The following is a 144,179-nucleotide window of genomic DNA, read 5'->3' as shown; positions in this document are numbered from 1 at the left end:
GACAAACAGGCAGAGATGAACCTGAGGCCACAGCTGGCCCAACTACCTGCAGAGGAGAGAAGAGCTAAGGCTGGCAAAGCCCTGGTAGATGAGAGGAGAGCTGAGGCAAAGAGAGCCTTGGAAGAAAAAAAGATCTTAGTGGCTTATGTACTGAGACTTAAAGAGCTGGACTTGAAGGTCAAACAGCTGGAAGAGTCTAGCAGAAATGATGGCAGCAATACTAGATTGCCCAGTGATGAAGAAAAGATCCACATACCCATGGACTTGGTACCTGATTTCAAGGAGGGAGGTGACATAGAAATTACTCAAGTGGTGCAGAGGATCCCTGAGGACAACTGTGGAGCTGGCATATGGGGCATATGCCTAGTGGTAATAGGGAAATCCTACTGGCCCCTAGAGAAGGGTAACAGGCTGAGGTTTCCACCATGAATGAGACTCTTGCTAAGAGATATGGATTCACACCAGAAAAGTGCAGGTTGAGTTTCAGGAGCAGCTAGAAACTGTGTCACCAGCTTTTGGGGAAATGTTGAGGGGTACTTTTACAAGGCGCTCGATAGTTTGGTGAAGAGTAGTAAGGTAAACACATTTGAGGGACTGTATAATTTGATAACTAGAGAACACAAGCTCAGTCACTGTTTTTGAGAGCTCCACCTGTCTGAGTGTCTCTGAAGGCATTGGGATGTGACCCATGTCCCTTCCAAGAGTAGGAGAAGAGGTGGGGGTGGCCAGATGCCCAGAGTGACCTATTTCCAGCCATTAGAGCTTAGATTGTTCCCAGAGGGGGCACAGGTAGAGGGACCAGGTTTATACCAAGAGACATCCACTGGTGGGAGCTCCACAGTGTCAGGAGAGCTGGGTGAACTGGCCACAAAGGTACCCTACTAGTTCTGTTTTCTTTGGGTACCACTCCCCAACAGAAGATATAGAGACCCAGATGGTGGGGCAGGATGTTGTAACAGTCCACATTGGGAGGACCAGTGGGTCAGGGTTAGCCAGCTCTGAGAATAGAGTACCCCAAACCTGCCCCAGTGAGGCCATTTCTGACCAAGGTGGGTCCCAGGCACTGTCACAAAGGTGTAGGGCCTTCACCTAACAGTGTATGGCCTGGAGCCTGGCTCTTGACACTGACGAATGTCAGTGGCCTCTGTTAGTTGTTATCCTTATGAAAATAATTCTTCTTGGATTGGGGACAGAAGTCTGGTCCAAGGGGTGGAATGGGCCACATTACTTTATTGTCCATGGTGGTACTGCCTGCCTACTCAGATGTATCTTTGAGAAAGTTAAAGTTATGTGCTACACCGATGGCAGCAATACTAGATTGCCCAGTGATGAAGAAAAGATCCACATACCCATGGGCGAGGTGAGTGGAAAGATTTCCCGTGAGTCAGTTTAGTGGCCCCAGATAGTATGGACAGAGGGATCCTACTTGGTTCACAAAGGCATACAACTGGCAAGTACCCCTGCAGTGTGTTATTACCCAGGTTCTACCACCCTAATCGGTTAAGTCCATCAAGGTATTAATTAGTCTACCCTTGCTTTAGGCTGGAGAGTGGTCGCATTGGAAATTAGTCCTCCTGGCCATGGCTCCAAACTAACTACGCAGCGTATGCAGTCCTTTGTGTGGAGGAAGGACATATCCTGTTGAAGTGTAAGCTCCCCATTGTGCGGTCTGTCTAGGAGAAATACACACAGCCCAACTGTTAGCTACACCCAGAGTGAGACTGATAGCACCAAATGGCTAAGGCACAAAAATGCCAACTTTCTAAACGTGGCATTTTCTGAATTGCAAATTAAAATCTGACTTCACCATAAGTTAGGATTTTAAGTTGTGATTCCAGAGACACCATCAATGAAGTGATCATCTCTTCTCATTTGGAAATGACACTTGTAAAATATAATTCGGCAACTCCTATGTTATCCTGTGGGAGAGATGGGCCTTGCAGTAGTGCAAAATGAATGTAAGAGTTGTTTTAATACCAGGACTTGCAAAAATAAATGTGTATGTCCTACTTTTTAAATACTCTGCACTCTACCCTCTAGAATGACCAGGGCCTACCGTAGGGATGACTTAAATGTATTAAAAAGGAAGGTTTGGGCTTGGTAAAAGATTTGCTTTGCCAGATTGAAGTGGCAGTTTAAAACTGCACACACATACGCTGCAATGGCAGGTGTGGTCCATGTTTTAAGGTGCTAATTAAGTGGGTGGCACAACCATTGCCGCAGGCCTACTGGTAGCATTTAATTTACAGGCCTTGTATACATGTAGTGGACTTTACCAGAGATGTATAAGTAAATTAAATATGCCAGTTGAGTACAGACAAATGTTACCATGTATTAAGGAGATAGCGTAAGCACTTTTAGCATTGGTTAGAAAAAGTTAAAGTGTGCAGAGCCCTAAGGCCAGCAAAAACATGAGGTCGCAAGACAAAAAGCTAGTGGAAGATCACACCAAGGATGCCAGTCTAACATCCCACAAAGCCTTACATAGCAGTGCTACTGAAAATATAATACTTAGATTCACACGGTATGCTCCCTGTTGAAATCTGCACACACCATCATCTGCAAGAAATCTGCTGTCACCTGAGGTGAGACTGGCATCCTAGGAAGGTAGGCATTTTACATCTGCCACTAGAAAACTGTGGTATAGTCTTTCTGTGTATATATTAAAAGTTTGACCAACTATATGCATTTAAGGAACACGTTAAAAACATGGTTGTTTTATCATTACAATTCTGTTATGAGTTACTGTGCATCTAAGACAGTTTTAGCGTCAAGATGCATTTGGGCATAAGCATGCTTTAAAAAAATGCATTAAATCATTCATTCATTTATGGATTCATACTTTCATTCATGTCAGGGAGTGAGACAGGGAGGAGTTAATATTAGAGACAAAGAGGTAAAGGTAAATAGAGGTAAAAGTGAAGTAGTAAGCTAATGAGAGAGGCGAGGTAAACAGTATAAAACCAGAACGAGAGTTTAGGTGGAGAGGAGAGGTAATAAATGTATGGTGAGGAAAATGTAGAGGTTAGGTAGTGAGACAGAGAGTGCTGTAGGATAAGGAGAGGTGTGAGAGAGGTGCAAGGTAGAAAGAAAAATGGGATAGAGACAGAGGTGAGGGTGAATATGCGAAGAGAGTGAGGGCTGAGAGAGAAACAGGGAGATGTCAGTTACATAGGTATGGAGTGAGAGATAAAGAGGTGCGGTAAGGAGAGTAATGAGGTCGAGAAAGAGGTGAAAGAGATGGGAGATGCTGGATATACAATGGAAACAAAGAAGGGAAATATAGCGTGTCAACTAGAGGTTTGACAGAGAGAAGGCATACCAAGGGAGAGATATAAAGGTAGGCACACCTGGTGATGGAAACATGAGGTCCTGAGAGTAAAGTAGAGGGAAATGTAGCTCAAATATATTAAAGCCCAGTAGTCATATTCAAACTCAGTCTGTTTTTATTCACTCCTTTGTTATAGCAGGGCCTGTGCCATTCACTTTATCAGGGAAGCCCTAAAGTCATTGGGGTCCTAGGCAAAAGCCCCTTTGCTATACATTAAAAGGTCTCTGTTTAACCAGCTATGCTTGTTCCTTAGGTTTACTATTACAACATAAGCCCCTAACTCCCAAATGCCATGGAATGCATGTTTCCATAATTTGTTTTTGCTTCTATTCTGCAGTGAAGCGCTTACATGAATATTTGTATGTGTTTTAGAAAATCATGTTCAAGGTTGCTTTCAATTGTATAGTATATTTTTACTCTGCCTTCCTAAGAAATAATCTATAGATTGCATTCACAAATTACTACTTATTTGTGTGAGATAACTGTATGGTATTTTCCATATTGATGTATTTTACAGAGATGCAGCACAAAAGTGTCAGGCACTGTACAGGTGTTTTTCTCACTGATGAGATGAAAGAGACAGATACAATTGTTTAGTAATCTTGTTGAAAATATTCCAGTGTTTTCTAAAAATATCAACAAAAGCTTTTTTGTGTTACGGTCAACCTTTTAACAGGTTTCAGAAACTGGGAGAAATGTGGGAAATACAATTTTTCACCACCATTTTTGCACTTACTAAGTGTTGAGCAATATTTTTTTTTTTTTTTATGGAAGCTACACCACCCTTATTTACCCCGGGTCTCTGGCTTGCATTGATGCCATCACATTTCTTACTCAGAATGGTCTACAAATGTGAGTGCATTTCTCAAAGACCTCCGTTTTCTCTGAATTTACATGGTGATGGCTGCAATGTTTGAACCTGGGGCTGGGCCTGTTAACGCTGATTTTAATAATTAATTTTCACGTATTTTGAGTGTTGAAATTGCATAGAAAATGTAATAATGTAGGGAAAAATAATGCATGCATTTGAAGGTGCGTCTACTAGAGTGGTCGCCAGTGTTCATGAAGTGTACTTATTAATGGCTTATTAATCTTAAATGATGAACTTATGTTTGATTAATGTAGTAGTATGTCATATTAAGAGTTATGCATTATGTATTAGCTTTATTAATCGTAAGGCCTTAACTGTGCACGGTCTTGGCTTAGTCGCACTGGCATCATGTCAAGGTGCATTGCTTAGGCATTTTATAAAATGGATGGTTAGAGAATTAAATTGTAATTTTCACTGTGCTGACCAAATACTCGTACTAGGAGATGATGTACTAGCTAATGCAACATTGTTTAATGTAATGTGCGTAAGACTGACTTTCACAAAAGAGAATACTGACCATACTAACTGGAGTATAAGCTGCAACAATGTTGTTACCTGATGAGCGCAATGACGAGAACGGAAGAGATGAGAGCCAGTCATCAACATGTGAACCATGTACTAGAAAAATTGTAGATTTGAATTTTCGTTTCATTGGATTAAATGTAAACAAGCGATCCCCCGACCAATAGGTACTTGGGAAGTAGTTTTAGGAAATCTAACTCAGCTGGACTGCACTGAGAAGAAGAAACCATTTGCCCATTTTCCATTTGCCATACCGCCATTTCTTTCTTGACCGTCTTGAGAAGAGACGTGCTTAACTTTATTGCTTAAAAGAGACTTTGCCTTTTCTGAACTTTGGTGCTTAATCCTGATGGCTAGCTAACCTAACTGATGTCCTCAGGATGAAGACTGTCACCGCTTGCTGATCCAAACTGAAGATAGGTATATTGACTATGATACTGTTTGCCATGTATAATTGCTTTTGTTTCTAGGTACCAACTGCTATTTTGATAGAGCCATAGTTAAAAGTTTTCCAAATTTGCGTTGACTAAATTGTTTTGCATGAAGCCCAAACATGTTAATCTAATCTGATGTTAGGGTCTTGACTAATGAATTCAATACCTAGAATAACATTTGATGTCTTCTCTTTGCTGAATCTAAATGTATGTAATATCATTTGCTCAGTTATTTTTGCTTTCTAATTTGTACTTTAACTTTAGAATGTGTAGTAGCTCAAGCTTTGATTAGATTGCGATTCTTTCGCCGCTCTGGTCAGCCATTGTTGTTTCTGTATGGTTATCATTTGATTTTGAGATTAACCTACGTGACATTAGCAGTGTAAATATAGGGAAATAAACATTCAAACTTTTACATAAATTGAGGTTATTTATGACTGGAAGATCATGGTGTGTGACAATTACTGACTCCTATTGATTACTAATGTTATTGATTGTTATTGATCTGCATGTATGGGATATATGGTGGGAAAACCTCGAAGCGAGTCAAAAGGTTCAATGACCTATTCGCTTCTCCTTGTAAGTTTACTTATTAAGGTTCGACGCGCTGACAGGCCTCACCCATGGAATGCTACCAAAATCAGGCATTTTTTAAAACTAGAGACTCCGTTGAATCCACAATTGAGTAGCATACATAGGTGACACTACTTTTTCTCACTTGCATTTTTCTATTTTAATAAATAGTATGATGCGCAAAACTTACCACTTATTAAATTCACAATTTAGTATAATTCTTTTAGACGTGTAGCTCTTTCTTGATTCACACATAACTTTCATCCCTATTTCTTACACAAGTTACAAAACACAAAACAGAAATTATTGCCTGACACCTAGAAAAGTGCAAAATTGCCAGTTTCTGAAAGCTGAGAAAGGGGTGATCGTAGCACAAAAAATAGTTGATGCCATCTTAGAAAAACAATGGAAATTGAAACACATTTCTAAACCATAGGGGCTGATTTAAGAGCTCCTAGCGCCTCCTTGCGCCACATTAGCAATATTTGTTTTACGCTAATGTGGCCCAACGAGGCCAAAATCGATGCGCCAAATTTACCAAGTGGTGCAATGCATGCATTGCGCCGCTTTGTAATCCTTTGTGCAACATTATGCTTGCGCCAGGCATAATACATACAAAGGGGCATTCCACCATTAGGGGGACTGAAAAGATGTCGCAAAGAAATCTAAAAGATGCTCAGAGCTGGCATTAAAAGGATGCATGCCATTGTTTTCAATGGGTCTCAATGGGCTTTGCAGGATTAGCGTCAACATTTTTAACACTGATCCTGCAAAGCTCCGAACTATTGTCAAAAATGTTGACGCTAGTTCCCCTAACTACCACCACGGAGTGCCATATCTTAGATATGGTGCACACATGGAGGCAGTAAGGGGGCACTAAAGGGTGGAAGAAAAATGGTGTTGCACTGGGTGCAGTGCCACTTTTCTTAAATGAGGGTCCATAGATTTTAGAAATGGGAATGTCTTATTTTGGTAGGTGGAAGACCCAGGCCCAAGTACCACAACCCTGCCCATGGGAAATTGAAAAGACACTTTATATTTAGGAATAGTTTGAGGATTGTAGGGTACTTCTCATCTGGTGAGAATCAAACACACTACACCAAACAAGATTTCCCTGGGTCTCTAGTTTTAAGAATTTGTTTTAGGAATTACCCAGGGTTGGTAGTTTTAGCTGGGTGCCAGCCAACTCCAGGCCCAAATACCTCAGCCACCCTCCACTGGAAATGAGAAGAATCTGTTTTTAACTCATATTTTGACCTTTGAAGGCTATTATAGGTAACATAAAGCGGTAGCATCCATAGTAGACACACTCCCTTGAATTCCATTGCATCTCATTAAAAAATGCTTGTCAGTACAGCATAGCATAGAACCCAACAACGTTTGTGGGACACTCAATGGGTGATTCCCATGTCAGTGAAAGACAACCTCCTTGTGGGTGTCACAAACAGGGAGGACTAAACAAAAGGCAGCTAATCCGAGCCTCCCTGAAGCCTATGATTAATGGTATCTATAAGAAAAAACATGCATTTGGAATCAAGCCATGTTGAAGCAGTGAGAAAGGAATGAGAAGAGATGAACACTGGAGTACAAGAGGTATTCCTTCCCGATCACTACCTGTAATTAAAATGTATTACACAATCTGACTCAAAATAGATTTTACAGATATAAACACTGGATAGTTTGCAAAGTTAATCATAAAGTATTTGCAGTTCAACTGATCACCTAGAAGATATGGGATGACTTTGTGAACTGGGTTTAATCCAGTGTATCTATGATAAAAGTAAGTGAATGAACACGAGTGAGAGGTAAGAAGCGACAACATCATCAATTCTTGACTAAGGACAGCTACCAGCACGAATGCAAGAAAAAAAAAGTGAACATGGAAGGGAAGTAAAGTGTGAACTTGAACGAGGCTTAAGGAAGCTCAACAACACAAACAAAAACCAGGTGATGTCCATCTGAAGGAGAAGTTGAGTCTTACATACTATTTTACCTAGGATGACCCAGAAGAGGATTTTGTTCACCGTCATGAACAGGTATGACCCTTTTTCTGTACACAGTGAGTCTCTACCATTTTTGAGTGGTTATAATGGAAATACTTGCATTGCATGCAAGATTGTCTAAGCTCAACTTCTGAGATAGCCATTGATGTCATACTGCTTTTTTGTTCTGTAATTCTGTAATGTTTGCTGGTAAATATATTGGGTTGAAGGCCTTGATCAGGCAAGGAGCCTTAATAAACAAATTAAGCTCCGATGATCAATCAGCTGGCTCATACCCATTCTAATTTATATGAAGCCTTGGCTATCTAGCTGTTAATGAACCAGAAATTAACCGAGAATCAAACAGATTTCACATCCAGGCCCTCACTGTCAACTATTGGTAAAGGTAACTGGGTAGATCAGAGGGCAAGGGAAAGACATGGTGTTAGCAAACAGACATGGAAAAAAGTATGTATGTGCCAATGAGTGAATATGGAAAGATGCACTGTAACTCAGTTTATAATTTGGGGATTGGAATAGGGACCAATAAATCTGGGTTTAAACTTCACATTGTATTATGAAAGAGGTATATGCCAGATGGAAAGCCCAACTGTCTCCCCCACTTTATAGACTAGGGCAGGTCGACAATGCAAATTATGGGAATGCAAACATAGGTAGATGTTTTCGATATTGACCAATATTTGCAATGCATTGCACACCATTACTACACATATTAAGGGTGAGTCCCTAATAATACCGCACCCTGCAGGCCCCACGTGATGATCCAGATGCAACAGCCCGGCCTAAAATGGTGGCATGATTGCCATTGGTAGAGTGGTAAGGCCTGCAAGCCCGGGAAACGGATGCACTACACCGAAGGTGCCTACGAAGTGCCTGCACTCGCTTCCAGCAATGGGGGAAGCTCCCCCTGAGACTAGAAGATGCGCAATGTGTTCCAGGGAATACGGGTACTGCAGCGACTGCCCTCCACTATTATGGACCTCAAGTAGATTATCACCTGGCTGCTGCACCACTGCCTGCGACCTCCATAACCTGCATATCCATGATGGATGTATCACACTTTTTTGGAGTGCTTTGGTGGGCTACTGTGGGTCCCTGAGGTGCCATACCCCTGATCCACAGTCTTCATCCCCGAAACTCACAGTGGAGGCCTGGCCAATGTGGGGGGCCCTGCAACCTGGGGCAATCCTACACTTACTGACCCAAGAGAGGGGCAAAAGACTGATAGATAGCAATGAAGCTTGCACCTTGACTGAGAGCAACAGAGATCCTTGCTCTTGGCACCATTGAGTGAAGGCACACTACAAAAGTAACTACATTGACTGTAGGACACTTGAAAGCTCCTTTGTCTTTGACCTGGAAGAAATGCTGTGCCAAGCCATGAGTGAAAGGGGGAGTTTGTGACCTGCCTCCCCGCAATGCCCTACTGGGACTGCATGGAGCACCGGTGTGGCCTGATAGCAGTCTTGATAAACTGTCAAAGCTGAAGAGGTGATAGAGGTGCTGGAGGGGGCCGCCAAGTACACACACTTGATCTGAGAGGTTGGCAGAGCCATGACGCAGCTTCCTGACTGAAGTGGAGAGGGGCCCTGGGGGCCTGGTCTAGCACTCCCGTTGGAGACGGAGGGCTGCAGAAACATTGAGGACAAGCTAGAGCACAGGATGGAGGCTATGACAAGACCCGCACTTTGGGAACCTGGTGCCTGTGGCTGCTGACCTCTGGGGTATCTCTTGTGACGGCACCCAGGGCGCTGCACTACCCTGCCTGGCCAGAAGTGAACCCCTGTTGGGAACTCCTGCCTCTATACTTGTCCCATGCATAGAAATCCAGGTCCTTGAACAATTATGGGCTCAGCACAAGCGAAAAGCCCCCCCCCAAAGGAGATGCTGAACAAACCAAATGGGGGACAGCTGCGGGATCGACCACCACCTCCAGGGCCAGAGAATCCACCAGAAAGTGAAGACGCTGACAGTCCAGTGACCCTGTATGCCCAGACAGTTATAAAGGACTTATTGTACTATCTCAAAGAGGTACACTGTGACCCAGTGGAAGTAGGATATAGGGTCACCATACTAGAAGACCATGAATCCAGTTGAGACGAGGAAATTGAACAGTTGTAGCAGGAGGTTATCAGCCTTCAAGACTAGCAGAGAGATTTACAGGCCCATGCTAAAGATCTGGAAAACCGGGCAAGGTGGAATAATGCATGCATTTCTGCAATAGTTCTTCTCATCGGGCCCTTCTAAAATCACAAGGGTAGCTATACTGGTCTCCCACTCCTTCTGAAGCACAATTTGTCCTAAACCAGTAGAAATTAGGGGTAGACTGCTAGTTTACACACTTAGGGGGTCATTCTGACCCTGGCGGTCTTGGACCGCCAGGGTCACGAATGACGGAAGCACCGCCAACAGGCTGGCGGTGCTTCAAATGGCATTCTGACGCCGCGGTCGCCCTGCCGGGGCCGGCGGTATTCTGCTGTTTTTGCCCCGGCTGGGATTCTGACCCCCGTACCGCCAGCCTGTTTCTGGCGGTTTTCACCACCATGAAGAGGCTGGCGGTAAGGGGTCTCCTGGGGCCCTCATGCCTCCCAGCTTCCTCTCACCTGCCTCGATCATGAGTACCGCCAGGGGTAGGGCCGGAGAGTACAGAGGGACAATGCCATCCCTTTTCACGCACCTCTTCCAACATGCTGACGCCACTCTTGTCATCGGGCTGTGCATGTGGGGATTGAGCTTCCTATTTGTCATTCGAGCAATGAACTGATTTATGTCCTCCACTACTGGGTCGTGTGTACCTCTCCAGGTGACCCTTACCTGTGAGCCACCCGGCAACCCATTGCAGCTGGGATGCCAGGTAGTAGGCTTCAAAATCTGGCGCTCCTAGACCCCCCTGGTTAGTTGGTCTGCATAGTATTTGGAGCGAGGTGCGTCTATGACCATCATCCCATATAAGTTCCCTGAGTAGGGTGTTTAGTTCACGAAACCACGCTGTTGGAATCAGAAGGGGCAGGTTAGCAAAGTAGTATAGAAGCCGGGGCAGCATGACCATTTTGGACAATGCTACTCTGGCCCTTATCGTCAATTTCAGCGATCGCCAGAACCCCACCGAGGACTTTACGGATCGTAGGGCTCTGCCCAGGTTACCCTCGCGCAAGTCTGCCCTGTCGTGGAACACCTGTATACCCAAGTACTTAAAGGTTCGGGGGGCCCAAATCATATCCCCAGGGCATGTTGTCGGGCGTTCGCCGCCCGGAGCCATAGGGAACATGCATGTCTTGCTACGGTTGAGGCAAAGTCCAGATATGTTCCCATAGTTCTCCAGCACTCCCAGCGCCCATGGGAGATCCTTCTCTCCGTCCCTAAGGTAGACAAGTATATCATCAGCATATAGCGAGATGATATGTTCTTGGTGTCCCCATTCCACTCCTCTACCCACGCCCTCCCGCCGCATCTGGGACGCCAGCGGCTCGATGGCCAGGGCGAATAACAGTGGGGACAATGGGCAACCTTGTCTGGTTCCCCTGTAAATTGGGTAAGTTCCGGACACTGTTTTACCTGTTCTCACTCTTGCCAGCGGTGACGTGTATAACAAGTCCACCCATTTGACCCAATCTTCACCCATTCCCATACGGAGCATCACTGCTCTCAAGTAGTCCCATCTGATCGAGTCGAATGCCTGCTCAAAGTACACCGCGAGCAACACCCCTGCTGCTGGTTTCGTGTCGCTAGGCATATTCAGGACCGCAAAGAGACGTCTCAGGTTTAGGAGGTGCTGCGATTCGGGACGAAACCATTCTGATCTACATGTACCAGAGTTGGTACAAGAGGGAGTAAACGGTTGGCCAAGATCTTGCTTAGTATTTTAAAATCACTGTTTAGCATTGACAGGGGGCAGAAGTCAGTCACCGAAGGTTGCCTAGATTTTGTCTTAGGGAGTGGGACTACCATTGCCTCTCTCATGGTGCACAGCATTATCCCATTCTGTAGCGATTCTGTATAAATCTCTACCAACTGGGGGGTCAGTTGCTTCTCAAATTTTTTATAAAAGTCCATGGGGAGGCCGTCTGTTCCCGGGGTCTTCCCTGAGGCTAATTGAGCTATAGCTTCACTGACCTCCGCCATCGTCACTGGGCCCCCCAGCCTATCCCTGTCTCCGGCCATCAGGTTCGTTATAGGTATATGTTGTAGGTAATTATCAAAGACCTCCGTACTGATTTCAGCCGGTTTCCCATATTAAAAGGTGTAATATTCCTTGAATGCACCATTTACAGGGCCTGGTCTACTTCTGCATGTCCCTTCCTTATCCAGCACATTTGTGATGGGCTCGGCCTCTCCACCCGGCCTCACCAGCCAGGCTAACATTTTCCCAGACCTACCCTCTTCAGATTGTAGGGAGGCAAAGTATTTTTGTGTGCTGTGGCATCTGAGTTGTTCTTCGATCTGGGAATGGTACCTCTTTGCCTGATTATATTTCTCATTTACTAGTGTGCCAGCCCCCTGATTAAGTTCTCCCTCATGTATTATCTTCTCTAGCTTAGTCAGCTCCCTTTCAAGTGTGCGTCTCACTCCGGCCGATTGTCCAAGACAAAAACCACTTGTCGCCACCTTGAGGGCCTCCCATTCCGTAGATCTAGAGGTGGTGGATCCACTGTTAAATTGAATATGGTCAGTCAGGTGCTGTCTCAGGGTGTCTCTATATGCTGGGTCCTCAAGTGCTGTAGGGGACAATCTCCAGGCCGGAATGGGGGGCCTAATCTCTGCCGCCATCCATGTTACCAATAGAGGGTTGTGGTCGGACAGTGTACGGCCCAGATATTCTGAGTGAACCATCCCACGTGCAAGGTCTGCCGTACACGCCACCCTGTCGATTCTGGTGTGGAGTCGGTGAAGGCCTGAATAATATGAGTAATCCCTGTCGTGTAATTGTTGTTCCCGCCAAATATCCACCAGCCCCCAGTAGCTCATCCATTCACTAAGTTTCCCAGCTATCTTACTTGACATTGCACCCTGCAATGGGGGGGAGGATCTATCCTAGTCTACATCTAATATACTATTGAAGTCCCCTCCAACCAAAAGCTCTCCTCTCCTCTGGCGGGTGAGGTGGCTCGACAATTTCGTCAAAAAGGGGATCTGGTCTTGATTTGGGGCATACATGCAGCATAGGACAATCGGTGTGCCGTATAACCTTCCCTCCAGAATCACGAACCTCCCCTCACGATCTATGTTGGAGGCTTCTATCTCTAGGGGAACCCCTGCACGGATCCAAATCATTACTCCCCTTGCGTACGCTGAGTACTCTGTTGCGAACACCTGCCCCCTCCACCTACGTCTCAATCTCTCAGGTTCACCAGCCACCAAGGGGGTCTCCTGTAGCATTGCTACCTGTATATTCCTCCTTTTTAAATAAGCCAGTATTTTGTGTCGTTTGGCCGGTGACCCCATCCCTCTAATGTTCCACGTTAAGAAATTGTATTCTGCCATGTTGGTGATTTTTAAATTTACATTGGCTACTCTTTGCTACTCTTACCGTCTGCTGTCCCCTCTTCATTAGTGAAGCACTGTTGTTACGCAACCATTCACCACCCCTTGCCATCCTAACTTGTAACTGCTTATCCCAACTCCCCCTCCCCAGGGCACCTCTCAAACAGTAGGCTGCCCAAAAACAGAAAAAACACCCGTACAACAGTGCAACATGTTTCATCTTTTAGTTGCAGTTCTCGCCAGTCCACCTGTACAGACGAGATTCCAGTAGGGGGGTGGCCCTGCACGGAGGGGCCATTAGTGCACCATTTGCGCCTGCCCCAGGGTGTCCGGTAAGCCTTTGGGCCTCAGAGGTCATCTGCAGTCTGTGGGGTCACTACCGGGGCCTGCACCGAGCTGCTCGAGCCCCCCGCCGACGACATCACGGTCTCGTCAGATTCACCGCCAGAGTCCTCTCGGGGGGTCCCCTCTCTGTTCACACGGGCCGCTGCCTCCAGTGCTGCTCTTCTGCCACTTTCTTTTTGGTTCCGGGATGGCGCCAAGTGTGGCCGATTTCGGGTCCGTCTCCCCCTGGGGTGCCGGCGTGGTCCATCTCCGGTCGGGCCCCCCCTCCCGAGCCGCTCTGTCTGGGTCCCATGGGCTTCCAACCATTCCCATGCCTCCTCCGGGGATTGAAGAAATGTTGTTTTACTGTCTAGCATTACTTTCAGCTTAGCCGGGTACAGCAGCAAGTATTGTGTACCTTCGTCCCTTAGAGCCCTTTTGACTGCCATGTATGAGGCACGCTTACTCTGTACCTCTACAGTAAAGTCCGGGAACAGCGTGACTTCGCCATTTGCTACCTTAAATGGGCCCTCTTCTCGTGCCCTTTGTAGCAAGATGTCCCTGTCTCTATAGTGCAGTAATCTTGCGATCACCACTCGGGGGGGCCTGCCCGGCGCCAGGGGCCTCGCAGGCACGCGGTGTGCTCTTTCCAGAGTGTAGAATGAAGTCAGCCGGCCCGATGCCACCACTGTGCTCAACCATTTTTCCAGGAATTCCACCATATTTGATCCTTCTGCCCCCTCCGTGAGGCCCACCACTCGCACGTTATTCCGCCGGCTTCTCCCCTCTGCGTCCTCAGCTCTTCGCTCTAGTCGCATCACTCTAGCTCTGAGATGCGACATTTCGGTCTGCAGGTCTTTTTGTTTTGGTGCGATGTCGGCCAGTGTGGTTTCTGTCTCTTTGACTCTGTCCGATAATTTGTGATGGTCAGCCCTCAAGAGGCCCAGTTCGACCGCAACCTGATTGATGTTGTGTTGCAGTGTTAACTTAGTGTCTTCTATCGCACCTAATATTTTGTCCAGGGTGTCCTGTACATTGACCTGCAGTGGACCCTGCACGTCCCCCCCCTTGTGCCCGGGGGCCGCTGTGCTGTCCATGACTTTAGTCTTGTGGCGGTTCTTAGGGGACATCGATTGCGTAGGAGATCGTCCCCCCCAGTGGCGAATCGGACCACAGTGCGTTAGTTCAGGGGATCCCCCATCTAGGACTTCCGTCTCCAGCGCAGTTCAAAGCCCGCAGGGGCCGCCAGGTAGAATCCCACCAGCACCAAAGATCCGTGCTTTCTCGCTCTGGATCTCAGTGGACTCGGGGCGCGTTGCAGCAGGACAAGAGGCACCACACCTGCTCGATCACAGTGGTCGCCACTTCAGGAGCCAGACCGGTCTGGACAGGCAAGGCGCCCACTATCTACCACCCCCCTGCGGTGGCCACCGCACGGGGTACCGCGGACCGCTCCCATCCCGTTTCAGCAGGCGAGCCCTGCTAAGCAGTTCATCCACTCTTAAGGAGGTGCCACAAAGCGCCGCGTCGCTGTGCCTTACCCCTGGGCCATCGGCCGTCCGCTGATACTCAGCTCCTCGAGTGGCATGCCCCAGTCGGGGTCACCCCGGGATTCTCATCTCCCCAGATGCAGCTGGGCGATCCTTCATGTTCTGTGGCCTGGGGCCCGCCATGCCAGCCCCAAGCTCAGGGGCCAGCGCTCCGTTCGCGCAGTAGGCCACCACGGGCACGACCATCCAACAGGGGGCCCCTCTATCCGCCGATCATCTCGTTTGGCCGGGGGTCCGGTACTTTCCTCCTTCATGGCGGCCCTCCCGGGGCCCGGCCCGTTCCGCAGGTGTGTGCCGGTGTTCAAAGTGGGTGTCCGCTACACCAGAGGCCCCTTCCGCCAGACACACCGTGCCGCATGCAGGGTCAGCGCCACAGCAAGGCTCCCGGCAGCCGGGCCCCCGCTAGGCCCAGGAGCTCCGGTCGCACACGTTCTTGTTGCTTCTCCTTACTTGCGAGGATGGGGGCGGAGGGCCCGAACGCATCCCAGGCCGCCGTCACAACGTCCTCCGCGGTCTCGGGAACTCGAGGCTTTCCACGATCAGCCCTGCAGGAGTCCCTCCACTCACCAGCAACCTCCAGGCAGGAGGGGGGCCGTCCCGTCTCCCCAGCCGCGGTTGGCCGGCTCCCCCTCAAACGGCGCGCGGTCCCACGCCCGGCCGCGCGCCCGCTCACTCGCTCAGTCCGGCTCCCGGCATTAACGCAGCGACAGGCCCTAGGCCGTGGGGCTCGCCGGCCGTCTCCAACGGGCTCCGCCAGGCTCGCTCTGGGCTCCGCTGGTGCTCGGGTCACCCACACGGGTCCCCGCTCTCGCTCCCCGTCAATTTGCCCCAGGGGGTGGCCCAGGATAACAGGAGAAGTTTAGGCCCCTCCGGAGCAGACGGATCAAGCGTGCGCCATCTCCGGCTTCGTGGCCACGCCCCTGACAGGTCCGTTAATTGACTTGAATTATTCCAGGACCCCACAAAATAATTCTGGGAGATCATACATAGGTCCTAACCCATTTGTGATGCCTCAGGAGACTCCATACTTAACGTTACATCAGGTGCCCAATGTAAGTAACAACAATATCTCAGTGCAAGGTTTGACAGCCCAGCAATTAACCGAATGGTTGGAAAAACTGAATAGCACACCAGGAGATTCAAGTGGAAGAAGTCCATTAAATATGACCAGTTTTAAATTAGAAGTAGATTAATTAATTGAGGAAACAATTGAATTAAACAAAATTGACTCGTACAGTGAAGATGAGCTGAGCTTCTTGTGCAAAATAATTACCAACAAAGCAGGATTGGTACACCAGAAATTAGCAGACCTGGCATAGAAATATGACATAGAGATTGAGAAAACAAAGCATTTGAGAAGAAGTTATAGATTAGGATTTGATTTCAAAGATATTGCGAACATGAGAATACCAGGAATGAAAACACACACTAGGGAATTAATCCAGTGCATTCAGACATGGGGAGCATTAGATAAATAGGAAGGCAGATGGGTAAAGAAATGAGAGAAGAAGAAAAGGGGGTCTGAGTTAGTATACAGAAGACTGATAATCCAGTAAAGATATTACCAATGAGAGAAATTCCTGGAGGAAAATTTGTTCAGGTCCTTTAGAGCAGAAGTGACATTCTGTCATTTACCAATGACTACCTGAGATTGAGGGAGATTGAGGGAGAAGCCAGTGGAATGGTACCAGCAGACAGATAGGTTTGTGACGCTTGAGAAACACCTGTGAGAAGATTTGAATACTCTGTTAGAAATAGTGGTTTAAGCTAATTTATGGGTGGAATGCAAAGGAGTATTGATTAGCCAACTAGACAGCCCCCACAAGATCCATCCACGGGTACACCAACCTCTAATGTAATAAAGTACTATTACAAAGTAACTTCATTTTTGAAAACTAGAATTTCTTCCAAGAATATTGATTGGCATAGAATAGACAGGACAGCTCAAGAAGCAAAGTAGGCCATACATTGTTGCAAGCATTCAAACATTATAGCGGTACAAAAACAATTGAGCCCAAAGACACAATTCATTTTTTATTCAGATTTGTTGAAGGATTGAGACCTGAAATTAGCCAGATGATTGAGTCATTTGATTTGCTGACAAGCAACGCCGATTGATGAGGTATTACAATATGCCAAGTACTGTTGAGATGAGATTGAATTGAAGCAGAGAAAGTTGAAAGGGAAGGCAATGGTGATGCAGATTAAAGTGGCACAATCAGGAGGGCAGGGAATGTTTCCACAGCAATAGTAGGAAAACGTTGTTTCAGAATCAGACGAAAGGTAGAGGTTGTATTGGAAATGGCAATGTGAACCGTGGCGCCGATTTGAATACTGTAGTTACTCAGAATGATATGCAGACAATGAAAAGGATGTTAACTTGACACGCTTGTTGCAGCCTCAGGCATTGGAAACGGGAGTGTCCGATGTTAGGACTGTAAAGTGTTGTCACAGACAAATGAAAACAGTCTCTTTCTAAACGTGAGAGGACCAAGAATGAGAGGTCAAAATGTTTATTTCAAGAGTAAGGTGAATCAAATGCAAAGTTCTCTGCCCATGCAACAAATGCAAATGACACATTTTCAGAAGCCACAATCATAGTAAATGCAGCCACAAGTTCAAATGGTACCTAAGCAACAAATTCAGATACCCCAAGCTCCAATGGTGCAGCAGCAGATGATTCTTCCTCAGCAGGGTATAGGTCAGAGGTTTTACACTTTTAACAACACAGCACACCAATACCCATTGAACAATCAAGATCCATCTGTGAAGGGAAAGATAATGGGTCACAAAGCCTCATTCGATACAGGAGCTACAAGTTCCACTGTAAGAACTGAAGTCCCTAACGTACCCCTTTCAGAGAAAACAGTACAAATCATGGGAGTCAAAAATCAGTATTTGACAAACCCGATTACCAAACCAGTTCCAGTTAAAATTGGAAATTTCAAAGGTTTGCACAAATTTGTAGTTTGTGACTCGAGTCTGGTTTCCTTATTGGGAAGGGACTTGCTATGCAAAATGAGATGTTCAATTGTCTGTTCAAATGATGGGATTGCCATTCCAACAAATAGTGATGATGAAGATGACTAGTCTGTGGAAACTGATTGTAACTCAGTAAATGAAGAGTACCCATTAATCAGTTTCTTTCCTGTTTTTGCAGTACGAGATCTTCCCTCCGAATTACAGGGAACAGTTAAGATGAGAGTGTGGGATTGTTCAGGGAAAGACATTGGTCTAATCAGAGGAGATGAGACAGTTAAAGTCCCAGTCAAGCCAAATGCAGTTTCCCCAAGATTCCTCAATACCCCATGATACAAGACACTATTGAAGGACTAGCACCTATAATTAAATAATTTGTGAGACAAGGTGTCTTAAAAGAAGTACTGAGCAGCCCCTGTAATTCTCCTATCATGGGATTGCAAAAACTATGTGGAAACTTTCGGATTGTTCAGGATTTAAGGAAAATGTATGATATTGGGATTAAATGTTGACCTGTGGTGCCAAATCCAGCAGTAATATTATTTCATATCCTATGTGATGCTGAATGGTTAACAGTGGAGGACCTATCTCAAGCATTTTTTTCTGTACCTCTCTAAGAGGTTTTATTTATTCTCTGCTTTAAATTCCTCAATCGCTTATATTGTTGGTGTAGAATCCCACAAGGTTTTTCAGAGTCTCCGTTCATCTTTACCCGCCTCTGGCCGACACCCGCACTACCTCCTTGGTGTGGGTCATGAAGAATTCCCGACACCAGGGAGGGGGTTAAAACCCCCGGGAAACACAAAAGATCTTCTGTGTCTCCCCCGGCCCCCTTTCAGATGATGCCTTCCTAAACGAGTTTCCAGGCCCTCAATTGCATTGCAACAGTGATTGAGGGCCAGGAAACCCCCACTAGACACCAGTGATTTCGCTTGGGGGGGGTCGCAACTGGTGGGACAATAACCACCAAACGGCTGCACCAATTCCTTCACCGACTCAGGAGGATAAAGACAAATCAATATTCAATGATGAATTTCATCAGCTTTATTCCATGTAATCAAACCATGGTCTCCTGCAAAGACTGTCAACGCGTTTCGGCAAACGCTTTCTACTGGACAAACTCGGCCAATAAAACTGCATCCTATATACATAGTTTAAAAACCATCATTTGTTTCCATGCCATGCTAGTGCAAGCTAATGGTGTGGCCATCTTTTAGCATGCAATTAGTTGACTTTAACGTACATATTAATATTCATAATATTGCCTTCACATAAATTTACGTATGTTATTGCATGCAAACATGGACATTGATAGAAATTCTAATAATAAAGGCATACATCAATCATTATGGTAGCTGCAAACAATGCACAAACATAAATGCTGTTCATTACCAATTACAACGACACTACTGCATTGTAAAAGAGCCCAGAACAATATTTCCTAATAGAGTCAAATATCATATCTTTATTAAATCCAATGCAGAATGTTATTAAAATTTATCAGCAGATATTCCATCAAATTTTTTTGATCAAATATTTATACATGCAATCATAAGAAATATAAATATTGAATTATTGTCATATAATTAAATGCTTAAATGTACACATATTTTTGATCAAATAAACAATCAGTAAAATCACCATTGTTTTCTAAAATCGAGATCGAGATAAAGGGGGTCATTACGACCATAGCGGTATAAGGCGCTTACTGCCATGCAGAAAACCACCAATACACCGCCGCCGCCGCGGTAGACCGCCACAGCTATTATGACACACATCACGGAATCCGCCGAAATTCAGACACCCACACAATACCGCCACACCAAAGGTCAGCGATAAACATGCGAAAACAAATCCTCCACCTCCACGCCAACAGAAACACGCCCATGCTATTACGACCCATGAATCCACGCGGCGGTCTTTCAACCGCAGTATTCCATTGGCGGTACACACCGCTGTGCTCAAAATACACACACATATACAAAACACTGCCACATTGGACAATTCCAAATACACACACCTGACACACATACACACACCACACCCACACATCCAATACAATATAAAACACACACCCACATCACCCACAAACCCCTACAAACAGAAATTCTGAGAGAAGGCCAGAGAGACAGCAGAGAATAACAAACCCCATCACACAGAGGCACACAACACCATCACCCACACAACATCCAAGCACAAAACACCACATACCACTACACTCACCACACTCATCACCACATACACCACCCCACACATCACACACACCACCCCATGTCACGCCAAAGACACCCCCGCTTCTCCGAGGAGGAGCTCAGGGTCATGGTGGAGGAAATCGTACGGGTAGAGCCACAGCTATTTGGCTCACAGGTACAGCACACATCAATAGCAAGGAAGATGGAGCTATGGCGCAGAATAGTGGACAGGGTCAACGCAGTGGGACAGCACCCAAGAAATAGGGAGGACATCAGGAAGAGGTGGAACGACCTACGGGGGAAGGTGTGTACAACGGTATCCAGGCACCACATCGCGGTACAGCGGACTGGCGGCGGACCCCCACCTCCTCCCCCTCAACTAACAACATGGGAGGAGCAAGTCTTGACCATCTTGCATCCTGAGGGCCTCGGAGGAGTCGTTGGAGGAACGGACACTGGTAAGTCAAATCTTAAATATCACATCCCCCACCCTACCTGCATGCTATCACACACCCCCACCCTCACACCCTCCCCTATAACCCAAACTCCTCACTAATGTACTAATAACACCAACTACACATCCCAACCCCAAGACCTGCATGACACAACTAACCATGGACACCCATCACTAAAGCATGCCCACTGCACATACCCAGAACACCCCCCAACCATCAGCACACAACCCCACACACAGGAATGCCTGCACTGGGGCTCACGCACACCCAACCATTGCACACCATTACACACACAGATGCAATAATCATGTACTTATACCCCCGCAGGAACCCGAAGGAACGTCACCACACCAGAGGGTCCAGACAACACCACTCCACCCCCAGAAGAGGCCCACAGTGACGACAGCAGCTCTGCCCTACTGGATCTTGATGACCAGCCCGGACCATCGTGGGCCTCAGGACAGTCGGTTGCCCTTGCCCAGCCACAGCCCAACACCGAACTTCCACCCTCTGGTAACACCAGCACAGCACCCACCCAGCGGGCCCAAACCTCCCTACCCAGGACAGGTCAATCAGCAGTGTGTCCACCACTACAGGGCACCCAGGCTAACCCACCACCCCAACAACAACAGGGACCTGGGGGCAGTGGTAGTGGGCACACGGTCCAGGGGACGGAGGCAGAGGAACACAGGGGAACTGGGAGGGCTGCTGTGCGACAGAGGGAGGACAGGCCAAGGGAACCAACTCTCCACGAGGCCCTCTCCTCCATCATGGGAGCATACCACCACTCCCAGGAGACGATGGCCACGGTCCTGGACAAGTTGCAGGAGACCCTGCGTCTGCAGGAGGAGCAGTATTTGGGGTTCAGGGAGGAGCTCAGGACCATCGGCTCCACCCTGGGCACCATCGTACGGGTGCTGATGGACATTCAAAAGACCTTGAGGGACACCGTGGCACTCCAAGGGGCCCCTGACACTAGCCACGACAATGAACTGCCTACCACCTCCGCCGGCGCTAGTGGACAGGACGCCCCACCACAGGACCACCACACCAGCACCCCATCCCCTGCAGACAGACAACCACCACGCAAGCGGGCCCTGAGATCCAGGAACAGGACAGAGCAAGATGGCAAGACCCCAGCCAGGAAATAAGACCACCCTGATTGTCCCCCCACTGTCCCACTTTGTTACCCTGTCCAAATCGGAACTGCCCCAGCTCCACTTCCAATGGGCAGATGTGCAATGTACCTGTGAGACTAATAGACTGGACTCTGCCATGGACATTCCTCCACCATCACCCATCGCCATTTTACAACCCCCCTTCATTTTTAGCACTTAAATAAACACCCTTGAAACACTAAAAAAACTGGAGTCAGTCTATGATTTGTAATTTTGTATTATCAATGACAGTGTCATAATGGGTCACCCATTGGAAGGCTAACATACCAATGTCACACATCACAAGCCCTTCAAGGATGCAAGCAGTTGACACGTAGGTTACCACATTTGTGAAACTGAAATGGAAGGGGACAACTCAGTTAACAAATAGTGAGTGAAATGTCGGTACAGGATAGAGGTAGACGTGTGAAAGTTAATGTAATGTTAAACCTGAAAATTTACTCACCTGAGTTTCACTGGAAATATTGCTGTATGACTGACTCCCTGTTGTCGTTTTCTTCTTCCTCAGATTCATCCTCATCACTGTCCACAGGCTCCACAGACTCCACAGCTGCAACAACACTGTCATCTGGATCATCCTCCTGCAGAAAAGGCACCTGGCGTCGCAATGCTAAATTATGGAACATGAAGCAGGCGAAGATGATGTCGCACACCTTCTTCGGTGAGTAGAATAGGGACCCACCTGTCATATGTAGGCACCTGAACCTGGCCTTAAGAAGGCCGAAAGTGCGTTCGATAACCCTTCTAGTCCGCCCATGGGCATCATTGTAGCGTTCCTCTGCCCTGGTCCTGGGATTCCTCACTGGGGTCAATAGCCAGGAAAGGTTGGGCTAACCAAAGTCCCCCAATAGCCATACACGGTGCCTCTGGAGTTGACCCATCATATCAGGGATGCTGCTATTGCGCAGGATGTAGGCGTCATGCACAGAGCCAGGGAACATAGTATTTACCTGCGAGATGTAGTGGTCTGCCAAACAGACCATCTGGACATTCATCGAATGATAACTCTTCCCTTTCCTGTACACCTGTTCACTCCTGCGGGGAGGACCAGAGCTACATGGGTCCCATCAATGGCACCTATGACGTTGGGGATATGTCCAAGGGCATAGAAGTCACCTTTCACTGTAGGCAAATCCTCCACCTCAGGGAAAATGATGTATCTCCTTACGTGTTTCAGCAGGGCAGACAACACTCTGGACAACACGTTGGAAAACATAGGCTGGGACATCCCTGATGCCATGGCCACTGTTGTCTGAAAAGACCCACTTGCAAGGAAATGGAGCACTGACAGCACCTGCACGTCAGGGGGGATTCCAGTCGGATGGCGGATTGGTGACATCAGGTCTGGCTCCAACTGGCTACATAGTTCCTGGATTGTGGCACAGTCAAACCTGTAGGTGACAATTAAATGTCTCTCTTCCATTGTCAACAGGTCCACCAGCGGTCGGTACACCGGAGGATTCCGCCATCTTCTCATATGTCCCAGCTGACGGTGCCTAAGAAGGACAACAGCGAAGAAACAGTCACTATTCCTCCAGGTATGTACCCACAGTCACACACAAGACTACACCAGACAATGAACCCTTCCTGTATGTGTGTTGAGTGTAGGCCTCGGTATGTGTGACGCAGTTGAAAAAGAATCCATGTAGGCCCCTGAAATGGCGGCTGCCTGACCTCTAAACTGGGACAATGGGATTGTGGGGTAACAGCGCTGGCGTTGCACACCGTCGCGGTAGGCGGTCGTAGACCGCGGCGCACTGCTGCATTGGTTAACATTGGACCCTATGGGTCCCAGGAGCCAATGAACAGGTGCGCTGGCGGTGATGATGCGCACCGCCGCGGACGTCACCGCCATTTTCTATCTGTTCAATCACTAGATACCTGACCTTCGACAGGAGAGGACCTACACTGCTAGTGCTGCTGTGACCTCGGTCTGGAAGCGACGATGGCTGCTGCTTCTGGGGAAAGGGGCCCTGCCTTCACTGCGCAGGAGTTGGAGAAACTTGTGGATGGGGTCCTCCCCCAGTACATGCTACTCTACGGTCCTCCAGACCAACAGGTTAGTACACAGGGAGCACGTTGTATGGGCTTGGCCTGGGTGGACAGGGCTGGGTGGAAGAGGGAAGGGGGCAGAGTTCATACTACAGTAAAGCATGGGAATAAATGGGCCACATGGTCAGAGTAGGGAGGGGGCCACTCACATTGATGGTGCAGTTGGTAATGACTGTTCCTCTTCCCTTGTGCATGTCATGTAGGTCAGCGCCCACCAGAAGAGGGACATTTGGCGTGCCATTGCCAAGGAGGTCCGGACCCTGGGGGCCCACCAGAGACGGGGCACCCACTGCCGGAAGAGATGGGAGGACATTCGCCGCTGCAGCAAGAAGATAGCGGAGGCTCAGCTGGGGATGGCCTCCCAACGTGGGAGGGGTGCCCGTCGCACCATGACCCCCCTGATGTTCCGGATCCTGGCGGTGGCCTACCCGGAGTTGGATGGGCGCTTGAGGACATCACAGCAGACACAAGGGGGTGAGTACAACCTCATTCTGCGGACTTTGCGTGCAGTGGAGGAGTCTGGGTGGGGGAGGTGGGCTGTGGGTGTCCCTAGGCCAGGGCGAGTTAGGTAGGCAAGGCCCTCCGTAATGTAGGCCATGTGGCACTCTACCCCACCTCAGAAGAGTGGCAAGTTGAGGTATAGTTGCCCTTGTGGCATCCATGTGCGCTGATTTCCACCTTTGCCATGTAGGCCATATCCCAGAAATTGCATGTGCAGAGGCCAGTAGCACGGTGTAATGCATGGGGCTGCTGCGTCTGTCTTGTCCGCCAATGGTAGCGGTATGCCATGCACTAAAACTTTCTTACTTCTGTCTCCCCCACATTTTCTGCTCTCCCTGTCCTTTTGTACATCAGCATCATCAGGCGGAGGTACTGTGGCACCGGAGCACGAGGGAGCTGCATCCCACATGGCCATGGAGGGCCACACCACAGACTCTGAATGCACCAGTGGGACGGAGGGCGAGGGGAGCTTCACGTCCTCCACCGGATCAGCAACCAGCGACACAAACTCGTCCGACGATGGGAGCTCCCTTGTGGTGGCGGCACCATCTGTGCGCCCCACTTCAACAGGTACAGCCGCCACCTCCCCTACCAGCACCGCCCTCCCAGCAGCCCCTCAGCGTTCGCCCCGTGCCTGCTCACCCAGGAGGGGGGCCATCGCCTTCGCCCCAGGCACCTCAGGCCCTGCCCCAGTCACCCCTGCTGCCCTCAGTGAGGAGGCCATTGATCTCCTCAGGTCACTCACTGTTGGGCAGTCTACCATTGTGAATGCCATCCAGGGTGTAGAACGAGAGTTGCAACACAGTAATGCATTCCTGGAGGGCATTCATTCTGGTCAGGCTGCCCTTCAGCGAACCCTGCAATCTCTGGCCTCAGCACTGATGGCAGCCATTGTCCCTGTGTCTAGCCTCCCCCCTCCAACTTCCTCCACCCAGACCCAATCCCCTGTACCCCAGCCCATCCCAAGCACACCTACAGATCAGCATGCACACAAGTCAACACACACAAGTAGCTCAAGCAAACATAGGCACCACACACACCACAGGCACTCACACAAGCACCACACACATACAGATACAGCAACATCCACTGTCTCCACTGTGTCCCCCTCCTCCTCTTCTCCCTCCTCCCTCCCAGTCTCGTCTACACACACACCTGCATGCACCACATCTACAGGCACTAGGACTCGCACCAGGACACCCAGTACCACAAGCCAAAACTGGACAAAAACAGACACAACAGCAGAGAACTCTTCAGCATCGTCAAGGAGTTCTCCAACCCCAGCGCCTAAGCCAATGCCGTCACGCCCTCACAGGATCTGTGCGAATCACTCGCCACTTTCTTCCATCGCAAGATTAGCGACCTCCACGACAGCTTCGGACACCAGACCCATCCATACACCACCGAACTGGCATCCACGGCCATCACCCTCAACAACTGGTCCCACATCAACACGGAAGAAACCAAATCCATCATGAACTCTATCCACTCCAGCGCCCCTTCGGACCCCTGCCCGCACTTCATCTTTAACAAAGCCGACGACATCATCGCCCCGCACCTCCAGACCGTCATCAACTCTTCTTTTTCTTCTGCTACCTTCCCCGAATGCTGGAAACACGCCGAAGTCAACGCCCTACTAAAGAAACCTACGGCTGACCCGAGCGACCTAAAAAACTTCCGCCCCATCTCTCTTCTGCCTTTCCCAGCCAAAGTAATAGAGAAGACCGTCAACAAACAGCTGACCACCTTCCTGGAAGACAACAACCTGCTCGACCCCTCACAAACCGGATTCCGAACCAACCACAGCACTGAAACCGCCCTCATCTCAGTAACTGACGACATCAGAACCCTGATGGACAACGGTGAAACAGTCGCCCTCATTCTGCTCGACCTCTCGGCTGCCTTTGACACCGTCTGTCACCGCACCCTAAATCACCCGCCTCCGCTCCACCGGGATTCAAGGCCAAGCCCTGGACTGGATCGCCTCCTTCCTCTCAAACCGTTCCCAAAGAGTTTACCTCCCTCCGTTTCGCTCAGAACCCACCGAGATCATCTGCGGCGTACCCCAAGGCTCATCACTCAGCCCAACACTCTTCAATGTCTACATGAGCCCCCTCGCCAACATCGTACGCAAGCACAACATCATCATCACCTCCTACGCCGACGACACCCAACTTATACTCTCCCTCACCAAGGACCCCGCCAGCGCCAAGACCAACAAGAGGGTATGAAGGACGTCGCAGATTGGATGAGGCTCAGCCGCCTAAAGCTGAACTCTGAAAAAACGGAAGTCCTCATCCTCGGCAACACCCCGTCCACCTGGGACGACTCCTGGTGGCCCACGGCCCTCGGCACCGCACCGACCCCCACAGACCACGCCCGCAACCTCGGCTTCATCTTGGACCCTCTTCTCACCATGACCGAGCAAGTCAACGCCGTGTCCTCCGCCTGCTTCCTCACCCTCCGCATGCTCCGCAAGATCTTCCGCTGGATCCCCGCCGACACCAGAAAAACCGTGACCCACGCCCTCGTCACGAGCCGCCTGGACTACGGCAACACCCTCTACGCCGGGACCACAGCCAAACTCCAAAATCGCCTGGAACGCATTCAAAACGCCTCAGCCCGCCTCATCCTCGACATACCCCGCAGCAGCCACATCTCCGCACACCTGAGACACCTGCATTGGCTCCCTGTCAGCAAAAGGATCACCTTCCGACTTCTCACCCACGCACACAAAGCCCTCTATGACAAGGGACCGGAATACCTCAACAGACGCCTCAGCTTCTACGTCCCCACCCGCCTCCTCCGCTCCTCTGGCCTCGCACTCGCTGCTGTCCCTCGCATCCGCCGCTCCACGGCGGGTGGGAGATCTTTCTCCTTCCTGGCGGCCAAGACCTGGAACTCCCTCCCCACCAGCCTCAGGACCACCCAGGACCACTCCGCTTTCCGGAGACTCCTAAAGACCTGGCTGTTCGAACAGCGATAACCCCCCCCTTTTTCCCCTAGCGCCTTGAGACCCGCACGGGTGAGTAGCGCGCTTTATAAATGTTAATGATTTGATTTGATTTGATTTGAAGCCGCTCACCTGCACTCACCACCTCCACCTGCCATTTACACGTCCCCTGTGTACTCTCCCAGTGTGTCTGTGATGCCCCCTCCCAAAGTACCCAAACGCCGCCAATCACTCACCCAACATCCATCCACCTCACGACAGCCTCCAGTACCTGCACCTGCACCCAAAACACCTAAAGTGACACCTCGGACAACCACCTCCTCTTCCTCCACTCCTAGACCCCCTCCAGCTACCCATCCCAGTGTCCGTCAGAAACTGTCCATACGTCAAATTGACCTTTTTGCCCCCCCCCTTCAATTCATCAGTCCCGTCGTAGCGCCTCAGCCAAAAAGCCTCCAGTACCAGTGGTGCGTGTTCCAGGTTTTTGGAGTGCACCGTCCACCAGGGCAGGCAGTAGGACCCGGAGCCAAGGCACTGGCAGCCCACCCCCTGTAAAGGCTCTGAAATTGGAGAGTGGACGACGGGACCGTGTCAAGACTCCTGGTGGGACAACAAGTGAAATGGGATCGAAGGTGATTGGTGAGTCAGCTGTAACTCCAAAAAAGGTGGGGGAGGTCCAGAGGAAGTCTGCCCAGCCTGTTGTGAGTGTCACGGCGGAGAAGTGCGCCATCTTTTCCGGCGGTCCAGACACAACCGCCAGCACCATCGTCACTGGTCCAGAGACCACCACCAGAGTCACAGCCCAGGAGGGCCCAAGTATTGTCACTGGTCAGGAGACCACCGCCGGAGTCACAGCCCAGGAAGGCCCAAGTATCGTCAGTGGTCCAGAGACCACCGCCAGAGTCACAGCCCAGGAGGGCCCAAGTATCGTCAGTGGTCCAGACACCACCGCCAGAGTCACAGCCCAGGAGGGCCCAAGTATCGTCACTGGTCAGGAGACCACCGCCGGAGTCACAGCCCAGGAGGGCCCAAGTATCGTCACTGGTCCAGAGACCACCGCCAGAGTCACAGCCCAGGAGGGCCCAAGTATTGTCAGTGGTCCAGACACCACCGCCAGAGTCACAGCCCAGGAGGGCCCAAGTATCGCCACTGGTCATGAGACCACCGCCAGAGTCACAGCCCAGGAGGGCCCAAGTATCGTCAGTGGTCCAGACACCACCGCCAGAATCACAGCCCAGGAGGGCCCAAGTATCGTCACTGGTCAGGAGACCACCGCCGGAGTCACAGCCCAGGAGGGCCCAAGTATCGTCACTGGTCCAGAGACCACCGCCAGAGTCACAGCCCAGGAGGGCCCAAGTATCGTCACTGGTCCAGAGACCACTGCCAGAGTCACAGCCCAGGAGGGCCCAAGTATCGTCACTGGTCAGGAGACCACCGCCGTAGTCACAGCCCAGGAGGGCCCAAGTATCGTCACTGGTCCAGAGACCACCGCCAGAGTCACAGCCCAGGAGGGGACAGGATGCCACAGCCCCGCTGGCCAATGATGGAACGTCATGCCACACACCAATGTCCAGTGTGAAGATCGTCATGCCACACACCAATGCCCAGTGTAGAGATCGTCATGCCACACACCAATGCCCAGTGTAGAGATCGTCATGCCACACACCAATGTCAGTATCAGGACCGCCATGGCAAAGCACCGCTGAACAGGGCAAAGACCGCCATGTCAAAGCACCGCTGAATAGGGCAAAGACCACCATGTCAAAGCACCGCTGAACAGTCCTGAACCACCATGGCAAAGCACCGCTGAACAGTCCTGAACCGCCATGGCAAAGCACCGCTGAACAGGGCAAAGACCGCCATGGCAAAGCACCACTGAACAGGGCAAAGACCGCCATGGCAAAGCACCGCTGAACAGTCCTGAACCGCCATGGCAAAGCACCGCTGAACAGTCCTGAACCGCCATGGCAAAGCACCGCTGAACAGTCCTGAACCGCCATGGCAAAGCACCGCTGAACAGGGCAAAGACCGCCATGTCAAAGCACTGCTGAACAGTCCTGAACCGCCATGGCAAAGCACCGCTGAACAGGGCAAAGACCGCCATGTCAAAGCACCGCTGAACAGGGCAAAGACCGCCATGTCAAAGCACCGCTGAACAGGGCAAAGACCGCCATGGCAAAGCACCGCTGAACAGTCCTGAACCGCCATGGCAAAGCACCGCTGAACAGTCCTGAACCGCCATGGCAAAGCACCGCTGAACAGTCCTGAACCGCCATGGCAAAGCATCGCTGAACAGTCCTGCACCGCCATGGCAAAGCACCGCTGAACAGTCCTGAACCGCCATGGCAAAGCACCACTGAACAGGGCAAAGACCGCCATGTAAAAGCACCGCTGAACAGGGCAAAGACCGCCATGGCAAAGCACCGCTGAACAGTCCTGAACCGCCATGGCAAAAGCACCGCTGAACAGTCCTGAACCGCCATGGCAAAGCACCGCTGAACAGTCCTGAACCACCATGGCAAAGCACCGCTGAACAGTCCTGAACCGCCATGGCAAAGCACCACTGAACAGGGCAAAGACCTCCATGTCAAAGCACCGCTGAACAGGGCAAAGACCGCCATGGCAAAGCACCGCTGAACAGTCCTGAACCGCCATGGCGAAGCACCGCTGAACAGTCCTGAACCTCAATGGCAAAGCACTGCTGAACAGGGCAAAGATCGCCATGGCAAAGCACCGCTGAACAGGGCAAAGACCGTGTAGGAGTGAATGGACCGCCACATCAGGCATCCTTATCCCATGTGCAGCTGGGACAGTGACAGGACAGGAACTTTCACGGGGAGACTAATCCAGTCTGGGCACCAGTCCCCCTCCAGAACCAGTGGAGACCTGCATCTACTTGAGAGACTGTGGCTTTGCACTCCCCAGGATGACACAGTGGGCAAGCCACCCACTGTAGAGACTTGAGAGACTGTGGCTTTGCACTCCCCAGGATGGCACAGTGGGCAAGCCACCCACTGCAGAGACTTGAGAGACTGTGGCTTTGCACTCCCCAGGATACATCAATGGGCATGTAGCCCTGTTGTGGATCTGGCTTCGCATTCATGTGGCTGAGGTGCCCCCCCTTCCCTTCCCCCTGAGGTGCCTGTAGTGTTTCTATCTGATGCCCCGGCAGTGTTCTCTCCGATTTTGGTCAGGTATCTATTGTGGGCCTCGCCCATGCATTTTTGGACTGTTGGTGCACGGACATTGTTGTGTACATATCTGCACTACTTCTTGTATTGTATATATAATTATGAGTGATTTAGAGATATATATCTGTATATTTTTGTATGACATGTATATTGGCACATTACAATGTTTGACCGAAATTCGCTTTGTGTTTTCATTCTTCCGGGGGGATTGTGGGTTGTTAATGTGATATTTTTGACTGCATTGGTGTGTATGTTGTGATATGCAAGGGTGGGGGTGGGGGTGTTTGGTGGGTGTCCCCCTAACTTTTGCCTCCCCCTCCCCTGTGTCGTAGATGCAGTACTCACCGGTATCTTCTGCGCCTACTTTGCTGTTGGTCGTAAAGGAGCAGAAAGACAAGGGCAGGTAGTATTTGGAGTTCGGGGTCCATGGAGTCGTCGTTCGTCGTGGGATATGTTAAGGTGAGCATTTTCCCATAGCAAAAGCTGTTTCCGCCGTGTTTTTATCCACGGTGAATCCGCCCCGGAAAAGGTGGTGGATTGGTGGGTTGTAATAGTGTGGGCGGTACATTGTCTTCCGCCTGTCTGTTGGCGGTGACCGCCGCGCTGCTTGTCTGTACCGCCATGGTGGGCGGTGTGTTAAAGTGGCTGTCTTTGTTGGCGGTTTCCGCCAGTGTCATAATTCCCTTTTTTTGTCCGTCGGCCTGTTTGCGGTATTACCGCACCTTTTACACCGTCCGCCAGGGTCGTAATGACCCCCAAAGTGTCACGTGCTGTAAATAATTATAAATAATCTAGATATACTACTGAACTGAGCAGAGGATTTTTTGTCTGGGGGCGTCTTACACAGATGACATCATATACTATGACTCAAACCGAAGAGCCTTTTATCATTCAATTCTTAAAATTAATAATTGACAATAGTTGTTCAAAGTGCCTAGTGTCCCGAGCATGCAATGAAATTTAATTTGAAATTTAAAGTGCAATATGATGATTCTTCATCATTTGTTCAATCACTAATATATACATGTGCAAAGAGAAAGGCCGCTAAATAAAGTGCAAAGTGCAAAAAAATTATCAAACACACATCTATATAAATAATGTGAACGTCATATGTTCAAAACAATGATGGACAATTTGCTTCCCTGCGTATCATACAAATGTAGGAAGAGAAATCAAAATCAAAATATGCTTTTCTGTGTTTGATAAGGCAAACTGAAAGAGATTCAAAACCCCATGATTCATAGCAAATGAGAACCCATATAGAGTCTACAAGATCCAATGGATGCTGAGAATTTAACAATAAATATAATTTTTCACTGCAATCGACTTCTAATAAAGTTCAATACCATTAGTGTTTCATAAATGAACATGTAATTCAGCATCAAGATTGTGACCCCAAGGAAATTCAGATCCTAGTAATAAAAACATCTTCAATTCCATTTGTCTAAGTTCTAATGTTCTGTCACCCAACCTAGGATTACTTTTGATTAATTTAATTCCATAGAATACTAAAGTGCTACAATCGCCAGTGTGTGTATCCCAAATGTGTTTAGCCAAAGGATACGTTCTATCATGGTTTTTAATGGCTCTGAAATGTTGTAAAAATCTGATCTTCAATTTATGGATTGTACTACCAATTTTTTGTTTTTTTGACATCCACATTCAACAACATAGACCACATATTTGGTTTCACATGTGATCCGATCCTTAATCTCACAATGACGACCATCAAATGTTTGATAGTTTTGCATGTTCTGCGCATATTTACATGCCTTACAATGGCCACATTTCCAAAACCCCAAACTTTTTTTGCTCAACCAGGATGTATTGTCTTTCATAGAGAAAAAACTTCGAGTAAAGTGATCTCCTAATGAGCGAGCCTTACGATAGGTAAATGATATCTCTAATATTCGGATCATTCTGTAAGATATGCCAATTATTTTGTAATTTTTTTTTCAATGAGCCATGTTGTCCATTGAATTCTAAAAATATTCTAGGGGATGATTGTTTGGTCTCATTGTCTATGGGAGTATTCTTAAACAGTAACTCGTCCCTGCTTTTCTCTTTGATTCTGTTCAGTGCATCAACCAAGATTGTAAAAGGGTATCCTCTACTTAAAAATCTTTCTGTCATGGTCAAGCTTTCCATATCAAATCTACTGTCATCAGAACATATTCTGCGAGCCCGTAGAAATTGGCTAGAGGGTATACTCCATTTTAATGTCATGGGATGTCCACTGTTTGCATGCAGAATAGAATTGCACGCCGTGGGTTTTCGATAGATGGTGGTCCCTAATTGATCATTTTTTACTTCCAGTAAAACATCGAAAAATTCAATAGTGTTTCTACTGAAAGTAGTCTCTAAGTGAATGTTAAACTCATTTTCATTGAGTACATTTACATAATCCAATAATGATTGATCAGAGCCATCCCAGATGATAAACAAATCGTCAATATAACGCACCCACAGTATCACTTTGTCCATGTAAGTGTTATTAATCTCAGACCAAGACACCTCTTTCTCCCACCAACCCATATAAAGGTTAGCATAAGTGGGAGCAAAGGAAGCACCCATAGCAGTCCCCTGTATATATATATTTGGCACCAGTTCTCCTGCAGTTGCAGCTTGTGTCTTGAAAGCAATGCACATACTTCAACTGACGCGTTTCAACTGTAGCTTTTTTTTTAGGCAGCAGTAAAAAAGTCAATTAACTCTTTTGATTATGTTTCTGCTAGAAAATGATCTGACTTTTGTCTATTGACAGTTTTGATGCCATAAAGTAGCGCAGAAGGTTTATATGCTACTGCAAGGATCAAAACTGTTTCAGGTATCACACACACACACACACACACACACCAGCAATTTTGTGACTATCTACGTAGGCTAGTGTTTTAGAGCAACAGTTTAACCAGTAGTAGAGATGGTATCTCATTGGATGACTGCTGCTCAATCCCTGTAGAGGACAGCTCTAACGTAGGATCAGAGACTGAGACAGGAGACACTGAGACAGCATCTGAGTGATAGGACAGTGGTGCAGACTCTGGGAGTGATTTTTCAGTCGGATTAGTCCCATTTTATAACTCCTCTTCCAGTGATTATGAGGGAGGTGATGAAGACAGTCCTGCTTTCCCTTCGCAAGTACAGTCTGTGCAGCGGGACAATAGTGGGTTAGCCCAACCCAGAGAGCAGTTGCATGTGGTGGCAAGCACAGAGAGAGTGCTCTCTTGGGAGCTCCCCAATTTAGTTCACCCTCAAATTCCACTGCCCAAATCGTATTGTAGAGACATCAAAATTATCTATCACAAAACAACCTTGTTTTTTAAGACAGGCACCTGCGTTTTTGGTCCTGGGCTCGGGCGATATAGGGAAACCTACCAAACCCAGACATTTCTGGAAACTAGACATCCGGGGGAGTCCACAGAGGTATGACTTGTGTGGATTCCCTAATGTTTTCTTACCCAGAATACCCTGCAAAGCTGAAATGTTGAATAAAAACTCTATTTTGTCTTGCATTTCTGTCACACCAACTACAGAAGTATGCTGGTATCCACAAAATTCCTACCACCCAGTGTTTCTCCACCTGTCCTGACGAAAACAATACCCCACTCGAGTGCCTGTACCTAGTGCCTGTGTCAGGAATGGATCACCCCAGGGTCAACAGTTGCCTCATGTAAGGACCTACATTGACCGTTGTGTGATTATTCCTGACATAGGCAGTCAGCCTACCCACACAAGTGAGGTACCATTTTTATCAGGAGACTTGGGGGAATGCTGGGTGGAAGGAAATTTGTGGCTCCTCTCAGATTCAAGAACTTTCTATCACCGAAATGTGAGGAAAAAGGTTTTTTTCAAATATTGAGGTTTGCAAAGGATTCTGGGTAACAGAACCTGTCTGAGCCCCACAAGTTACCCCATCCTGGGTTCCCCGAGGTGTCTAGTTTTAAAAAATGCACAGGTTTGGTAGGTTTTCCTAGGTACCAGCTGACCTAGAGAACAAAATCCACAGCTAGGCACTTTCCAAAAAACACATAAGTAAAAATGTAATGTGTCCATGTTGGTTTTTGGGGCATTTCCTGTCGCGGGCGCTAGGCCCACCCACATAAGTGAGGGATCATTTTTATCGGGAGACTTGGGGGAACGCTGCGTGGAAGGAAATTTGTGGCTCCTCTCAGATTCCAGAACTTTCCATCACCGAAATGTGAGTAAAAAGTGTTTTTTTGCCAAATTTTGAGGTTTGCAAAGGATTTTGGGTAACAGAACCTGTTGAGAGCCCTACAAGTCACCCCATTCTGAATTCCCTAGATGGCTAGATTCAAAAAATGTATAGGTTTGCTAGGTTTCCCTACGTGTCGGCTGAGTTAGAGGCCAAAGACCACAGCTAGGCAGGTTAGTTTTCTTTTGGAAAATGTGATGTGTCCACGTTGTGTTTTGGGGCATTTCCTGTAGCGGGCCCTAGCTCTACCCACAGAAGTGAGTATTTGTATCTGGAGGCTTGGGGAAATGCTGGGTGGAAGGAAGTTTGTGGCTCCTCTCAGATTCCAGAACTTTGCAGCATCAAAATCTAAGGAAAAATATGTTTTTTGCCAAATTTTGAGGTTTGCAAAGGATTCTGTGTAACAGATCTGGTGAGAACCACACGTCACCCCATTCTGAATTTCACTAGATGTCTAGTTTCCAAATATATATAAGTTTGCTAGGTTTGCTTAGGTTCTGGCTGAGGTAGATGCCAAAATCCACAGCTAGGCACTTTGCAAAACACGTCCGTTTTCATTGGAAAAATTTGATGTGTCCATGTTGTATTTTGGGCATTTCCTGTTGCGTGCACTAGGCTTACCCACACAAGTGAGGTACCATTTTTATCAGGAGACTTAGGTAAATTCTGGGTGGAAGGAAGTTTGTGAATCCTCTCAGATTCCAAAACTTTGCAGCACCGAAATGTGAGGTAAAATGTTTTGTTTGCCAAATTTTTAGGTTTGCAAAGGGTTCTGGGTAATAGAGCCTGGTGAGAGCACCACAAGTCACCCCATCCTGGATTCCCCTAGGTGTCTAGTTTCAAAAAGTGCCCAGATTTGGTAGGTATCCCTAGGTGCCAGCTGAGCTAGAGGCCAAAGACCACAGCTAGGCACTTTCCAAAAAACACATCAGATTTCTATGTAAACATGTGCATGTTGTGTTTCCTGTTGAAGGCAGTAGGCCTACCCACACAAGTGAGGTATCATTTTTATCGGGAGTCTTTGGAGAACACAGAATAGTAGAACAAGGGGCATATTTATACTCTGTTTGCGGCGAATGTGCGTAAAATTTTTTGAAGCACAATCGGCGCAAACCCTGCCCCATATTTATACTTTGACGTCCGACCCCGCGGGCGTCAAAGTTCCACCATGTGCGTCATTTTTTGGAAGGGGGAACCAGCCTTGCGTTAATTATATGCAAGGTAGGCGTTCCCTTCCAAAAAATGACTTTAAGGCCTGTGCCCCATATTTACACTCTGACGTCATTTTGACGCACATGAGGGGGCAGGCCTTAAAATCGGCGCCCAGCCTGATGGGCGCCGTTTTTTAACGCCTGGGTCAGGGCAGGCGTTAAGGGACCTGTGGGCTCAGAAGGAGCCCAGAGGTGCCCTCCCATGCCCCCAGGGACACCCCCTGCCACCCTTGCCCACCCCAGGAGGACACCCAAGGATGGAGGGACCCATCCCAGGGAAGTTGAGGTAAGTTGGGGTAAGTATTTTTTTCGTTTTTTTTTTTGTGGCATAGGGGGGCCTGATTTGGGCCCCCCTACATGCCACTATGCCCAATGACCATGCGCAGGGGACATAAGTCCCCTGGGCATGGCCATTGGGCAAGGGGGCATGACTCCTGTCTTTGCTAAGACAGTAGTCATGTCAATGGAGGTTGGGCGTCAAAAAAAATGGCCCAAATCGGGTTGAGGCCTGAATTTTGCCTCCGACCTGACTTGCCCCATTTTTTTATGCCCAACCTCCATTTTCCCCTACGCCGGCGCTGCCTGGTGTGAGTCATTTTTTTTTACGCACACCAGTCCGCAGCGCCCGCATGGTGCTTTGGAATGGCGTTAGCCGGCGGTAACATTTTTGACGCACAACTGCGTTGGCGCAGTTGTGCGTCAAAAAGTATAAATATGGGCCCAAGTGTTATTTCCCCTTGTCTTCCACTAAATATTTTCCTTCCAAATGTAAGACAGTGTGTAAAAAAGAAGTCTATTTGAAAAATGCCCTGTAATTCACATGCTAGCATGGGGACCCCGGAATTCAGAGATGTGCAAATAACCACTGCTTCTCAACACCTTATCATGTGGACATTTTGGAAATACAAAGGTTTCATTGATACCTATTTTTCTGTCTGTATATTTCACCAAATGAATTTCTGTATACCCTGTATTCAATGAAAACCCATTGCAAGGTGCAGCTCATTTATTGGCTCTAGGTACCCAGGGTTCTTGATGAACCCACAAGCCCTATATATCCCCACAACCAGAATAGTCCAGCAGACATAATGGTATATTGCTTTAAAAAATCTGCCATAGCTGGAAAAAGTTACAGAAGAAAATGTGGCTGAATATAGCTCTTTTTTTCACCTCAATTTCAATATATTTTTATTTTAGCTGTTACTTTCTGTAGGAAAACCTTGAAGGATCTACACAAATGACCACTTACTGAATTCAGAATGTTGTCTTATTTTCAGAAGTGTTTAGCTGTCCGGGATCCAATATTGGTTTCACACCCATTATTGTCACTAACTGGAAGGAGGCTGAAAGCACAAAAAATAGTAAAAATCGGGTATGTCCCAGTAAAATGCCAACATTATGTTGAAAGATGTGATTTTCTGATTCAAGCCTGCCTGTTCCTGAAGGCTGGGAAGATGTTGATGTTAGCACCACAAACCCTTTGTTGATGCCAATTTCACGGAAAAAATACATGCTTCCTTCAGCGGCTTTTTTTTCCCATTTTTCTGAAAAAAATGAAATTGTTGCTGTATTTTGGCTAATTTCTTGGCCTCCTCCAGGGGAATCACAAAATGAGGGTACCTTTAGAATTTCTAGTGTGTTAGAAAAAAGGGATGCAAATGTTGCGTGGATAGCTTATGTGGACAAAAAGTTATGAAGGCCGAAGCACGAACTACCTCAAATAGCCAAAAAAGGGCTTAGCACTGGGGGGGGGGAGGCCCAGCTGCTAAGGGGTTGATCAGATACTGCAAAAAGAACCTCGAGACATTAGAAATGCCTTTCCAATTGACATTGGTTCAATACATTCACTTACCTGTTGATCGCTTCGAAAGTGATGTAAGCATGGAGGCAAGATACTATTGCCTTACTAAATTACTAAGGGGGTTATTACAACTTTGGAGGAGGTGTTAATCCGTCCCAAAAGTGACGGTAAAGTGACGGATATACCACCAGCCATATTACAAGTCCATTATATCCTGTGGAACTCGTAATACGGCTGGTGGTATATCCGTCACTTTACCGTCACTTTTGGGACAGATTAACACCTCCTCCAAAGTTGTAATAACCCCCTAAATCATTTGGATAAAAACAGACACAAGTTATCCCCAGCTAAATTACAGTACTGCCAGAAAGAAGTGAAATATTTGAGACATCAAATTCAAAAAGGGGCATGAAAGTTTTGCAGAGATAGGGTCACTGCCATTCTGCAGATGAACTCTGCAGTATGAATCCCCAGGGTACACAAAGAGATGTCCGAATGTTTCTGGGAATGGTGATCTATTGATGCCAGTGGATTCTGAATTTCTCAATCATTTTAAGCCATTGCAGAGGCTGACTCACAAAAAAGTTACTGAGACTATAGACTAAGCCTGTATGAAAGCTTTCACGGAGTTAAGAGAAAGCTTGTGCAAAGCTTCAGCTTTGGGAATGCCTGATTACACCCATTTATGTTGTTTTGTCATGAGCGTAATGCACATTCTCTTTCTGTTTTGTCATAGGTACATGGTGGTGTAAACTGCCCGTAGGTTATTTTTCTGCTACTTTGGACCAAGTTACAGCAGCTTTTCCTTGCTGTTTGCGTACTGTGGCAGCAGTTGGATTGAGCCTCACTCAGAGTGAGAGCATTGTGTTGGTTGAGACATCCCTTAACTTTTTAGGTTCCTCAATCTGTTGAAGTTTTGCTTACCCAAACAAAGACACAGTATTTGAGAAATGCTAGATTGACCAGGTATGAGACCTTAATTTTAGGGTCCCCAAATGTTACTCCTAAAAGGCGTGCAGTGCTTAACCCAGCAACTTTACTCCCGATAAAAAATGGTGAAATTGGTAAATTGAAAGATGTTGAACATGACTGTCTGGAAGTTACTGAATTGTGCCTGACATTCAAGATACCCCATTAGAAGAAAATGACTGAATTATTTGTGTTGATGGTTCATATTTAAGGGATAGCATGGGAATATTAAAAATAGGATATGCTGTGTGCACAGTTTCTGTTATACTCAAAGCTTCCTGGCTTTGGGGAATAGTTTCAGCACAAGTAGCTGAGTTGGCGGCTCTTGGAGCCACATTGGAAGATCTGGAGGTCCATTCAACAGAATGCAAATTGATTTCATTGAGATGCCTGTGTATGGAGGATTGAAATATGTATTGGTATTTGGTTGCATTTTCAGCCATGGAATTGAATATCACACACCTAGGAATGACAGCCTCACAGTAGCCAAGCTATTGCTCAGGGAGTTGATCCCACGTTTCAGATCTCGGGTCTCTTTAGAATCAGATAGAGGAAGTCATTTCAATAATGACGTTATTAAGTTATTGTGTTCAGCCTTCAACATTGAGCAGAAACTACACTGTAGCGATCCCCCTGAAGCATAAGGACTTGTAGAACAAATGAATGGTACTCTGAAGTCACAACTTGTAAAGCTGTTTGCATCCACAAATTTGAAATGGCCAGATGCACTATCTTTAGTTCTGTTGAGCATGAGAAATACACCAGACAAAAAGACTGGACTCTCCCCGCACGAAATCCTCATGGAAAGAGCAATGAGGTTGCCAGTGGTTCCTGCAAATGCGCTTGTGAAAATAACAGATGAGATGATGTTAGATTACTGCAAAAGTCTGGTTGATGTGGTTCACTCTTTTTCCCATTAGGTAGAAGCTACAGAGGTGCTGCCATCTCAAGATCAGAGCCACAACCTGATAGCTGGGGATTGGGTTGTGACCCCACAAAGTAGTATTGGTTGCTACTAGTGCTGTAAAGGGTGCAGGAGTTCCAAACTGTGTACATGTCAGTCACACTCAAAGAGTACCCTGTCCTTTGGCCAATGTACTAACAACATCCAGACAAACTCCAGAAGTAGAAAAAGAAACTGGAGAATCAGAAACAGACACAGAGCAGACTGAGAAAGATGCAAGCACCCCTGTAAGAGATGAAACAGAGGGTCGACAGATTATCGACATTGAGCCAATATCAAATGTCACAGCAGGAGAGTCAAGCCAGGGGAAGACTGTCCCAGAAGCAGGTGATTTTAAAAATAAGCCAGAGCAGCCCACTAAACCGGTTGAAGAGGTCGAGTTAGATCAGAGTCATACAGATCTGACTCCTCCAGAACCTGCCGCAGGTACGTCAAGCCAGAATCAAACTCTTGCAGAACAAAGAGAGACTGTAAGTTCAGCCCTGAAAAGAGCACTGACAAAAGGAACATTGAAATAAGACAAGTGGCCAAGATCAAAAGTTAAGAGAAAATACTCAGTCACACTGTCCACAATTGAAGAAGAAGTAGACACCACAAGAAAAGAAGATTTGAGTGACTGAGAATTAAGTGGAGATCGAAGACTGAAAAGAAAAAGAGTTGCAAATCGAAGATACTCAGGTCCAGAATGGGCATATGCTACAACAAGGGATTGGCAATGTGAATGTTTGTTATTTTGTTTTGATCGTGAAGTTCCACGCCAAGACTTTGACACGTGAAGTTGTTCCATGAACTGAACTTTGAGAAAGATTCTGTGAAACTCAGAAAAGAAAGCGTCATTTAACCGATTTTTGACAAGCTGCTTAACTGATTTATGACAACAGTTCCAGAGAAGTTTGAAATAATTTGCTATGCATAATTGCAAAGAAGAATGAAGAAAATGTTTTTTTGGCTGCATAGTTGAATTTTCCTTCTACTTTCAGATTCTCTACAGACCATGAGTGATCACCACCAGCAGGTTAGAAGTAATAGTATGTGAGTATGAGCGTTCACAATAAAGACAAGACTAATTATACATCTTCTTTAGAGACTACTATGCATACAAAACCTGTAGGAAAGTCCTCCTTTTTGCCCTGTTCACCCCAACACTTTTTGGACAGGTACTGGTGGTTACTGACTCTTGGCTGTGCCCTGGGTACTGCTTACCAGTCCCAGGGCCAGTGCTCTGTGTAAAGTGGATATGCAAATTAGGCTAATTATAATTGGCTAAGTTAACCTACCTAAAAGTCCCTGGTATATGGTAGGGCATGGAGGTTTAGGGACCCCAGCAAAAGTAGTGCACCCATAAGTGCACTGCTGAGGTGCCCAGTGTCATTTTAAAGGCAGGCCTGCCTTGCTGTCTGCTTTAACATTAAAGTTATATGTAAATTCGATTTGGAATTAAAAGTAGTTAAAAGTCTTAAACTACCCGTCATTTTAAAGATAAAAATATAATCTACTTTTATAAATTGGTTTTGGATTTTTAAACTGTTTCCTGTGTTTTATTTAATTACTGTTTTGTGATATTTGAATGCTTTACACTCTGGGGGTCATTACAACCTCGGCGGTCTTTTAAGAAGACCGCCGTGCGGAAGACCGCCAGTAGTGGCGGTTTGCCGCTCGGCGTATTATGACCGTTGGCTGCTCTCCGTCGTTTTTCCGACGGAGAGTCGCCAACAGCCATACTTGCGGGCGGCGGGGAAGTGGAGGTTTCTCCACCTCCACCGCCACGCCAACAGAACACCGCCGAGCTAATCACGTCCTGTGATTCTGCGCGGCGGTGTTCTGTTGGCGGTGTGGTGTTGGCGGAGCCACCCCCATGGCTCCCGTCCCCTCCCGGAGGATCGACGGAACAGGTAAGTCGATCATCCGTTAGGGGAGGGGGGTGGCGGGGTGTTGTGTGTTGTGTGGGTGCATGGAGGTGTGCGTCTGTGTATGTAGGGGGTGTGTGAGTGCGTGTATGCTTGCGGGGGTGGTGCGTGTTTTGGGAATGAGTGCATGTATGTCTGTATGCGTGTCTGACTGTGTGTGTGGATGTTGGCATGTATGTCGGTGTGTGTGCGTGTATGTGTGTTGGTGGTGCCTGCGTGCGTGTCGGGTGTGCATGTGTAAGGTAATGTCGGGGGACGGGGTGGGAAGGGGGCCCTGCCACCTTTGGGGGGTGGCAAGGGTGGTGGGGGGTGTAGGGGAGGGAGTCGGGGTGGGGATGGGGGTGGGGGAGACCCCTATCAGTGCTAGGGAAGGAATTCCCTGGCACTGATAGTGCTTACCGCCATGGATTTCATGGTGGTTCCTACCGCTGGAAATCCACGGCGGTAAGCCGGGTCACAATACCGGCGTCGGTATTGTCACGGCCACCGGGCTGGAGACCCAGGTCTCCAGCACTGCGGGCGGAACGGGGAAGCGGCGGATGACCATGGCGGTAACCGCCATGGTCATAATACAAAAAAAAAGACCGCCAGCCTGTTGGCGGTCTTACCGCTGCTTTAACACCGTCCGCCAGGGTTGTAATGACCCCCTCTGTCTCCTAAGTTAAGCCTTGTCACTCGTTGCCAAGCTACCAAGGGTTGAGCTGGGTTTAATTTACTGAGACCTAACTGGACCTAAGTGGAGGTTAGTGGCCTATTGATAAGTGTAGGTACTTACCTGCCCTTGCCAATAACCCATTTTTCAACAGAATCAGATATGTTTAAACAAGATGAGAAATATTTACATGTAGATAACTCACAAGGAGACCTTTCTTCTAATGTTTTCTATCGCCTGCTGTATGAATATGTTTTATGTTTGCATGCAAATTCCTTCATCAATGCAAGAAGGAGTAACTTACCATTACCACTAATGTATGAAATTAGTTGCAGTCTTTTTCTAACAAGGCTTTATAACCAAGAGTGCATGGACCGTTGTGATCAATGGACAAGACCCGGGCGATTCCTGGGGTGTATTATATCTGTGGACAGAATGCCTATTACCATATTCCAAAAGGATGTATGGCACATCTTATTTGGAAATAATCTCCCCAAAGATTTATCAACTTGAAAGACTGAATGGGACACCTAGAATAAATGACTTACAAAGAGCACGATTCAAGAGGTCTTCTTATTCTGAAATATTTGGAGACATATTTGGGGCAAATATCCCTTCAGTGGCAGTTGTTCTGAATTCTTTGAAATTTCAAAAGTGATCTACTATTGTGGATAACATGCTGACTAGTTTTTCTGGAGCCATTGTCTTAATGAACACTAAAATGGCTGTGGTACGATCTATGATTCTTCAAAACCGCCTTGCGTTAGACATCCTTTTAGCAAAGGAGGGCAGAGTCTGTAAATTTGATTTACAGGCCCTGGGCACCTCTAGTGCACTGTACTAGGGACTTACCAGTAAATCAAATATGCCAATCATGGAAAGCCAATTACATACACATTTTATAAAGGAGCACTTGACCTTTAGCACTGGATAGCAGTGGTAAAGTGCCCAGAGTAACAAAAACAGCAAAAACAGAGTCTAGCACACATCAACAACCTGGCGAACAGAGGCAAAAAGTTATAGCGAGACCACGGCAAGGATGAAAATTTTAACACTGACTAACACAAACTCTGACATAAAAGTCCTAAAAGAACCAGGGGTGTGGGAAAAAGTTGGAAAAGGTTTCACTGCAGTGGGAAATTGGTTGGGCAACCTGGGAAAAGGTATCATTGGGATAATATTGAAACCAGTTTTGATCAGTGTGATTTGTGCCATTTGCATAATGGGAGTTACAAATTATACACACTAATTAAAAGACAAAGAATGAAAAATTAACAGAGGAGGGAGGAAATTAAGTTGAAAGAAATGAGAAGCAGATACTTTGATGAAAATTGAAACTGGAAAATGTAAGTTGTTATGAAAAAACAAAATTTTAGACTAACTTAAAAATGAATAAATATTAATAATTATTCAAAGGTAATTTTTGGTTTGTGATGACACAATTAGGAATCAGAGGAGGGATTGTGAGAGCAGAAAATAGTACTAATAAATATTTCAATGATTATATGTTAAGATTTAACGTGCACCATGCAATTAAAGTGATATCGAGAGATTTGGCAAACATATTAATGAATATTAACTGCTTAGAGAAATAAGGTGCACATGTATAATTGAGATGTATGTGTGATTTATATTAACAAGACAATTATATGTTTTTACTTACATTTTTATGGACAAAACCAATTGAGAATATAGGGCCCACTGGAGAAGGGCCCATGTAAAGTTTCCTGTAATAGACAGTGTTTGTGAATGTTTTTCTGTCTCAGCAGAATTCACACTTGTTCAGTGTTACTTGTTCACACGGTGCTGACCAAATGTAATATTGCAATGTTAAACAAATTGATTCTTCAAGCTTTCCTGTGAGAACCTGATGCTGTAATGTAATGTTATGTTCTCACCTTCGATGCAAATGTAATCTTTCGTGCATGAGAAACTGCTGTTCTCAGGATGTGACAATGGCCCTACTAATAGGAGTTATGTTTTGCAACAAAAAATGTCACCGGACAGAACTGGTGATGGGAGCGAGATAAGAGTATCCAATTATAAACGTGTGAAAGACTGCCGAACCTTCATCACATACGTAAAATTAAACCCTATTCTCTCTGACAAGAACACCTATGGAACTGACCAATGAAAAGCTTGCAAGTTACTTATGGGATTTTAATATATCAAGGCTGTCACTTCTGAGTTGCTAACCATTGTCTTTTAGAGACACTCAGTAAGAGAACTTTTAGGTCTGGATGCCGTTGCTGCTGTCTCTCTTAGCCTCATGCCCTTGCTTAACTGGTTTGTTTAGCTTAAACCCAACTTTGGTCAAACCAATTCCTTCATCCTCCTTTGACTAATGAAGACCAAACGGATGCCCCACTGACAAAGACGTCATTGCTTGCTTATCCATTTAGGAGTTGTGTAACAGATATACATTCATCTTTAGATTGTTATTCTTTTCTTTTAGGTACCAACCGCTATTTTTATTAGAGCCTTAGCGAGATGTTTTATGAAATATTTTTATGTCTTATTTTCTCTTTTGCATGAAGTCCAAACATGCTTTTCGAAATAGTGGGTTACCTAGTGTGTCACTGCCTAATAAAATGTTATTAACAAATAATTGATTGTATTCATCTGTTGATTCTAAAGGTGTGCCATTTCTATTACTCAGTTACTGTTGGTATTAATTTATACGGTAACTCTTGAATGATTGATGATAAATGTGTTGGCTAAATGGATATTTTTTTCGCTGTTTTGGTCAGCCTGTGTTGTTCGTATACACTTATCATTTAGAATTGAGATTGATTTATAAGATATTAGCATTGTTAATATAGGGAAATAAAATGTTGAACGTTACTAAAGGTGTGGTTATTCATGTCCACATGGGTCATGGTGTGTTAAATTTACTGACTCCTAATTGCTCATAATGATTTGTTGAAATTGGTGTGCTGCTACTGTTTAGGTCATGAGTAAATTTGAAGTCCATGGTAAATCACTCAGCGGAGTCCAATGGTCCATTTGACCTCTACTGCGTCCCCTTATAAATAAATTATCAAAACCGAAGGCCAGACCCGCTCACACCCCAAGCTTACAGGTATTGGGATACGATCTTCAGTGCCATAGACACCCACTTGAGCACACAACTACCTCGATTCCCGGCAAATACTATCCTGGGACTCTCAAATGTTCTCAGCTTTCTGCTCAAGTCCCACAAAGGGTGACAAATCGGGCTGGCTTTGGGGGCTGCCCTTCAGAATACACCTTGGATGGCTGCAACCTCTATGGCATGTTCTGGGAATGGAGAAGCTTACTCTTACCCTCACCGCACGGAGTGACTCATAAAATGAGCTGTGGCGTCGAAATACTGCCCTTCTTTCAGCAGAATAGAGTTAACTTGTTCCAAGAATCTCCGCTTTTTACGTTTAACAGATGTTGATCCCCTGCACAACCTGATGATCACACCTGGGGCAAAAACACTGGGATCCCGAAGTGTCTTAACGTACCGTGGACTGTAGGTGGCAGTACTCTGGAGGAGGGAGCAGGAGGGGGAGGAATTAAGTCGGAGTTCCTGTTGTAAGGTTATGCACGTGCTTCATCAAGGAGGGCTGTGTCATTCTCCCATAACACATTGTTACTTTTTTTGAAATGCAAAAAAAAGATCTAAACCATAAATGCGCAAAATATTGGTGTACATCAGTGTTATTTTAGATGTATACCAAACTTTTCTAAAGTCGTTTTTCAAAAACGAACTCCGAAAGTGGAAGTTTATTATTGCAAAATAAAACCAATTAGCCCCTCACCCTGGCAGATACTACAAGGGTGTGGAGGTCATGATTATATTATATTTTTTCTGCCCCTCACTGCCTGATTCTACCTGGCTGTGACAGACATCAAAAAGAAGACATTACTCCCTCCGCACTAAATAGGGCGGCCGGTCTTATGCCCTTCCACTGACAGCGTTGAGATCGGCTCCTATGACGAACATATTGCTGTCCACGTTGCATTTTCAACATAGTAACTTACCTGCCAAATTGTAAACCAGGCCCTAACTCCCTAACGTACAGGAGGCAGTCATAACATCTGCCCTGCAGCTGAAATGCTGCTGCAAAGCTATAACTTGTATAATGGTAAACCACATATGTGACTATAACTTCAAACCTAGGCCCATATTTATACTTTTTGACGCAAAACTGCGCCATCGCAGTTTTGCATCAAAAAAATTTGCGCCGTCTAACGCCATTTGGATGCGCCATTCGGGCGTCAAATTTATACTTTGACGTACGGCGGCGCAACCAACAGGTGGGAGTCATTATTTCGTGACGCAAACAGCGTCGGTCTGTCGTAAGGCAAACCCACGTAAAAGTGACGCAAATCACTGTGGGTCGATTTACGACAGCGCTATCGTGAATACGCCGTTTTTTTTCACGCTATTGCGTGACATTTTTGCGCGAAAACTGCACTGACAGGAGAGGAGACCCAAAATGGATCCCAGATGCCCCAACAGACCCCAGGAGGATGAGAGCAGACCAGGACCCAGCCAGGAGGAAGCACACAGGAACCAGGACATGTTAAAGAAAAAAAGAAAGTGTCGCTTCAGTGCAGAGGAGCAGGAAATCCTGGTGAAAGAGGTGACGGAACACGAGCACCAACTTTTCATATCCTCAAAATTGCCACTCAGTAGGAGAGAGGCCATCTGAAAAGAAATTGTGGACAAGATAAACAGTGTGGCTGAAGAACGCCGGACAGTCACCGAGTGTAAGAAACGCTGGCATGACTGTAAACGTAGGACCAAAGAGAAAATGGCCAGGAACAGGAAGGCAGCAATGCAGACTGGAGGGGGGAGTCCAGCACAACAAGAGGCTCTGGACCACATGGAGGAGATGGTCGCAGCCGTCATCCCAGAAGAGATTGTCACAGGGATACAAGGACTGGACAGCGCAGACTACCACGACACTACGCACATGCAGGGTAAGTCGCATGGGGAATTACAATGCAATAATGGGGACTGTAAGCAGGGGGGGGATACCTACTACCCAATGCATGTAACTTAGCACATATATGAAGTGGCATGGGGAAAGGGGCACGGCAGGGGGGAATGCCCAGTACTGACCATAGCCGGGCCACGACAAAATACTGCCACCACTACAGTCCCATGGGGACATCCTGTAATTACAAGAGAGCCAAGGGAAACCAGTGACAGGTGGGAAGGACACTACCCTGAATCCACATCCAGGCACTTGTTTTGCACAAACTATTCCCCATCAACTAGGTCCCTACCTGTAATGCAGTAGCAAATACAACAACTGCAACTTAACTGCCACCACAGTTGACAATAACACCTCTCATCTCTGGGCAGCTATAGTACCAAATGGCAGGAACCCCACCCTGGAACATACATTCCTAAATTAGGGGGTGAGGATGACATCTGCAACTACTCCTAGAAATAAGACAAAGCTACCAGTACACTTAAATGCCGAATGTCCATAACTGACACATACATAAGCCTAAGTAAACAGCAATAGGAGCCACACAGCACTAACGACACACACATGCTGCATACGTCAGGGTCCCTCACGTGCCTGCCTAACAATGCTACATCACAAATGTCATACTGCTCAGACAACAACATTGACGAGGGGACACAGGCAACTGGTCAATGAAACACATCTGCACAGTCTAACCAAAAAATAGGACATCCATACGATAAACAAGCCAATCCAGTAAGACACACGAGACCCCATCAGATACAAACATCAACAATGTTTACATCCATACCACATCCTAACATTGACATACATAGGTCATGCCACCTAACATGTACGGATCATGCAATGTGAATAAAAAGTGTATGGTGCAGGGCCTGTGAGGCAAGTGAGCTGGCAGGGCAGTCACAACACCCACAGTCAGTCAAAGTGTAGCGTGGCAAGTGAAACGTATACTTTGCGCAATAGCCTCAGGCTGGAGGCCTTTGTGCATCTTACCCTGAATGTACTTATACTCATTTGCTCACATCTAAGTGCCTCAGAGCACTTTGCACTAAATTAATCTCATTGCCCTTCCTATCAGTTAATGTAGCAAATAGTCAGTCCTGAGGTGTTGGCAATTAGTCAAATCACCCTGTTTTGCCTACTTCTGCACTGGAGTTTGCCAGAACATATTCACTCTGTGCCCCAGTCAAGGATACCGTCTGGTTCGTTGATGATAGATGTGGTAGGGGTTAAGGTTTGCCATTCCTGCGTAGGGAAACTTTGTCATCACCATGACATATGTCTTTTAAATTCACTTCCTCGTCCCAAGACACGCATGGGGGAGTTTACAAACCGAAAATCACATCTAGATGCTGCCTGCCTTGCTGCTGATGCACAACCAGATCCCAGCCCATTCCTCTGATATGAGGGATGATGTCTCCCCTGTGATTCAGACAGACAAGCTCCAAACTTAACATGCAGTGCTATATATAGAACAAGCAGAGGGAGAGTAGAAACTGTTATGCACCATGATAGCTGTGTACCAATGTATTACTTTCCTGCGGACTATTTCAGTTCTAACTGTGTGTATTGTTTTGGTTATTGGGGCTCACACCGAAATTCCTACAAGTCAGTTGTACACTGAAACTTCATATCCAACAAATACTGTCTGTGTCATTTGTGTATGGGAACATACCGGAAAAGATAGAAATGTGTAGGACCTGAGTGACCACCACTTCCCTGAGAAGTCCCAAAGATGTCATGGGCTTGGACTTCTAAACATTCCTCTGTTGTGGGAGACCAGAGGCACTGCTAGTCTGTCTGAGCTAAATACAATATCTGGGTGACAGAGTTATTTACAAGTGGGTCAAACTTAGTCCCCCACACCATTAGCTATCCTGCTGCCTAGAAAGCCAAGAATCACATGTAGGATAATGAGAGCCCACCCAAACAAATGTCCCTCCATAACAATAGTGAAACACCGAGAGAGGAGTAGGACAAAAAAATGCATATTCCAAAATAATTACAAATCAACACCTAGAGATGTCCTGGCAGGCATGTCTGATAGCTCCATATCATATATGTGACACACAGGTGGGCCATAGGCCTACAACAATGCCCTATGACAGACAGCAGATACCAAGACAAAATCAGAGTACAAAGTAAAGGCATCCAAAGGCTTCTATCTTAGTGCTAAATGATCTCAACACAGACACACTAATTGTACCCTGTTTCTTTGCAGAGGAACACGGATCTCCTGCCGATATGCCTGTCCATGAGTTCCCTGATGACATGGATGACGAGAACATCAACCTCACACAAGAGACCATTGACATGGTCCTCGAAAGCCTCCAAACCCCCCCTTCAGTAACAAGGAGGAGCCAAGATGAAGCAGCCACCACAGTAGAACCACCCGCCACCCCAATTGTAAGACCTGCCAGCTCCAACACAGCTGAGGACTCTGACGACACTGGCACCAGCTTCGAAAGAACAGTCGTTGGGGTCCAGCGGGAGCTGGCCAAGGAGGTGCGGGTGGGGATGCAAACTATGGCAGCCAGCCTTGAGGGGGTGCGTTCGTGCATGCTGTCAACTGCTGATCAGGCAGCTGCAATGCAAGCCAGAACATCGCTGTTGGAGGAACTTTTAGTAACACAGAAGGCAATCTGCACAGCTGTCATCCAGTTGACCAAACAACTCCAACAGCAAGCCAGTCAGCGTGTGCACGAATGCAACATCGAACCCCTCAGGGCAGACCTGGCTGCCTACCATCGGGATGTGGCTGCCATTCTGAAAAACCAGCACGCTCTCCTTGCTGCAGTACTGCCCTTCATAACTGGACAGGGATCAGCCCCCGGGATGTCTGCCTCCATGTCTTCTGACACTGAGGTGTGTGTTGCCCCTTCAAAACCAACAACAACAAGGACACACCAGGCAACACACACATCAGAAGAAGAAGACATGGAACAGATAACATTCACACGCAAGAGTACCCGGAAGCCCTAGTCCCTGCACCATGCCCCACTCTGACCAAGGTCCTACGTTTTGACACATGCCAGCCTCACTCCAACTACCCTCAATGACTGTTCGGCAATCTACTGTTTACCTTGTCCACATTGGCTGTAAATGTTTCTCTCCTACCATTTGGCAATTCCTGTTCCTCTGCACCGTCTGTGACATCACCCCAGCATGTCAGGAGCATCATCCACACCCTGTAAATAGGATCACCATTTAAGAATGCACCAGAACGGACTCACCTAACATTGTTAATGGACTTTTTGCACTACTCCACCTAAAAATAAATATCACTTGCACACCAATTGTGTCTCTGTGTCATTTCACACTTCAACTGTGCAGTACATAACTCCAAAGTGGCTGTGTGGCAACCATGTTGATTCTCTAGACTACTGTCCTGATTTCATGTCTACTGAAACATCTGTGCAGTGGCCAGGATTGCATCATAGCTTTACTAGACTGAGGAAAATAACTGATGTAGGGACTAAGCACACACAATCATGCTGTGTTGGACAGAATGAGGCCCCATCCATAGCTATTCTAGACAACTAATGGTGGATGAGAAATGTAGGCACCTTGCGATACTAACACAATACATTATGCTGTAAAATGAAAGGAATGTTAACCAAATTACACTGCATCAATCACCCTTACAGCGTATACTACCATGAAGGAAAGTCATGCTCAAGCAGTACACACATGATGTAGGTCAGCAATGACAGCAACAAGACAAGAGTGTGAACAAATACTCATCTACAAAGCTCTCCCTGAACTTCACAATGCTGTCCGACCTATCTATTTACCTACAAAATCAACTCTGGAAGCACTCTTTGTGAAGTAGGATACATACCAACCCCAAATCTTGATGATCTATGCAGACTACCAATGGTGGCTCTCCCACACGGTGGATACTTACCAAGTTAGCACACGGGTAGCTGGCATGTTAAACCTCAATAGCCTGGGGATAGCGAGCATAGGACACAAATGTCATACTAAAACTTTCTGCTACACTGATGTCAAGGCATGAAAAGGTAGCACCTAACGCATCTGGTAAAGGGTTAACAAATTTTTTATTTCAAATAAGTAAGAAAAGAGGCAACTAAGGGAAAGATAAACCTACACTAATCTAACCTGACTACTACTAACCCGCAACTGTCCCTAACTAACCTAAGCTAAACTTACTCTACACATGTAACGAAACGATCTAAACATCAACCCCCCACCCACCATTATGAGACAAGACACATGCAGGACAACACTTACTAACCTACACACATACTATACTATCCTAAACAAACATATATATATATATATATATTTTTTTTTTTTTTTTTTTTTTATCAAACAGGAATCCCAACATTGCCCCCCACCCACCCACCCACACAAAAATATTAGATAGAAAGTATAAGGACCCCCCACCCTCTTACCTAACACTAACTAAGCTAATTACCTATACTTATCCTACAACTAACCCCCCAAACCCAACTAACAGTATGAAAAGAGGAAAGAGGGGAGAGGGGAGGGGTAAAAGTTCAGGAGGGCAAAATAACTAAGGATTTGCCCTCTGAAGTGTGCGCCGGATGGAGCGCACCTTCTTTTTGACCTCCGCCATGTCCTCCGTCAGGTTGTCAACCTTTTGAATTAACCTGTCCAGTTTCCTAGACAATGCGTTGAAGGCTGCAGGGTCAATTGGAGGGTCACTGCTGGTCTGCGTGCCGGTGGAGGTGGAGATTGTTGCTGGAGTGGAGTGGCCACGGGACAGCCCTGCTCCCAACACACGGCTGGGTCCAGGTCTGGAGGAAGATGGCTGGTCCGTCGCTGGGTCCCCTTGGGCAGACCTGGTGGTTGTAGGTGGCACCGTTGGTGGAGCCTGTGGTGTGGCATACCACGCCCCGGAGGCCTGTTCCGAATTGTATCTGCGGGCCATCCTCCGATACCCACACTGCACCTGCAGGATGTGCCTGTACCTCATTGCACGGCGCTCAAACTGGTTTCGAGCTGCGGCACTCAGGTTTGCAGCTGTGAAGGGAAAAGGCAAATATTGAGCATAGAATTTACAGTGGGTTGAATACCACAATGGGTAATTTGACCATTACTAGCAATGTATTGGTTGCAGCAATTGTTACAACATATGTCACGGGAAGGCTCAGAGGAAGTACATGTGAATCATGCATACTGAAGGGCATATCACATATAGCAGATCCATGTCTCTACATGATGGATGACATCACCCTAAACTACTCCTACAATTCATACCTAAGCCATTATACATTATGGCACCAGCTCGTCCGCATACTGACTTCACTACATATGTCATTCTATGTGATAAGAATCACACTCCTCACTCAATGGCATTTCGAAATAGTTGTGTGCTAAGATTGAACCCCTGGCCATGAATCATATGTCGACACTATGGGCCAGATGTAGGAATTGATGGGAAATCAACTAGCAAATTGCAAAGCTGAACGGTGTCTCTGACACCGTCTGCGAGTCACTATGGGGTCCCTAAATCCCACCTCATGAACATCAATGATGTGGGTTCCAACTTGCACCACCTTAGCAACTATGGGCACTCACGGGGATGGAGGCCTGCTGGGAACAGCAGAACTCCATAGACGTGACTGCTTTTAAATGAAGCAAGTTATTTTTCACCAAGTGTAGGCCCTTTATCTGAAAGGAAAATGAGCTGCGATTTGTTTAAATTCACAACAATTGATTGTTCGTAATTTACACAATAATTATTGCTCCCCTAGACCACTGGCTGTTTTGTGCAGGAGTATTTTGGTCCACTCACAAAGGTGAAGGTTCACAATGAGGACCCCTTCCAGTCAGCAAGTTGGTTAGCAGCCACTTCAAGTGGATGATAACAGCTACTCACTTTGCAACCACGTACTCGTTAGCAAATGGGATTGCCTAACACTGTGATTTGCAAGTAGGGCTGGTAAACTCCTTTATTTTTTTACTTTAGAAAACCATTTTGTGAATATGTACATGACCACCAATAACATTTCGGATTAGGAAACAGACGTTTGCAACTCACTAACATCAAATTATGCTATTTGCAATGTTGAGACATTTTGCTACATCTGGACCTAGGTACAAACTCAAGTCACAAAAGGTGTTAAGTACGTGTAACATACTGGTTGCTACAGTCCTAGGTACCCTGTTTCACAGTAACATCCCAGTCTTTGTGGGTGGTGTGGGAAGAACAAACAACAATCCCATGATCAATGCACAACCAGGAGTGTACAGAAAGTGCAACAAGCATGTGCCTTCACACACAACACCTATGAAGGGCTAGCAACACGTTGGAGTCAGCCCAACCTTGTCACATCCCAGGTCCACACATGTCAAAATGATATGACTTAGCCAAACATAACATACTATTAGTGAGGCATGTTTTACAACACACACAGAGGAGGTAGAACACCCATTCACATGATTCAACAGAACACCTAGGCCATTGCACTCAAGTCACACACACTTCGAGGTCACCTTGTGGAAGTACATGCCCCCGGAAGATCCGACCTACAGTGTACACAGTCCATCCTCAACTAGGAAGAAGCACTTGTCATCGAAGCCATGTGCCTAAGCTATCTGGGAGACTGTCAGTCTGATATGCTGACTCAGTTAATGGCAAGTTCCTGACCAAGTCTAACATTGACCAGTGTGTTCAAAATGAGTCATGCTATTCCCAATAGTCGCACTAATTGAATGACCTACTGCCCCTCAATCTGAGAGATGACTAGGGATTGCTTTACCGAAACATTATTCCAATTTGATATCACACCAAAACAACAAAGCCAATGAACGGCCAGCACATCATATCATGAATTGTCCTGAACACACAGTAATCCATCATGCTTCATTTCCAAACAATGTAAATAGCACTTAGGCAACACTCACTGTAGGTATCGGGGTCGTCAAAATGGGCTACCTCACCAACGGTGTACGGGGCTGGTCCATCTGTAAAGCATGAAAGGAAGATTATACTCAGACTGGGTGAACAGACAAATAATTTCTGTTACAATGACAGTGTGTGAATATTACATGGTAATGATACACTTTCACACATGCTCATCCTGCCTGGCTGACTTTGTATTCTAGATTATCATTGGATGAGTCTCCTGCTCCAGTGACACACCCTACTACACTCATGCAGTGGCCAGGACAGTCATGTGTCGTCCAAGTTACTCCTCCATTAGTAGGCCCGAACAATCATGTGATCCATACATCTCAGCATGTGCATCCCAGAGAGAAACATTTCACAACTGGTTCCATGAGGACTGCATGACCACTCACCATCAAACAGGCTATGGGGACAGGTTCAACACACAGCAACCAGACACACATGTGACATATGTGTGGACAACATGACTAACTTCATGTGACGTGAAGGCAACACACAGGTGTTGCATCATCATGTGTTTGCAATTTTCGGTCTAGCTATGGCGTCTACATATGTAGGTATGTTGTTTCTACATGACGTACTCACTGGCCATTATGACCAGTAGAGTACAAATTGAGCAGTTCACGTGTTGCTTTTCAGACACAAATGCAACACTACATTCCATGCAGCTACAGCCATCTGGTATGTGTTGCAAAGATAAGGCATCGGCCTGGTAGCATAGGTCTTCATACACACCCGGCAACAAATACACATTTGGACACATATGTATACCTTTGTAGCGCAGCATTTGCATCATTTTGTGACGCAGAGAGGGGGCTACTTAGCAAAATACTAATAGATGTTGCATTTTACTGCTGTTATTGGGTGTACATGTGTAGCAAAAATGGGGATTTATGTGTATGCCCATGGGCCTAGGTTTCCCTAGTATAACACGCAGTCAGCTACTTATTTTGCAGATTGGCTACCAATCATCACATGTTCACGCACACATTCCTATTATTCCCATGTAATTGATTATTACTCACCAACATAGCCACCAATCCGGAGTCCCAGGTGGTCCAGCAGGTCCTGTTCCCTGGTGATCAGATCTGCCCAGCGGTGCTTGAGTTGATGGACATTCCTCATACTCCCGTAGACCCGGACCAGGTGATGGCGCACCTTCTCCCAGCGTATTTTCCTCGCCTCCGTGTGATACCCCTGTATCACACGGCCCCCAGCCTCCAGCATCAGTGGGAGGAAATGGCTTACGAGCCATATGAAGCCCCCCAATTCGTCCTCACCCATCCTGGACAGGCGAGGCCTACCTGACATGATGCGAGGTTGAAAAAAGTAACAAAGAAAAATGAAAGAAAAAGTGGGAAATGGGGAAAGGTAGAGGTGTGAAAGAAAAAGAAGAAGGAGAAAAATAGCCCAACTAACACCCCAAACTATGCTACCCACAACAGACTCCCACAGACAATACAAACTATCACAGGTATAGCCCAAACAACACTAAACAGACTGAGACAATGTTTGACAACAATAAAAGATTGACACAAAGACAAAATACAAGGCACACAGGACACTAAAGCAGTAAAACACAGGACAACACCTTTCACACAACCACACAGTCTAGATAACTCTGAGACTGCAAAGTGAAAGTGAAAGTCAACTCCCAGTACAGATTTGGTAAACAGGATATCCTATTACATCACTTCCTGCATAAAATGGCCGCCGTTTTTATTTTCGCGTAATGCGTCATATTTTCACGCATACACAGATGTGCGTCATATTTTTTTGACGCATTACAGTGTACATGATGCGGAGTGTAAAAATATGCTATGAATATTAATATTTCCAATTGTACATGAGATGACCAACATATTGTGCATGTAGCGTCAATTACACCACGCATACATCATGGGCGTCGTTTTTTTTTCACGTACAGTGGTGCACATGATGCGGAGTCAAAAAATATGATATGAATATTAATAATTGATAATGTACATGAGATGACCAACATATTGACCATGTAGCGTCATTTTGACCACGCATACATCATGTGCGTGGTTTTTATTACACGTACAGTGGTGCACATGATGCGGAGTCAAAAAATATGATATGAATATTAATATTGATGATGTACATGAGATGACCAACATATTGTGCATATAGCGTCATTTTGACCACGCATACATCATGTGCGTGGTTTTTATTACACGTACAGTGGTGCACATGATGCGGAGTCAAAAAATATGATATGAATATTAATATTGATAATGTACATGAGATGACCAACATATTGTGCATATAGCGTCATTTTGACCACGCATACATCATGTGCGTGCACGTACAGTGGTGCACATGATGCGGAGTCAAAAAATATGATATGAATATTAATATTGATAATGTACATGAGATGACCAACATATTGTGCATATAGCGTCATTTTGACCGCGCATACATCATGTGCGTGGTTTTTATTACACGTACAGTGGTGCACATGATGCGGAGTCAAAAAATATTATATGAATATTAATATTGATAATGTACATGAGATGACCAACATATTGTGCATATAGCGTCATTTTGACCACGCATACATCATGTGCGTGGTTTTTATTACACGTACAGTAGTGCACACGATGCAGAGTCAAAAATATTGTGGATGTAAATCATAATTTGAAGGTGAAATATCAAGACACTTTTGGATACATTTGTATCTGACTCTGCATTGTGTGCACTCATGTACATGAACAAATTATGACGGCCATGCTGTATGCGTAGAATATGGAGCAAATTGATCCAAATGTCTTCATGTGTTTAGCTTTGGAAAGGTGATTTGTCATGGTAAAACGGTGCGATGTGAGACACATTTGTGTTTGTATCTGACAAATGTCCGTACTTTTATGTATAGACGGCCTTCACACTGTGATGTTTGGGATACGTTAACTAATGTATTGACCATATTTGACAACATATTTGGTGTAATTGCTGATGGCTATTTTGAAATGAGATTTTTGATACCATTATGTATTCCGTCTCCAAAATGTCCCCACCTTTATGATGGGGATGCTTTTATCTGTAGTCCTAACAGGGAGTGGGAGAGTCACTTTCAGTTTTTAGGGGGCTGACCATGTCCCATTATGATTTTGTGTTTCATATTTGTGTAGGACTTGTGACATTGAGGCCACATATGTGCCTTATGCATGTGTTTAGTTCACAAGTACATGATTCCTGTATGTTTTGGGGGTGGTAGAGGTGGAGTTAGTCCCCCAGCACCCTAGGATTTGACCATCCAGAATAGCTACTGTATCCATGGAGTATTTTTATCATATCCTGGCAAACCTGCAGCAGCGGGCGAATGTAAGGCCATATGGTATGAATGACTGTTGACCATTCATTCATCTCATTAGCCCATTTGACGTTTGCAGTATTGATGATTTGGAGCTAAGTTGCATACCATTTTCATATGACAAAGGGGGTCATTCTGAACGCGGCGGGCGGCGGTCGCCGCCCGCAAAGCGGTTCCCGCCGAAAGACCGCGGCGGTCATTCTGGCTTTCCCACTGGGCTGGCGGGCAACCGCCAAAAGTCCGCCCGCCAGCCCAGCGGAAAACACCCTTCCCACGAGGACGCCGGCTCAGAATGGAGCCAGCCGAGTGGGAAGGTGCGACGGGTGCAGTTGCACCCGTGGCGAATTTCTGTGTCTGCAAAGCAGACACTGAAATTCTTTGTGGGTCCCTCTTACGGGGGCCCCTGCAGTGCCCATGCCATTGGCATGGGCACTGCAGGGGCCCCCAGGGGCCCCGCAGCACCCCCTACCGCCATCCTGTTCCTGGCGGAAGACCCGCCAGGAACAGGATGGCGGTAGGGGGTGTCAGAATCCCCATGGCGGCGGAGCGCGCTCCGCCGCCATGGTGGATTCTCAAGGGCAGCGGGAAGTCCGTTTCTGGCCGCGGCTGAACCGCCGCGGTCAGAATGCCCATCGGTGCACCGCCAGCCTGTTGGCGGTGCTACCGCCGACCTCCGCCAGGGTGGTAATTACCACCAGGGTCCGAATGACCCCCTAAGTTTGCAAGACTCTCAGCGTTCACGATGTGATAATGCGAAGATTGTTTTGCTTGTCTGTGTCCCTTTCTGCATAAACTGGTTTAGTGTCATGTTACAATCTTCCTGCTAGGTTCAAACTGGGACACTTTCTAATATTAGGTTGGTTGTATGACATATGTGTACATGTGTGTGGGAATGTGGATCCAGTATGACCTGTCTGTGTGTATGTTGTCACTGTAACTTCAAGGTCTCCTCCTGAGTTAGTGGCAGCTGATGTTGTTGCAATTGTGTATTGCTCACATCATACACTTGAGAGAAGCCATTGATGACATGTTCACGTACACATGGATGGTCCCACCCTGTCTCTGAACCCGTGTGATGTGACTTTCAAATGATCTCCAATTTTGGGCTGGATGAGAGACTGTTTCAGTTGTTTGGATCCGGCATGTCTAATTGTCACATTTGTACTCTTGTTGGGCTCTGTGTATGGTAATGTAACATGTCACATCCTACCCTCTGTGCATACAGTTGTGATGTTTATTTTTGGTGTGATGATTTTTAATGGCATTCTTGATCAATGAGACGACATTCATCTTCAGCTATTTCAAACTAAAGGTGGTCAGAAATGAATAGGCCAAAGCATAATGTGGTGTTTGTGATCTGTGTTTATTTACAAGTGTGGAATACAAGTGATGATAATGACTTAAGTAAAAAAATTGTTCACAAGCTGTTGGCGCCTACGCACTCCTGCTGCGGTGTTAGGTTGTTCCCCCTCCTGTTGCAGGCCAGCATCCTCCTCATCATCATCCTCAGGCATGTCTGGGTCCGGTTCAAGGAGGGGAATGTTCCTTTGTACACAAATATTGTGTAATATGGCACAAGTGAGTATAATTTTGCATACCATCTCTGGGGAGTATAGTAGGCTTCCGCCAGTGATGTCAAGGCAGCGGAACCTTGACTTTAGGATCCCAAAGGTCCTCTCCACAATGCTGCGTGTCCTCTTGTGGGCGTCATTGTATGCCCGCTCAGCAGCAGTATTTGGGTTCCCATATGGTGTCATTATCCAAGGCTGGATGCCATACCCCTGATCAGCTGAAAGAGAAACACAGAATGGTATCAATTAGATGTAGGAGGCACTGTTGTACGTATCTTTGATGGCAGTAGTTGTGTACTGCATTGTTTATTTTCCTTGGCTGAGCAAGTGTTTGTTGTCTAACTGTTTGTCAGCAGGATGTATTGGTTTCTCAAGTACAGTGTGCCCTCCCTTGCATTGTGACTTGTGACACAGGTGTCCGTGTGTCCTCACTGGGGGTGTGATGATAGTTCCATGCAGAGTTGAAACATGAAAGGGTATTAGAAACGTCCATATGAACATAGCCAGGCCATCCCATCCCTTAAAAGTTATGCATTGTATTAGTGTACAGGTTATTGTGAGACTTCCAATTTGCAAGGTGACATTTAGGCAACCACAGTCATGAATGTCTTCACACTAAGCTGTGGAGTAAATTCAAATGTGTGAGAGGTTCAATGGTGACTTGTGACACATGGCTAGTGATGTGAGTACCTCAGTGTGTTCCTGTCTAGGTGTTGCTATTGTGGTGTATGTGTTGTTCATCCTAGAGGGTTTCTGTGCAGTGAGTATATAAGTAGATTTTTGTCCTTACCAACAAGTAGTCCATTGCCATACCGTCCATCCTGGAAGTGTTGGTTGATGGTGCAGTGACGGAAGATGAATGCATCATGTACACTCCCAGGATATTTAGCCACGATGTTGCTGATCAGTCCTTGGTGATCGACTATGGCCTGCACGTTGATGGAATGTGTGTGCTTCCTGTTGCGGTAGAGGTGTTCACTCGCAGCAGGTGGCACAAGGCGTACGTGTGTGCAGTCGATTGCACCAAGGACTTGCGGGAAGCCACTGATGGCGTAGAACCCCTGTTTTGTTTCCTGCTGCTTCTGCAGTGTGTTAGGGAAGCAGATGTGGCGGGGTGTCAGTCCAATGATGGCATCCAGTACTTTAGGCAGGAATGCGGAGAAAGATGGTTGTGAGATTCCACCAACCAGGGCACCAGTTGTCTGAAAGGAGCCACTTGCCAGCATGTGAAGTACGGCAAGCAGCTTTGTTTCTGTTGGGATAGTGCGTGGAGTCACTAAAGTGGGGGCCAATTGCTGTTCAATATTTGTCAGCAGCTGCTGAATGGCCTGCCAGTTCAACCGGTACCTCTGGATGATGTCTCGTTCCCTGATGCCATGCAGGGTTGTTCTTGGGCGGAATATCCTCTCCTGCCTTCTGCGCTGTCTTTGGGGTCCCTGCTGTTGTTGTTGTGGCTGCTGTTGTTGCTGCAGGGCTCTGCGTCTACGTGCACGTTGAAGAAAAAGCACCTCCATGTCTCCCTGTTGCTGCTCTGCTGCTCTGTTGTTTGTTCTGTGTGTTCTGATTAAGTACAGGTGTGTTTGCCCCATTTTAACGCCTGCCCTGACCCAGGCGTTAAAATGTCACGCTATTCATGCTTTGCGCCATTTTTTTGCGCCGCCTGCCGCGCGGGAGTGATTTTTGCCCTGGAGCATAAATACCACGCACCGCTATGTGCGTCTGTTTTTAGACGGGAACGCCTTCCTTGCATCTCATTAACGCAAGGAAGGCGTTCACGCAAAAAAATGACGCTATTTGCCAATACTTTGGCGCTAGACGCGTCTAACGCCAAAGTATAAATATGGCGTTAGTTTTGCGCCGAATTTGCGTCGAAAAAAACGACGCAAATTCGGCGCAAACGGAGTATAAATACGGGCCCTAGTTTTCTTTAACTATCAGAATAAAAAAAAAAACAGCTTACGTTGAGATGTTTCTGGTTTACTTTTTTTTATATTCAGACCACGATAGGGACGTGTTGTACAGTTCTTACCAATTTGGGTTGCTTATTGAATTATTCACGAGTCTGTGGTCCCTTTTTGTTACGTCATGACACACCACTGTTGATTTTATTAATTCATATAAAATCCATTGCTTGATATTCGGATAGCGAGCAGCAAAGCTGCAGCTTCGATTTAGGAAGAAGGGTAGATTTTAAGCATCCCCGCTCCTATAGTAATTCCGTACAGCACACTACTACTTTTGAGAAAAGCACCATAGAAAAAATGTAAGGCAGAGGAAGGAAATAGTAATTGCTAGGTAAACCCAGAAGGATATGAAGAAATGTGCTCATGAATTGAGAATCTGTTCCCCATTGGCAGAGAGACTTAAAGTGCGCGTTCCTATTTTTCCTCAGGGAAATCTGCGAACAAATGAAGGTTGCTTCAAATGTTTTCCTGGTTACTGGCATGCCGCAGTGTGTTAACGCAGAAGTAGGGTCTTCGGAGGCGCTGATTACGATGCATTGCTCCCGGGTGCCTGAAGGAGAGAGGTAACAGCCTAATGGTCTCAGATACTGAAGGCTTAATGACAGAGCATAGAAATATATGTACACGGGAACTAGAAATGCTCCCGGCAGCGATTCCGTGTACAAGTTGATAATCTGCTATTGCAAGCACATATTTTATAAATGGAGACGCGTCTCAGAATTCCAAATTGTACTCATGAGAATACATATTGCTTTGTTAATAACCTGTCCAATCGGTGCTGAGGGGATACATTAGGTATTTTAAGTAAACAGCGCTCATAAGCCGTTTCTTACTTACTGACATTGTGTTATTTTAGCGCATAGACACATCGTGGTATCTTTAATGTGCTTCTTTGCAAAGTAAAATGAGCAGGTAAGCACAGTAAAGGGCTAGGACATTCGCTCGCTTCTCCAGGTTCAACAAATAAGCTGGGAAGTAGCTCAGGTAATAATATTAGAATGGTGTGAGGCTGAGATTTCCCGCAGGCCACAATATGGCCCCAGCGAAAATGGACACCGGCGGTCCGAGGAGGGAGTGGACGGCAATTGGGCGCATCGGGGTCATTAGTTTGGAGTTATTTGGAACTATAAAGATGCTTTGGAAGCATTACTATATAGCCTTAAATCTTTATATAAACACACGTAAAATAATGATAGGAATGCTTGAAAATAGTCTAATCACTGCAAATCACTCTGCTAGCATTCCAGCCCATCATTTTTTGTCCACTGTGCCGCTCTGGAAGGAGACCTGCCTAATGCAAATCAGTGCAGATCCTGCTCCTTATGAAAAGAGTCTATCCCGAGCTGCCAGGCGATGAAACCCTAGACTAAATCTGGCCTTCTTAGGCCTCATAAGTGATTTATTGTTTGGAGCCAACAAGGCTCGCAGGTCTTGGCATGCCCTTGGCCACTTAAGGTGTTATGTACAGCACGCAATGGGTGATGGGAGAGATGCTTGTAAGTAGTCTAACCACTGAAATATTGCTCTGACTAGCATTCCAACCCATCGTTTTTCTCCCATTCTGTACCCAGCAGTTCTGGAAACAATGTTCTCATGAGGAGCAGGGTCAGCTATGGTTTGCGTAAGATGGGCTTCTGTCTGAAGGGGGGAAAATCAATGAAATGGGATGATGGGATGAAAGCTACTCAGAGCAGTTCCCAGTGGTTGAAACAATCCTGGGGTCCTATTTTGTGTTTTTCTTTTCAGCATACTTTCAGACAGAACCAAGGGGCATATTTACAAGCTCCTTAGTTCTGTCTAATCAGCACTTTTTGTGACACTTCGGTGGCACTGTACACTGCAGTATTTACAAGGTGGCGTTAATCCATAAACAATTGCTTAACGCTGCCTTGTAAACACGGCCCTTTAACACTCAGCACTTTGGGTGTAAGGGGTTTGCAATGGGTATTGCTGTGGGCATTCCACAGCAACACCAATTATATTTTGACTCTGCCCCAGATTTACGAGTTTTCGTAAAACTGAGGCTGCGCTAAAATCTAACGACACCCCAGGGGTGGCGTTCGCATTGCTCAATAGGAGAAATGCTTTCATTTTTGCTCTTTTTTTTGCTCTTTCTATCTGTGCTCCTTTCTGCAGCACACAGAGGAGAAAATCACCTTTAAAGATTGTTTTTGTGCAGGAAGGTGTCCCTTCCTGCACAAAAACAATTCCCCCCCCCAAAGCAGCCATTCTTGCACCATGGCGCAAGGGTGGCTGCATTGGCGCTCAGCAGCTAATTTAGCACTGTATGCACCGTATTCTTTTAAATACAGTGCACCCCTGCATTTTTGAAGTTACGCAGCATGGAGCTGCCAATTTTGGCGCAGCGGCCGTGCTGCGCCACTTCTAGTAAATATGCCCCTAAGCTTGATTTTCTACTCTTTCTTACAAACGTGTGTCTGTACACTAGTCAGATATCAAACAATGCTTGTTACATGATTCAAGACTCTGTTTAAAGTAAATGAATAGCTGTTAGAAATGGGGTCTTTGGTTGGCAGTCAGGTTACCCCCGTTAAAGCAAGGGCGCTCAATCTAGTCAGGGTAAGTCACACACAATACAAATGATCCTGTGCCCACCCTCTGGTAGCTTGGCACTGAGCAGCAGTCAGGCTTAACTTAGAAGACAGTGTGTAAAGTATTTGTGCAATAAATCATACAATAACACCATATAGCACCACAAAAATACACCACACAGTGTTTAGAAAAATATATAGGGGGTTATTCTAACTTTGGAGGAGGTGTTAATCCGTCCCAAAAGTGACGGAAAAGTGACGGATTTACCACCAGCCGTATTACGAGTCCATTATATCCTATGGAACTCGTAATAGGGCTGGTGGTATATCCGTCACTTTACCGTCACTTTTGGGACGGATTAACACTCCTCCAAAGTTAGAATAACCCCCATAATATTTATCTGATGAGATGCAGGTCAAAACGATTAAATGCAATAAGTAGATGTTGAGATATCACTGTAAAAGGGATACAAAGTGTCTTAAGTCTTTTAAAAACAAGTAAATGTCTCTTAAAAACAACAAAGGTCTCTTGCAAGCGCAAAGTACCTGGTTCACGTTCAAAATCTCCACAAGCGACCGCAGAGAAGGTGATGCGCTGAAAACGTGGAGGTATGTGTCAGTTTCGCCCCTTCACACACCGACTTGCGTCATTATTTTTAATGCACGGGAAGGCTTTGCATCGATTTCTGGCGCACGGACTTGGTTCCTCTTCAGGTTGCAGGGGTTTCTGGCACCCTGGGATCTGTGCGTGGAATCCTGGGCTTGCGGAGCGAAGTCAAAAGCGCTGCGTCAATCCAGTGGGCGTTGCGTGGAAATTTCTCCTGCATGGCAGGCGCCGCGTCGATCTTCTCTCTGAAGGTCAGGCTGCATCATCCCGTGTCAGTTCTCCGTCGATCCGGTAGGCCATGTGTCGAAGTTCCGGTCGCAACGCAGGCACAGCATCGATCTTCTCCTTGTGAAGTCGCGTTGCGTCGTTCCAGTTTGGTGTGCAGTGAATTTGTCACCGCGGGGCAGGCTGTGCTTCGTTTTTAGCAGGCTGTGCGTCAAATTTTCATTGCACAAGGAGTCCAATTGCAGGAGTGAAGTCTTTTTGTTCCTGAGACTTCAGGGAACAGGAGGCAAGCACAGTCAGGGAGCAGCAAGGCAGAAGGGCAACAGCAAGGCAGCAGTCCTTGTCAGAAAAGCAATCCCAGTGAGTCCTTTGGGCAGCAAGACAGTTCCTCTTGGCAGGTCTGGTTCAAGGATTCTTCACCAGCAGGTTTTATGTCCAGAAGTGTCTGTGAGGTAGAGTGTCTACCCCAAGAATTGTCTAAAGTCTATGGTTTTCGATCCTCTTCCTATACCCATTTTGCCTTTGAAGTAGGCTTACTTTAAAGGAGAGTCTCACTTGGTTGGGAAATCCTGCCTTGACCAGGCAAGGCCTCAGACACACACTAGGGGGTTGGAGTCTGCATTTTGTGAGGGCAGGCACAGCCCTTTCAGGTGCGAGTGACCACTTCTCCCCTCCCTACTAGCACAGATGGCTCATCAGAATATGAAGGCTACACCCCAGCCCCCTTTGTGTCACTGTCTGGAGAGAGGTGCAAACAGCCCAACTATTAAACTAACCCAGACAGGGGAATCTACAAAAAGACAGAGTCACAAAAATGGTTCAAGCAAGAAAAGGCCCACTTTCTCCCCTCTGTACCCTCCCTCCTGGAGTGGCACCCCCAGAGTCCAACATTGTCAGGGTGCTTATAGAAGCAGCCTGCACAATTCTTCCACCAGTGCAGGGGTGTTAACCTGCAACTGGTCTTCCCCTCTGGGGCCCTGTACCCTCCCTCGTGGAGCAGCACCCCCAGAGTCCAAAATTGTCCGGGTGCTTATAGAAGCAGTCCTGCACAATTCTTCCACCAGTGGAGTGGTTTTAACCTGCAACTGGTCTTCCCCTCTGGGGACCTGTACCCCCCCTCAGGGAGCGGCACCCCCAGAGTCCAAAATTGTCAGGGTGTTTATAGAAGCAGTCCTGCACAATTCTTCCACCAGTAAAGGGGTGTTAACCTGCAACTGGTCTTCCAACCTGGGGTCTGTACCTTCAGGTTGGACTGGGGCCAGAGGTGAGACTTCCCTCCCCCTACCCTCCCTTCTGGGGTCAGGCACCCCCCAAGTAGGAGTGGCTCCCCCAGAAGACAACATGGTAGGGGCACTGTTAGCAGTAACTCCTTCCTCCAGGTCAGGGGGGATACCCTGAACCTGGCCTTCCAGTCCAAGGGCTGTACCCTCAGACTGGACCACTGCCTGGCAAACCAGGACTTCCGGGTGGCACACCTACCCCCCACCAGGTCAGAGTTTACCCTCTGAACCTGGTTCATCAACCCAGAGTCACCACCCTGAGGTTGAACTATTGCCTGGCACACCAGGACTCCTTGGAGGGCACACTGACCCCCCCCACCAGGCCAGAGTTTAACCCCTGAACCTGGTCATCCAACCCAGAGTCACCACCCTGAGGTTGAACTATTGCCTGGCACGCCAGGACTTCTTGGGGGGCACACCGACCCCCACCAGGCCAGAGTTTAACCCCTGAACCTGGTCATCCAACCCAGAGTCACCACCCTGATGTTGAACTATTGCCACGGTCGCCAGGACTTCCGGGGGCACACTCACCCCCCACAAGGGACACACCATCCCCAAGGGCCACACAAGAGTCTGGCTGGTGCAGGTTTCTTGACCTCTGCCCATCTGGCACAGTCTGGATCTCCCCCAAACCAGAAATTGTCTCACCTAGGTCATTCCTGGGGGGCTCTGCTCTCAGAGTTGACCCCTGACCCTCCAGGTCATCCACTGGGGTCCGCAGCCCCCTCTCAACCCTCTGTCAGGACTTCTGCACCCTCTCAATAGGAGTGGTACTGCCAGATAGCAGAACTGGTAGGATGCTGGCTACAGCCACCCCAACTTCTTACACTGTGGGGTCTCCCCCAACAGGTGGCCCTACGGTATAGGCTAGGCTCCCCTCCTGGTGTTCCTTCATGGAACCCTCCAGGACCTGGGACCAGATCTCGGGCACCCTGGGCCTCAGCCCATCCCCATTCCTTCTCCTCTGAGACTGGACATGGGGTCCCTCACCCATCCCACTACACTGGGACCTACCTGGGACACTGCAATCCTTTCCCACCTCACCTAGTTGGGAAACACGTAGACCACTCCCTTCAGGAGCACCCCCAAATGCCTCCTCAGACTCTCTGGTAGTCACCTAGAAGTCTGCCTCCATTGTAAGCTCCCTGGGGTCATAGAGCTCACATTTCACCTGGTGTTGGCGTAGCTCTGGAAAATAAGGACTAGACTTATGCTCTCCAGCAATTACATCACTCAGCCCCTCACATGTATTACCCAAAGTACCCTTCACCCAACCATCCAGTGACTGAGCCTTGAAAAAGCACTCCACATCATCCTCCTGAGACTGGTGAGAAAAGTATCTGGGGTATTGGTGCTTTGGTGACTCTGAAACTCAAGTCCTACCAAGAAAACCTGTCTCCTGATAAAGTTTATGAAGGAGAAGGATTAATTTGTTTTCTGATCTGAGTACCACCAAATATCAGTTAATAGGCATGAATCTCAGACATCCTTGCTTAAACATATCAGTAGGAGAGAGGAAATTTGATGCCGGTGTGGAGTCTGCAAAGTGTACTGAGAAACACCTACCTCTTGCTGGGTAAAAAGTTCTGAATCGTGACCTGAGAGTTCAAATGAAACTTGACCTATTGTACTGTGCACAGCTCCGGGATGCACACGCCTGCAATGCACATCACGTTCTTGGGGTCATCCTGCCTCGTATGCAGTTAGAGGCAGACAGGGGCCCCAGGACCACACTCTGGGCCCTACCATGCACAATAAATACACAACTTGGGGAAAACACTGTAACCCTCCCAGCAGTGATTTGACAGACACAACCAGACCTGTAAGTTGGCCATAACCTGGCTCAAAAATGTTCAGAGAGTGCCACTCCAAACCACCCCCCCCCTCAAGATATGTTCTAAAAAAACGATTTTTTATATTAGTCACTCTATCAAATTAAAATTCCCAGGAGACATGGTATAGAACAAATTTCGACTGGAGTTTATGCAGATTCGAATAATTTTGCCTTTAGAAATTAGCTCAATGGTCTTCTCTTTTGTTAAAAACTGCTTGCTTGAGTCACATGAGGTAATCCCTATTACTCCCAGTCTTGTCATCCTTATTTTATACATAACACATGAGGTTTGTTGCGTCCACTCCAGACATTAAAAACACCTGCTTCTTTCCAGATGTCTTCTATTTCTTCTGTTTTCCCAACAGCTGCTTCCTTTGGACATGATATGAAATCCCATGGAGGTATGGGCATTTTCTGAGCAAATCAAGGAAAAGAAGCTGCACACTCCACAGCAGGAGGATGAATATCATGAATGTGAAAAGACTAGGAACTTGTACATTGTTGGTGTAGTTCAAACATTGCTACCAAAATGTGTCTATTACTTGTTTTCTTCATAACACATAAAAGAATCTCAAAGATTAGAGGGCCACCAAAAAGCAACAGCTTTGTCCCCCCAAAGGGCAATGTAGTAGCATCTCCAAAACCAACTACAGATCCGAAACATCAATAACAACATTCCTGGGAGAACTGTGAATCAAAAAACACTTCAGAAGCATACGGACACACAGCACCCTCCACAAAGAGCCTGAAAAACCTTAGTTACAGCCCACTGAACCTTGAATGTAGGTGTAGCCAATCCCAGTTGAATCCCACGAAGTACTAAGTCCAGGATCTGCATAGTAGGACACATAAGGACTTGTCTTCCTTAAACAGCAGTATTGGAAGGAAAACCAACAAGGACCATACATCTTCCCTATGGACAATCATCTGGACTACTACAGAGCAGTTGGAGCACCCCGATAGACTCAACAGCACCAAGCCTAGTCATTCAATTTCCAAACAGTTAGCCTCATCTTGGATAAGGACAATAGAGAAGTTTCCATGGACACTACTGGACTCTAAAATAGAGGCATCACCCAGTCTTTCTCACCAATAGCTGTAGAACCAAGGGCAAACACCACTAAAGAAGCTACTAAGATAAAACTACTAGACCTGAGGCCTTCTCCTGCAACTCCCTGAGAAGAACCCAATGAATCTGGGGAAAGTGTTGGAAAGTGTAAGTAGAATACTCCTCACAGTGAAATCTATCAGAAACTGAATTCTTGGAGTGCGCTTTTCTGTCCGAGTGATAGCGAAGCATCATAAACCCAACAGTTATCCAATCACCACTCAATTGAGATAAAACAGTGGTAACCATGAGTCACTAAGGGAAGTAGTCAAAAACTAATAATGCACTAAATTATACATTTAAACCAAAGAAAAAACTGGTGCATGCTCTTTGCTGATGGAGAAAACAAACACAGAGCTTGCCAGTCTGGTACCAGGCAAGCAGCATGCCATCTCAGCATACTGACATCAGTTTTGAGGGAATATGAAGGTTGAGATCTGCTTCCCTTTGTCAGGTTGCAGGAGAAACCCACAATAAAGGAGCAAAGTAGGAACACTTCCCATCATATCGTAGTCTGATTACCAATCCCCATGCAATAATGTTTCAGAGGCTTCAAATGAGACCTGGGTAACAGGACAAGAAACACTGTTCATGCCATCTGATCTTAGATTTCGAGCAATCCTGAAACTGAGCAGCTACTAACTGAAACAAAATCACTCAACTCACCTGAACGGCCTAAATCCCCTGTTCCTGCAAAAAGAACTTGCACACAGGTGCTTGAATTCCAGTCATTGCTTTGTGACAAAGTGCAATTTGGTAAGCTTTATGAAAATTAGGAGGTGAGGGAAAGTGAGTTTGTGCTTGTGTTTTTGTCCCCTTTTTTTGCTTTTGAGATTGATATGTGACCTAGAGCATTGTCAGAAAGAACTGTAGCTACTGTATGTGAGACCAAAAGAGGTTGCTAATTGTACTCTTAAATGGAGGGAATGATTTGACACTCGCACACAGAAAACAAGCTTATGGGCCTCTTTGGTTCCTACTAGGGCTCAGGAATATACATCTATATCCTCAGAGGTCAATAGATTCAACTAAACTAGCTCATATTTTTCATGTCAGTCAATGCATTTAAAAAATCCATTGTATGCAGCAACTACCTCTTGACAAATAGGTTATTTTCATTCACGTCCTGCTTTATTTTAAATGTTAAGGAACGTCTTTACACCCCTATACGATCCAAACTTAGCAATCTCGGATACAGTGGATTTAAATCAACTCAATGTGCCTTTTATGTTATCTGTCACAAACTATGAATTATAAAGGCATGAGCTGGCTACTAATGTTTTCACCATAAACCCACAAATGTTTGGTTTATGTTGCACCGCAAGCTCCTATCCATTAAGTTACAGCACACAGGTGAGAACACTGCCCTCTGGTTTTAATTTTAATCATGTTCCTTTCTCTTCAGGCCTTGATGTCCTGAAAGGACAATCTACACTAGAAGACAAACAATTAAGGTATTAGTGTATTTTGGGCCTCATTACGAGGCTGTTGGTCTTGAGACTGCCAGCCTTGTGGTGGCTGTCAGGACTGTGGGCCTGTCCAGCCTTATATTTCTTTTGATAATGTATTTATAAGGTGACACTTATAGGGTAACCATCAATTACCCTTAAAGGTTGACATAAATCTTTGGACTCAGATAGGAGTATGATAACATCCTAGCAATCAACATTAACAATATCATATCAATAAACATCACTTTCAAATTTGGAGTCAGTAATTTATGCGTACAATGACCTATGTGGCCTTGCGGGAAAGAAAACAGATTTGGGTGTCTTGTGTTCTGGTTCAGGGAGGATTTTCATAGTGCTTGGACCCAAACTGAGGTGGCATGGTGTGCAAAATTAGGAACGATTGGGATAAAGCTCTCAATAATTACCAGTGGCTGGAGTTAATTCAAGTATTCAACCCATCACATGTTAATACACATTAAACAAAGTTACAGCCCCTTTTCTTAGACAAGTTAGCTTATTTTCATTTTTTTCTTTAACTCTATTGTGCTGTTTTTACATCACGCACTACACAATAATAATGTTTAATGGAACTTTGTGTTTCAAAGACAGCCCTTTTCCACAAAGCCTTAGTACATCTTAGCCACAAGTGATACTCCCATTATTCTTTGACGGATTTTTCACACTTTGACAGATTTTGTAAAAAAATATGGGCCCATATTTATACTTTTTTGGCACCGCATTTGTGTCATTTTTTTATGCAAAATCGGCACAAACTTACAAAATACAGTTGTATTTTGTAAGTTTGTGCTGCTTTTGCGTCAAAAAATGACGCAAATGCGGCGCTAAAAAGTATAAATCTGGGCCATGGTTTCCTTACTTCAACTTCTCTATGGTGCTGTCACCTTTCTGTCTGTAGGGGCAAAGGGGCATTTCTAAGACACCATTTGCAAATACTACACATTCAAGAGTGATTAAATGAACACATTTGATATATATTGTAGGAAAATTATAGAAATGTGGTATACAAACCTTTGGTGTAGGAAGAGAACTGAGACACCATTAATTTGATTGCTTCCATGTTTCATCCACCTTGGTTTGACAGTAGCAATCGATCCCCTGACTGGCCATGGATATTTGGCATTACTTGATAGTTCAACACACAGTGTGGTTCCATATACGATCCTAAGGACACAGCTCAGTGATACATGTTCAGTCTCTGCACATGGACGCTATGATGGTGAAATAGTTGATCATGACACTTGGCATCATAGCCATTAAGAAGGTTACTGTGGGCCTCCTGGACTAGTCTAGCAGCACGTCATAGTAAGAACCCCAAGAGAAATGCAGGATACCACAGTTAATCTCTCCCATCATTTAGAGCCCCTGCATTTTTTGATTATGTACCGTAATTTTTGAAAGATGCATGCAAATAATGGCGATCCAACCATGCTACTGCTATTAGATATATCAGATCATTCCAGTACAGCTGATAATCACACAGGTCGGTTTTATTTCCTAAGGTATGCATTAAATATGATTAATTTCATACTGTACAGGTTCCAGTATTTGCTTACAAAAGATGTCAGAAGTAAATGTAACAAAAGTGGTGGGGGTGAAAAAACGGGGTGAATACATGGGTATAATCTTTGGTCAAAAATGATTCCTCCAAACCCACCAGGAGTAGGAATGATACCACAACTTTCGATGCAAACTTTATGTGTACATGGTAAGTGACAAGTCAGTTACTAGATTGAGCTGTATGGAGATCTAAATTGGTGCAGCTGGCCCAAGCTAAACAATGAGACAAAATACCACTTTGATGAGTGCCATATGTCTAAAGACCAGCATGTCCCTGATACATGATACCTAGAGAAATATACCGCTTGCAAATAAAGTGATACACATCACAGGAAATGCAATATACTTGATAAGAATACAATAAAATCTGTATTAAAGAAATCCCAGGCATCTGTGCTGCGATCAAAGGAATCAAGAGGCATAGAGCATTCATCTGATAGGTGCATTTGAGAAATACCTTTATACTTGGTTTTTGGAACTGCTTATCACCAATATGTGATGCTGGGAAATAGGGAGCTGATTCCATAGAACTCCTCCTGCTGCTTCCAGCTAGAGTCTGATTCATCACCACTTGGCGATGGCCACCTTGCGTAATGTGGAAGTGCACAGGATTCTCTGGCATTTAATAAATTGAACGTGCTTTACGAGGAACATAGGTGCTTATCCATAGATGTGTTTCCAGAAAACAACAAGCACATTAATATTTCCAGAAAACAACAAACACACTAATATTTATCACAGCTTCCTCATGGTATTTATTTATTTACTGTATTTGTAAACATACCACTCATCCCCCAGGGGATATCACAGCGTTAGGACTACCAATTCTTTCAACTGTGAGACCAGGCGAGAGACATGGAAGTATCATAATAGTCATTACACATACTGAGCTGACGTGAGCCTGCATTGAAAATGAGTTGTCAAAGAAAACCCAAGATTTTATGCTACTTGGTTTGGTTCAGGGGCATCTCCTTATGAGGGAGGCCACCAGGCAGGGCTCCTGTTCTGTTTGGCCTTTCCAAGGAGTAAGATCTCTGTTTGTCAGCATTTCAGTTTAGCCCGTGATCTTTCATCCAGCTACTTCAGAGAGGCAGTTGGTTAGTCTGAGCCAGATTTTCTCACATTTCTCCCCAATTGATATAATCAGCTTGGTATCATTTGTTTAGGCACTGATCTCAAAGCCCCATTTCTTCACAATCTTTGCCAAAGAAGATGCATAAATATAAAAAATGGTAGGGCTCAAGGAGGAGCCCTGAGGTTCTCCACATTTAGAGACATGAGGCCATGATCTGAATGGCTTCAACTGAACTGTGTTTATCCTATTTTGAAAAAGGAGTCAACCCACTGTAAGGTTTTTTGAGTGGAGACCTATTTCATAAAGCTTTTTAATCCGTAAACTGTGGCAAATGGTATCAAAAGCTGCTGACATGTCAAGTAGGATCAGAGCGGCGGACTTTTCCTGATCTAATGACCAGAGGTCATCCAATACCGCCAAAAAAGTAGAGTCCATACTCATATTGGCTCAGAATCCAGTCTGAGACAAATCCAACATTTTATTAGCTTCTAGAAAATTGGTCAACTGTTCCTTTACTACATTTTCTTAAATTTTAGACATGTAAGGAAGCAATGATATAAGCCAGTAATTGCAGAGCGTGTGAGCATCCAAACCTGATTTTCCTTTAAAGCTAAAATTAGAGCTTTCTTCCAAATATCATAGTAGGGTGCCATTGATAAGGATTGTTGGAAATTGCCCTTTTTGGTAGGGTTATTCTCAAAGTTTTGACTCTGACCTCCTGTTTTTGACTGTGTACTGCATTTTGTTTGTGCCGTCTTTATGCCTTACTGCTGCTGACGAGTGCTACAGTGCAAGTGCTCCCTGTCTAAACTGTATTGATAATTGATTTCTGCATCGTTGGCATATCTGATTTACTAGTAAGTCCCTAGAATAGTGCACCAGGTGTCCCTAGGGACTGTAAATCAAATGCTACTGGTGGGCCTGCAGCACTGATTGTGCCACCCACATAGGTAGCTCTGTAAATATGTCTCAGAGTTGCCTCTTCAGTGACTGTGTGTCTAGTTTTAAAACTGCCATTTCGACCTGGCAAGTGCACCCACCTGTCAGGCCTAAACCTTCCCTTTTACTACATGTAAGTCACCTCTAAAGTAGCCCCAAGGTAGCCCCATGGGCAGGTTGCAGTGTATTTAAAAGGCAGGACATGTACTGGTCTGTTTTACATGTCCTGATAGTGATATACTGCTAACTTTGATTTCATATTGCAAGGCCTATCTCTCCCATCAGGGTAGCATGGGGATTTCCTTGAAACATATTTTAAGTGTAATTTCCCATTGGGAACAGATAGAGATATGAAGGTTGGGGTCTCTGAACTCACAATTTAAAAATGTATCTTTTTGTGAAGTTGGCTTTTGAACTGTGAGTTTGAAAATGCAATTTTTCTTGCTTACCCATTCTGTGCCTCTGCCTGTCTGCTGAATATACATGTGGGTCAGGATGGCATTTGGGCTGTTTGTGCATTCACTCTAGACAGTCACACAAAGGGAGCTGGGGTGTGCCCTGCATATCCTGATGGGTGTTTCTAAGATAGAGTTGTGGGAGGAGGTGTCTCTTGCATCTGAATATGGCTGTATCTGTCTTAACACAAAGCAGTTACTAAATCCACTGGAGTGTGTTTGGGGCCAGAGCAGAGAAAGGCAGAGTATTGTGCACTACAAAGACCTCTCTTTGAAATTTGCCTACTTCAAAGACAGAAAAGGGTATAAGTACTGGACCTCTGACACCACATAGTTAGAATCCTTCTGAACTAAGGAAATTCTGCCAGGAAGAAGAGCTGGATGCTGTAGGAGGGACTGCCACTCTTCCTGTTGCTTTGTTGTGCTGGCCTGCTGCTTTCTGCTTCCTGCTTGTGCCCTGAGAGTGAAAGGACTGGACTTAGCTTTCTACATCCTGCTTCCAAAGGTTCTTCAAGGGCTTGGACTGAGCTTGCCTCCTGGTAAGAAGTCTCAGGGCCATTAAAGACTTCAACTGCCAGTGCCTGGGCTCTCTTCCTGAGAGTCCTGACTTGCCAGATGGTACTAAATCCAGTTCCTGGGCCCTTGCGAGTTAGTTTCGGTGCAACAAGGAAGAAACTAGTTCATCAACATCCAGAATGACTGTGGAGCCGGCATCGTTCTCTGAACTCACGCCGCTGCCTACACCAGATTTATGGTCCCCTCTAAATACAACAACCTCGACCTACAATGCAGGCCTGGCGCTGCCACAGCACCCCGAAGTCCCACCATAGCATGATCCCAGAGTGCCATGTCACCAATATCTGTGGTGCCTGACTCTGACTCCAACTTCACCACAGCACCTGTGGTCCTGTGGTGTGATCACAACACCCCGAAGTCGACGCCTTGACCTGCTGGATTCATCGACCCTGCCCTGTCATAAGGAACTGACAACCCCGCCGTTAACCTCTTATCACCTCTTCTGCAACCGTAAGGAACCAACACCTCATCTCCCCTGCCTAACAGTAAGGAACTGACACCACACTTGCCTAGTGGGAGTAGGGAACCAGCACCGCACCGGCTCCAGCGACACCTCACCTCCCCGACTACTTGCAACATCTTTATTTCCTCATCATATTCCAAGGTACTGTAACTAGGGTTTACAGAACTCTGTGGCTGGCTGTGCTTCCTCACCTGTGGTGCCAGACTGTTGGAAGTGACTCTGTCAAGACATTGTGATAGCCCCAGTTGGAGATAACACTATACTATAGATAATCTTTGAAAATTTGTAACCTTGCCTGTGTATGTTGGATTTTTGTTATTTTGGTCTCGTTTTGCTCACATCAATATTGTCTATTTTTCAAAACTGGTGTGGAGCCTTTTGTAGTGTTTTCACTGTGTTACTGTGCGCATGTGTGTGTGTGTGTGTGTGTGTACAAATACTTTACATATTGCCTCCGAGATAAGCCTGACTGCTTGAGTCAAGCTACCAAAGTGGTGAGCAGGGGTTATCTTAGTAGTGTGGCTCCCTTACCCTGACTAGATTGAGAGTCCATACTAAGATAGGGTGCAAACCACTGCCAACTTGAGGCCCCATTTCTAACAAGGATAATTTAAAAAATTGGGAAAAAGTGACTCAATACAGTGGCTAATCATGCATAAATGGAGTGAGGACAAGGATCAAGAGGGGAGCCAGACTTGATCTTTGTCATCAGCTTTAACACCTTTTCATCTGAGATTTTATCAAGGGAGCCTCAGTGAGTATCCACATTTGGGTTAGGGCCCATGGTTTCCTATGAGAAGTCCTCCAAAGTCGGTTGGGTCTCAAAAGGTTAATAAATATTATCAATTTTGTGAGCTTCCAGTTGCCTCACAGCGGGCTAATGTGGGAGGAATTCTTTGTGAAAAACAAGCAGGCTGGGGAAGTTCTTGAACAATTCTAAACAGTTTAGATAGGCCACTATTCTCTTCTACTCTCTTTTCTACTCTATTGAGGAAATAAACTTTTTAGCTGGTCTCAAGAGTTTATGATATTTTTTTATCCTATTCCAAGATCTTTTGTGGACTGATGAATAATTCGAACATGTTGTTTTTCTTGGTAATGTAGCCAAAAAGAAAACTAGGAAATAATCTGTCCAGGTTAGTGGGATAATGTCCAGTATTTTAGTGGCCTCTACATTAGTAAACAGAAGATCTAGAGTAAGGCCGACTTTGTGGGTAGGCTCAGTGATCCTTTTTCTAAGGTCAAGTATTCCCATGTCTCTCTCTAATTGTCTACATAAAAATCACTGTGGTCCTCAAAATGTAAATTAAAATCACCTATCATTAATAAATGTTGTCTTTCAAGCAAAGAGGAGCTGAATGGGTACGAAGATTCGTAGTCAAATTAGGATCATGCCTTGGCGGTCTGTAAAAAACTACACCTCCAATTAGTTTCTGCTCTTTGTAGGAGAGCTCGAAGGCTAAAAGTTCTCAATCCAATGAAGAGGATTTTGATTCTATGTGATCAGTAAACATGACCTTAAAAATGTTTGTTGTGCCTCTCCCATGCAGCCCACTCTGTTACACTAGTGTTATAGCAGCCACGAGTTCAGGCTGAATAGAGTCTATCAGCCAAGTTTCAGTAACAAACACTAGATCTGGTTACGCCTCTGTGATAATATAAATCACTAAACAGTGTTTGGGAAGGAACCTGACATTAAAATATAAGTGATCTGACCGATATGTCCATTTACAATTTTGAAAAAGAACAGGTCTTTTATGTGACCTTTCCAACATTGCGATGTACTAAATTTAATCGAATTGCCCAGTGCTAAAAGTTGCTCATGGGGATATGTAGTTCTTATCTGGTTTCTGATAAAGCAACAGGGTCCCTGGGCCCGATTGGAAGCATACAGGTGCAGATGGGCTTGCCTTTGGTGTGCTTTTGGCGCACCAGCGGTGCGGGCACACAGGCCCATATTTATACTTTTTGACGCTAAACTGCGCTAACGCAGTTTAGCATCAAAAGATTTTGCGCCGTCTAACGCCATTCTGAAGCGCCATGCGGGCGCCGTATTTATGGAATGGCGTTAGCCGGCGCAAGCGGACCGGCGCTGCCTGGTGTGCGTGGAAAAAAACCACGTACACCAGACAGCGCCGGCGTAGGGGGAAAATGGCGTATGGGCGTCTTAAAATGGGGCAAGTCAGGTTACGTCGAAAAAATCGTCGTAACCCGACTTGCGCCATGTTTTTTCGACGCCCATCCCCCATCAACATGACTCCTATCATTGTAAAGATAGGAGTCATGCCCCCTTGCCCAATGGCCATGCCCAGGGGACTTCTGTCCCCTGGGCATGGTCATTGGGCATAGTGGCATGTAGGGGGGCACAAATCAGGCCCCCCTATGCCACAAAAAAAAAAAAAAAAATACTTACCTGAACTTACCTTAATGTCCATGGGATGGGTCCCTCCGTCCTTGGGTGTCCTCCTGGGGTGGGCAAGGGTGGCAGGGGGGGTCCCTGGGGGCAGGGGAGGGCACTCTGGGCTCATTTTGAGCCCACTTGTCCCTTAACGCCATGCCTGACCCAGGCGTTAAAAAGCGGCGCAAAAGCGCCGTTTTTGGCCACGCCCACTCCCGGGCGTCATTTTTGCCCGGGAGTATAAATACCACGTAAAGGCCTGGGAGTTATTTTTTAAGACGGGAACGCCTCCCTTGCATATCATTAACGCAAGGAAGGGGTTCACGCTAAAAAATGACGCACTCTCCGGGCACTTTGGCGCCCGAAGCGTCTAACGCCATAGTATAAATATGGCGTTAGTTGGCGTTAGTTTAGCGTCGAATTTGCGTCGAAAAAAACGACGCAAATTCGGCGCAAACGGAGTATAAATACGGGCCACAGAGCCCTCACTTTTAGCTCCCCTTCTCATAATATCTAGCCCGCTGACCAACAAAGATAACGGTCAGGTGAGCAACCTTTACCTGTATACTGCCTCAAACAAGAAAAAATGGCTCAAAGTAGCTACACCCTATGCCTTCTACTAACAGTGCAGGCAGTGCAATGGTCTATTTCATTTCTTGAAAACAGTATGACATGAATTCTAAAAGAGCGCTAAAAAAAAAGAAACTCCAATCAAAAAATGAATTTTATCTTCCCCCAGTCCATAAGTGTTAAAAGGTATCAACAAAATTAAACAATCGACTGTGCAAAATATGCAGTTTAAGCAGTTCACTTCTCACTAGAATGTCAAACATGATTTTAATGGGCCTATGTTGCAAGACTTGTAGTTTAGCTATTATTTGGTGTAATAAATTCTGGTAGCCAATTAAGCAATAGCGAAGCCTGAAGAATATGACTCTTTTGGGCAGCTTGGTGAGGATGGTACCTAGGAAGGGAAACATTTTAATGGTTGTACAAATAGAAGTGGACCTCATTTGGTATTTCAAGGAATTATGGGGCAATGGAAATTCAAAACTAAACATGACACCAAGGTTCTGCACTTGCTTTATAGGTTTTGAATGGTGGTCTAATCATTTGTCCACTCAAACATATCTGTGTCCGGACTGCCGATCCCAATGTCACCATTTTGATTTTTCTGGACTTTAAGCACTGTGAGCTTTTGGACATCCAGATCTTTATAGTTTAAAAGCATAGTAAAATGTTTTTAGTATAAACGCTGTCCTCATATATATATCAAGAATTATTTGGTACTGGCACCCTAGAGGCTTATCTTTAGCCATAATTTGACTGGAGCAGATATGCCTGTTAATGAGAAAAGAAGTGATCCATTTGAGACAACCATCATGCACTCCAAGCTGTTGGTCAATGTGGGTAAGAAGGAACTCATGGTATATGATGTATGGTATTGAAAACTGCATATAGTGTTACCAGGATGAGTGTAGCACTTGAACCTTTGTCCCGGATCTCCAAATGTTTCTCCCTGAAATCAAACATCATAGTTTTGTTGCCTTGTTTAGACCTAACACCTAAACTCTGGTCTCTGACACATGTCTAGAAGGTAGCGTCCTTCACCGCTTCCCCCCCCCCCCCACACACACACACACACACACGGGTACATTAGGGAGTTTACTCCCATCCTGCCCACCCCAAGCAGGCAGAAAGGCCACTCCTTTAATCCTACCCTCAGGGAAGAAAACAGCCTTTCTGTCTACCCCCGGGCATATTTGAGGGATTAGTCGCAAACCTGACTGCCCCATGGTGGCAGAAAGCCCACTAGAAACCAAGGTCCATCATGACATTGAACTACACCTGTCACCTTGGGAGCAGCAGGCCCAACAGGACACCAGGAATTATAATTTGTATTTATCAATGGACTGTGTGGGCAACCCTTCCTGCGATTTGTCCGCACCCCATTCTAGGAGCAAATGCAACCTTTCTGCCCCATGTGATGTCTTGGTGAGTTTATTCCTAATCTGCCCTCCCTGGAGAGGCAGACCGCCCAGGTTGACACCAGGGATTACATTTATTTATCAATGGAGTAGGTGGCTGACTCATCATGGCAATGGGCTATATCTCCCCCCCACCCCAATCTGGAACATAATTCAGTCTTTCTACCCCAAACTCACCCCCAGATGGAACAAAGCCCGCTAGGATACTACAGAATACGTTTTTGTTATTCAGTGGGGATTTGGATAAGGAAAGTGGTGGGATCACTACAGGCTATGCTTTCCTTGACTCCACTGGATGTATAGTTTTCACAAATGTCTGGAGTTCGTGAGGTCCCTTTGGTGCCAGCTGACCCCGGGCCAGAATACTGCAGCTAGTACTCATGAATGGCAAGAAGAAAGTGGGTGTTTTTAGGCATAGTTATGACATTTGGGCCCACATTTATACTCTGTATGTGCCAGATTTGCATCATTTTATTTTAACATAAATCCAGCGCAAACCTAACTCCATATTTATATTTTTGATCCAAGACCCGTCTAGTGTAAAAAATTATGGAGTTAACATCATTTTAAGAATGCGTGAAACCACCTTGCGTCAATGAGATGCAAGGTAGGCTTTCCCGTCCAAAAAATGACTCAATCACCCTAGTGCCATATTTATCCACCAGGGCAAAAATGACACACGGATGGGAAGCGGACCCGAAAAATGACGCTAAACTCGATTTATGTCAAGATTTAATGCCTGGGTCAGGGCAGGCATTAAAAGGAAGCAAACGCACAAATACTTAAGGAAAACACACACAAGCAACATCACAGACCAACAGGACAACATGGAGGTGCTACTGATGCAGCTTGCAAAACCATGCCAAGCACAGGACCAACAGCAGCAGCCATCACCACCCCAACATAGCCCACAAAGGCAATGCAGAAGGCAGAAGAGGGTCCTCAGGAAGAGGACAACCGTCCATGGCCTCATGGAACAGGACATCATCCGGAGGTATCGACTGAACTGGCAAGCCCTACAGCAGCTGCTGCACCATATTGAGCTTCAACTAACAGCTAACCTGCAGACACCACACAACATACTACCGGTGACCAAGCGGCTAGCTGTCCTGCATATGTTGGCAAGTGGCTCCTTCCAAACAACTGGTGCCCTGGTCACTGGGGTATCACAGCAATCATTCTCGGCCTGCCTGCCCAAGGTGTTAGATGCCATAATCTCCCTCACACCCCGCCACATCAACTTCCCCAACACGCATCAGAAGCAGCAGGAGATAAAACTGGGCTTCTACCAAATCCATGACTTCCCGCATGTGCTTGGTGCAATTGACTGCACCCATGCCGGATTGTCCCACCTGCAGCAAAGAGCACCTATTCCGGAACAGAAAGCACACACATTCCATCAATGTGCAGGCCATAGTTGACCATCAGGGACTGTTCACTAACAACTTGGCCAAGTATCCTGGAAGTGTCCATGATTCATTCATATTCCGCAACAGCAGGATCAATCAGCACTTCCAGGAAGGGCAATATGGCAATGGCCTTCTTGTCAGTAAGTCAGCAAACCTAGCAATATACACACAGCACAACAACCCTGCAGGACACACAAAACATACACCACTACATTGATTGACATGTGGGCAGGATGAAACTGAGATGTGACACTGGTAGTCATGTTGTACAGCCTGACAGAATGGGACAAATGACGGCTGCCACAAACATTAGCTGCCCCTGTAGAGGAACAAGAGACCAATGTCAAAGCCCATAGTGACAATGACATGGCCTGCCCTGGAAGTACAACTTGGAAGATGAACCATTTACAATTACATTAGGCCACATAGTCAATCCGATACCCTCCCAAAGCAGTATGTAGCATGGGAGAGGTGTGCAATGTGTGTTGCAGCAGGTCTAACACCATGAGGCACATAGCATGAGGATGCTGACTCACATGTAGGTGACATGTAAATACTGAGGCAGTCCCAACATCATACTTCCCTCGTGGGGTGCCGTTGCCAGGTAGCAATAACGAAGTGGACTGTGCTATGAACACATATTGATGTTGCACGAATGCAAACTGCACACTGCTGCACACACTAAAAGAGCAAATTGTCCCTCAAAGTAGCATTTGCACAGGGAGATGGCCTTTCCTGCACAGATACAGCCACCTCCACAAGGTAGTTAGCCAGGTTCCCTGGAGCAAGTTTGGTAGTGTAGGTGCACAGTTGCACATGAGCTACTGGCAGAGGGAACAACAAAGATTTGCCTAGAACCAAGTCACACATGGGACAATTGTGCATTGTCTGTAGTGAACACTTCAGTGCTGCCAACTTATGGAAATGTGTTGTGCATTGTCACCTAGCCAAATCAAAGGGCCTCACTGTTGCATTTCATCTGTAATGACATATGTCTAAGTGGATGTAATGTCCAGGCCATGTAGTGCAACTATGTTATCACCACATTGGAATCTATTGTGTATGTGGAAGTATCATGTCCCCTCCAGTGAAAGCACACTAAAACATGTTGGACACTACACAACGTATGGTACATACATACTTGTTAGACCTGACAGCCTTAGGGTGGTCACCCCTAACTTTTTACCTGCCTCCCCCCACTTTTTAGATACTGTTTTTGCTGGTTTTAAGACTCTTGCACTTTACCACTGCTAACCAATGCTAAAGTGCATATACTCTCTTCCTATAAAACATGGTAACATTGGATCATACCCAACTGGACTATTTAATTTGCTTATAAGTCCCTAGTAGAGTGCACTATGTATGCCCAGGGCCTGTAAGTTAAATGCTACTAATGGGCCTGCAGCACTGATTATGTCACCCACTTAAGTAGCCCCTGAACCTTGTCTCAGGCCTGCCATTGCAAGGCCTGTGTGTGCAGTTCCACTGCCAATTCGACTTGGCATTTAAAACTACTTGCCAAGCCTAAAACACCCCTTTTTCCACATATAAGACACCCCTAAGGTATGCCCTATGTAACCCATTGGGGAGGGTGCTGTGTAGGCAAAAGACAGGGCATGCATCTATGTAGTTTACATGTCCTGGTAGTGTTAAACTCCTAAATTCGTTTTTACACTGATGTGAGGCCTGCTCACTTCATAGGCTAACATTGGGGCTGCCCTCATACATTGTTTGAATGGTATCTGCTGATCTGAAAGGAGTAGGAAGGTCATATATAGTATGGCCAGAATGGTGACATTAAATCCTGCTAACTGGTGAAGTTGGATTTAATATTACCATTTTAGAAATTCCACTTTTAGAAAGTGAGCATTTCTTTGCACCTAAATCTTTCCGTGCCTTACAATCCACGTCTGGCTGGGTTTAGTTGACAGCTCCTTGTGCATTCACTCAGACAAACTCCAAGCACAGGATTATCAGCCTCACTTGCATACATCTGCATTTTGAATGGGTCTTCCTGGGCTGGGAGGGTGGAGGGCCTGCTCTCACACAAAGGACTGCCACACCCCCTACTGGGACTCAGGCAGACAGGATTGAACTGAAAGGGGACCTGGTGCACTTCTAAGCCACTCTTTGAAGTCTGCCCCACTTCAAAGGCACATTTGGGTATTTAAACCAGGCCTCTGCCCCTTCCAACTCAGACACTTCCTGGATAAGAAACTTGTAACCAGAACCTGCATCCTGCCAAGAAGAACTGCCTGGTTGTCCAAAAGACTCACCTGCCTGCTTTCTGTGAAGGACTGCTGCCTTGCTGTTGCCCTGCTGCCTTGCTGCTCTCTGGCTGAGGTGAAGAAGTGCTCTCCAAGGGCTTGGATAGAGCTTGCCTCCTGTTCCCTGAAGTCTCAGGACCAAAAAGACTTCATCTCTTCAAGAAGGACTCATTTTGCGGTGAAATTCGACGCACAGCCTGCCAGGAACAACGCGCAGCCTGCACCACAGTGAAAATTTCACCGCACGCCGAACCGGAACGACACAGACCGATTTCGCACCGAGAAGATCAATGCAGCACCAGCATAGCGACCGGAAATTTAACGCATGGCCCACTGGATCGAAACCAAGCCAGACAGACGCAGCCCAACTTCCAGAGAGGAATAGACACAGCGCCTGCTGTGCAGTAGAAAATTCAACGCAATGCCCACTGGATCGACGCAGCTCCTGTGAAATTCATGCACTGTCCCTGGGGCAATGAGAACCCCACAACCCGAAGAGGATCCACGACCGAGCACAGGAAATCGACGCACAGCCATCCATGCATGGAAAGTAAACAACGCACCACCGAGTGCGGCCTGAGAAATCGACGCACACCCCTTTATTTCCACGCTTTTCCTCCTCTGTGGCCCTTTGCAGAGATTTTTCACATGAACCAGGTACTTTGTTTGAAAGAGACTTTGTTTGCTTCTAAAAGTCTTAAGACATTTTGGCCCTCATTACAACATTGGTGGTAAATCCCGCTTTCCGCAGTGCAGAAGACCACCACATACCGTATGGCAGCGGAATTCCACCACAGGTATCACAACACACAGCTCAGAATCCACCACAATACAGTGGACAGGAGGCACCGCCACAGGAACAACAGGACACCAGCACCCCACCCCCTGCAGGTGGAGAACCACCCTGTAAACGGTCCCTGAGATCCATGAACAAGACAGAGAACATTGCGAAGACCCCCACCAGGAAATAAGACCCCCTGAATGTCACCCTTCTGTCCCACTTTGACACCCTGTCCACCTGAAACTGCCATTGCTCCACTTCCTATGCTCCATTGGCCAATGCACCTGTGAAACAAATAGACTGGACTCTGCCATGGACATTCCTCCACCATCACCCCAGCCCATTTTACACTCCCCTCCACTTATCTGCACACAAATAAACACACTTGAATCACTAAACAAGCTGGAGTCAGTTTGTGCTTTCACAAATGTGTAACTGCTAAATCTCTGGAATATAGCAATGTCAATGTACTTGTTCACATACCAATGTAACACAGCTGTAGGCCAGCAGTAAACATGGCACAGGGCACAAAGTGGGAGCCAGATCTGTGAAATGGAAAGCCAAAGTAACAAGTCAGGGTCCATACACTGAGTGAAAATTACAGACATATGCTAGCTCCAACAATAGTATGAGATGTGGGAAGCAGTTACATCTTCTTACCTGTCCCTCCCTGGAAGTATTGCATGATGATGTTGTTTTGGTTGTCAACATCTTCTTCTTCTGCCTCCTCTTCACTGTCCACAGGCTCCACAGCTGCCACAGGACAACCATCTGGCCCATCCTCCTGCAGACAAGGCACCTGCAATCGAAAAGCCAGGTTGTGCGGCATACAGCAGGCCACAATTATCTGGCACACCTTCTTCAGTGAGTAGTATAGGGAGCCACCTGTCAGATGGAGGCACCGGAATCTGGCCTTCAGGAGGCCGAAGGTGTGTTCTATAATCCACCTAGTTCACCCATGTGCCTCATTGTAGTGTTCCTCTGCCCCTGTCCTGGGATTCCTCAGTAGCCATGACAGGTTGGGGTAGCCAGAGTCACCTGCACATGTCGAGGGACAATTGTTGGACACACACTAACCTTTAGGGACAACCCCATACCCAGACACCTATGTCAACTGTGTTGGGACCTTGACCTCACCTATTAGCCACACACGGTGCCTCTGGATTTGGCCCATCACATAAGGGATGCTGCTGTTCCTCAAAATGTAAGCGTCATGCACTGAGCCAGGATATTTGGCATTCACATGTGAGATATACTGGTCTGCCAAACACACCATCTGCACATTCATCGAATGGTAGCTTTTCCGATTTCTGTATACCTGTTCATTCTTGCGGGGGACAAATGCCACATGTGTTCCATCAGTTGCACCAATAATGTTGGGGATATGTCCCAGGGCATAAAAGGCACCTTTTACTGTCGGCAAATCCTCCACCTGAGGGAAAACGATGTAGCTGCGCATGTGTTTCAGCAGGGCAGATAACACTCTGGACAACACGTTAGAGATCATTGGCTGGGACATCCCTGGTGCCATGGCCACTGTTGTTTGAAAACACCCACTGGCCAGGAAATGTAGTACAGACAGAACCTGCACTAGAGGGGGGATTCCTGTAGGATGGTGGATAGCTGAAATCAGCTCTGGCTCCAACTGGGCACACAGTTGCACAATCAAGTCTGTATGTGATTATGATGTGTCTCTCTTCTATTGTCGACAGGTCCACCAGGGGTCTGTACACCGGAGGATGCTGCCATCTCATCACCTGCCCCAGCAGATGTGCCCTATGGAGGAGAACAGCGACAGAGGGTCATCCAACACAGAGGTATCACAATGTGTTATTTGCTGAAACGTTGGTAAATCGCAATGTGGCAATATCTGCCTGTATTCCAGGCCTAGATAGGTGTGACGCAGTTTTTTCCCATCTCATGTGGTCCTCTGAAATGACGGCTGTCTGACCTGTATGGTGGGACAAGGGGAAATGAGGTAACTGCGCTGGCATTGTACACCGTCGCAGTGGGCAGTCGAAGACCGCAGCGCTATTCAGCATTGGTTAACATTGGGCCCTTTGGGTCCCAGGAGCCAATGACAATGTACACCGGCGGTGACGGTATGCACCGCCGCGGACATGACCATCATTTTCTGTCTGTTCCCTCACTTGATACCTGACCTTCAACAGGAAAGGACCTACACTGCAAGTGCTGCTGTGACCTGTGTCTGGAAGCGACAATGGCTACAGTGTCTGAGGAAAGGGCCCCTGCCTTCACTTTGGGGGAGTTGGAGAAACTGGTGGATACACTGTGAGCCTGCTGCGTGGGCAATGCCTGTTTAGAGTGGTGTGGATGGATGATACATGGAGGTCCTGCATATGCGGATGGTGAGTGTATGTGCATCAGGCCATGGGTGGGAAATGGTGAGCAATGAGTATGACGGTCCAGACAGGTGAGTAATATCCTTTCCTCCTGTAGCTTTCCTCTAGGTCAGCGCCCACCAGAAGAAGGGTATTTGGCGTGCCATCGCCAAGGACGGCGGACCCTGGGGGTCTACCACAGACGGAGCACCCACTGCCGTAAAAGACGGGAGGACGTGCGCCGCTGGAGCAAGAAGACGACGGAGGCCCAGCTAGGGATGGCCTCCCAATGTGGATGGGGTGCCCATCGCACCATGACCCCCCTGATGTCCCGGATCCTGGCGGTGGACTATCTGGAGTTGGATGGGCTCTTGAAAGCATCACAGCAGCCACAAGGGGGTGAGTACACTCTCATTCTGCTGACTGCGCACATTACGAGGTGTCTGGGTGGGGGAGGTGGGCAGTGGGTTCCCCTAGGCCAGGGTGGACTTGGTAGGCAAGGTCCCTTGTTAGGCAGGCTCTGTGGCACCCCAACCCCACTAGTGGTAATAGCCATCTACACCTAGTCAGGCTCCTGTGACTTCCAGGTGTGCAGCAATTGGGCTTAGGCCTCGTACCCCTTGGGCATGTGAATTTGCCAGGAACTGTTAGTGCATCGCGTAGTGGAGAGGGCTACTCCCTGTGTGTTGGGTCCGCCAATGGTAGTGGTGGTGCATGCACTGAACATGTTTTTCGTCTGTCTTCCCCCCCTTTTTGTTTTGTCTCCCTGTTCTTGTGTGAAATAGCATCATCTGGCGGAGGAGCAGTGGCACCGGAGCAGGAGTGAGCTGCAACCCACTTGGCCCTGGAGGGTGAAGCACCAGTTGGACGGAGGGTAAGGGACTCCTCCTCTGATGGGAGCTCCCTTGTGGTGGCGGGCACCTCTGTGCCCACCACATCAAGAGGTGTAGCCACCACCCCCCAACAGCACCGCCCTCCCAGCAGCCCCTCAGCGTGTGTCCCGTGCCCGCTCACCCATGAGGGTGGGCATCTCCTTCGCCCCAGGCACCTCAGGCCCTGCCCCAGTCAGCCCTGCTGCCTCAGTGAGGAGGCTATTGACCTCCTGAGATCCCTCACTGTTGGGCAATCTACCATTTTGAATGCCATCCAGGGTGTTGAGAGGCATTTGCAACAAACAAATGCATTCCTGGAGGGCATTCATTCTAGGCAGGCGGCCCAACAGAGAGCATTTCAGGCTCTGGGCTCAGCACTGATGGCAGCCATTGTCCCTGTGTCCAGCATCCACACTCCAACTTCCTCCACCCGACCTAATCCCCTGTACCTCAGCCTATCCCAAGCACACCATCAGACCAGCATGCACACACATCAACACACAAGAGTGGACATTGTAAACATAAGCACCACACATCCCACAAGCACTCACACAAGCACCATCCCCATGCAGACACAGCAACATCCACTGCCTCCACTGTGTCCCCCTCCTCCACGTCCTTCTCCTCCCTCCCTGTCTCGTCTCCACTCACACCTGCATGCACTACATCCTCAGCCACTGCCTCCATCACCAGCACGCCCATCATCACTCACTGCTCACGTGCAATCACCACCCCCACTACCATGCACACATCCCCAGTGTCTTCTCCCAGTGTGTCTTTCAGCCCTCCTCCCAAAGTACACAAACGCAAGCACACACCCAGCCAACAGCCATCCACCTCACAACAGCCTCCGGCCCCTGCACCTTCACCCAAATTCAGCAAATGTACACCTCCTACAACTACCTCTACCTCTTCCTCCACTCCCAAACCCCCTCCATCTTCCCATCCCAGTGTGTCTAAAAAACCTTTCCTGGCAAACCTTGACCTCTTCCCTTCACCTCCCCCTCCGTCCTTCCCCTAGGGCAAGGCTTTCCAGGTCCCAGCTCAGCACCTAAGCCACCAAATCGCCAGGCACAGTGGTGCCAGCAACTGCGGGGTCATCAAGTACGCCACCCATCAGGGCTGCCAGTGTGCCACGTAGCGAGGGCAAAGACATTCCGCCTCCTACCAAGGTGAAGAAGGTGCCCACATCCCAGAGGGAGATGCCGCACCTACCTGCCACCAAGGGCTCTGCCAAAACAAAAGGGGACAGTGGCAAGACACCTGCAGCACCATCAAAGGTGGGGAAGGGACAAAAGCAGAAGAGCAGGTCAGACAGGGCACGGTGGCACCGATTGAGGGACTAGTGTCACCCCTTCTGTCCACGACTCCACCAACCTGTACGGCGGCGAACACCGCAACCTGCCCGCCACCTGCACCGCCACCTGCACCGCCACCTGCACCGCCACCTGCACAGCCACTGGCATGTCTGCAGCCTCAGCAACAGTCCCCAGCATCTTCCCCTGTGGGCAGTCGTTCGAGGCTGCAGGAGACGTTCTGCTGTGTCCCTCAACAGGTGCTGACCCATGAACCACCGCAAGCACCGCCACCAGAGACACCACTGCAGGCACCACCACCAGCCCCGTGACGTGCTCAGACAGTGGCAAAACTGCTGATCGGCTACCATCCCCAGTGGTCAGTCGTCCGAGGCTGGAGGAGAGTTCCTGGACCCTGCCCAGCTTCCATGAGGCATGGCTTCCATCACTGTTTGCACCTGCAGGTGGAAAGCAAAGCTGAAGCAGTGTGGGGTATGTTTCTGCCTCCATACCGTATCATGCTACCTGTTCCTAGGCAATCTCATGGCAAACACACCCAAGTGAGGGAATAGGACCGGCCACATGGCATGTGGAGCACTCTGGGCACCAGGCCCCCTCCTGAACCAGTGGCGAATCACATCCACTACCTCAGTCCTTGGCAGGATGAAGCACTCTGGGCACCATGCCCCCTCCAGAACCAGTCGAGATTGACATCCACTACCTCAGTCCTTGGCAGGATGAAGCACTCTGGGCAACATGCCCCCTCCAGAACCAGTGGAGATTGACATTCACTACCTCAGTCCTTGGCAGGATGAAGCACTCTGGGCACCATGCCCCCTTCAGAACCAGTCGAGATTGACATCCACTACCTCAGTCCTTGGCAGGATGAAGCACTCTGGGCACCATGCCCCCTCCCGAACCAGTGGAGATTGACATCCACTTGTGTGGCTGTGCTCTCCCCAGGATAAAGCAGTGGGCAAACCACCCACTTGAGAGACTTGAGAGACTGTGGCTTTGCACTCCCCAGGATAAAGCAGTGGGCAAACCACCCACTTGAGAGACTGTGGCTTTGCACTCCCCAGGATAAAGCATTGGGCAAACCACCCACATGAGAGACTTGAGAGATTGTGGCTTTGCACTCCCCAGGATAAAGTGGTGGGCAAACCACCCACTTGAGAGACTTGAGAGACTGTGGCTTTGCACTCCACAGGATACAGCAATGGGCATGGAGTCCTCTTGTGCAGCAGGGCGTTGTGCGTTCATCCGGCTGAGGTGCCCCCCTTCCCTTCCCCCTGAGGTACCTGTTTATTTTCGATCAGATACCCCAGGAATGTTCTCTCTGTTTCAAGTCAGGTATCTTGTGTGGGCTTCGCCCATGCATCTTGGGACGACTGGTCCACGGACAATGATTGGTACACTATCCGGACTTGTGTAGTTGGTGTACACATTTGTATATACTGATTTTTTAACTTTCACTATCAGATTTTTCATGATTACAATCATTACAATCATTTCCTTTTGTCCTTGCGTTCTTCCAGGGGGTGGGAGGGTGTATATTTAATGTTGCTGCATGTATTTGTGTGTATGTTGTTATGGGCGAGGGAGGGGCTGGGGTTTTGCGTGTTGCGTGTGTGTGTCACTCTCTTTTCCCTCCCCCGTCCCCTATGTTGTAGGTGCAGTACTCACCGTGATTGTCGACGGCATCTGTCCTGCTCCTGATAGAGCAGGAGGAAGACCAGCATTGGTAACACCTGTAGTTCGGGCTCCATGGCATCCTGATTCCTCGTTGGGTGTCGAGAGGTGAGTGTTTTCCCTTCTGTGTACTGTTTCTGCCATGTTTTTAAGAGCGTTAGTTCTGCCCCGTAAAAGGTGGCGGATAGGCCCGTTGTGATACGGTGGGTGGTACTTTGTCCTCCGCCTGTGTGTTGGCGGTTACCGGCGCGGTGTTTGTTTCGACCGCCGTGGCGGTCGGAGTGTTAAAGTGGCTGTCTATGTTGGCGGTTTCCGCCATGGTCGTGATTACATTTTTTTTCTGCCGGCCTGTTGGTGGTATTACCACTGCTTTAACACCGACCACCAGGGTTGTAATGAGGGCCTTTATATCTCTTTTCAGTGATATCTTTACATTTACTTATTGCATCTTTGATTGTTTTGACCTGCATTTATCCAGATAAATATTAGATATTTTTCTAAACACTGTGTGGTGTATTTATGTGGTGCTGTATGGTGGTATTGTATGATTTATTGCACAAATACTTCACACATTGCTTTCTACGTTAAGCCTGACTGCTCAGTGCCAAGCTACCAGAGGATGGGCACAGGATAATTTGGATTGTGTGTGACTTACCCTGACTAGAGTGAGGGTCCTTGCTTGGACAGGGGGTAACCTGACTGCCAACCAAAGACTCCATTTCTAACAGTACTGACCAACAGTTTGGATAACAAATCATAGCTCCCAGGTCAATGAGCCAAACACAAGTTGTCAAGTCAAACATCCAGTGCAGAAAAAACATCACAGAAGCCCAGGATCTCACACAATACCACAAACACAAATGAGTCACAGATGACACAATATATCAACTTCCATGCTACATGATATTCCTGTTGCAAGCACTAACAAAATACTCTCTCCTACTGTATTATCTTTCGCAGCAGATCAGGGTTACAGGATCCAGCCATGGATCATGACCCCTTTCCCCAACCCAAGCACAGCAGTGGAGCGTGCCTATAATGAGACACATCAAAGGACACGCACCATTGTGGAAAGGACCTTTGGCATCCTGAGGTCCAGATTCAGGTGCCTGGACATCACAGGAGACAACCTCCTATATGCCCACGCATTGTGGGTAAAATTATACTTACCTGTGCTATCCTGCACGACATTTGTGTGATAAGGAACATCCCTTTATATGAGCTACAGCAAGAACTGCCTGAGGAGGCGGAGGAGGATGGTGGCAGGGAAAATGAGGGGGAACAGCAGAACACATCTGCAGGAATGTGCCACAGACAACAAATTGTACAAAACATTTTCACTCAAAAGTCACTCTACACACCTTGAAAAGATATGCAAATAAACACCTTACTTGATCACACAATCCTGGTTTGCTCATTCTCCATCACATGTTCCTTTGGAATGTGAGTATTACCTTAAGGGGCATGTTACAAAGACAAATTTGACTACTTCTGATGCAACATCACATGTGATGTGTATGATTGTACAGCAAACATCACACACATATAAAAAATACTCATCTCTTGAATTTCACATATGAAGGACAAAATTAATGGACCACAACATATGACTCACATCCACGTTGCCAACATGGCACACAACTAAGACATCTCCAATCATAAGGTAAATAAGTGCCCCGTTCATGAGGCAGTGGATATGAAATATCAATGGAAACAGGAATGTATGAACAAACCCCTGACATTAGTAAGTGTGACATTTGCAATCTCTGCAAGGAGCTTGTGTGACAAGGGTGGCATCATTTGTGAAAATGGATAGCATGAGTGTCCCAGGTATGACAAGCAATGTTCACAACACATGCCCTGCGCAGTCCATCCCTGGAAATAAGTCCTGCCACTGCCATGTTTTACGTCTCTGCCCTCCCATCTCTAGGGGGTGCTGTAAATGGACTATCTGTACCCTGGGAATCATCAATAACACTCACCCAAAGTCCCTTTCTGACTCCTGTTTGCTTCCCTTTTCCATATGGCATGCTATAGAAGAACTGCATTAGCTTGCATGGACTTCAGATCCCAAAATGCACTGCCTGGTAGTTGGTAAGACCTGTATTCTTCTGTCCATTGCTTCCTATGGGAAAAGTCAGATTGTCCCTTCGCATTGGATTCTCTCCTCCAGGACTTGTGGGAGACTGAAGCTGTACACACCTGTGACCTCTCTTGTGCAGCTCAGCCATGTGACTCTGCCCTGGCCTTGCTACTGCCTGGAACTGCTTCTACGCTGCTATTCCCTAAAGCTCCTAGTCGTGCATTGGAGTACGATTCCTTTGTGTTCCAGACCCCTAGTTTGTTGTCCAGGGACATGTCGGGAAGGGTGAGGCTGACCCACATGGGGGAGGAGGAGCTTGGGGGCTTTGTGTGGCTGGTGTGCCACTTCCTTCCCTTGATGCTGGAGATGTGTGGGTGGGTGATACAGGGGTATCACCCAGAGGCAAGGCGGCTGCGGTGGGGCAAAGTGCTCTATCACCTCAAAAGAGTCTACCATACGAGCAGGAATGAGCTCCAGCTGAGGCATCGTTGGGCTGACCTGGTGGCCAGACAGCAGGACCTGCTGGACCACCTGGGTGTGGTGATCGTTGGCCCTGTTGGTGAGTATCACATTGACAAATGTGTACAGTAGAATGCTCCTGTGTGACAGTAGCAGATGTCTTGACACTGCTGCATTCAATGTTTGTGGCCATGTTGAATGCAAGCAGAACACATTGTAAGTGTCCCAGTACTGAGATGGAGCCCACATTTCTATACATGTTAACAGTGCAGGCCTGAGGTTTGTTGAGTCATGTATGACTATCACTTAGGGCCACATGTACAAAGCTATTTTTAACTGTCAGAAATGGCCTAGTTTTCAGATTTTGTGTTCTTACATCAAGAAAAATAGCTTTTTTCAAAGCACATACCCAATTTTGCGATTCTGCAATCACATTGCCAAATCACAAAACAGGGTTTGCTAGTGGCATTTAGGAAGGGGCATTCCCTTCCTATTTGCAAGTCGCAGTCCGCTGATTGATTGTTTGGTGACCACGAATGCTGTCACAAAACAATTGCAGTTACCACCTGTTTCAAGTTGGTGCTAACCCATTCACAAAAGGGAAGGGGTCCTCATGGGATCCCTCCCCCTTTATGAATGCATGCCATGGTCCACAGACCACTGTCTGCTTTAAAAAAATAAAAATAAAAGTTATAACATTTGTTTTTTACATGTTTTCTATTTACCCTTAATGAAACAAGGCTGCATTAAAAAAAAAAAATACATCTTTATTTGAAAGCAGGCACAGACGTGGTGGTCTACTGAGCCCAGCAGGCCAGCATCCCTGTGAGTGCCGCCATTACCAAGGGGTTTGCAAAATGAGACCTACCTCATTAATATTGCTACCCCATTTGTGATTTGCAAACAGTGTCATTGACAGTGTTGTACATCAGATTATCTTACTCGCAAATTGCGAGTTGCTTTGTCTCCCAATTTGAGATTCACAAAACCTGATCTTCGTACATGGGGCCCTTAGTCACACATTTCATGTGCAATGGCAACACCTGTGCCCATGCATTCTGCCCATGAGGATCAGGTAAGACACTGTCAGTATACCACATTTCACTGTATCATGACAGCAAAGTGGGCAATCCATGTTTAGTGCTACATTGTTATCACTACACAGACATGATCCCTGGCATTTTGTTGGCAAAGAGGGCATACACGGCTTAGGGGACACTGACAATGCGTCATTTGTTACCTACATGCAACTGTGCCACATCTGTCATGGACCACTGAATGCATGATAATTGCAGGCTGAAAATTGAGCCACATGTCCATCACACAGTAACTCAGTGTCCCCTGATGCACAAACAATACCTGAGTCACTTGTATGGAAGTGTGATTGAAATTGTCACCAAAATACAAATCGTGCCATGGAGTACCATCTGAAATGGATTAGCCACAAATGGTTGTAGTAGGGTTTAGCGCCACATAATTGTTAGGCCCAGTGCATGGGCGCAGATGTGTGGCTATCACTCACCGGGGTGTCAGTGTCATTGTGAGTTTGCAGTGGTATGTCTGTTGTACTGTCTACATGCAGGATCACCAACTCACTCATGTAAAATGTTACACACTGTGATATGTTGTCCACACGTTTGTACAGTGATCTGACATTGAGCATATATTTCTTTTCATTGTCTTACAGGTAGACCTGCCCCCTATACCATTGGCGAAGTGGCTCGATTTCATGATCCAGACGTATCCAATAAGTGTGATAATGTCTGTCCGTGTAGTGATTGCAGCTGTTGTGTGAGTGACTCTGCAAGATATGATGAGCTGGCACGTGATCTGATATCTTACTCGGCTGAATGTTAACATAGGGTTCCATGCAAGGGTTACACATTCACAGACAGAGAGTCATATCTGTCTTGTGCTGTGCAATAGGCAGCAGCATGTGACAAGGTGAGTACTAGCCACATGTAGGCCCACATGTGACTTGGAAGTGCTCCAGTGTGAGTATATTGGCACAGGATCATACCCTCATTCTCACAACAAAGTGATGCATCAGTTTTCCACACAAAATTGTGCATCCCTGTATTGTAATGTACATGTGGGACTGTATGGGTAACTGTCCCTCAGCACCTAGCCCCATAAGTTGTACTCAATTTACATGACGCTTATGTGGTATGTACTAGGCGTGCATGCAGGTGAAGACCAGACATATGCTGGCATCAAAGTGGGTGTTTTGGGAACTGTGTTGGCAGATTGGTTGTTGATGGTTGTCCACCACTGGACACATGAATGAAGATGTGAATGACCTATGGATACCTTATTTCTAGGTGGCACATGCGTTCCACTCACAAAATCCATGTAAAGTGGACATGCCTTTGTGGTTGTCCTCGACAGTTGTGATGATATATTGCGTGCTGATCACCCCTGAGGCACAGGGATCGGGGATCAACATATATGTAGGTAGATGTGATGGTCACAGTGTAGATGAGAGTTATCTCATTCAAGCATGCATGTGTCCCAAACAAAACTGACCCCTTATGATTAGCAACTGCATACCATCCTACCAATTACATCCCCAAGGCACTAGTCTTGTGTGCTTTGAAGTTGACTAAGATGATAAAGATTAGTCGGCCTGGCCCATGTGAAGTAGTTGCTGCCTTTGCATTGTGACACATTGCACTACATCAATGCACAGATCACTTTATTTGGTCCAACTCTTGTTGTGCTTTGCTATGGTGCTAAAGACATGATGGGTAGGCAGCGTTCCCATTGCATTCATCAGGGACATTGTATTATCCGGACTGTGATTTGGACTGCATGTGCAAATCGAGCCAGAGTGTTAGATTATCATCTGTACATGCATCACACAATAATGACACTGATGGTTGCCTGTCTCATTTTTACAGCTGCATCATGGATGTTGCGGGAATCAGGGCTTTCTAGAAGCGGGCAATGCTATACTGACACATCTTGGATGTGGAGTCTAGGTACCGAAAGATGGCACGATGCTATCAAAGAGAGCGAGCCACAGGGAAATGGTGGGCTTTCAGCCAAGGAGGACCGGCATTGGCCACAAAGGTCGTAGCCACCACCACAACTACACACAGTACCACAGCCGCCACCGTCACATCTGCCTCACCTACTGCACCGTCAAACTCTGCACCACAGACCACCACACCTGCTGCACCATCAAACTCTGCACCACAGACCACCACACCAGCAGCAATGGACATGCCCGCAATAGGGGAGCTCCAGAGGGACAGGCAGAAGGTGCTAAAAGAGCTGGACAACATTCAGAAGGATGTGGACAAAAAACACAAGGCCTTCGTTTCTTGCTCTCAGTGACAGTTCTCCTGACCTCTGCCACACTGTTAATCTTGTCCACAGCGTGTTACCAAATTGCCTCTCTCCTTCCAATTGGCAATTTAGAGGTGATGAAGAGTTGATGCTGGTGCTCCATCACCTCTCTCACCAGTATTTCATGCTCCTATGCGCTCTGCGCTAAAGCAACACTTCCTCTTCTTCTTGTCTCTCACCTGGGTCTTGTCTCTGTCCTCCTGGCTAGTTCCTGGTTGTCTGGGGTCTCCCTGGGGGTCTCTCCTGGCTTGTGGGATCCATTTTGGGACTCATTTGCACTGTTTGCTCCGTTTGTGACGCTATTGAGGGGAAAAATGGAACATATCCGTTTTGCGATGTGTTTACATATCGTAAACCGGATTAGAGTCATTTTTCCTGCGTTAACGTCATTTTGACTTACGACAAGGCGCAATGGTTAGCGTCATGGAAATTGACTCCAAACTCTTCTTAGTGCCACCCAGCGTCAAAGTATAAATTTGATGCACGGGTGGCATTGTGGTGCTAGCCAGCGCTAAACTTTTTGACGTAAAACTGCATTAGCGTAGTTTTGCGTCAAAAAGTATAAATCTGGCCCTTGGTGGGCATTCAGAATAATAAAACATACTATGATCAGTGGTAGCCATATATGCCATGGAATGTACTTTCTCTACAGTTTTGAGGAATGTCAGGGGTGGGTAGGTTTCTATGGTGCAGACTGACCCTGTTCCCAAATACGGCAGCCATGCCCCATGGATACTGATAGGAAATTCAATGTTTTAGGTATAATGTTTTCAAGTCATTCTCAGTAAAAAAAAAGTATTGGGATTCATGCAAGACACATTCATGCAGATTTCCCTTGGTGTATGTATTTAGAACACTTTAGGACTGGTAGTTTTTTCTCGGTGACAGCTGAACACTAGACCTAATAACCCAGCTACTTACATCCCAAGAATTGATGTGATTTAAAAGCAATATTCTTGAAATTTCAAGTGTGCATCTTTGGGTATTTCCTGTTCTAGTGATGGACCTACCAACACAACAGGGATACTATATTTAATGTGGTAACTACTTATTTTCTGCATATTCAGAACCTTTCCATCACAAAATATGAGAAATGTCTGTTATTTCACTGGATGTTTGACATTTGCAAGGCATCCTTGGTAAGCAAACTAGGGGGATCAATGCCAAACACTTAGCACTGGACTCCCCTGTGGACTCCCCTGTGTGTCTAGTTTTCAGAAATGTCTGGGGTTGCAAAACGCATAGCTGTGGACTGCACATGGTATCAAATTTCCAGTAGTGTCTAGGGTTGGCAGCTTTTCTGTGTTGCTAGACGGATCCAGCCCCAAATATGACAACAATCCACATGCCAAGAATTCCTGTAATTGAAAGCAAAACTCTCTGTGTTTGTACAGTGCATTTTAAGGCATTTCCTGTCACTAGTAATTTATCCCACCTTCACCAGTGGGATATGTTTATATTGGAAGAAGGGTGGAAATAGTGGGTGGTAGGAGTGTTGTTATCTGCAGCATTCTGTGTAATAAAAAGTTGCATAATCCATACAAACCTCAGCACCCTGGACACCTCCATGTTCCTAGTTTTCAGAAATGTTCAGGATTGATAAGATATCTGTGGGTGCAATAAGGTGCTGTACCCAAATGCAGTTGGCAACCACCACTAATAAATTTCATCCCATCCAAACAAAATTTCCTCTGGCCTTATGGTTTAGGTTTGGAACATTTTCTCATGTGATAGGTGGACCCATGCGTGTGGTATTCTCATAATGTTGAAAGAAGTGTGGATATACAGAATAGCAGGCCATTTATTATTATCTAATGAATTTCTATATATATTTAGTTGGCAGAAACACATTTTTTAAACAAAACCACAGAATAACCAAGCATTATGGATAATCAGACATTTGGAGTGGTGAAATAATCAATTTCCCTTCAGGGTTTACAATACTACTTCTCTTTTGTGATGTTTTGATTTTGTTATTCAGACAAGACTGATACTATTAAGGTATTGAGGCTCCATGACATTTTTTGATTATATAAATAATATAAATAATATATGTTGTACATGCGTCATTTGTAATTATTTCTCCTGTGAAAATAAATTATTATTGATATTCTGCTGGAATTCAATATGATGGATCAGTTAATATATTTTAGTTGGGATTTTGCACACTCCAGGCTTCTAACATTCGTAATGTAATATATCATAAGAGTGTGGCTATCTAAATAAATGAGGTTGGTGGCTTTCTTGCAACTGACTATGTAATTAATAATGTGTCAGGGTTTCTTCTAGGGACATACTGGGAAAGAGACACAAGTGTGTGTTTGTGTTTTCAAGAGATTCACGAAATACAGGAAAGGATTGGAGGCTGTGGACCTCCGGCTCTTGGTGGCTGGCTCTCACACAGAGGGTAAAGAAAAGACAATTTCAGATCAGGGCCCAGTGAAGGGAGCACAGCACCTCTAGTCATTATTAAAAGGCTAGGAACTAGCTATATGGTGGCTGTCAGCCTTCAGCTTGCTGTATGGCTTCAGCTCTTACTTAGTTCACCATGGTATTGCATTCACTTAACTTTTGCTATATTGTTCCCTTCCACTGTTATTGTTTAAGACACTTACTCAGACACTCATGCACCCACTCACACTCCCACTCAGATGCTCATGCACCCAGTAACAGACCCAACCAGACACTGACACACCCACTCACAGACCCACTTAGACAATGATGCACCCACTCACTGACCCACTCAGACATTCATGCACCCACTCACAGACCCACTTAGACACTCACAGACCCACTGAGACATTCATGCACCCATTGACAGACCCACTCAGACTGACAAACACCCACAATCACACACCTACTCACAGAGACTCTAACACCCACTCTCGCACCCAAAGACTCTCTCTCAAACCTACTCTCACACCCAGACACTGTCACACCCACTCTGACACCCAGAGACACCCTCCCACAACTATTCTCATACCCGGAGAGACAGACCCTGTGGCCAACCCTCGCCTTGCATTGCTAGCTACCTCAGATATTACAGAACTCATGGCAACTTCTATAATGTCATTAAAAATGTAAATGAACATTAGCAGTAAAATTATTGAAGAAAAAACTGTACATGGTAGGACCAGAGTTACAGTTACCTTAGGGCATGATATATAGTTACTTCGAATAACTCTAAGTGCAACTGCTGAATTTCTATAAGTTTGTACTTGTAAAAAGTAAGCCTAAATATAACGTCCCTGTAATCTTTGTTTTTTAAGTAATTTTTTTTAATATATATATTAGAGTGACGTGTAAATTATGCATAAGTTATGCAAAATACTAGCAAGAACTCTAGGTAGTTCCCAAATTTAGGTGGAGAGCATCTCCAATAAGGAGCACTCTACAACACCAGCGACACTCTAGATTTGCTCACCTCAAATGTCTGTTTATCTAGCAAAGTTTTTAGGCATAGGATCAGCATAGTGCTATCCACGCTGAGCTAGATAAAGACAAAGGCGGTAAAAGCCTGTTACCGCCGTGCAGAAGACCGCCAACACACCGCCGCGGCCACGGAAATCCGCCACAGCTATTATGACCCACAACACGGAATCCGCCAAAATTCAGACACCCACACAAGTCCGCCAAAGGTCAGTGATAAACTGGCGATACAAAACCTCCACTGTCACGCCAAGAGCAATACGCCCACACTATCACGACACATGAATCCACGCAGCGGTCTTTCAACTGCGGTATTTCATTGGCGGTACACACCGATTTTTCTAAAAATACACTCACTTTTACAAAACACAGCCACATTGGACAATTCAAAATACACACACCTGATACATATACACACACCACTCCCACACACCCAATACAATATAAAACACACACCCACATCACCCACAAACCCCTATGACAAAAACACCAAAAGAAGGCCAGAGAGACACTACAAACTACTCCCAAGCATCCACAGGCACACCAGACCATCACCCACATAACTTCCACGCACTTCACACAATACACCACTACATATCAGCACACTTATCACCACACACACCACCCCACACATCACCCACACAACCCCATGGCACAGCAAAGACACCCCAGGTTCTCGGAGGAGGAGCTCAGGGTCATGGTGGAGGAAATCGTCCGGGTAGAGCCACAGCTATTCGGATCACCTCCATTGCAAGGAAGATGGAGCTATGGCGAAGAATAGTGGACAGGGTCAACGCAGTGGGACAGCACCCATGAAATCGGGATGATATCAGGAAGAGGTGGAAAGACCTACGGGGGAAGGTGCGTTCTGTGGTCTCAAGACACCACCTTGTGGTTCAGCGGACTGGCGGCGGACCCCCACCTCCACCCCACAACTAACAACATTAGAGGGGCAGGTCTTGGCGATTCTGCATCCTGAGGGCCTCGCAGGAGTAGATGGCGGAATGGACTCTGGTAAGTCAAATCTTAACCATTACATCCTCCACCCTACCTGCATGCCATCACATACCCCCACCCTCACCCACATCACTCCAACTCCTCACAAATGTCCCAACATCACAAACCACACATCCCAACACAAAGCCCTGCATGCAACACCAAAGCATTGACACCCATCACCAAAGCATACACACTGCACATACCCATACACCCCCTAAACCATCATCACACAATGTCCCACACAGGAATGCAAGCACTGGGGTACACGGTCACCCACCCATTGCACACCATGGCACACACAGATGTAATAAACATCCTTTTATACCCCTGCAGGACCCCTACCCAACATCACCGGACAGGAGGGTCCACACATGTCCACACCACCAACAGAAGAGGCCCACAGTGATGACAGCAGCTCTGTCCAACTGGATCTAGATGACCAGACCGGACCATCGGGGACCTCGGGACAGTCGGTTCCCATCACACAGTCACAGGCCAATAAAGAGCTTCCCCCCTCTGGAAACACCAGCACAGCACCCACCCAGCGGGCCCATACCTCTGTCCCCAGGACACGTCAATCAGCAGTGTGTCCACCACTACAGGAAACCCAGGCTAACCCACCACCCCAACAACAACAGGGACCTGGTGGCAGTGGCAGTGGCAGTGGGCACACGGTCCAGGGGACGGAGGCCCAGGAATACAGGGGAACTGGGAGGGCTGCTGTGCGACAGGGGGAGGACAGGCCCAGGGAACCCACTCTCCACAAGGCCCTCTCCTCCATCATGGGAGCCTACCACCCCTCCCAGGAGACAATGGCAACGGTACTGGCCAAGTTTCAGGAGACCCAGCGCCTGCAGGAGGACAGTATTTGGGGTTCAGGGAGGAACTCAGAGCCATCAATTCCACCCTGGGCACCATCGTAGGGGTGCTGAAGGAAGTACTCAACACCAGGAGGGACACTGTGGCACAACAAGGAGCCCCTGACACTAGCATGGACGATGAACTGCCCCCCACCTCCGCCGGCCCTGGTGGACAGGAGGCACCGCCACAGGACCACCACACCAGCACCCCAACACCTGCAGAGGGAGAACCACCCCGCAAACGGTCCCTGAGATCCAGGACAAAGGCAGAGAACTATGCCATACCCCGCCAAGAAATGAGACCACCCTGAATGTCATCCTTCTGTCCCACTTTGTCACCCTGTCCATCCTTAAACTGCCCCAGCTCCACTTCCTATGCCCATCTGGGCAATGCACCTGTGAGACTAATAGACTGGACTCTGCCATGGACATTCCTCCACCATCACCCCTTACCATTTTGCAACCCCCTCCAATATTGAGCACTTAAATAAACACCCTTGAAGCACAAAACAATCTGGAGTCAGTCTGTGATTTTGGAATAGTGTATTAGCAATTACTGTGGCAAAAAGCTCTTTCAATTGTAATGTCAACATACCTATGTCACACAGCTCTAGTCCATGAGGAACCAAAGCAGATGTCACACAGTGGGACCCACATCTGTGAAATCATAAGGGAAAGTGACAACTCAGTGACCATACACTGGGTGAAAACGACAGACAGTAGAGAGGTAGTAGTGTTAAAGTACATGTAGTAGGCAGGTTTGTATTCTTACCTGTGCCTCAATGGAAATATTGCAGGATCACCGAGTTCCTGTTGTCCATGTTCTCTTCTTCTGATTCCTCGTCTTCACTGTCCACAGGCTCCACAGCTGCAACAACACCGCCATCTGGACCATCCTCCTGCAGAAAAGGCACCTGTCGTCGCAAAACTAAGTTGTGAAGCATACAGCAGGCCACGATGATCTGGCACACCTTCTTTGTTGAGTAGAATAGGGATCCACCTGTCACATGGAGGCACCTGAACCTGGCCTTCAGGAGGCTGAAGATCCACTCTATTATCCGCCGTGTTCGCCCATCGGCCTCATTGTAGCGTTCCTCTGCCCTTGTCCTGGGATTCCTCACTGGGGTCAGTAGCCATGATAGGTTGGGTTAACCAGAGTCACCTGCAAATGGCGAGGGACAACTGTTAGACACACACTAACCTGTGGAGATAATCCCAGACCCAGACAACCATTCCCACTGTCTTGCTTCTAGGTGCTCAACTAATAGCCACATACGGTGCCTCTGGAGTTGACCTATCACATGAGGGATGCTGCTATTCCGCAGGATGTAGGCGTCATGCACTGAGCCAGGGAACTTGGCATTCACATGGGAGATGTACTGGTCTGCCAAACACACCATCTGCACATTCATGGAATGATAACTCTTCCGGTTTTTGTACACCTGTTCACTCCTGCGGGGGGTACCAAAGCCACATGTGTCCCATCAATGGCACCTATGATGTTGAGGATATGTCCCAGGGCATAGAAATCACCTTTCACTGTAGGCAAATCCTCCACCTGAGGGAAAGCGATGTAGCTCCGCATGTGTTTCAGAAGGGCAGACAACACTCTGGACGACACTTTGGAAAACATAAGCTGGGACATCCCTGATGCTATGCTATGGCCACTGTTGTTTGAAATGACCCACTTGCAAGGAAATGGAGCACTGACGGCACCTGTACTTGAGGGGGGATTCCTGTGGGATGGCGGATAGCTGACATCAGGTCTGGCTCCAGCTGGGTACACAGTTCCTGGATTGTGGCACGGTCAAGCCTGTATGTGATGATCACATGGCTTTCCTCCATTGTCGACAGGTCTACCAGTGGTCTGTACCCCGAAGGATGCCACCATCTCCTCACATGTCCCAGCGGACGGTGCCTTTGAAGGACAAAAGAGAGCACAGAGTCAACCAACTCAGATGTATATACCCACAGCTTACACAGAACACGAATCCTAATCCGAAAAGTGGCCTGTATGTGTGTTGAGTATTGGCCTAGGTATGTGTGATGCAGTTAAAAATTAAGCCATGTGGGCCCCTGAAATGGCGGCTGCCTGACCTGTAAAGTGGGACAATGGGATGTGAGGTAACTGCGCTGGCGTTGTACACCGTTGCGGTAGGCGGTCGAATGCTGCATTAGTTAACATTGGACTCTATGGGTCCCAGGAGCCAATGACGATGTACGCCGGTGGTGACGGTACGCACCGCCGTGGACGTGACCGCCATTTTCTATCAGTTCAATCACTCAATACCTGATCTTCGACAGGAGAGGACCTACACTGCTAGTGCTGCTGTGACCTTGTTCTGGAAGAGACAATGGCTCGAGTGTCTGGGGAAAGGGCCCCTGCCTTCACATCGGAGGAGTTGGAGAAACTCATGGACGGGGTCCTCCCACAGTACACGCTACTCGACGGTCATCCAGACAAACACATAAGTGCACTGGGAGCATGCTGTATGGGCTATGCCTGTGTGGAGTGGGGTGGATGTAAGATGGGGGGGTGGAGATTGCAGCGTGCATGAAACAACGGTGAGTGAATGTGCCACATGGCAAGGGTAGTGATGGGGGCCAATGACTGTGACGGTGCAGTTGGTAATAAGTTTCTCTTCCCCATGTACAATTCATGTAGGTCAGCGCCCACCAGAAAAAAGATATTTGGCGTGCCATCGCCAAGGACGTCTGGACCCTGGGGGTCTACCACAGACAGAGCACCCACTGCCATTAAAGATGGGAGAATATTCGCAGCTGGAGCAAGAAGATGGCGGAGGCTCAGCTGGGGATGGCCTCCCAACGTGGGAGGGGTGCCCGACCCCCCTGATGCTCAGGATCCTGGTGGTGGCGTACCCGGAGTTGGATGGGCGCTTGAGGGCATCACAGCAGCCACAAGGGGGTGAGTACACTCTCATCCTGCTGATTTTGAGCGCAGTGGAGGTGTATGGGTGGGGGAGGTGGGCTGTGGGTTTCCCTAAGCCAGGGCAAGTTTAGTAGGCAAGGTCCCTCCGTAAGGCAGGCCATGCGGCACCCCACCCCACCTCTGTAGAGTGCCAAGTACACCCACTCATGCCCCTGTGTCATCCATGTGTGCAGATGTCGTCCATAGCCTTGTAGGCCATTTCCCAGGAATTGAACAGTGGAGCCCAAGAGCGCGGCGTAGTGCAGAGAGCTTCTGTGTCTGTCGTGTCCGCCAACGGTAGCGTAATGCATGCGCTCAACATGTCTTTCTTCTGTCGCCCCCCCTTTTTGTGGTCTCCCTGTTCTTGTGTGCATTAGCATCATCAGACAGAGGAGCAGTGGCACCGGAGCACGAGGGAGCTGCCTCCCACATGGCCCTGGAGGGCGAGACAACGGATTTGGAGTTCACCAGTGGGACGGAGGGCGACGGGAGCTCCACGGCGGGGACAGGAGCTGACACCAGCGGCACGGACTCTTCCTCTGATGGGAGCTCCCTTGTGGTGGCAGCAACATCTGTGCCCCTCGCATCTACAGGTACAGCCGCCACCCCCCCACCAGCACCGCCCTCCCAGCAGCACCTCAGCCTTTGCCCCGTGCCCGCTCACCCAGGAGGGTGGGCATCACCTTTGCCCCAGGCACCTCAGGCCCTGCCCCAGTCACCCCTGCTGCCCTCAGTGAGGAGGCCATTGACCTCCTTAGGTCCCTCACTGTTGGGCAGTCTACCATTTTGAATGCCATCCAGGGTGTCGAAAGGCAGTTGCAACAAACCAATGCATTCCTGGAGGGCATTCATTCTGGTCAGGCGGCCCTTCTGCGAGCTTTTCAGACTGTGGCCTCAGCACTGATGGCAGCCATTATCCCTAGCTCTAGCCTCCTCCCTCCAACTTCCTCCACCCAGACCCAATCCCCTGTACCCCAGCCTATCCCAAGCACACCTTCAGACCAGCATGCACACACGTCAACACACAAGGGAAGCTGAGGCAAACATAAGCACCACACATCCCACAGGCACTCACGCAAGCATCACATACATGCAGGCACACCAACATCCACTGCCTCCACTGTGTCCCCATCCTCCTCATCTCCCTCCTCCCTCCCAGTCTCGTCTACACTCACACCTGCATGCACTACATCTACAGCCAATACTGTCATCACCAGCACACACACCACCACACCCCACTCACGCGCAGTCACCCACCCCCACTACCATTCACACGTCCGCTGTGTCCTCTCCCAGTTTGTCAGTGACGCCACTCCCAAGATACACAAACGCAGGTGCACACCCACCCAACAGCCATCCACTTCACGACAGCCTCCGGTGCATACACCTTCACCCAAAGTCACCAAACGAACACCTCCTACAACCACAACCTCTTCCTCCACTCCCAAACCCCCTCCAGCTACCCTTCCTAGTGTCTCCCAAAAACTTTTCCTGTCCAACCTTGACCTCTTTTCCACACCTCCCCCATGCCTGTAGTCACCGGAATCTGGAGTGCATCTGCCACCAGGGCAGCCAGGGTGGCACGGAGCCACAGCACGGACAGTCCTCCACCTGTCAAGCATCAAAATATGGCCAGTGCTCCGTGGGCGAGGGGGAATACTCCAGCCACCAAAGCCGCTCCGAAGGGGTCCCGGTGAGAGTATGGAGTCAGCTGCGACACCTTCCAAGTTGGGGAAGGGCCACAAGAAACCCGGCAAGTCTGGGAAGAGCAGCACAGCGGAGGAGACCTCCATCATCCCTGCTGGCCACCGCCAGCACAAGCCCGCTGGGCTAGAGAGGACCGCTAGCACAAGCCCCGCTGGGATAGAGAGGACTGCCAGCACAAGCCCCGCTGGGCTAGAGAGGACCGCCAGCACAAGCCTTGCTGGGACAGAGACGACCGCCAGCACACCCCCGCTGGGCTAGAGAGGACTGCCAGCACAAGCCCCACTGGGCTACAGAGGAGACATAGAGGACCGCCAGCACAAGCCCCGCTGGAAAAGAGAGGACCGCCAGCAGCTGAGTCACTGCAAAGGAGCCCGCCTCCTCAAGCACCGCTGAACAGGGCACCACCACCTCAATCACCGCTGAACAGGGCACCACCGCCTCAAGCACCGCTGAACAGGGCACCGCCGCCACAAGCACCGCTGAACAGGGCACCGCCGCCTCAAGCACCGATGAACAGGACACCGCCGCCTCAAGCACCGCTGAACAGGGCACCGCCGCCTCAAGCACCGCTGAACAGGGCACCGCCGCCTCAGGCACCGCTGAACAGGGCACCACCGCTACAAGCACCACTGAAGAGGGCACCGCCGCCACAAGCACCTACTGAGTCCATCACAAACAGGATGAAGCACTCTGGGCACAGAGCCCCCTCCAGAACCAGTGGAGAGATACATCCACTACCTCAGTCCTTAGCAGGATGAAGCCCTCTAGGCACCATGCCCCCTCCAGAACCAGTGGAGAGATACATCCACTACCTCAGTCCTTAGCAGGATGAAGCACTCTAGGCACCATGCCCCCTCCAGAACCAGTGGAGACTGTCATCCACTACCTCTGTCCTTAGCAGGATGAAGCACTCTGGGCACCATGTCCCCTCCAGAACCAGTGGAGACTATCATCCACTACCTCTGTCCTTAGCAGGATGAAGCGCTCTGGGCACCATGCTCCCTCCAGAACCAGTGGAGACTGTCATCCACTACCTCTGTCCTTAGCAGGATGAAGCACTCTGGGCACCATGCCCTCTCCAGAACCAGTGGAGACTGTTATCCACTTGAGAGACTGTGGCTTTACACTCCCCAGGATGGACAGTGGGCAACCCACCCACTGTATAGACTTGAGAGACTGTGGCTTTGCACTCCCCAGGATGGAAGAGTGGGCAACCCACCCACTGTATAGACTTGAGAGACTGTGGCTTTGCACTCCCCAGGATGGAACAGTGAGCAACCCACCCACTGTATAGACTTGAGAGACTGTGGCTTTGCACTCCCCCGGATTGAACAGTGGGAAAACCACCCACTGTATAGACTTGAGAGACTGTGGCTTTGCACTCCCCAGGATGGAACAGTGAGCAAAACACCCACTGTATTGACTTGAGAGACTGTGGCTTTGCACTCCCCAGGATGGAACAGTGGGCAAACCATCTACTGTATAGACTTGAGAGACTGTGGCTTTGCACTCCCCAGGATTGAACAGTGGGCAACCCACCCACTGTATAGACTTTAGAGACTGTGGCTTTGCACTCCCCAGGATGGAATAGTGGGCAACCCACCCACTGTATAGACTTGAGAGACTGTGGCTTTGCACTCCCCAGGATTGAACAGTGGGCAACCCACCCACTGTATAGACTTGAGAGACTGTGGCTTTGCACTCCCCAGGATTGAACAGTGGGCATGTGGCCCTCTCATGGATTTGGCGTAGTGCACTCAACTGGCTGAGGTGCCCCCCATTTCCCTCCCCCTGAGGTGCCTGTTTTCTTGCTCTCTGATGCACCTGCAGTGTTCTCTCCATCATGGTCGGGGATCTTGTGTGGGCCTCGCCCATACCGTGTGGGCCCAGTGTTCCACGGACTTCATTGGAGCACTACCTAGACTACTAAGCTTGGTGTATATTTTGTTTATGGTGTATATATATATTTTTGCGTACTTGATTTTAATATATTACAATGGTTACACTCATTTCCTTTTGTCTTTGCATTCTTCCGGGTGGGTTGGGGGGTGTAACTATAATGTATAAATATGTATTAGTGTGTGTGTTGTAGTAGGTGAGGGTGGGGGTGGGGGTGTTGCGTGTGTGTGTCCCTGTTTTTTCCCTCCCCCCTCCCCTGTGTCGTAGGTGCAGTACTCACTGTTGTCTTCGCCGCCGGCGTTCGTGCTCCTGGTAGAGGAGCAAGAAGATGAGGGCTGGCAGGATGGGCAGCTCGGGTCCCACCATGGCATCTGGATTCCTCGTGGGGTGTGTAGAGGTGAGCGTTTTCCCTTCGAAGTCCTGTTTCCGCCGTGTTTTTGTCCGCGGTGAATCCGCCCCAGAAAAGGTAGTGGATTGGTAGGTTGCGATACTGTGGGCGGTACTTTGTCTTCCGCCTGTCTGTTTGCGGTGACCGCCACGGTCGTAATTCCAATTTTTTTACCACCAGCCTGTTGGCGGTCTTACCGCAGCTTTAACACCGTCCGCCAGGGTTGTAATGACCACCAAAGTCTTTTGCCATTTGTACAGCAAAATCTATCTAGATAAACAGTCATTTGAGGTGAGCAAATCTGGAGTGTCGCTGGTGTTGTAGAGTGCACCTTATTGGAGCTGCTCTCCTCCTAAATTTGGGAACTACTCAGAGTTCTCGGTTGTATTTTGCATATACATTGCATTGCATTGCATTTCCAAATGTTTTTTTACATATACATATACACACCCCGGTGCTTAGCCCTTTTATGGCTAATTGGGGTAGTTTGCACTTAGGCCTTCATAACGTTTTACCCACATAAGCTATCCATTACAAATTTGCTTCCTTTTTTTCAAACATCCTAGGGATTCTAAAGGTACCCAGAGTTTGTGGGTTCCTCTGGGGGAGACCAAGAAATTAGCCAAAATACAGCAAAAATGTTGTTTTATAAGAATAATGGGGAAAAGGGCTGCAGAATATACATATATATATATATATATATATATATATATATATATATATATATATATATATATATATATATATTTAGATCTATTTTTAATATCTGTATGGTTTCCCTGGGCCCCCCAGGGAAACCATACAGCTATTTAAAAAATTGCTCCCACAGGGGGTCAGACCAGCTCACAGGCGACCACCTGTCAAATGTTTTTATTATTTGCGGGCCCCCTCCCCCTGCGGGGGGCGATCATACCCCCAGTGGTAAACATTTTTTTTTTTTAATGTGCCCCTGGGGTTGGTGGGGGTGTGGTCTGTTTTCAGAACGGGCCGACCCCCCCGAGTGAAATCCTTGGTGTCTAGCGGCTGTGATCCAGGGCCAGGAAACCATCTCAGAAAGGCCTTGTTTGAAAGGGGAAACTCTCCCCTTTCAACTTGGGCTTTCCCGAAAGGTGGGGAGGCCCTTTCCTGCCCGTTTTCCCCACCGTAGCAGGAAGCTGTCTTACCTGCCGCTTTCTGCTCCGGTGTGGAAAACGAAGTGTGACGTCAGCGAGCCTTGAAGTGCAATGACGTCACAGAAGGGCGGGCAGAGACACGGAAACTCTTCCGTACTCCCAAAAGGGATTTAAATGAAAAAAATACTCCAGTGTGACACACCAGAAGATTTTTCAAACCCCTCCCTGGTGTCGGCCACTGGTCATGACCGGCATGAGGTTGGGTGTGTGGGCATAGGCCAGTTATGGGGTTAAATGAACAACAACTTGGTATATATAGGGATGCAGATTATCCTTGGATCCTCCTCTGATGCTTCTTGGATCTTCCGTGGAAAAGCAAGGCCCGGATTGACTGGCTGCAACCTGGCAGAAAAGTTGCATTCACCATTTTGTTTCTTTCATTGCCTGGTGGGGGGGGGGGGAGCAGTGTAAAAACATATTAGGGGTCAAGATACAGGTATCCCGACCCAATAGGGCACATAAACAAATGCACTTTTTTTCAAATGATCCGCAGTATTAAATTGTCCTTCGAGGATCCTCCTCGGATCCTCCTTGGATCCTGGGGTAAAGCAAGGCCCTGATTGGCTTGCCACAACCTGACACAAATATTTATCTGTGTGTTAAAAAAAACATAGAAATTCACAGAAAACAACAAAGGTTATGGGGATGTTATAGTTAGGTTGACATTTTGACCATAAAAAAACATAGAAATTTAGCAGGTATAGTTATACTTATAGTTATACTCGAACTCATGCCAGATAGTAGCTTTAGACCGCGAGTTATAGTTTATTAACATAAGTAAAACTCTAAGTATAACTATAACTGCGGACTTTCTATGTTTTTTATGGGTAAAACGTCAACTTAACTGTAACGCTACCTATAATATCTATTTATATCTATTGTCACTGTGCCTTTAGCCTATCTCTGTGACCACTTATTACAATGCCACCTCTGGGTGTGCAGAGGAATTCCACTGTGATGGGCTCTCACTGGTGTGGTGTGTTTCTCCTTCACCTTCCCTTGACCATATACCCCTCCTTCCCTGTTCCAGCCTGGGAGGATATTTTACCATGCCATCTCCTGAGAAGTCATCATGGGAAGAATAATCGATTATCGCTTGTGTTCGGTTCCGAGACTGGTTCTCCCTCATGGTATGGGTGCATTCCTAATATATTGATTGTGCTGAGATTGATTGTCAGAAAGTGAGTTATTAATTTGGGTGTGTGTGACCTTAACAAATTATTAACACACAATCTGGTCAACTTTTATTAACTATGGCACAAACCGCATGCTCTTTCCTAAAGAAATAATCACCAGTTTCATCATTAAATGTTAACCATGCACCACAATAAAGTTCTCAAATCAGTTTGGAAAAACAATGCAAATGTAATTATCAAAATGGCAAAAAAACAGATTCAGGAAATGGAAATGGCACTTTTTGCAGGGTCACCCCAAACATTTTGTCTTCCACCTCCTCCTTTTCTGGCCTCATTTTATTTGGACCTAGGATTCTGGGCACTTTACCACTCCTCACCAATGCTAATGTGCAGGTGCTCTGTACTCTAAACATGGTAACATTGGCTTCTCCACAATTGGCATATTTAATTTAGTTTTAATTCCCAGTAATGTGCACTACATATGTCGAGGACCTGTAAATTCAATATTACCAGTGGGCCTGCCACACTGATTGTGCCACCCACTACAGTAGCCTCCCAAACATCTCAAGCCTACCACTGTAGAGCCTGTGTGTGCAGTTTTAAACTGTTATCTCGATCTGGCAAGTTACCTATCAGGCCCATACCTTCCTTTTCATTACATATATATCAACCATAAGGTAGACCCTAGTTAGCCCCAATGGCAGGGTGCTGTGTGTTTACAAATTTACTGTACTTTTAAGTTTCACATGCACTGGTAGTGAAAAGCTATTAAGGTAGTTTTTCACTACTGTAAGGCCTATCTCTCCCACGGGTTAACATTGGGGTTAATTTGAAGCAGCCTTTAATTGTAACTACCAACTGAGAAAAGATAGAACTTTGAAGTTTGGTGTCTCTGGACACACACTTTAAAATCTCAACTCATCGTGAAATCAGACTTTAAATTGTAAGTCTGAAAATGCCAATTTTAGAAAGTTGCCATTTTATTACTTTAACCATTCTGTGCCTTTGCCTGTCTCTGAATACAGATCTGGAGTGAATGACAGCTGGGCTTTGTGCATTCCCTCTAGACAGTCACACATAATGAGAGCTTAGGTGTGCCTGAATGGGCCATTAGCTGGCTTGCTGGAGGGTGGAGCTTAGCACTGTCCCACTTACACCTGAGTGGGGCTGTGCCCCTCCTCACACAAAGAGCTGCATAATCCTCTGTAGAGTGTCTGGAGTCAGGGAAGGAAGTGCATGGACTTTGTGATCTTCACAGGCCTCTTTGAAGTCTCCCAACTTAAAAATCACATTTCGGTATAAGTACTGGACACCAAGCCCCACTAAAATTGAACTCTATTGGAACAAAGGACATTCTGCCAAGAGGGACTGCTGTGCTACCAGGAGGGACGGCCACGCTGCTAATTACATTGTTGTGCGAGCCTACTGCTTACTATGTGCTGTGCTGTAGGAAGGACTGACACTTTGCTACTTGCTTTGCTGTGTTGCTGTTGCCTGCTGCTTCCAGCCTGGAGTGAGAGGGACTAGACCTGTTCTCTACATCCTTGAATGCAAGTTCTCGAAGGGCAAGCTGACTGGCCTCCTGTTTTCTAAAGTCTCAGGGACACAATAGACTTCCAAACAACCTGCTCCTGAACTCTCCCATCTCTTAGTTTGCCCTGCCAAGTGATACCACCCCAGTCCGGGACCCTTGGAAGTGTGACTAAGGTACGTTGTCCTCTTTGGTCTTCACTGGACCTGCTGAAATGCCATGAATCCCACACACCAAGATTTAAGGAACGGTGTTTAGTGGGCCTAGGTGGGTCCCTGTATCTGGCCCACACTATATCGTGGTCGGCCTCAATTCTTGACTTTGTACCAGTCTGGCACAACCAATAACCACAGTTGGTGATTTGTGCCTCTAAGTGCCAATTTATAGTTAACCTTTAAATATGTATATCTCAAGTTCTACTTTTTGAATGTTTGTTGTTTTGGTTTTGTTCTAATCAGAATATAATAATATATCTTTTTAAGCTGGAGTGGAGTCTTTTGTGGTGTCTTTCACTGTGCTATTGCAACCAAGTGTTGTTCAAATACTTTACATATTGCCTCTCAAGTGAAGCCTGACACTTCTCTGTGCCAAACTACCATAGTGTGAGCACAGGTTAATTTAGGATGTGTATTTGACTTACCCTGACTAGGATTGTGGTCCCAACTTGATAGGGTGCATACCTCTTCCAACTAGAGACCCAATTTCTAGCACAGGGAACAATGGATGCAGGGTACAGGAGATATGATTTTTAAGTTTAAGTGCAAAAGGGCTAAGAAATTGTAAAGTACCAATTAAAATCATATTTCACATTTTGACTGCGATCTAATCATGATTTCAACCACAATATACAGGGATCTATAAGTATTGCAGGTCTTTTCAGGTCATAGAGATCAAAAGTCACTTTTCAGCTCTTCTTTGACCATGGCAAGGTATGGGGATGAAGTTGACAGTGGTACCCTAAAGTTGGATGTGTTGTCATTCAGCTCCCACTGAAGCCTTCATTTTTTGTGTAAAACATTTAAAGCAGGAATAAGCTGGATTATGTTACTGTTAGGTTTGCTTCACTGATTGAATCAATATATCTTTTTAGCTTGTTTCCATATCTTATGTTCATTGGGGCTTTCTCCCTTAAAAGATGACATGTTCTGCTCACCATACACTTGTTTCCACCACCCCATTTAGTTGTGGGGAAACTGCTGCGTATTTAGTGGCAGAGACGGAAATCCATTGACCTAGTGGACATCCATTCCAGTGTCATTGTTCTGCAGAGCAACCAGGTTAAAGTGACAGTCACCCCACACTAATTAGGGTGGATTATCATTACTAGATGACCTAGCCCAGGACCAACAAGAAGGCATGATTGTCAGAACATAGAAATCAATTAATGGACCTAATAAGAAAAGATAAAAATTCCCTCTATGTCAAGGTCATTGATCGATTGTTTTAAAAAATCAAACTTCTGCTTTAGGACTTTGTTTTTTAAAAGAAATAGAAAAAAACAATGCAGCCAAAACAACATGGCACCTGTCCTGCATTTCTTTCCACCTATGGTAAAGACACCACTCCACCACTAGGCTTGGAGATCCCCACCAGAGAGGCAGGGTTTTCTAAATAGAGTAGCCTGCCCTCAGCCAAGGGGTTGGCAACCTCAGCATTTGATGAAGTTACTGGCTGGTGGGCCAGATACTTGACTTTAAATGAGCCCCACACAATATTTTTCTGTTTCTCAGATTTCTTCAATGGTGCTAAGAAAGACCTTGTAGCTGAAGAGGATTACATTGTGTTCCTCCAAAACAGTGTTCATGCCCTTATAAGTTGGTATATTGCTTTCTGGCAGCACACCACATTAGGATGTTGGTTGCTGGTGGAAAGTAAAATCAGAGGAAATAGTTTAAATCTGCTTTGCTTCCGGGCAGCACAAAGTATATTTTTAAGTGACTTTTCCACCACAGCTTTTAAAAATCTGCTACCACCATTGTAAAGGATTTTTTATAAAATTGGTAAAAATAATTTTAAGGAAGTTTAAAGCATTTTCCTAGGTGAAGTTGCACAAACTGATTTGTATTCATAACTGGGTTGCCTCATAGTAGATGCTGCACAGCAAAAATAGCTTTTGCCAGTTGAGTACTGTAGGAACATACTTTTGTTTAACATTCAGCATGTTCTACATTTATCTATTAAACATTCAACCCTATGGACATACAAGGCACACTTTAGGGCTACTTAGCTAATATATAAAAGTAGTGTTTGTTTAGCCAGAGACCTCTTCAGTGATGTGTTGCTGCAAGGATCTTAAACTGCTGCCAAAAATGAGAAACTATGGTGTCCCTGATGCCATACATGCAGTCACACCTTTCGACAGGCCTAAACACTCCTTACATATATTAATAAATCACCCCTGAGTAGGCCTTAATGCCACATAAGGCAAGGTGCACGGTACACAAAACTAGGACATATAAAGGTTTAATGCAAGTCATATCCTTAATTGGCACGTCTCTAAAACCTATTTTTCGGTACCAGGGTTAGCTGTTCGATAAGAAAGCACTGGGATACAATATTAAAATAAATAGTGTTATCTCCGCCTATGAAACAACTACAATGTTAGTTCTTGGACTTCTTAAAATACTTATTACAATCCTAATCCATTGGTAAACTAGGATTTGTACAAAACCTTTTACAAAAATGACTTTTAAATGTTACCTTTTACCTAGCTAAAGCCAATATAAGCTTATTTGAATGATCTTCTAAGTGTCAACCCGGAACTGAATAGCTTCTTGATGAACTTGCTCCCAGAGCTGAGAAACAGCCAGTGGGTGTTGGTAAGTGTTCTACCTCTGGCAGGCTGGCCATCTATGCTGTGCCGAGGAACTAATTTAGCTTCAAAGATGCCTACTGTGTGAAAGGCAGATGTAGCTAATACCGGGCCTATTCCTTCCTCTACCCCTCTAGTCAGTCATGCACAAATCCCAGTGGGAGAGAAGCTGCCCCCAGAATGAATTGGCTTTGAGTGAGTGAGTACAGAGGATAGATTGTTCTTTTCTGTGGCTATACATCTATAGTGGGCACAGGAGCTTTGCAGTGGGGAAGACATATTCTGCCATGTTGGATTTATAAAGAGACGGGCACTGTGGGATTGTCTGCAGACGGGCACATAGAAGCTGTTGAAAAAGTGGGTAGGGGCACCTTTGGGAGTTTATAAAGAAATTAGAGATTCCTCAATGTTTTTACTGCTCTGAAAAGCTACCATATAACATATTTGAATGTGTCTTAACAATTTAATAGGTGCAGTAAATAATTTCATCAAATTTGGCAGTAGAGTAATCTCGTAAGCCCTCAAGGCATCCTCAAAGGGGAACAGAAGATGTCGGTTTTTAAAGTTTTAAGTAAAAACAGCACCAAAAAGTACTATGAGCCAATGATAGTCTATGGCCACAGTAGCCTGGGACTTAGACACGCTTTGAGGCTGACCAAGCTGAATCCCAAGGTCAGATAGGCAATGCGGGCAGGAGCCCTTTACGGATTCTACCTTCCGACTAGGAAAGGTATTCTAGCAGAGTGAGGCAGAGGGATGTAACTGGCCACATCAATGCCAGATTGGTTAAACATGGGGCGAGTTCAAGCTCAAGCCAATCATTTAGGCAGGATAGCTGTGAGCAGGAAATTTTTTTATTCCCCACCTATCCAACTGTCACCTTGATAGTTTTGCAAATTCAGCTGGTCAAGCTTTTCTTTTTGTGACTTGGGCCTGATTTTGAGTTTGAGGGATGGGTTACTTCATCATAAATATTATGGATCTCCTTTCCACCTTTTTTCAAGTGCTTATTGTCCTATGGCACTTGTAATAAGGAAGGAATTATATCTGTCACATTTGTGATGAAGTACTTGTCTCCCAAAGTCTAAATCAGACCCTTAGGCTCCGAAATGAGGTGGTTTTATACCAGCGAGGCAAATCAGCAGACTGTATCAGATGAAGGCTCCACAAGGATGGATACCTTCGCATCGAGGGTCAGCTGAGATGGATTTGCTCCTGTGAAGTATTACAAGCGGAATGAACCTATTTCTGTGGCCTAGTGAAGGCACAACTTGGTTCTGGTGGTTGGTCCAAGTACTCAAGGGCTGGAAGCCATAAAAGTCGTACTGGACTGAATAAAAATCGTATTTTGTGTAAATTTGCATAGCTTTTGAGTCATCATTGCAATGTACAGTTTATAAGATACATAGGGGGTCATTTTGACCTCGGCGCTCTTTTTTAAAGACCGCCGATGGACTGCCGTGCGGAAGACCGCCAGTGGTGGTGGTTTCCCGCTCGGCCTATTATGACCGTTGGCAGCTCTCCGTCCTTTTATGGACGGAGAGCCACCAACAGCCATACTGGCGGGAGGCGGGGAACTGGAGGTTGCTCCACCTCCACCGCCACGCCAACAGAACACCGCCCAGCGAATCACGTCCTGTGATTCGCCGTGGTGGTGTTCTGTTGGCGGTGTGGTGTCGGCGGAGCTGCCTCCATGGCTCCCGTCCCCTCCCGGAGGATCGTCGGACCAGGTAAGTCGATCGTCCGTGAGGGGAGGGGGGTGAGGGGGTGTTGTGTGTTGTGTGGGTGCATGGGGGTGTGCATGTGTGTATGTAGAGGGGGTGTGTGAGTGCGTGTATGCCTGCGGGGGTGTTGTGTGTATGGGAATGAGTGTGTGTATGTCTGTGGGTATGTCTGTATGGATGTGTGCGTGTATGTTTGAATGTGGGTGTGCGTGTATGACTGTGTGTGTGGATGTAGGCATGTTTGTCGGCGTATGTGCGTGTAAGTATGTAGGTGGTGCCTGCGTGCGTGTCGTGTGGGTATGGGTGAAGTGATGTTGGGGGTCGGGGTGGGGAGGGGGGCCCTGCCACCTTTGGGGGGTGGCAGGTGTGGTGGGGGGGTAGGGGAGGGAGTCGGCATGGGGGTGAGGGAGACCCCTATCAGTGCCAGGGAAGGAATTCCCTGGCACTGATAGTGCTTACCGCCATGGATTTCATGGCGGTTCAAACTGCTGGAAATCCACGATGGTAAGTCGGGTCCAAATACCGCTGGCGGTATAGTGACGGCCGCCGGGCTGGAGACCCAGGTTTCCAGCCCGGTGGTCGTCTCCGCCCTAGCGGGCGGAACGGAGAACCGGCAGATGACCATGGCGGTAACCGCCATGGTCATAATGCCACAAAGTAAGACCGCCAGCCTGTTGGCGGTCTTACCGCCGGTTCTCCGCCTTCCGCCAGGGTCATAATGACCCACATATTGATTAACAGATGTAATTGATTATTATTTATTACTATATTGATGTCTTGAGGAGGTAGATTTAATGTGTTCAGGAAGTAGATATTTTGTTTTCCTGGTCTTGAAGTTGTTGAATGTGCTTCTCCTTAGCTTGAAAAGTAGCCTGTCCAAAGCTATATTCAGAAAGGACTTAAAAACCTTACTCTTAGACACTGGCCTAGACGTCATTTAGAATCTGCGCTGCTAGGTTTTTTGTAGGTGGTCTTTCCGCTAGTGCCGGGACACCTCCTCGGAGGTAGCTGTGTGCTCTATAAATGCATTGTATAATAATGTGTTATTGGGACTGGGGGCTAACTGTGTCCTGAAGGACCAGATGGAGGGGTTAAAAATCATAACCAAAGATGAGGAGTAAGGTGTGAGTTTGGTTCTCAGTAAACTCTATCTGAGATTGAGAAGGAGATAGTGACTTCCTAAGGAGGTTATTCATCTGCTTCAGATCTCCTCCAAGATCTTTCAATTGAAAGTTGCCAGTAGATTTAAGAGATATAGAGAGCACAGAAGAGAAGACAGAGGGCCTGATTTACATGTTGGCGGTCTTACCTCCAATCAGTGGCAGACCTGAAAAGACTGTCAAGTTGACAGTGTTTTGCCTACCATATTTATATGTATTGAGCCTGAGCCACAGCCTACCATGATGGAGTGTAGTCTGTCACATCAGCTGTATCCCACAGCTGATGTGGTGGACTCCAGTGATGATGATTAGCACACCGACTTGACAGTGGGATCCAAACAAACCTATTTAGAAAGCACAGTTGTGCTGGTGGTATAGCAGAGGCTGTCCCATGATGGCAGGGGTCCATTGCGGAACCTGTTCAGTATAGTACTAATGCTGTGGCTATTGGTTGGATGCTAGCAGCCGACACATGTCACATGTTGGACAATTGTGTGCACCTGCAAAACACACTATAAAACGCACACCATTTCAGACCATGATCCTTTGGCATTCCACTGCAGCAGACCATTTTCCAGCAAAAAGTGCCACACAGGACCTAGGCCCAGATGTAGTAAACTCTTTGCGACTCGCAAATGGCAAAAAATGCCGTTTGCGAGTCGCAAATGTGAGTTTCCAATGCAGAAATGCATTTTGCGAGTCGGGACCGACTCGCAAAATGCATTTCCGAATCGCAAATAGGAAGGGGTGTTCCATTCCTATTTGCGATTCGCAGTGGTATGCAATACCATTTGCGACCGCATATGCGGTCGCAAATGGTGTCGCAGTTACCATCCACTTGAAGTGGATGGTAACCCACTCGCAAATTGGAAGGGGTCCCCATGGGACCCCTTCCCCTTTGTGAATGGGCCACAAATTATTTTTTCAGGGCAGGTAGTGGTCCAAGGGACCACTACCTGCCATGAAAAAATACCGAAAGTAAAGGTTTCGGATTTTTTTTAAAGTGCAGCTCGTTTTCCTTTGAGGAAAACGGGCTACACTTAAAAAAAAAAAATGCTTTATTTATAAGCAGTCACAAAACACTTAAAAAAAAAAAAATGCTTTATTTATAAGCAGTCACGAACATGGAGGTCTGCTGACTACAGCAGGCCTCCATGTTTGCGAGTGCCCATAGTCGCTATGGGGCTGCAATTTGCGATCCACCTCATTAATATTAATGAGGTGGGTCTTTGCGACCCCATACCGACTCGCAGACGGTGTCTGAGACACCGTTCTGCATACCAAATAACGAGTTGCAATTTGCGAGTCGGAAGGACTCGCAAATTGCAACTCGCTATTTGGGTTTTTGCTACATCTGGCCCCTAGTTTTTTTTTACTGTGTTTCTCTCCCTCTGTGGTTTTTTGTTAATATTACTTTTTTCGATTATCCTTCATCTTTTTGGGCACTAGCTTTTTTTCACGAGTAATCAAAATGGCATGGAGGATAAATCCACAGAGGGAGAGTTGTCTGTCATGGTGGATGAAATCATTAGAGTAGAGGTACAATTGTATGGAGCATACATACAAAATACAGCCATCTCTCAGAAAAGGCAAATGTGGTCGAGAATGGCTGACTGAGTGAAAGCTATATCCAACAATCTGTGTACAAAGGAGGAAATTAGGAAGAGGTGGAGAGTGCAATTCCTGGCCTCGAAGCATCTCCTGGAGGCCGAGACGACTAGTGGTGGTTCTCCCAGCTGCCCTTACAACTCTTTCCCTGGGATCTGAAGGTCTTGCAGATCTTACATTCTCAAGGCTTGACTGGAATCCCCGGTGGAATGGGGAGTGGTAAGTTGAACTTAGTAATGTCTCAATAAATACAAAAAGAGTTCTGCCCTTAAGTTAGCTGTTGAGAATGGTTTAACATCCTTATCAAAACAGGGTGCATTTGCTTAGTCCTTTGCTTTTTCTTAGTCCTCTGCTTTCAATCAATGTATGTTGTTGTTCTCCAAAAAACATATCCAACACTCCTCCAATTGCATATGCGTGTAAGTGGTATTTTCACCTATTCACATCATACCAATATGTGTGTACATGTTGCAAATGTGTGTATATCTCCTCTATAGTTATTGAAATAGATTTGTGTAACTCACTTTTTAACAACTATTATCCATGGTGTCAACAGATGACTACAACTACCATAATGCTCTGTTTTAGTATCTGCAAAACAATAGTGCAAATAATGTTGCTGCACCTTCCTTTGCTTCCATATGTGAGCACAAATCAAAAACGTATACATTTGGCAGTCACCAGGTCAAGCTATGTATGAAAATGTTAGTTGTTGTTTACATCAAACATGTTGACACCTTCTCATAGCTACACTGAATTGAATGAAATGTTCACATAATTCATGGTCTGTTGAATCCAACATTTCCTACTATGTTATGTGGCATGCTGAATATCAGTCGTATTGACACACAATTTCCTTTGCACTGTCTATATGATGACCAATGCCAGTTATTCTATTAAGTTGAACTAAAGTTTGTCTAGTGTTTTTAGCCTGCTAGGCCTTGGAATTGTACTCTAATCTACTTACCACTGTGTTGGGTTGAATGTCTGGTACATGTATTATACACTTCGGAAATAACATGTTGCATTTCAGGGCATCTCTACAACATCATCACTGGAGTTTGCATCTATCTAAATCAGCCTCCATGTGTAAAACAATGAACATCACACAATGGCCTAATCATTCTATCAGTCTGGTTTTACTTAGCTAGTTTTGTAGCTAAAGACACACACGTGGTATGATCCAGATAGTAATAACATAATGTCTACGTTCTTCTCAGGTCCAATATGGCAGGCCAGTACACCACAATCTTCCACTCAAGACACATCCACTCCAGACCAGGATCAAGCCTTCAGTCAAGACTCCACTCCTGTAAGTCCAGATGATAGGGAGCAGCCTGGTCCATCTCGTTTGTCTGGGTAGACAGCTCCAGTGAGTCACACTAGGCCCACATCTACACCTCCCACCCCAGTTGTAACAACATCTCAGCCTATGGATACCTTCACTTCCTGTGTACAGTGGAATTTCACACCAATCTTGGGCCCCCCAGTCCTGGCTGCTGTTGAGAGAACATTAACACCTCCTCCAGTTGTACCAGGACCCAGTGGGATGGGGCACACTGCCTCCAGGGCACAGGGTTAGTGGGGCTAGGGTGTTGTGGGAGGGAATCTATGGGCAAGCAAAGTGAGGCCACTGGTGTCATTGTCAGCCAGACCACCATTGACCAAGTGTTTGGAGAAATACAAGATTCCCAAGAAATGATGGACCAGGTTGTAACTGAGCTCCAGGAGATCAAGACAGTGCAGACAGAGCTCATGTTGGAAATCTGCAACCATAATGACAAAATGAGCTCTCTGATTTGAGTGCTTTTCAATATTTAGCACCACATGTGCAGGACTTTTCGCATACCCTCTGCCTCTGTCTGTGGTCCATTTACATGTGGACCAGGTACATCAATGCTAGTCACAGACAGGTACACCAATGTCAGTCACAGACAGGTAGACCCTGCAATGTGAGGAGCCTGCTCCTCCCACCCTAGTCCGTGCAACAATGCCCCTCCTCCTCCCTGGGGGGCACAGTCATCTGGACCATCATGAGAGGATGGCAAGACCTCCATCACCACCTCCAAGAGATACAGATCCTAATTTCGTCCAGTGTGTGTCTAGCATTTACTCTATGAACTATTTTAGAGAGACATTTACCTTTTTTGAGAACAGCTGTATTTGTACATTGGACTACAAACACTTTTTCCTTTACTACTATACTTTCATTCACCATGGTAGACTATTGTTTGTTCATTGTTTGATTGTTTGAAACACTTTTTTGTTCCTTTTTGTCATCTAAATAAATGATGAGGACACAAACTCCAAGAATGTTGTTGCATGTTGTGTGGCATTTCATTTTTCATGTCTGTTGTCCACCATCACTTTGTCAAATCTTTTAAATGATTAGTTGCAAAAGAATATTAGTTATGACAAAGAGGTAATGTGTTACCCATTTCATACAAAAAACCAAATCAAAATCCCAATGTATTGGTGTTATATATATGTACGTAACAAGTACTAGATGAAATCAGAGCAGAGCTTCAAAAACCATGCAAAACCCTAGTGGTCTGTGCCATTTAGAGGTGGACACTCCACGACCTTGACACAAGAAAAAAGGGAATATCACATGGGATAAAATTAAATAGGCAAACTGTCATTGATACATGGCTTCAGCTGGTGCCAGACAGCTTACTCTCACAATAGGAATCCTACATCATTAACACCAATAGTCTACATCATGCCAGTAAAACAATTTGAGGTCACAGGACCATTACAGGACACTGTGGCAGTATCTGGTGCAATGTCACAACCACCATTCAGTGATGTACCCAAAAAAGTACTTTTGACTATGGGGAGACACATCAACAGCAACCTACACTAAACACAAATTGAAGATTTAGCCAACGCGAAGGAAGAACAGTATCCTATGATTTGACATACAAATGTAGTTTGAGCAAGAAAAGTAGCACATATTGCCTTGATGGCAACAGCTGACAGAAAACAGGTATGATACAATCTCAAGAATGTCCATTTAATCACAGTGCATGTTGTGTCTGCACATGATCTGTCCATCCCAAGCGGGCGTCTGTCCCATGTTCAACCCATGTTCACATTGTACTTTCCAACAGCAAAATATCACTGTAAATGTCAAAATGAAGATGACATGGTGAAGCACCTTGAAACAAGATAACAGTTGAAGGTTAGTGATTTCACATATACAATTTGACTCAAATGACAAGTTAGGAGAACACATATACTTAGCACAAGCAAAGTTATTCTATGTTGACAGTAGTCGATGTAGGGAAACTCTGATTCAAAAACATCTTTGCCTTGGACTTTCCTGAACTGACCATTCCTACCAAAATATAATCTCAGACTGATATGTTCACTATGTCACAAGTTGTACTGTCATTAGAGATTACAGTATGTAAAGGTACACTTACACTCAGGTGAAGAAGTGGTCTTCTTGTTCCCCACTGTCATCTTCATTGGGCATTTTAGCATCCTCACCCAGTGGCTCTTCACAGTCCCATCCTCTGCAATGATTGGAATGTTCTATCACAGGTTGATGTTTGTGGAGCATGAAGTAGGCAACTATTATTTGGCACAACTTGTCGGGTGAGAAGAGAGAAGGCTCCACCGATCTTGTCCTGGTACCTAAACCTGGCCTTGAGGAGCCTAAAAGCCCACTTCACTGGCCTCCATGTTCTTCCATGGGCCTCGCTGAAGCAGTCTTTCCCTGGTGTTGCTGGATTCCTATTCATATCAAGCCATTGTATCTTCCTAAAATAGGATTCAAGCAAATGATACTCAAGTCATATTGTACTTACCAACACGCCAGGCCCTTTAAGGTTAAGGTTGTGGCATGTGTGGGTATGGTACTCTTCTATAGTACAGATGAATCATGTATTGACCCAGGAAAGCAGGCACAAACACTTGAAATGTACAAATCCACTAAGCAGATAACTTGCAAATTGATCGAAAAGAAGATCTTCCCGTTGTGGTAATAGTGGTAGACCTATTACCTTTTGTGTGGTGGCACCAAGACAACATGACTGCCATATCTTGCTCCAACCACATGTGGTAGTCCACTCAAAGCATAACATGACAAAATCCAGTTGTTTTGGAAACTGGATGTAGCTGTTGATGCATCTCACCATTGAAGAAATGACTTCTTTAGCACATCACCGAAAGTTGGTTGGGACATTCCACAGTGTATTGAAAAGATCCAGTGGCCACAAAATGAACTACTGGTCTGAGTTTCACTATCAGTGTTATTGATATTATATTCCTGTTGTGAAAGAGGAGATCAGGCTCCAGCTGCTGACACAAATCCAGGATAGCTTGCCTGCTTAACCAAATTTTCCTACTAGCGTCCTTTTCCTTCATGGTGGCAAGGTCAGGAGATGGCCATCATCTTCTACCCATGCCTTGGTTGAAATGTCAAAATATCAACTTAAAGGGTCACATCATACTTTGATAATCAACACACATCTTAAGTCTTGGTAACATTAAAAATCTCATGGTGTCATTTTCTACACACTTTGTTATCAAATTATTTTTAACTTCAAAGCTCACTTTTTACATGTCTATTTTTTATTATTTGCAGTTAATGTATTTGATATGTATTATTTGCACTGAATTCTTTTTTTAAACTGCCATCAACGGAGGTATTACATCCCCCATAGCACTATCACTGTCAAATATAGTTACAGTTCACTTTTTGATGTTGCATATCTTGCCAAAAACATTGTTGTTCCTATCTGACATGTGTATAGGCAGTAGCCTCCATTTTAAGTGATGGTGAGGCACTAATAATTTAAAAATACACAGCTTCACACCTTAAAATAGCAGCTGCCTGACCTTGCTGTTGGCCGTAGGTGGAAGTTGATAGCGTAGTAGGTGGAACAGTCCATGGCAGACCCTGCCATAGGCTGTGTGTAATTACTCTGCACGGATCGTGCCTGCGGTGTACTTGTACGCAGCATATTGAGAAAAAAACTCACTTGCCTCCTACGTCTGCAGCAAGGGATGCTGGGCAAAGTCAGTGACAGGTTCCCTGCCTTCTCCCCTGAGGAGCTGGAGCATCTCACCAGGGAGGTCCTGTCCTTGTACAGCCAATTATAAGGGATGCCATAGGAACAGGTACATGTTTAAGTGCAAAATGTTTGCCAAAGTAACTTGTTCCCTCTTTGTCCACAAGCTATTTGGTCCTTTTTTGATAATGACTGAAGTGTTGCAATTAAAGGGTAGTAACAGACTATTTACCTATGCAAAAGGTGTTGTTTGTGGATGTTAGAAATGTCTGTGCATTAAAATGAAAAGTGACCTGTAAGAATGAACTGAGTTGTCAGTGCATGTTCCTCATAATTCCAGGTTTAATGAGACAACATGCAGGCCTCTTGCTTCCATTAGCTAGAAGGCACTGTACCACTAATATAGGTTGAAATATACAGCCCAGATCGAAATGGTAGCAATCTTATTTCCAAGTAGAATTTTCAAACTTATGGAGCTGTCTGACGCTGTTCTGTCAAATGAATGTACATGCCATATTTGGGGATTGGAGTATCTTTTTGTATCAACTATGTCATGGCACCACATATAAGAAAAGGCATTTCCTGTGCTGCCAGTCTAAATGACACAGGATCTCAATCATCCATACATGCATGTGCCATAACTACACACACTTGTTCATACATCATCCACAACCATGCTCTCATTGACACATGGCAACCCTCCCATGCTTCCCTTAGTCACTGTATGTTGTGCAAACCATAGTATCTGACTCCTAGAAGGTTAGGCATGAAGAAAATGTAGCTGTGTATGTGGTTATGTGCAAATAATGTACAGACTGTTAAGCTTTTAATAGCTCACAATGAGTTTGACTAATCTGGAGTGGATTTCTTTACATGACAAGTTCCCTAATCCCAGGCTTAGATGGTGTTTGTGTCCTGTATTGGTAACATGAGGAAAAAAATGTTGAGGCAACTCCATAGATCACTGCAAATTAGAGTTTCTTGGAAACCTTGAAATGTTTGTAGATAATTGATGCTGACTGTTCTGGGAATACAAGTGATAGCTGCTACTAAATTGTGTGACTGCACTATAGACAGCCAAAATCACTCAAAACCTATTTTGCTGTTATTTGTTCTCATCCATACAGGTCAACACCCATCAGAAGTGGAAACTGTGGAAGGACGTTGCAAAGAAGGTGCGGACCCTGGGGAACGAGGATTTCTGGAGGTGTAAGTTTTTCAGACGGTGTCTAATGGTGTGTTTGGAATGTATTTTTGTGCTGACGTTTGTCACTAGATTCCTCATTACAAGCCAAGTACTGCTTAGAGCAGCCACATGGCAGCATGCGAAAAAAGGGGTACCTGCATTTCCACCATGTTATCAGGGACATTTGCACCAAACATGCCAAATTGGAGGATTGGATCAGATGTTATGCTCCATCACAGTTGTGAGTAGGTAATGTAGGCGCTATTACTAGTGACATGGCATTGTAAGCACTTGTGAAACAGTTGCTGTTTCACACTTTACATTGGTAAGTTGGTGCAGTGAAAACATGATCATGAGCATCTGCACCAAAAGGACTGGAAACATGTACAATAGCATTATACTATGTCTGAAATCTGTTTGTGGAATGTTCAATGAGCAAAAATCACTTAATATAGACAGTTGAAGGTTGTCATGAAGCCTCAGTCCTTCCCAAATGTGCATGTGAACCAGTCTGTTTGAACCAATAGGAATTTTCATGCCAGAACATATTGATTGAAACAGACAGGAATGTGTACACATTGTTGAAAGAGTGACACATAATCCAAATTACATTACAAGTGTCCTCAGTTATGTCCTGATGGAAAAGCAATGATGGTGAGCAAAGCGATACATGAAATGACCATTGCAGATGGAAGGTTCCATCACATAGGCGGCCATTACAACATTGGCGGTAAAAGCCGCTTACCGCCGTGCAGAACACCACCAACACACCGCCGCGCCCGCGGAAATCCGCCACAGCTATTCTGACAAAAAGCACTGAATCCACCAAAATTCGGACACCCACACAAGTCCGCCACACCAAAGGTCAGTGATAAACCGGCGAAAACAAAACCTCCACGTCACGCCAATAGAAATGCGCCAACACTATCACGACCCACAAATCCACACGGCGGTCTTTCAACCGCGGTATTCCATTGGCAGTACAAACCGCTGCGCTCAAAATACACACACATTTACAAAACACAGAAGAATAGTGGACAGGGTCAACGCAGTGGGACAGCACCCAAGAAATAGGGATGACATCAGGAAGAGGTGGAACGACCTATGGGGGAAGGTGCGTTCCGTGGTCTCAAGACACCACTTTGCGGTTCAGAGGACTGGTGGCCGACCCCCACCTCCTCCCCCACAACTAACAACATGGGAGGAGCAGGTCTTGGAGATTCTGCATCCTGAGAGCCTCGCAGGAGTAGATAGAGGTATGGACTCTGGTAAGTCAAATCTCTCACTATTTCATCCCCCACCCAAACCTGCATGCCATCACATACCCCCACCCTCATCCTCACCACTCCAACTCCTCACAAATGTCACAATATCACAAACCACACATCCCAACACCAAGCTCTGCATACAACAGCAAAGCGTGGACAACCAACACCAAAGCATGCCCACTGCACAAACCCATACACCCGCTAAACCATCCTCACACAAGGTCCCACACAGGAATGCAAGCGCTGGGGTACACGGTCAACCACCCATTGCACTCCATGGCACACACAGATACAATAATCATGCTTTTACACCCTTGCAGGACCCCTACCCTACGTCACCGCAAAGGAGGGTCCAGACATGTCCACACCACCAACAGAAGAGGCCCACAGTGATGACAGCAGCTATGTCCAACTGCATCTAGATGACCAGCCTAGCCCATCGGGGACCTCGAGACAGTCGGTTCCCATCACACAGTCTCAGGCCACTACAGAGCTTCCCCCCTTTGGAAACACCAGCACAGCACCCACCCAGTGGGCCCATACCTCTATCCCCAGGACACGTCAATCAGCAGTGTGTCCACCACTACAGGGAAGCCAGGCTAACCTACCACCCCAACAACAGGGACCTGGGGGCAGTGGTAGTGGGCACACGGTCCAGGGGATGGAGGCCCAGGAACACAGGGGAACTGGGAGGGCTGCTGTGTGACAAGGGGAGGACAGGCCAAGGGAACCCACTCTCCACGAGGCCCTCTCCAACATCATGGGAGCCTACCACCACTCCCAGGAGACGATGGCAATGGTACTGGCCAAGTTTCAGGAGACCCAGCGCCTGCAGGAGGAACAGTATTTGGGGTTCAGGGAGGAACTCAGAGCCATCAATTCCACCCTGGGCACCATTGTAGGGGTGCTGAAGGAAGTACTCAACACCAGGAGGGACACTGTGGCACAACAAGGGGCCTCTGACACTAGCCTGGACGATGAACTGCCCACCGCCGGCGCTAATGGACAGGAGGCACCGCCACAGGACCACCACACCAGCACCCCACCCCCTGCAGAGGGAGAACCACCCCGCAAACGGTCCCTGAGATCCATGACAAAGACAGAGAACAATGCCAAGTCCCCTGCCAAGAAATGAGACCACCCTGAATGTCATCTTTTTGTCCCACTTTGTCACCCTGTCCATCCTCAAACTGCCCCAGCTCCACTTCCTATGCCCATTTGGGCAATGAACCTGTGAGACCAATAGACTGGACTCTGCCATGCAATACCTCCACCATCACCCCTCCCCATTTTGCAACCCCCTCCAATATTGAGCACTTAATTAAACACCCTTGAAGCACAAAACAATCTGGAGTCAGTCTGTGATTTCGAATTAGTATATTATCAATTACTGTGGCAAAAAGCTCTTTGTCACTATGTCACACAGCTCTAGTCCATGATGAATCAAAGCAGATGTCACACAGTGGGACCCACATCTGTGAAATCATAAGGGAAAGTGAAAACTCAGTGACCATACACTGGGTGAAAACGACAGACAGTGGAGAGGTAGTAATGTTAAAGTACATGAAGTAGGCAGGTTTGTATTCTTACCTGTGTCTCACTGGAAATATTGCAGGATCACCGAGTCCCTGTTGTTGATGTCCTCTTCTTCTGCTTCCTCGTCTTCACTGTCCACAGGCTCCACAGCTGCAACAACACCGCCATGTGGACCATCCTCCTGCAGAAAATGCACCTTTCGTCGCAAAGCTAAGTTGTGAAGCATACAGCAGGCCACGATGATCTGGCACACCTTCTTTGGTGAGTAGAATAGGGATCCACCTGTCATGTGGAGGCACCGGAACCTGGCCTTCCAGAGGCCAAAGGTCCGCTTGATTTTCCGCCGTGTTCGCCCATGGGCCTCATTGTAGCGTTCCTCTGCCCTTGTCCTGGGATTCCTCACTGGGGTCAGTAGCCATGACAGGTTGGGGTAAACAGAGTTACCTGCAAATGGCGAGGGACAACTGTTAGACACACACTAACATGTAGGGATATCCCCAGACCCAGACAACCATTCCCACTTGTTGGACCTGGCTTTTTGACAGGGTCATCCCCAAAATTTTTGCCTCCTTCCTCCTATTTTTAATGACCTGCTGTTGTTGGCTTTTGAACTCTGGGCACTTTACCACTGCTAACCAGTGCTAAAGTGCGTATGCTCTCTGTGTAAATTGTATTGTTGATTGGTTTATCCATGATTGGCTATTTGATTTACTTTTAAGACCCTAGTAGAGTGCACTATATGTGCCTATGGCCTGTAGATTAAAGGCTACTAGTGGGCCTGCAGCACTAGTTCTGCCACCCACATAAGTAGCCCCTTAATCTTGTCTCAGGCCTGCCATTGCAAGGCCTGTGTGTGCAGATTCACTGCCACTTCGACTTGGCATTTAAAAGTATTTGCCAAGCCTAAAACTCCCCTTTTTCTACATATAAGTCACCCCTAATGTGTGCCCTAAGTAACCCCAAGAGCAGGGTGCTGTGTAGGTAAAAGGCAGGACATGTACCAGTGTAGTTTATATGTCCTGGTAGTGTAAAACTCCTAAATTCGTTTTTACACTATTGTGAGGCCTACTCCTTTCATAGGCTAACATTGGGGCTGCCCTCATACATTGTTGAAGTGGTAGCTGCTGATCTGAAAGGAGTAGGAAGGTCATATTTAGTATGGCCAGAATAGTAATACAAAATCCTGCTGACTGGTGAAGTTGGATTTAATATTACTATTTTAGAAATGCCACTTTTAGAAAGTGAGCATTTCTCTGCACTTAAATCTTTCTGTGCCTTTCAATCCACGTCTGACTAGGTTTCGTTGACAGCTCCTTGTGCATTCACTCAGACACACCCCAAACACAGGGTACTCAGCCTTACTTGCATACATCTGCATTTTGAATGGGTCTTCCTGGGCTGGGAGGGTGGAGGGCCTGCTCTTACACAAAGGACTGCCACACCCCCTACTGGGACCCTGGCAGACAGGTTTGAACTGAAAGGGGACCTGGTGCAGTTCTTAGCCACTCTTTGAAGTCTCCCCCACTTCAAAGGCACATTTGGGTATAAAACAGGGACTCTGTCCTACCACCTCAGACACTTGCTGGAGAAGAAACCTGAACCAGAACCTACATCCTGCCAAGAAGAACTGCCTGGCTGCTCAAAGGACTCACCTGACTGCTTTTGACAAAGGACTGCTGCCTTTCTGTTGGCCTGCTGCCTTGCTATACTCTTGTCTGGCTGTAAAAGTGCTCTCCAAGACGCACAGCTTGTTCCACGGTGAGAAATTCACTGCACGCCGATCCAGAAAGACGCCGCTCGACGCGATGCCTGCGGTGCGACCGGAACTTCGACACACGGCCTCGCCTGGACAACGCCGCCCGACTTCAGAGAGGAAATCAACGCGATGCCTGCCGTGAGGGAGAAGATTCCACGCACAGCCCACCGGAACGACATGCAGCCGGATAACAAGCCTAGGATTCCACGCACAGACCCCGGGACATCTGGTAATCCTGTGAACCACGAAAGGAGACTGTCCGCGTGCTGCAAAACAACGCACGACTTCCCCGCGTGAAAAATAACGACGCAAGTCCGTGTGTGAAGGGGCAAAACCGACGCACACACCATTTCTCCACGTATCTCCTCCTCTGCGGCCCTTTGAGGAGATTTTCCACTACAAACTAGGTACTTTGTGCTTGAAAGAGACTTTGTTTGCTTTTTAAAGACTTAAGACACTATGGCGGTCATTCTGACCGCGGCGGGTGGCGGTCGCCCGCCCGCCATGCGGTCACCGCCAAATGGCCGCTCCGCGGTCAGGAGACCGCGGATGCCATTCTGGCTTTCCCGCTGGGCCGGCGGGCGACCGCCAAAAGGGCGCCCACCGGCCCAGCGGGAAAGCCCCTGCAACATAGAAGCCGGCTCCGAATGGAGCCAGCGGTGTTGCAGGGGTGCGACGGGTGCAGTAGCACCCATCGCGATTTTCACTGTCTGCAAAGCAGACAGTGAAAATCTTCATGGGGCCCTGTTAGGGGGCCACTGCACTGCCCATGCCACTGGCATGGGCAGTGCAGGGGCCCCCAGGGGCCCCACGACACCCGTTCCCGACATCCTGTTCCTGGCGGTAAAAAACGCCAGAAACAGGGTGGCGGGAAGGGGGTCGGAATCCCCATGGCGGCGCTGCAAGCAGCGCCGCCATGGAGGATTCCTTGGGCCAGGGGAAAACCGGTGGGAAACCGCCGGTTCCCCTTTTCTGACCGCGGCTTTACCGCCGCGGTCAGAATGGCCCTGGAAGCACCGCCAGCCTGTTGGCGGTGCTTCCGTGGTCCCCGGCCCTGGCGCGGAATGACCCCCTATATATCTCTTTTCAGTCATATCTCTACAAATTCATATTGCATCTTTTATCGTTTTTGACCTGCAAATACCCAGATAAATATTATATATTTTTCTAAACACTGTGTGGTGTATTTCTTTGGTGCTATATTGTGTTATTGTATGATTTATTGCACAAATACTTTACACATTGCCTTCTAAGTTAAGCCTGACTGCTCAGTGCCAAGCTACCAGAGGGTGGGCACAGGATAATTTGGATTGTGTGTGACTTACCCTGACTAGAGTGAGGGTCCTTGCTTGGACAGGGGGTAACCTGACTGCCAACCAAAGACCCCATTTCTAACACCACTGGCTTGCTTCCAGGTGCTCACCTAATAGCCACACACGGTGCCTCTGGAGTTGACCCATCACATAAGGGATGCTGCTATTCCGCAGGATGTAGGCGTCATGCACTGAGCCAGGGAACTTGGCATTAACATGGGAGATGTACTGGTCGGCCAAACATACCATCTGCACATTCATGGAATGATAACTCTTCCGGTTTCTGTCCACCTGTTCACTCCTGCGGGGGGGTACCAAAGCCACATGTGTCCCATCAATGGCACCTATGATGTTGGGGATATGTCCCAGGGCATAGAAATCACCTTTCACTGTAGGCAAATCCTCCACCTGAGGGAAAACGATGTAGCTCCGCATGTGTTTCAGCAGGGCAGACAACGCTCTGGACAACATGTTGGAAAACATAGGCTGGGACATGCCTGATGCAATGGCCACAGTTGTTGGAAATGACCAACTTGCAAGGAAATGGAGCACTGACAGCACTTGAGGGGGGATTCCTGTGGGATGGCGGATAGCTGACATCAGGTCTGGCTCCAGCTGGGTGTCCAGTTCCAGGATTGTGGCACAGTCAAGCCTGTATGTGATGATCACATGTCTTTCCTTCATTGTCGATAGGTCCACCAGCGGTCTGTACACCGGAGGATGCCGCCATCTCCTCACATGTCCCAGCGGACAATATGAAGGACAACAGCGAGCACAGAGTCAACCAACTCAGAGGTACATACCCACAGCTTACACAGAACACAATTCATAATCCGAAAAGTAGCCTGTATGTGTGTAGAGTCTAGGCCTATGTATGTGTGACGCAGTTACAAATAAAGCCATGTGGGCCCCTGAAATGGCGGCTGCCTGACCTATGAAGTGGGACAATGGGATGTGAGGTAACTACGCTGGTGTTGTACACCATTGCGGTAGGCGGTCGAAGACCGCGGTGCAATGCTGCATTGGTTAACATTGGACCCTATGGGTCCCAGGAGCCAATGACGATGTAAGCCGGTGGTGACGGTACGCACCACCGCGGACGTGACTGCTATTTTTTATCTGTTCAATCACTCGCTACCTGATCTTCGACAGGAGAGGACCTACACTGCAAGTGCTGCTGTGACCGCGGTCTGGAAGAGACAATGGCTCGAGTGTCTGGGGAAAGGGCCCCTGCCTTCACATCGGAGGAGTTGGAGAAACTCGTGGATGGAGTACTCCCCCAGTACACGCTACTCTACTGTCCTCCAGACAAACAGGTAACTACACTGGGAGGATGCTGTATGGGCTATGCCTGTGTGGAGAGGGGTTGATGTAAGAAGGAAGGGGGGAGAGTCCGGTGTGCATGTAACGATGGTGAGTGCATGTGCCACATGCCAAGGGTAGGGATGGGGGCCAATGACTGTGGCGGTGCAGTTGGTAATAAGTTTCTCTTCCCCCTGTACAAATCATGTAGGTCAGCGCCCACCAGAAAAAAGATATTTGGCGTGCCATCGCCAAGGATCTCCGGACCCTGGGGGTCTTCCACAGACGGAGCACCCACTGCCGGAAAAGATGGGAGGACATTCACTGCTTGAGCAAGAAGACGTGGGAGGGTGCCCATCGCACCATGACCCCCCCCGATGTTCAGGATCGTGGCGGTGGCGTACCCGGAGTTGGATGGGCGCTTGAGGGCATCACAGCAGCCACAAGGGGGTGAGTACACTCTCATTCTGCTGATTTAGTGTACAGTGGAGGTGGGCTGTGGGTTTCCCTAGGCCAGGGCGAGTTTAGTAGGCAAGGTCCCTTTGTAAGGCAGGCCATGTGGCACCCCACCCCACCTCTGTAGAGTGCCAAGTACACCTAGTCATGCCCCTGTGTCATCCATGTGTGCAGATGTCGTCCATAGCCTAGTAGGCCATGTCCCAGGGATTGCACAGTGGAGTCCTAGAGCACGGCGTAGTGCAGGGGGCTTCTGTGTCTGTCGTGTCCGCCAACGGTGGCGGTAATGCACTCAACATGTCTTTCTTCTGTCGTCCACCCCTTTTTGTGGTCTCCCTGTTCTTGTGTGCATTAGCATCATCAGGCGGAGGAGCAGTGGCGCCGGAGCCAGAGGGAGCTGCATTCCACATGGCCCTGGAGGGCGAAACTACGGACTCAGAGTTTACCAGTGGGACGGAGGGCGAGGGGAGCTCCACGGCAGGGACAGGAGCTAACACCTGCGACATGGACTCTTCCTCTGATGGGCCCTCCCTTGTGGTGGCGGCAACATCTGTGCCCCCCGCATCTACAGGTACAGCCGCAACCCCCCTACCAGCACCGCCCTCCCAGCAGCCCCTCAGCCTTTGCCCTGTGCCCGCTCACCCGGGAGGGTGGGTATCACCTTCGCCCCAGGCACCTCAGGCCCTGCCCCAGTCACCTCTGCTGCCCTCAGTGAGGAGGCCATTGACATCCTCAGGTCCCTCACTGTTGCGCAGTCTACCATTTTGAATGCCATCCAGGGTGTAGAAAGGCAGTTGCAACAAACAAATGCATTCCTGGAAAGCATTCCTTCTGGTCAGGTGGCCCTTCAGCAAGCTTTTCAGACTCTGGCCTCAGCACTGATGGCAGCCATTGTCCCTGTCTCTAGCCTCCCCCCTCCAATTTCCTCCACCCAGACCCAATCCCCTGTACCCCAGCCTATCCCAAGCACACCTTCAGACCAGCATACACATACCTCAACACAAAAGGGAAGCTCAGGCAGACATAAGCACCACACATCCCACAGGCACTCATGCAAGCATCACACACATGCAGACACACCAACATCCACTGCCTCCACTGTGTCCCCCTCCTCCTCGTCTCCCTCCTTCCTCCCAGTATCGTCTACACTCACACCTGCATGCACTACATCTACAGCCACTACTGCCATCACCAGCACACACACCACCACACCCCGCTCACGTGCAGTCACCACCCCCACTACCATCCACATATCCCCTGTGTCCTCTCCCAGTGTGTCTGTGACACCACCTCCCTAGTTACACAAACGCAGGCATACACCCACCCAACAGCCATCCATCTCACAACAGCCTCCAGCTCATGCACCTTCACCCAAAGTGAACACCTCCTACAACCACAACCTCTTCCTCCACTCCCAAACCACCTCCAGCTACCCGTCCCAGTGTCTCCCAAAAACGTTTCCACCCCCCCCCTACCCCGTCCGTCTCCTAGGTCCCGACTCTCCAGGTCCCAACCTAGCACCTCAGCCACAACATCTCCGGGATGCCTGTAGTCACCGGAATCTGGAGTGCACCGGCCACCAGGGCAGCCAGTGTGGCATGGATCCACAGCACGGACAGTCCCCCACCTGTCAAGCATCAGAAGTTGGCCAGTGCCCGGCGGGAGAGGGGGAAGACTCCAGCCACCAAAGCCACTCCCAGGGGTCCGGTGGGAGTGTGGAGTCAGCTGAGACACCTTCAAAGGTGGGGAAGGGCCACAAGAAACCCGGCAAGTCTGGGAAGAACAGCACAGCGGAGGAGACCGCCATCATCACCGCTACCCACGAGGCCACCGCCATCATCCCCGCTGCCCAGGAGGGCACCGCCATCATCCCCACTGCCCAGTAGGCCACCGCCATCATCCCCACTGGGCTAGAGAGGAACGCCTGCACAAGCCCCGCTGGGCCAGAGAGGACCGCTAGCACAAGCCCCGCTGGGACAGAGAGGACCGCCAGCACAAGCCCCGCTGGGACAGAGAGGACCGCCAGCAGCTGAGTCGCTGCAAAGGAGCCCGCCGCCTCAAGCACCGCTGAACAGGGCACCACCGCCTCAAGCACTGCTAAACAGGGCACCGCCTCCTCAAGCACCGCTGAACAGGGCACCGCCGCCTCAAGCACCGTTGAACAGGGCACCGCCACCTTAAGCACCGCTGAATAGGGCACCGCCGCCCCAAGCACCGCTGAACAGGGCACCGCCGCCTTAAGCACCGCTGGGCCATGAGCGTCAAGGGCACTGACTTTACTGAGTCAGTCACAAGCAGGATGTGTCACGTGGGCTCTCATTATCCTAAATGAGACTACTGGATTTCTAGGCAGCAGGATCGATAACGGTGTGGGGGACTGAGTCTGACCCACGTGTAAATAACTCTGTCACCCTAAATCCGGTTTTTGCTCCGGATAACTAGCAGTGCCTCATTTCTCCCATGAGGAAGAAATGATTTGGCAGCCGAGCACATGACATCTTTGGAACTTCTCAGGGAAGTCGTGGTCACTCAGATCCAAACCAACTCTCTTATTTCCAATATGATCTCATATACAAATGACAAAGACAGTATAAGTTTTATATAATGTTTTAATAAAACAACTGTATTTTAGATATTAAGGCATGAACCGCAATAACCAGAACAATACAACACAGTAGGATTGAAATAGTCACCAGGAGAGTAAAACATAAGAACAAAGCTATCATATTGTCTAACAGTTTCTACTCTCCCTCTGCTTGTTCTATTTGGAGCACAGCATGTTAATCTTCTAGCTTGCCTTTCCGAATCACTGGGGAGACATCAGCCCTCATACCTGAGCAAAGACCTGTGATCTTGGTTCAGCATCTGCAACGAGGCAGTCAGCGTCTAGTTGTGGTTCCCTGGTCGGAATCTCCCTCTTGCGTGTATTGGGACAAGGAAGTGATTTTATAACTAACATGTCATCGTGATCACAAAATGTCCCTACGCAGGAATGCCAAGTCTAAACTCCTACCACGTCTATCGGCAATGTACCAGACTGTATCCTTGACTGAAGCACAGAGTAAATATGTTATGGAGAACTCCAGTGCTGAAGTAGGCAAAACAGTGTGATATGAATAAAAAAACAACACCGTAGAACTGGCTATTTGAAAAATAACAGTACGAAGCCTAATAAAAAGCATGTAAAGCAAAGTGCACAGAGGCTCTAAGCTGTCAGCAAATGAATAAAATATATTCAGGGCAAAGTGCACAAAGGCCTAAAGCCTGAAGCTAATGTGAAAAGAATACGTAAAACTGACCACACTACACCCTCCCCTTGTCGGTAGCAAGTGGTTCCAATAAAATAAAAGGACACCCCAAATATAAACAATATATAAAATCATATACTTCGACAAGGTGAGAAGACAACAAAGTCATACATTTTAGGAAACATGTGACTATAAAGCCAAATTCAATATTGTGTCAGTTTCGTAGGAGAGAAAAAATCCAAACGTCAGACAGAAGCAACAGAACGCAGGAGTTCCTCTACTTCGATATATGTCAATATCGGAAGATCCACGCCACAAAGTAGCATGGAGCAGGTGTGGTTCGCACCCGTGCAGGGCCTATGAAAGAGACAATACCATCTTCCTCCAGGAAGGGAATCTCATAAACCGCCTCACGAAGCAAGCGCATCCGTAGTGCACAAGTCTGGGAATGAGCCCTAATCGGGAACATCAACAGATCAGTATCGACCATTGGAGGGCGCTGCAGTGAGAGACAGAGAGACAGTGCATGTTCAAACGAGCACCAAAGGCATCGAAACACGGGTTGCACACAATCCAAAACCGGTCTGAATGACAGAGACCAGTCACACTCCAAACGACCCAGAAGTGTCGCTCCAAAATGCTGCATCGTGCGTTCACGACACAGCTGCGCTGACGGGAGCAGCAATACAGGATCTCGTTGTGACGGGACAGCCATTGCGAAGAAATAGCAACAACAGCAAGACTCCAGCAAATAAAGCCAAAGTAATCGTGAAACCCCCAAAAAAGCTTCCGAAAATAGAATGTATAGCCGAAGGTATCAAACCGAATATGGAAGAGAAGGTGTGAGCAAAACCAACACCAACGTCTTTAAAAAAATGTGCAATACCAGCAGTGCTGGATGCATTAAATATACGTCCCACAAGTTCACCGAAGTGACTTGGAAAGTTAGTATTCAAAAAGGAACTGTATCTCCGCCGATGACCTTGCCACCTGAAGTGCGTAGGTCTCGCTAGCAGATGTAACAGCCACATGCTTTTGAAACAATAAAGCTTTTAGACGACTCAATTTGTCAAAATTAACCTTGGAAGTAGCAATATGAGGCCAGATGTCCGCTACCTCCCTAATTTGAGTGGGGGGAAACAACACATTCCCGCAGCACGTGACGGCCTTGTTGACAACGACAACGTAAACTATTCCGGCACGCATGCCACAGCAGCGTTCGCTGTTAAGAACAATGTTATTGCCGTTAGAAAGCACCTGGAAAGTGTTCTTAATAACCGGGACTGGAACTCCCTTCAGATAACAAGCTAAGTTAGCAATCGAAGCGTTACACGCTCCGTGCAAGGACAGTTGTTTACAAACCATGGAATGGCTGACAGAAGCTTCGCATTCGCTGCCGCTAAGAAAAACCTCCCTCAAACCATTAACACATCTGTATTGAAAGGGAAGCTCCCACACCTCGTGTATGTAACTGTCTCCCAATAGTTCATATCTACCCACCGGAATGTGCTTCAAACAAGAAGTAAATTGCAGAGTGGAGATAGGCAAATTAATAACCCCATGAATCAACCACTCAGCTGACGGAATCTCAGCCACCGTGAAAGGCAGTTTCTCCAATTTCTCAATATTCAACATAACATATGTCGCTTCCTTTTTAGCCATCAGTTGTTGTTGACGAGTCAAATTAAAGGAGATAAAGATCTCTCTGGCACGAATGTGCTGCCATGGAACGCGACCTGCCTTCAAGGTCTGAAGAGTCCAAACTAGCTGCATGATGGACCGTGTCTGACTCTGCCCATGATATAAAGAAGTCATGTCCGATTTAATAATGTCAATGGCAGAGGAAACAATGCTGTCAATCGTGTAAACACGGTCAGAAAGGGTATGCATGCCATTATCAACAACAGACAAAGGGGTTCATTCCAACCTTGGCGGTCGGTGTTAAAGCGGCGGCCAACCCGCCAACAGGCAGGCGGTCAAAGAAATGGAATTCTGACCCTGGCGGGAACCGCCAACACAGCCCGCCACTTTAACACTCCGACCGCCACGGCGGGGCAAACAAACAGCGCGGCGGTCACCGCCAACAGACAGGCGGCAGACAATGTACCGCCCACCTTATCACGACCCACCAATCCGCCACCTTTTCCAGGGCGGGAGCCCCGCCGATAAAAACACGGCGGAAACAGATCACGAACGGGAAAACGCTCACCTCTATACACTCCACGAGGAATCTGGACAGCATGGGACCCGAATTAAAGATCCTACCAGCGGTTGTCTACCTGCTCCTCTACCAGGTGCACGTACGCCGCCGCAGGAGACAACGGTGAGTACTGCACCTACGACACAGGGGAGGGGGGAGGAGAAAAGATTACGGGCACACACATACGCGACACCCCCCCCCCAAATCCCCTCACACCAATGCAGAGCAACAAGTCAGATTTACACCCCCCAAGCCCCCTGGAATAATTCAAAGACAAAATAAAATGATCATTAAAATAGAAGTATATTAAAGCATATTTGAACTTAAGTGAAATATTAGATTATTAAAACAAATAAATCACAACATGAAGAATATGAACATAGTCCAAAAGTCCGGCACATATTGGCTACATGCCATTGTCCGTGGGCCAATGTGCATAAACACATGGGCAAAGCCTACACACGAAACCCGATTCCATTGGAGAGAACACTGCTGGGGCATCAGATAATAAAACCACAGGCACCTCAGGGGGAAGGGAAGGGGGGGCACCTCAGCCACATGAGTCCACGACGCCAGATCCACGAGGGGCCTCCATGCCCACTGTACCATCCTGGGGAGTGCAAAGCCACAGTCTCACAACTCTTTTCAGTGGGTGGATTGCCCACTGTACCATCCTGGGGAGTGCAAAGCTACAGTCTCACAAGTCTCTACAGTGGGTGGATTGCCCACTGTACCATCCTGGGGAGTGCAAAGCCACAGTCTCACAAGTCTCTACAGTGGGTGGATTGCCCACTGTACCATCCTGGGGAGTGCAAAGCCACAGTCTCACAAGTCTCTACAGTGGGTGGATTGCCCACTGTACCATCCTGGGGAGTACAAAGCCACAGTCTCACAAGTCTTTTCAGTGGGTGGATTGCCCACTGTACCATCCTGGGGAGTGCAAAGCCACAGTCCATCTGGTGGATTACAGACTCCACTGGTTATGGAGGAGCATGGTGCCCAGAGTGCTTCGTGAAGCCCTGCCCGACACAGATCCGGCCCTGCCAATGGGCCAGCGGTGCTTGAGATGAAGGCCCCAGCGGAGCGGTGCTTGAGAGGAAGGGCCCAGCGGAGCGGTGCTTGAGAGGAAGGGCCCAGCGGAGCGGTGCTTGAGAGGAAGGGCCCAGCGGAGCGGTGCTTGAGATGAAGGGCCCAGCGGAGCGGTGCTTGAGAGGAAGGGCCCAGCGGAGCGGTGCTTGAGATGAAGGGCCCAGCAGAGCGGTGCTTGAGATGAAGGGCCCAGCGGAGCGGTGCCTGACAGGAGACGGCGGGGCCCAGCGGAGCAGTGCTTGAGATGAAGGGCCCAGCGGAGCGGTGCTTGAGATGAAGGGCCCAGCGGAGCGGTGCTTGAGAGGAAGGGCCCAGCGGAACGGTGCTTGAGATGAAGGGCCCAGCGGAGCGGTTCTTGAGAGGAAGGGCCCAGCGGAGCGGTGCTTGAGATGAAGGGCCCAGCGGAGCGGTGCTTGAGATGAAGGGCCCAGCGGAGCGGTGCAGAGACGGCGGGGCCCAGCGGAGCGGTGCTTGAGATGAAGGGCCCAGCGGAGCTGTGCTTGAGAGTAAGGGCCCAGCGGAACGGTGCTTGAGATGAAGGGCCCAGCGGAGCGGTGCTTGAGAGGAAGGGCCCAGCGGAGCGGTGCTTGAGATGAAGGGCCCAGCGGAGCGGTGCTTGAGATGAAGGGCCCAGCGGAGCTGTGCAGAGACGGCGGGGCCCAGCGGAGCGGCGTTTGAGATGAAGGGCCCAGCGGAGCGGTGCTTGAGATGAAGGGTCCAGCGGAGCGGTGCTTGAGATGAAGGGCCCAGCGGAGCGGTGCTTGAGATGAAGGGCCCAGCGGAGCTGTGCAGAGACAGCGGGGCCCAGCGGAGCGGCGTTTGAGATGAAGGGCCCAGCGGAGCGGTGCTTGAGATGAAGGGCCCAGCGGAGTGGTGCTTGAGATGAAGGGCCCAGCGGAGCGGTGCAGAGACGGCGGGGTCCTGTTCAGCGGTTCTTCTCACGGCGGGGCCCTGTTTAGCGGTTCTTCTCACGGCGGGGCCCTGTTCAGCGGTTCTTCTCACGGCGGGGCCCAGCAGAGCGGTGCTTCTCACGGCGGGGCCCTGTTCAGCGGTTCTTCTCACGGTGGGGCCCTGTTCAGCGGTTCTTCTCACGGCGGGGCCCTGTTCAGCGGTGCTTCTCACGGTGGGGCCCTGTTCAGCGGTGCTTGTCTTGTGTTCCTAGGGAACCAGATCTGGGCAATCATTCCCGCTCAGTCGCCATCCGACCTATCGCTTGCGGGGCCCTCCTGTGCTGGACTCCTGGGCCCGTGGGTGTCCTCCGTTACACCCCAAATGGGGCTGGTGGGGCCCTCCTGGGCAGCTCGCCTGCTGCCGGACTTCTTCGCCCTGCTGCCCTTGCCCTCCTTGGACGAATCTCTGGGGCCCTTGCCTCCCTTGGAAGTATCTCTGGGGCCCTTGCCCTCCTTGGACGAATCTCTGTGGCGCTTGCCTCCCTTGGAAGTATCTCTGGGGCCCTTGCCCTCCTTGGACGAATCTCTGGGGCCCTTGCCTCCCTTGGAAGTATCTCTGGGGCCCTTGCCTCCCTTGGTGGATGGGCCAGGTGACGGTGCAAGGCTGGTGTCCTTTTCCCAGGGAGTGGGCTGGCTGTCCCCTTGCTGCTGGCCGATGTTCCTGCCCTAGGAGCTGGTGGACTCCAATAGCCCTGAACGATGGTCCTAGTAGGTACAGGGCTTGTGGTGGCTGAGGTGCTGGTTGGACTCTTACGAGATGGAGGGGGTGGGTCAGTTGTTGGAAAGAGGTCAAGGTTGGAAAGGAAAATCAATTTAGAAAGACAGGGACGGGTAGTTGTAGTGGGTATGGGAGTGGAGGAAGAGGATGTGGTTGTAGGAGAGTCAAGTGTGCTGTCTTTGGGTGCAGGTGCTTGTGACGGAGGCTGTCGTGAGGTGGATGGCTGTTGGGTGGGTGGCTGCCTGCGTTTGTGTGCTTTGGAAGAGGGGGTGACAGACACACTGGGAGAGGACACAGGGGATGTGTAAATGGTAGTGGGGGTGGTGACTGCACGTGTGCGGACTGTTGTGGTGGGTGTGGTGGTGATGGACGTACTGGCTGATGGTGGTGTGCATGCAGGTGTGAGTGGAGACGTCACAGGGAGGGAGGAGGGAGACGAGGAGGAGGGGGACACAGTGGAGGCAGTGGGTGTTGCTGTGTCTGCATGTGGATGTTGCTTGGGTGAATGCTTGTGTGATCTGTGGTGCTTATGTCTGGATGAGCTGCCCTTGGGTGTTGATGTGTGTGCAGGCTGGTCTGTAGGTGTGTCTGGGATAGGCAGAGGAACAGGGGAGTGGGACTGGGTTGAGGCAGTTGGAGGGGGGAGGCTAGACACAGGGACAATTGCTGCCGTCAGTGCTGAGGCCAGAGCGTTGAACGATCGCTGATGGGCAGCCTGACCCGAATGAATGCCCTCCAGCTATGCATTGCTCCGATGCACCTCCCTTTCCACCCCCTGGATGGCATTCAAAAGGGTAGACTGCCCAACAATGAGCGTCCGGAGGAGGTCAATGACCTCCTCACTGAGGGCAGCAGGGGTAACTGGGGCAGGACCTGAGGTGCCAGGGGCGAAGGAGATGGCCGGCTTCCTGGCCGAGCAGGCACGGGGCGAAAGCTGAGGGGCTGCTGGGAGGGCAGAGCTGGTGCGCTGGGTGGCGGCTGTACCTGTTTTTGCGGTGGGCACGGATGGTGCCGCCACCACAAGGGAGCTCCCTTCCGAGGACGTGTCGGTGTTGCTGACGTCTCCACGGGTCCCCGTTGTGGAGCCCCCCTCGCCCTCCGTCTCACTGGTTAAGTCTGAGTCGGTTGCAGGGCCCTCCGGGCCCATGTGAGATGCAGCTCCCTCGTGCGCCGATGCCACTTCTCCTCCGCCTGATGATGCTAATGCACACATGAGCAGGAAAACCAAAAAAAAGGGGGGGAGAGAAGAAAGAAAGACATGTTGAGTGCATGCATTGGCGGCACCGTTGGCGGAGAGGACACACACAGAAGCCCCCTGCACTACGCCGCGCACTCGGGGTACACTACTCAATTATTGTGACTTGGCCTACAAGTCTATGGATGACAAATGCACACATAGGTGAGCCCGGGCCATGGATAGCTGTACTTAGCACCCTACAGAGGTGGGAGGCGGGGGCACAGGGCCATGTCTAACAGAGGGGCCTAGCCTACAGAAACCGCCCTGGCCTAGAGATAGCCACAGCCCTCTTCCCCCACCCAGACGCCTCCACTGTGCGCTAATATAGCAGAATGTGCTGATACCCCCTTGTGTCTGCTGTGATGTCCTCACGTGCCCATCCAAATCGGGGTAGGCCACCGTCAGGATCCGGGACATCAGGGGGGTCAATTGATGACTGGCACCCCTCCGACGTTGGGAGGCCATCCCCAGAAGAGCCTCGGCGTCTTTCTGCTCCCGCGGCGGATGTCCTCCCACCTCTTGCGGCAGTGGGTGCCCCGTCTGTTGTGGACCCCCAGGGCCCGGACGTCCTTGGCGATGGCACGCCAAATGTCGATCTTCTAATGGGCGCTGACCTATGTGACATGGACAGGGTGGAAAAAGAAATATCATCACTTTTCTGCATGGTCGATGTGAGTGGCCCCCCCTCCCCAACCTTGCCATGTGGCACATGCTCTCATCTGTCGTGCGTTGCTATCCTCATACGCTCCCCTCCCCACCATCTTACATCCACCCCACTCAACACAGGCATAGCCCATACTACGTGCTCCCAGTGTACTTACCTGTAGGTCTGGAGGACCGTAGAGTAGCGCATACTGGGGGAGGACCCCATCAAAAAGTTTATCCAATTCCTCAGATGTGAAGGCAGGGGCCCTTTCCCCAGTCGCAGCAGCCATTGTCTCTTCCAGACCGAGTTCACAGCAGCACTTGCAGTATAGGTCCTCTCCTGTGGATGATCAGGTCTCGAGTGATTAAGCAGTTAGAAAATGGCGGTCACGCCCGCGGCGGTGCGTACCGCGGCGGTGCGTACCGCGACCGCCGGCGCACATCGTCATTGGCTCCTGAGACCCATAGGGTTCTATGTTAACCAATGCTGCTTTGCGCCGCGGTCTTCGACCGCCACGGTGTGCCACGCCAGCGCATTGACCTCACATCCCATTGTCACACTTCACAGGTCAGGCAGCCGCCATTTCAAGGGCCCACATGGCTGAATTTCTACGGCGTCACACAGGCCTAGGCCTTGCATTGCCACTCATACAAGCCATTCAATGCACAGCGAATCGTGTACTGTGCAAGCTGTGGTTACGTACCTGTGGGTTGCTTGACTCTGTGCTCCATGTTGTCCTTCCTAGGCACCGTCCGCTGGGACTTGC

Source organism: Pleurodeles waltl, chromosome 1_2 (genome assembly GCF_031143425.1).
Source record: "Pleurodeles waltl isolate 20211129_DDA chromosome 1_2, aPleWal1.hap1.20221129, whole genome shotgun sequence".
Classification (NCBI taxonomy): Eukaryota; Metazoa; Chordata; class Amphibia; order Caudata; family Salamandridae; genus Pleurodeles; species Pleurodeles waltl.
This window is presented reverse-complemented; position numbering follows the sequence as displayed.